Source organism: Canis aureus, chromosome X (genome assembly GCF_053574225.1).
Source record: "Canis aureus isolate CA01 chromosome X, VMU_Caureus_v.1.0, whole genome shotgun sequence".
Taxonomy (NCBI): domain Eukaryota; kingdom Metazoa; phylum Chordata; class Mammalia; order Carnivora; family Canidae; genus Canis; species Canis aureus.
Genome location: NC_135649.1, coordinates 68,666,867 through 68,785,927, shown reverse-complemented (window position 1 = coordinate 68,785,927; position 119,061 = coordinate 68,666,867). Strand labels below are relative to the sequence as shown.

The 119,061-nt window shown below is 44.5% G+C and overlaps 4 protein-coding genes and 2 long non-coding RNA genes across 24 annotated transcripts; 3 read left to right on the top strand and 3 right to left on the bottom strand.

Annotated features, from left to right (window-relative positions):
• Window positions 1-1,930: 1,930 nt before the first annotated feature.
• LOC144308624 (uncharacterized) lies at window positions 1,931-15,737 on the bottom strand. Its single transcript, XR_013375031.1, has 3 exons — window positions 14,832-15,737; window positions 10,291-10,405; window positions 1,931-3,508 (listed from the first exon to the last, which is right to left on the bottom strand). It is a non-coding gene; the product is annotated as an uncharacterized LOC144308624 (long non-coding RNA).
• On the top strand, window positions 3,910-35,917 carry GJB1 (gap junction protein beta 1). Of its 7 annotated transcripts, XM_077889401.1 has the most exons (3): window positions 3,910-4,262; window positions 5,454-5,525; window positions 34,377-35,917. In XM_077889401.1, exon 3 carries the CDS (start codon window positions 34,393-34,395, stop codon window positions 35,242-35,244), a length of 852 nt encoding a protein of 283 aa, XP_077745527.1. In that variant the 5' UTR covers window positions 3,910-4,262; window positions 5,454-5,525; window positions 34,377-34,392; the 3' UTR covers window positions 35,245-35,917. The 7 variants fall into 7 exon arrangements, with proteins under 7 accessions (XP_077745527.1, XP_077745524.1, XP_077745522.1 ...); XM_077889398.1 differs by lacking the exons at window positions 3,910-4,262; window positions 5,454-5,525 and adding an exon at window positions 26,576-26,708; XM_077889396.1 differs by lacking the exons at window positions 3,910-4,262; window positions 5,454-5,525 and adding an exon at window positions 28,729-28,883.
• Window positions 23,363-29,892, bottom strand: LOC144308623 (uncharacterized). 2 transcript variants are annotated; one of them, XR_013375029.1, is made up of 4 exons: window positions 29,746-29,892; window positions 27,939-28,206; window positions 24,540-24,778; window positions 23,363-24,152 (listed from the first exon to the last, which is right to left on the bottom strand). It is a non-coding gene; the product is annotated as an uncharacterized LOC144308623 (long non-coding RNA). The 2 variants fall into 2 exon arrangements; XR_013375030.1 differs by having other exon boundaries at window positions 24,706-24,778.
• Window positions 35,918-49,309: 13,392 nt separating the features above from the next.
• ZMYM3 (zinc finger MYM-type containing 3) lies at window positions 49,310-64,753 on the bottom strand. 6 transcript variants are annotated; one of them, XM_077888037.1, is made up of 25 exons: window positions 64,694-64,753; window positions 62,601-63,286; window positions 61,595-61,638; window positions 61,205-61,277; window positions 60,469-60,763; window positions 60,022-60,199; window positions 59,452-59,670; window positions 59,007-59,157; window positions 58,637-58,752; window positions 58,371-58,457; window positions 58,070-58,220; window positions 57,601-57,773; window positions 57,225-57,390; window positions 56,248-56,345; window positions 56,004-56,166; window positions 55,603-55,718; window positions 55,286-55,460; window positions 54,955-55,101; window positions 54,400-54,503; window positions 53,910-54,078; window positions 53,393-53,544; window positions 52,783-52,897; window positions 51,845-52,099; window positions 50,900-51,017; window positions 49,310-50,771 (listed from the first exon to the last, which is right to left on the bottom strand). In XM_077888037.1, the coding sequence occupies exons 2-25, from the start codon at window positions 63,265-63,267 to the stop codon at window positions 50,579-50,581; spliced, it is 4,125 nt and encodes a 1,374-aa protein (XP_077744163.1). In that variant the 5' UTR covers window positions 63,268-63,286; window positions 64,694-64,753; the 3' UTR covers window positions 49,310-50,578. The 6 variants fall into 6 exon arrangements, with proteins under 6 accessions (XP_077744163.1, XP_077744164.1, XP_077744162.1 ...); XM_077888038.1 differs by lacking the exon at window positions 64,694-64,753 and adding an exon at window positions 64,479-64,502; XM_077888036.1 differs by lacking the exon at window positions 64,694-64,753 and adding an exon at window positions 64,043-64,214.
• Window positions 64,754-64,883: 130 nt separating this feature from the next.
• On the top strand, window positions 64,884-91,978 carry NONO (non-POU domain containing octamer binding). Of its 3 annotated transcripts, none has more exons than XM_077888042.1 (11): window positions 64,884-65,038; window positions 85,150-85,309; window positions 86,277-86,470; window positions 87,650-87,951; window positions 88,527-88,622; window positions 88,816-89,012; window positions 89,355-89,439; window positions 89,820-89,922; window positions 90,491-90,530; window positions 90,762-90,871; window positions 91,821-91,978. In XM_077888042.1, the coding sequence occupies exons 1-11, from the start codon at window positions 64,982-64,984 to the stop codon at window positions 91,953-91,955; spliced, it is 1,479 nt and encodes a 492-aa protein (XP_077744168.1). In that variant the 5' UTR covers window positions 64,884-64,981; the 3' UTR covers window positions 91,956-91,978. The 3 variants fall into 3 exon arrangements, with proteins under 3 accessions (XP_077744168.1, XP_077744169.1, XP_077744170.1); XM_077888043.1 differs by lacking the exon at window positions 64,884-65,038 and adding an exon at window positions 78,540-78,807; XM_077888044.1 differs by lacking the exon at window positions 64,884-65,038 and adding an exon at window positions 79,058-79,074.
• A 607-nt stretch (window positions 91,979-92,585) lies between these two features.
• ITGB1BP2 (integrin subunit beta 1 binding protein 2) lies at window positions 92,586-113,795 on the top strand. Of its 5 annotated transcripts, XM_077888046.1 has the most exons (12): window positions 92,586-93,522; window positions 93,755-93,804; window positions 93,894-93,950; window positions 94,029-94,174; window positions 95,093-95,187; window positions 95,293-95,351; window positions 95,490-95,560; window positions 95,680-95,779; window positions 96,044-96,157; window positions 96,406-96,468; window positions 100,605-100,643; window positions 113,575-113,795. In XM_077888046.1, the coding sequence occupies exons 1-12, from the start codon at window positions 93,459-93,461 to the stop codon at window positions 113,644-113,646; spliced, it is 930 nt and encodes a 309-aa protein (XP_077744172.1). In that variant the 5' UTR covers window positions 92,586-93,458; the 3' UTR covers window positions 113,647-113,795. The 5 variants fall into 5 exon arrangements, with proteins under 5 accessions (XP_077744172.1, XP_077744173.1, XP_077744171.1 ...); XM_077888047.1 differs by lacking the exon at window positions 100,605-100,643; XM_077888045.1 differs by lacking the exons at window positions 100,605-100,643; window positions 113,575-113,795 and adding an exon at window positions 96,810-97,210.
• The last annotated feature ends 5,266 nt before the right edge of the window (window positions 113,796-119,061 follow it).

Below are 119,061 nucleotides of genomic sequence, written 5' to 3'. Positions count from 1 at the left end.
CGGCACAAGTTGTTATAGCAATTTAGCAGAGCGGGAGGCCCCTTCAGACTGGAGGGAATCAAGGAAGGCTTCTTGGAGGTCTCTCTGCACCTCGATAAGTGGGATAGATTGGACAAACAGAAATGGCTGAGAGAGGACAGCTTTTTAGGTGGAGGAGCCTAGGAGTGGGAATTTATGGAGTGGGTCAGAGGTGCTGGAAGCAGTCCCATTTGCCTGCAAGAGGTGATGAGGCCGGTCCGGTCGGCCATATCGCAACTTGGAGACACATGGTCATTCCCAGCATACCCATGAAAGAGTATGTAGTCCTTCCGAACGGAGATCAGCATGGCGGGGGGGGGGGGGGGGGGGGGTTGAGCATAGCCTTTGTAGGTCTCATGCCTGTAATTCTTCGCTAACCTCCTTGCAGAAAAGCAACTCTTCTACAGGATGGAGGCATCTGGAAAGATTCCAGGAAAGTCACCTTGTTTCTGACTGAGACATAGGTCTCCAGGAAGAGCAGAGACCAAGGCCACATATAAATCCTAGGGATCTTTACCTGGAAGTGGCTCTAGCTTAAGCTAGACTAGAGTGTTTTCACTGAGGCAGAGCTATCCACCATATCATAAAGGGTTCTTCCTCTTCAATCTGTGTGGGGAGCAGGGAGGGAGAGGAAGATAGTTCAAGGGCTCTCAAGGTCCATTTCCTGCCTGTTTCTTCAGTTATGATTATAATTTGGTGCCACCTGGTGTCAGAAAAAGACTATAGCACAATGGTGTAGCAGTCTCCTTCCTAAGTTTAGGGCACCAGACTGCCTCCAGGCATCTAGGGATAGGGCTAGCTTCCTTCCCTTAGGGTAGAACATTTTCCTTAGGGTAGACACTGGTGGAGGGGGTAGTTTGGGTGAGGGAAAAGAAGAGGGAGAAAGGGAAAGTGCCACCCCAGGCCTCATGGATGTCCTTCCCTTTGCCTCCAAAGTTGCTCTTGTCCTCAGAGTACCCCTGGGGACATGTATTTTCCTTAGAATTATAGGACCGTATTTGCCAAGTCCCCACTCCTCCCACCCACCGCCCACTCACACACACTCTCAAGATTGCTTGAATATCCTCAACAGATGATAGAAGCTCTCTTTGACACCTGAGCACAAGAAATTGTCACGTGTCCCTAGGGTGGCCAAGGAAGTCATGGTAAAAGGGTCTGGTTCCTCCATGCACTCAGGTTTAACTGTTGTTTCCTCCCAAGTGGGCTATACTGTTCTAGAATGACTGAGCCCAAGCTCCTCCAAAAGAAATCCGCTCTGTGAGGCTACACTTAGGCTTTCTACAGCCCTTCTGAAAGATTAGGGGAAGGAGAACCAGGGCCTCAGACAACAGAATAAATGGTGGCAAACTTTCCCCATCAAACCCCATTCTTGAATACATTCAAAGCCATCAATAAAAGTGAAACCAGATTGGTCTGATGGTGCCTCACGATGGGGCAATGTTAGAGGGTAGATTGAGGAGGTGGCTTGAATTGGGGTGGCCCCAACTGGGCAAGGACAAGACTGAACCAGTAAAAAAGCCAATCCCCCCTATGCTGCCTCCATTTTCAGGCCCTCTTAGAGTCCGATTCTCTGCTGTGTGCTACCCTCTAGAGGCATTACCTTTTCAGGCTCTTCTGAGTGCTAATGAATCCTGGGCTAGCTCTTAGTCTGGCCTTTGGATTGTGAGCAGGAGCGTGGAGATGGCCTAAGTGAAAAGGCAAGGAATCAGTTCGATTGAAAGGATTCCATTCTCAGATCCCTACTTTTATATGCCCTGCTTTTCCAGGGTCTCTACACTACAGGGCGACAGAAGTGGAAGCCCCCTCCCTAGATAGGTGAAGAAGTTAACAAATCCCGTTTTATCCTGTAGTTTAGCTTCAACAGGCTTGCAATTTTTAAACACATTTTATCTGTTTATTCATGAGAGACACAGAGAGGCAGAGACATAGGCAGAGGGAGTCCTGCAGGACTCGATCCCAGGACCCCGAGATCACTACCTGAGCAAAAGCAGAGGCTCAACCTTTGAGGCACCCAATGCCCCCAGGCTTGAAATTTTTTTTAAAGATTTATTTATTTATTTATTCATGATAGACACAGGGAGAGAGGCAGAGACACAGGCAGAGGGAGAAGCAGGCTCCATGCCGGGAGCCTGACGTGGGACTTGATCCCGTCTCCAGGATCACATCCTAGGGCTGAAGGCGGCTCTAAACCGCTGAGCCACCCACAGATCCCCTAGGCTTGAAATTTTTAAAAAGTAACAGCTGCTAGGAGAGTCAGCAAGAATATGAACAAAAGAACATACAAGCAGATGAATTTATGGGTAAACTCACATTTCTTATCCAATCAAGTAAAGCCTAAATGTAGGTGAACTTCTCTGGTTCAATGTACAAGGCAACCTTTCAAAACAGGTGAGAAGTCAGAGGTTAGACCAAGCTGCTCAGTCTTTAGCCTAACATAGATCTGGTGAGATGGCAGACCCAGTGGGGAGCATCGGTGCTGCCTTGGGACTCTGCTGTCACCCTGGCCCCTGGGTTCCCTCAAGATCTCCTGCTCCTAGAGAGAGGAGAGCCCTGGTGAAACTCCACCCCTCCACATATTGTTTTGATGTTGTAGTTTAGGACATGTGTTCTGACAAATGAGTCTACTGGAGAGGGGGGTGGATTTTGATTTGAGACTGCTTCTGAAAATCCGGATCCCACAGAGGGCCGTTCCTATTATTCCCAGTTAGTATTTCCTTTAGTCCCGTAAGGTGGCCATGTGACCTTGATGGCAAACGCCATCTTCCCAAGAAGCCTGCCGGTGCCGAAACGCACTCCTCTGAAGGCGGCTCCGCTCGGTCTTTTCCGATTTCAAGGCCGTTAGACCCGCCCACCGAGACCCTTCTTCCGGTCTGGGAGGCCCCGAAGGCTCTCAGGGCATTTGCGGAGCGGATGTGATTGACATCACGCCCGTCTAATGAATGCTCGGCTCCTTCCCGGCTTCGGTGACTAGTTCCGCTCTCTTGCCTCGCTTCTTTTTGATGACTCATCCCTCCGATGCTTCGCTCGGTTGCCTCCTCCCCGCCCCGCTCCGTCCTCTCTCCCTTGGCTCCTAGTTGGCCCCCACGCCCGGGGGAATGGTTTGGGTGAAGCCTGTCCGGCGTCGTCTTTGCAGCGTACTTTAAAACATAGAGGAGCGCAAAACGATTGCTGTACAGGAAAGAGGAGGCTCGCTTCCTTATAAGGAGCTTAACCCATCGCTGTCCTTTAAAGCTTTTCCCTTCACATGATGGAAGGGGAAGTGGTGAGGGGGAGACGCCAGCGGGGCTTCTGCCTCGGTTTCCCTTCAGTTCTAGACCTCCGGCAGCTCTGAGTTCCTAGCAAAGGTCAAGCTGTCCCGGCTCCAATGGCCGACCTCGCTGAGGCAGCGGTCCAAGAAGGCACAATTAGATGGGGAGTTTTCAGGCATTTCTGTGGGGTCTTGGGGCGTCTGTACTGGGCACCTATGGCACCTTTGCTGGAGACCACAGTCCTAGAGAGGAAATGGACCATGAGTCGTTAATGAGTGGGGAGAGGGAAGGGGGACTGAGACTGAACTAAGAATCTGTCCCAGACCCAGTCCATTTAAATAGGTGAATGAATGGACTTTCACCTGGGCAAGGGGCCCTACCCATGCTGTGCCCACGCCCCTCTTCACAGCGTGCTTTCCTGGGTAAGGTCAAATGAAACCAGTAGATCTATAGCAGGAAGTTAGCAAAGAACTGCCTAAATTTGTCCCCTTTCGGCGCTGGTAGGCTCAATTGCTCTTTCATGCTCACACAATCATCACCATTTCTCTGCTGTGGCTCTTATGCCACAGCTAGAGCCTGTGATTGAAAGCTTCCAGTTCCGCCTGGGATTTACACTGCCTTGTATGGGGCTTTGTGCATAGAGAGTGCACAACAACTTCCCGGGAGTCTGAGTATCCCCAGAGACTTGGGGACCACCCAGTCTGCAAAATGCTCTGAGACTCAGGCATCTGTTGGGAGGGAGCTTTTGCACTTTGATATTGTGTCTTTAGGAGAAAAGAGTAGTTTGCCACTGGGGGAAACAAAGAAGGTGCTGAAAAATATGTAGGGCACCTTCCCTTTCTAATACCTCCCAGCCAGCCCTTTGGGGACCCCTTGGCTAAGTCCCATCCACAGCTCATTTGCATTGTCCAAGCTTGCCGGCTTTGGCCTCTGAGAGGAATGTAGCCAAAGAACAGAAAAGAAGAGGCATGCTTTCTGCTCCTGCTGGGGTGAAAAGTAAGTGAATACACAAATCCTATCCCCTCCCCAGCTTCTGCTTCCGCCTTCTCTCCATCATGAAACAATTCTCTTTTTTTTATCTTTTTTTTTAGAGTGGTTATTTTTTTAATAAGATTTATTTATTTATTTATTCATTCAGAGAGAGCGAAGAGAGAGGCAGAGACACAGGGAGAGGGAGAAGCAGGCTCCCCGCAGGAAGCCCGATGCGGGACTCGATCCTGGGTCTCCAGGATCACACCCCGGGCTGCAGGCGGCGCTAAACCGCTGCGCCACCGGGGCTGCCCATGAAACAATTCTCAAGCATTTCTCTGTTCTAGGCTCTGGCTGTTCTCATTAGTTTACATGCAGTCCTTGCCCTGACGATCAGAGGCAACAAGGGCTAATGCCGAAAATGCAGAAAGCACATACCCGTGGTGGAGGGAGAAGTGCTAAGATTCAGTGTAATGTATAGCCCGGAGATGCCAGCGATGCATCTTGGGGTCAGTGCAACCAGGGTGGGGCGGGGGTGGGGGTGGCAGCGGCTAAGGAATCAGGATAAATGCATGTAATTGCAGTGAAAAGTGCAAGTGGGCAATTGTGAGAGTTTTACAAGTCAGGTGGGGATGATTGAAGCTATTGGCTCTCAACTACAAAGGGTTCCTGGAGAAGGTGGAACTAAAGAAATAGGTGAGTGGCAGAACCAAATGGCCATAATGTATTTACATCGTGAGGTGGGAGTGGAATTAGCAGGTGGAGTAGACTTTGATCAGGAAACCTTAAGTAGCCAGTGATTGTTATTCTTTCTCCTCCTTCCCTCTCAACACATACCGTTGGTTGAGTGCCAGCTCTGTTCTAGATACTGGAAACATACAAATAATAATGATAGCAAATAGTTATTGAGTAATATGTGCCAAGTATTGTGTTAAGCCCATTATCCTATTTAAATGTCACGTTGATTGACCTGGGGCGACTGGATAGCACATTCCGTTAAAGGGTCCCACTCTTGGTTTTGGCTCAGGTCATGCTCTTGTGGTCAGTCGTGAGATGGAGCCCCACATTAGGCTCTGCACTGAGTGCAAGTCTGCTTCAGATTCTCTCTCCCTCTCCTTCCTCTGCTCTATTTCTCTCTCACTCAAATAAATAAAATCTTTGAAAAAAATCTCACATTGACCTTATAATGTAGCTATAATTATCATGCCCCTTTTGCAGGTGAGCCAACTGTGCTTCAAGGAGATGAAGTGACTTGCCCCGAGATTGCACAACTGGCTGTAAGTGGAAGAGGTGAGATTTGAATCTAGACAGTTAAAGTCTGGAGTCCATGAATTTAATCAGTTTGCTCTACCTAATCTTCTGGTTGGATAGTGATAAAAATGAGACTCCCTTGGTAGCAGTGGAAGCAAGAATGGAGATGGCCAAAACTTTGAGGGCAGACTGGGGGAAAGCAGAAGATCCCAGGAGCAGCAACAGAAACCCCAGCCAGCTGTTTCAACAGACAGAGCAAACATCTGGAATGCATCAGACACTAGAAGGAAGCCCAGGCAGGCAGGTGGTTGGCAGCCAGTGAAAGAGGCTCTGCCATGTGGCCCAGGCTTCCAGAGCAGGATGCCAGATGTCAAAAGGTTTGGCAAGAGCTGGATAAAGCACTACTCTTGTGAAGACTAAGGTGTCACACAGGGCACCAAGGTAGGAATAAGAAGCTGGGGGCACCAGAGTGGGGGCTTAAGGCTGGGGCTTTTACGCAATAAACAGGGAAACAATCCAGTTATTAAAGCTAGGAATCAATTCCATTCATTCTCCTTCTCATCTATTCTTTCAACATTTTTGGCATCCTCACTATGTTGCAAGTGCTGTGCGAATCTCTGGGGTAAGACACGGTATGGTGAGGGGGCCAGACCTTTAAAACATAGCAACAACACTGTGTGATTAGTTCCCTATTAGAGGCACAAGCAGACTGCGTGTGTGGTGGGGGGAGGAGACTGTCTTTTCTTGGGAGAATTCACCAAGGATATTAACTCTGAGCTGGATCTTTTTTTTTTTTAAAGATTGTATTTATTTATTAGAGATACACACACACACACACACACACACACAGGCACAAGCAGGCTCCATGCAGGGAGCCCGACGTGGGACTCGATCCCAGGTCTCCAGGATCACGCCCTGGGCTGAAGGCGGCGCTAAACCGCTGAGCCACCAGGGCTGCCCTGAGCTGGATCTTTTTAAAAAAGATTTTATTTATTTATTTGAAAGAGAAAAAAAGAGCAGAAGCAGGGGGAGCAGTAGAGGGAGAGGGGGAAGCAGGCTCGCCACCAAGCAGGGAGCCCAATGTGGGACTCGATCCCAGGACCTTGGGATCATGAGCTGAGCCAAAGGCAGATGCCCAACCAGCTGAGCCACACAGGTGTCCTCTGAGCTAGGTCTTTAAAGAAGAGGAGAAATTTTCCAGGCTCTGAGTGGTTTAGAGGATTTTAGACAGAAGGAATGACATAGGCCAAAGCATAAAGTTTTGAAAGTGTAGGCCACACTGAGGGAACGATAAGCAATTCATACTGGACAATGGGTGTATCATAGGAAGGAGTGGGAATATGTGTCTGAGGAAGACTCATGGCCACAATATGCAGGCTTTTGTGGGGGCTGCTGAAGGTCCTGGACATTCTTCCACAGGTGAAGGAAAGCTTCCTATAGTCTATATGATGGCAAGTGACTGGACTGCACTGAGGGTTTTTAGGAGGATTACGTGGGAAATAATGTCCAGATGCAGTAGGGGTAAGCAAATCACTCAAGAGGCTACTGCAATCTTGAAGGCAAGAGATGATTGGAGTGTGAACTAAGATATTGACAGAGAGGATCAGTTCAGGAAAATACTCCTGAGGAAGAGTTGACAAAATTCAGTGATTGATAACGCTGAGTGATGGGGAGAAAGAGCCATGGACAGCTCCAGAGATTTCTTGTTTGATAGCTGGGTCTATGGGAACATAATTCACATAGAGATTGAGAATTTAGGATGAGAAGCAGGTGTTATGGGAGGAGATAGGGAGCTCAGTTTAGGACAAATTGAGTTGGAAGTGCCCAGTGGTGTTCTGGTAAATGTTAACTAACCAGATATGAGTGGGTGGTGGAGGGAGACTTTATTTGATGATTCCTATGGTGTAAATATGCCCACACTGGCCAATTTCAGATTTACCAATGTGATGGCCACCCACTCACAAAAATCCTGAAAATTTAATAGTCTCAGCGAGCCCTGGAAAGGACTGTGCCATGTAGTCTGGGACACAGGCTTCTGATGGCATTGCTTAAATGATTTTGAGACCACACCACTGAACTGAGTCCAGATTTTCAGAACTCTGGGCACCTGGTTGGGTCAGTTGGTGGAGCTGTGACTCTTAGTCCTAGGGCTGTAGGTTCAAGCCCCGTATTGGGTGTAGAAATTACTTTTTTTTTAAGATTTATTTATTTGTTCATTCAGAGAGAGCAAAGAGAGAGGCAGAGACACAGGCAGAGGGAGAAGCAGGCTCCATGCAGAAAGCCCGATGCGGGACCCGATCCTGGATCTCCAGGATCACACCCCAGGCTGCAGGCAGCGTTAAACCGCTGCGCTACCAGGGCTGCCCTAGAAATTACTTTTTTAAAAAAAATATTTTTCAGAACTCTAGTGGGTTCATAAAACTGCCAACCCAAGATCAAGCAGAGCAAGGATGAATTCCATGGGACTGAGTGAACTGATGAAGGATAATTATGGCTTTTGTTTGGAATATTGATGCTGGATTTAATAAACACTTTTTTCTGTCAAGTTATCTATACTTGTAACAACTAGTAAATTATTCTTTTGTAAACAGAAATGAAACATTTATCTTTTCTCCCAAACTAATCTCTCCAGAATTTGAAAACTCTTACTGAGCATTTTTATTTCTGTGGCAATATAATTATTTGCACAAATTCAATAAGAATCTATCTTCTTTGTAATAGGGTATAATTGGAAACATTGCCTATATAACCAAAGCTTTGATCGGAATGTCATATTTAAGAATGATGTGCACAGAATCAGATATGACCAGTTTTAAGGAACAAGGTTGACTTTTATGGAACCAATGCCTGCAAAGCCCTCTTGAGAAAACTGCCTGGTACCTGACTTACAGGGTTCCCAGCCTTACAGATGAATAAGGAGGGTCACTTCTGAGCAGGTTGTTTGTGTGTGGGGGGGGGGGAATCTCAAGAAGAGAGAAATTCACCCAAATCTATAGGTATTACAGGCGAAATCTGGTGGCAAGTTCTTGGCTTGGCTCCAGAAGGCTTTTGAAGGTCTAATGTGAGATTACTTATGAAAAGTTCCAGCAGGCGTGGTCGGGTGGCTCAGTTGGTTTAGCATCTGACTCTGGATTTCGGCTCAGGTCATGATCACAAGGTCTTGAGATAGAGCCCTGTGTTGGGCTCTGCACTGTGCGAGGTGGAGCCTGCTTAAGATTCTCTCTCTCCCTCTCCCTTTGCTCCCCCCCCCCACACCACCCCGTCTCAAAAAAAAGTTTCAGCAAGGCAGACTTAAAAAAGGCCTATGTGGTCACTTACCACTCTTCCCACATTTATGTTAGTAATCAGGCCAAATTTAATGAGATCAGTCTTATTTTGTAAGCAAGAATCAAAAAGGTGGGGGTGACTAAGAGAAATTTTATGTCTCAATCAAAAACCATAGCATGTCTTTGTGGCTTATTAGATGCTATTCCCATTCATTGTCTTTGAGCTATTTTTCAACTCTTGTTAAACTCATTTTACTTACCACTTTGTTATCTATCTATAAATTGGACTGGGTCTTGTCATCCTACACATTATGTCAGTCCTTACCAATTCTTAATTCTTTTCATTTCCTTCAGTGTCTGGCTACAACTCTCCAACTTTGTATTTCCAATTTTTCTCCCTCTCTCCTGATTTGGTACCATGAATGCCCAGAACTTATTGGGACTGCAGGTTGTCTTGTAGCTGACCTTTCCCCCAGAATCCAAAGAAGCCCTATATACTGAAGCTGGACAACTTGATATGAATTCAAAAGAGTCATCACCACAGCAGATCATATATGGGTGATCTTTGTGCCTGCTGCTCTGTGGGCCCTGTAGGACACTCACTGGGATATGTGCATCTTCCATGGTCTCCTCTAAGAAATAACCATGCAAACTTCAAACCAAAAAAATCTGTCAGATTTCCACTGTTGTCTTCATTCCACCATTGAAAGATGCTCAGAGCCCAGTATATAGACATTTTCTGACTAGCTCTAGGCTCAGGAACTGGATTTATAACCTTCTCTAACATTAATCTTTGTTTTACTTTTTTTTTCATGGAAGTTCCCATTACTGAGTGCCTGATGGCTCACACCATCCAACAAATACCTTCTACTACCAAGTCTCAAAAACTGGTCCTTAATGAACAAAAGGGTGATCATCAGATGATAAATGGACTTAAATCTTTAGAGGAAAGAAGAAGGTCTCTTCTTTCTTTGAACAGGAGGAGAAATTGACAAAGACCCTCCCCTTAACCACACTTTAGGTTCCTGTAAGTCCTGTTTTCACTAGGCCTCAACTGTGGCCCTCTCTGTCTTTGGCCTGTCCAGCCCAGTTTTAGCAAAGACTCCTGCTACGTCATCCTCCTACCTTTGATATCTGATCAAGTTCTCCAGTTCCTATATTTGATTTCTAAGTCTTTGGCCCGTCTCTAACAAGACTGTGAGGTAAATTTAGCAAGAATCCTCCATCCTTAACATCTCCTCTTTGTAACTTTCCATCCAATGACCCTCTCCTTCTTCTCCTTGGCTCTAAATCCCCATTTGTCTGTTTTTTGTTTGTTTGTTTGTTTGTTTGTTTTTTGTTTGTTTGTTTTTTGTATTCAGTTAAGCCTGATCTCTCTCCCCTATCTTGAAAAAGTCTTCCTTATCTTTATGTGATGCAAAATTTGATAGAACTTCAAGGAGATGAAGCCACTAGTACAGCTGGAAACTTCAACACCCCTCTGTCAGAAGTGGACAGATCCATAGGTAGAAAATCAGCAAGAACATAGTTGAACTCACCAGCACCATCAATCAACTGGATACAATTGACATCCATAGACTATTTTGCCCAACAACAGCAGAATACACATTCTTCTCAAACTCATATGGAACATTCACCAGGAGAGATCACATTCTGTGACAAAAAAAATCCTCACATTTTAATAAATTCAAAAAATAGAAATCATACAATGTTTGCCCTCAGACCACAACGGAATGACAAACTCAAAGCTTTCCCATTAAGATCAGGAACAAGCCAACATGTCCCCTTCACACCACTCCTTTCAACATGGTAGTGGAAGATCTAGCTAATGCAAATGAGACAAGAAAAGGAAAAAAAGTTATACAGATTGAGGAGTAATAAATAAAACTGCCTTTGTTTGCAAATGACATAATTGTCCATAAAATCTGAAAGAATTGACCAAAAGACTCCTGGAACTAATAAGCAATTATAGCAAGGTTGCAGAATATAAGGTTAATATACAAAGGTCAATCACTTTCCTAAATGCCAGTAATGAACAATTGCAATTTGAGATTAAAAACACAATATTAGGGATCCCTGGGTGGCGCAGTGGTTTGGCGCCTGCCTTTAGCCCAGGGCGCGATCCTGGAGATCCGGGATCGAATCCCACGTCAGGCTCCCGGTACATGGAGCCTGCTTCTCCCTCTGCCTGTGACTCTGCCTCTCTCTCTCTCTCTCTCTCTCTCTCTCTCTCTCTGTGACTATCATAAATAAATAAAAATGTAAAAAAACCCCACAATATTACATTACAATATTACATTTTACATTAGCATTCCTCTAAAATGAAATACTTGGGTATAAATCTAACAAAATATGTGTAAGATCTATAGGAAGATAACAAAACCATAGAAGAATTAAATATATAGATACTCCATATTCTTGGACTGGAAGATTCAATTTTGTCAAGGTGTAAGCTCTTCCCCACTTGATCCAGAGATTCAAAGCAACCCCACTCAAAATCCCTGCAAGTTATTTTGTGGATATCAGCAAACTGATTTTATGGAGTTTAAATGGAGAGGCAAAAGACCCAGAATAACTAACATAATACTGAAGGAGAAGAACAAATTCAGAGGATTGACAAAACTCAATGTCAAAACTTACTATAAAGCTACAGTAATCAAGACTTGTGGCATTGGCAAAAGAATAGAGGAAAGGATCAGTGGAACAGAATAGGAAGCCCAGAAATAGACCCACATAAATATAGTCAGCTGACCTTTGACACAGGAACAAAGGCAATACAATGGAGCAAAGATAGTGTTTTCAACAAATGGTTCTGGAACAAGTGAACATCTATATGCAAAAAGAAAGAAAGAAGAAAGAAAGAAAGAAAGAAAGAAAGAAAGAAAGAAAGAAAGAAAGAAAGAAAGAAAGAAAAAAGAAAGAAAATCTAGAAAGAGACCTTACACTCTTCACAAAAATTAATTCATAATGGATCTAGAACTAAATGTACAACACCAAACTAAAACTCCTAGGAGATAACATAGAAGAAAACCTAGATGACCTTGGGTAAAGCAATGACTTTTTAGATACAACAGCAAAGGCACAATGCATGAAAGAAAGAGTTGATAAGCTTAAATTTTAAATTAAAAACTTCTTGGTGAAAGACAATGACAAGAGAATAAGAACACAAATGACAGACTGGGAGAAAATATTTGCAAAAGACATATCTGATAAAGAACTATTACCCAAAGTATACAAAGAACTCTTAAAACTCAGTAATTAGAAAACAATCTGATTGAAAAACGGGCCAAAGACCTTAACAGACACCTCATCGAACAACATATACAAATGGCAAATGAGCACATGAAAATATGCTTCACATCAAGTGCCATTAGGGAAATGCAAATTAAAACAGCAACAAGATACCACCACACACTTATTAGAGTGCCCCAAATCCAGAGTACTAACAATATCAAATGGTGGGAATAATATGGAGCACCAGGAACAGTCGTTTATTGCTGATAGGATTGTAAAATGGAAGACACCTTGAAAAATGGTCTGAAAAAAAAAAAAGAAAAGAAAAATGGTCTGGTGATTGCATATAAAACTAAACATGTTCAGAGAAGTCAATCTGAAAAGGTACCTACTGTATGATTTCAACTATATAACATTCTGGAAAAGGCAAAAACTATGGTGACAGTAAAAAGATCAGTGGTTGCCAGGGGCTGGGGGTTGGGGGAGAGATGAATAGATAGAGTACAGAGGATTTGGAGGATGGTGGAAACACTAAGTGTGATACTATAACAGTGGATATATGTCATTATGCATTTGTCTAAACCCATAGAATGTACAACGGCAAGAGTAAATCCTAAGGTGAACTCTGGATTTTGGGTGATTATGATGTGTCAATGTATGTTCATCAGTTACAACAAATGTACCACTCTGATGGGGGATATTGATAATGGAGTAAGCCATTGTGAATGGGGGCAGGGGTACATAGGAAATCTCTGTACCTCCCTCTCAATTTTTACTGTGAATCTAAAACTTCTCTAAAAAAATTAAGTCCTTAAAAAATTAATAATCCATTGCCAGTACCAGCTGACTCCAGCATACTAAGAGAGGTGCCTGAGGAACATCCACGAAATAGTTAGAAGGCCATTGGAAACACAGGTTTAGAGCTATCAAGGTTGGGGTTGCTCTGCCCTTGTCTCAGTCTTTGCCTTGACCCAGCCTCTCCTGATGGGCCTGCCCATGCACCTGCCCTCTCAGAATAGGCTTCCTCAGCCCTCTATTAGAGACCAGCAAGTCAGGACCAGGAATCCACCTCCACAAACCCACTAGACTGTAATGTAATCCTCTCTGCAAGTCAGTGTAAGAGTATCTTGCTGGACTCTCCAAGGATACAATTTAGCCCAGTTCTCCCAGTCACCACAGGAGTGGCAATATTTCCCAAACTTTAGTCATCCAAGAATGACCTTCACAATTTTTGCCAGATCCATGTGACCACTTGTGCTATTATTTAATCAACATTTTTCTTTTAATTGTCTTTCAATCAACTCCTCTTCCTTTTGCACTTTTGCTTCCTCCCAAGAAACTATAGTTTACTTCACCCCCCCCCCAAAAAAATAACCTATGAGAAAGATGTCATGCTGGAGACCAACATACTTTCTCTCAAGAAATTCTACATAATCAGGTCGTGACAGATTGCTATTTCATGAGTTGAGTCCTTGAGGAATCATGGAAATGCAGTTAGGACCCATGTTGTTGAAAAATTCATAAATTCGAGCCCCATTTGGTGTAATGAGAGGCCCATGCGGCTAGAGAAAACATTAGATCCATTTTTTCTATGTACCTCACTATAGGGCGCATTTTTAAAAAAATTGTTTTAAGTAATCTCTTCACCCAATGTGGGACTCAAACTCACAACCTTAAGATCAAGCATCAGATGCTCTACGGACTGAGCCAGCCAGGTGCCCAGAATGTTTATTAATTGGGAATTGTTAGGGGGTATGTATATATATATTTTTTTCTATATATATAACTCTTTAAATGATTCATTCACCTCAGTTTAATGTGCTTCTGATAGACACCATTATATCCACAAATGGTCACTGTCAGGGAGCACAGAGGAGGGAACATAAATTCTATCAGAAGAAAGAGTTGGGAATCCGAAAAGTCTTGACAGGCAGAGGAAATGACAATAGAGCTGAGATTTGAAAGACTAGTGGAAGTTCTGGTGAAGGGTGGTGAAGGCATTCCAGGCAGAGGGCCATATAAGTGAAGGCTTGCAGATATAAATGTTTCTGTCATGTTTGTTGATGCCTAGGTGTTCAGTGCAGATAAAGTGCAGGGCTGGATTGTAAAGGGGATCTTTTGGCCATACTAATAAGTCTGGGCTTTAACGTAGATAAAGGGAAGTCTTCCGAATTTCATAAAGCTAGTCACATGTCCAGAATTGGGAGGGGGAAAACTGCAGAAAGTTTCATAGCTATCTGAGTATAAGGGGATGAGAACCCGTTCTAAAAGAGAGGCAAGATGTTGGAGGAGAAAGAGGCAGAAATAGGGAAGTAAGGCAGTTGAGCTAATTTAGGAAATAATGATGATGACTTGATTTTAGAATGATCATAGTGAAATTATTAAGCTCTTGAGCTCTGGAATCAGGAAGAATCATGGCTCTGCAACATCCCAGTTGTGTGACATCTATTTAACATCTCTGAGCCTCGGCTTCTTCAACTGCAAAATAAGCTAAGAAAGTATCTACTCATAGGACTAAACAGAGTAAGTTATACACATTAGCTATTGTTTTGAATATTCAATAAATGTTAGCTATTATGTTTCATATTCTTATGTTTACAGCAAGCCAAATTTCAGTAACTGATGGAAATATCCAACAGGCAGTTGGAAATGTGAATCAAAGGGCAAAAGAGAAATTAAACCAGAGGTTTCTAATTCACCTTGTAGAGATAACTGTCAATCTCAGAGAGTGACTGAACCTCTGTGGAGGGCAGAGAACAGAATTTTGCGGAATGTTCACATATAGAAGTGGTAGAAGAAAGGGTTCAGAAAATTAGTGGCACAAGATGGACAGAGAGGTCCTTACCGTGGAGAGGATCTTCAAATTGCCAATTGCAGTGGCTTCGCCTAAGTCCTCATTCCCTGATTCATCTGCAGCATTGGATGCAAGTGACCCCTTCTTTTGGAAACTCTCTTCTTCAGTTTCCATTGCATTCTGTTCTCTTCTACCTTTTCTGATTATGCATAGAACATCTCACCTGAAAGCCTTGTAGCTTACTGGCTCCAACCCCTTCGTTTTACAAATGAAGAGATGAAAGAGCCAGCAAATGGAAGTAGCTAATTCGAGGTGCACACTCAATTGTTTCTTTCTTGGCTTTTTCTCCCCCTCTTCTCACTTCCGACAGTTCTTTGCTCTTCACTCTCCTATACTCACTTCCTCTTTCTATAAACTTGTCTGTTTCCATAACTTTCAGTATCGCCTTTAAGTCTTCGATTGCCAAATTGAAATCTCCTCCCTGTCTCTCTCTAGAGCTGCTCTACCATCCTTCCAACAGTTAGCTAGATGTTCCGTTAACCCCTGACACTCAGCATGTCTGAAACATAATTGTTCCCCATGAGGCTAGCTTCCTTCTTTGACTCCACCATCCTATCAATGGCACCTACATTCTCCTAGTCAGCTAACCCCTTACCAAATCTGATCGGTGAGTCCTGTATAAACATCCATGTAGGGCCGTGGCAAAGCACACTGCCATTAGGAACACAACTGCCTGGGACCAAATCCTGGCTCTGTGATCTTGGAAGCCGTCAGAGCCAGATGAGACCTTAAAGGTATATATTTCTTGGGGCGCCTGGATGGCTCTGTTGTTTAGGCATCCAACTCTTGACTTTGGCTCAGGTCATGATCTCAGGAGGGTGAGATTGAGCCCCATGCTGGGCTCTGTGCTTGGCACAGAGTCTGCCTGGGATTCTGTTTCTCCCTCTCCCCCTGCTCACTCTCTCTCTCATAAAAAATAAATAAAATATTTTTTTAAAAAGATACATTTTTCCGCAAACTTCACCTTTTTCAGAAAAGAAATGTGAACCCCTAAAGCGTAAATCCCCATAGTCTGCAAAAAGGAATTAGGACTAGAATCAAGGGCTATTGAAGCTTCAGGGCAATGCATTTTGTACTACACCATATTGCCTCTTATAACCCTGTTGGATCTGTCACCACTGCTACCTCTCTAAATAAGATACTTATTGGGGCAGCCTGGGTGGCTCAGCAGTTTAGCGCTGCCTTCAGCCCAGGACCTGATCCTGGATACCCGGGATCAAGTCCCATGTCGGGCTCCCTGCATGGAGCCTGCTTCTCCCTCTGCCTGTGTCTCTGCCTCTCTCTCTCTCTCTCATGAATAAATAAATAAAATCCTTTTTAAAAAAGATACTTATTACCTGTGCCTGGATTATTGACAGTCACCTCTAACTACTCTTGCAATCTCTCATCTACCCCATCCCCAGTTCATCCTGCCAAGTTAATTGGCATCATTTCCATCTTGTTGTTCCCCTCATTAAAAAGGTTTCAGTGGTTCCTCATTGCCTACTAAATAAAACCCAAATGTCCAAGCTAGGCATCAAAACTCTTCCAAAATCTATTGTCAGCCCACCTTTTCATTTTTTTATTACCCACACTATCTTTTATACTCCATGGCCCAGCCATGTCCAATACTCTGTGTTCCTTGAGCAGCTCATGTACCTTCATGCCCTGTTGACTTTTTACATACTGTTCTCTGACTTTTGAGTGCCCTCACTTTGATTTTCCTTCTGTCTAATTCTTACTCAAGGCCCAACTCAAATGTCTAGGGCACAAAGACTTTTCAGATTGCCCAAGTCAGAATTAATCTCTATGATAATATATGTGACAGGAGTTTCCATCATAGCTAGGCATGTAGAAAATGTGGGTTTCCATCCCCCCTTTCTTTTTCACCTGTGTTCCCACAATATATTGCTTATACCTCTGTTTAACACTTATGTCACCCACCTTATATTAGAGCTGGTTATTTTTTAAAGATTACTTATTTATTTATTCACAAGAGACACACAGAGAGGCAGAGACATAGGCAGAGGGAGAAGCAGGCTCCCCACGGGGAGCCCAATGTGGGACTCCATCCCAGGACCCCAGGATCATGACTCAAGCCAAAGGCAGACCCTCAACCACTGAGCTACCTAGGCCTCCCTAGAGCTGGTTATTTAAACAACTAGTGAAATTCATCTCATTCACCTTTGCATCCTCCATGGCCCCTCACAGAGTTCCTGGTACACAATAGGTACTTAACAAATATTTAACAAAATGAAACAAAAACAGCAGAGCCAAGTCTCAAGCTGCCCTCTCATTAGTAATTCAGCAAGATCAATTCCTGTTGCTCGACAGGGAGTGACATGTTGAGAGAAGAAAAATCTGGGAACCCTTATTGGTAAATCTCCAACAATGTGCTTCAAAACAGCCTTAGAAACTTTCAACCTGACAGGTAAAGCTCTTATCCCCACATTCTTTTCAGTAAACTGAAATTTATGCAGGCCCATCACCCCCAGCCAGTGAGTGGGTTACCAGTAAGTGAAAAGCAGTGACTGGGGCTGAAGAGGTGGAAGCAGGAGCTCTTTGGAGCCATTTGTAAAAGGAGGCTACCATGATCCAGAAATTAATGTTTCCTGGAAAGGGAATCTTGACTGAGGTCCTTGGATCGTTTCCCTTGGAAGAGTGGGTAACTGTGATGAGTGATGCAGGCCAAGTAGCTTGGCATGTGTGACATGCCTTTATGGTTTCTCAGTGGCTGGATCTTTTCCAGGCCATTCTGGACACAGCTTTTAGCTAAGGCTGCTGTGAGGCTCATTCCAATTCTGGAAGTGAGGCCTGGGGTATGGCCAAGATGAAAGATGACTGCATTCCCATGATGACAGCTTAAAGACAGGCCTCAATTTCACTTCCTTTTTAAATTTAATTTTATTTATTTTTTATATTTTTAAAGATTTTATTTATTCATGAAAGACACACAGAGAGAGGCAGAGACACAGGCAGAGGGAGAAGCAGGCTCCCCAAAAGGGAGCCTGATGTGGGACTCAGTCCTGGATCCTGGGATCATGCCCTGAGCCAAAGGCAAATGCTCAACTGCTGGGCCACTCAGGTGCCCCACAATTTCACTTCCTTGTTGGCCACCTCCATTCATTCATTCAATTGTCATTTAGTAGACACCCATTGTGCACCAGGAACATAGGTTCTGATACAGAGATGAATGGCCCATGCCCTTGAAAAGTACTGTTCTAATGGAGGAGACACACAGGTAAACAGACAATATGGTGAACTATCATAAGTGCCATCACGGATAAGTACAGTACAGGGGAGAAACAGAGGGATAGAGAAAGTGGAGAGAATAAAACCTAAAGTCTTAAATGTAGCACAAAAGGCTGCTGGCTACCTCTCACCACTCCTCAGCCTTTGCATGTGAAGAGTAGACTATCTGAGCTAAATTTCAGAGAATGAAGAAGAGTTTGTAAACAGGGAAAAGCTGTTGTGGGCAGATTTTATTCCAAAGATAGTGAGGAGCCAATGGAGGATTTTAAGCAGGGGAGTGACATGATTAGATAGATATACATTCCAGAAAGACCACTCTAAAGAATGTTTAGAGAATGGATTGGAAGAGATCATGAATGAAGGTAGGGAAACAGGGAACTGTCTCCAATTGTAAAAGTATCAGAATCTATACTAGGGCAGTAGAAGTGGGATAAAAAGGAAGAGAAGGAGTCAAAAGATATGAAGAAGTAAAACCTACAGGGTTTAGTTACTTATTGGATATGGAATGTAGGAGAGTGATCAGGAAGGGGAAACTCATACCAATTTCCCAGATTCTTGGCTTGGGCAATAGGTGGATATAATACGGTTCAATGGGATAAGGGACAACTAGAGGAGCTACAAGTTTGAGAGCAGGAGAGATGAGATCGACATGTAATATATCTGTATTTGGAAACCAGGAAGGAAATATGAAGATACAGGTTTGCAACTGTCGGTAACTGAAGCCATGGGAATGGAGTGGATGAGACTGCTCAGGAAGAATTTCAAGAGTGATGAGAAGAGAGAGAACAGAACCATGAGGATTGACGTTTAAGGGGTAGAGTCAGGGGTGCCTGGCAGGCTCAGTGGGTAGAACGTGCAGCTCTTGATCTTGGGGTTGTGAGTTCGAGCCCCACACTGGATGTAGAGTCTACTTAATAAAAAATATTTGGGGGCACCTGGGTGGCTCAGTTGGTTAAGCAGCTGCCTTTGGCTCAGGTCATGATCTTGGGATCCTGGGATTGAGCCCCGTATTGGGCTCCCTGCTCAACAGGGAGTCTGCTTCTCCCTCTCCCTCTGCCCTTCCCCCTGGCTTGTTCTCTCTCTCTCTCTCTCTCTTTCTCTCTCAAATAAATAAAATATAATTTTTTTAATTTTAAGGGGTGGAGTAAGAGTAAAGCATGGAGCAAAGATAAGAGAGAGACCAATAGAGAAAAGTGTAACAAAAGTCAAAGGAGATTATATAGTCATAAACCAAGTTCTAGAGAAATATTAATGCCTTTTTTTAAGATTTTATTTTATGTATTTATTTATTCATGAGAGGCACAGAGAGAGAGAGAGAGAAAGAGAGGCAGAGACACAGGGAGCCTGACGTGGGACTCAATCCCGGGTCTCCAGGATCATGCCCTGGGCCAAAGGCAGGCGCTAAACCGCTGGGCCACCGGGGCTGCCCATATTAATGCCTTTTTACCTTTATTTTATAAGATTTTATTTTTAAGTTATCTCTATACCTAACATGGGGCTCAAACTCACAATTCCAATATCAGGAGTCACATGCTCCATTGACTGAGCCAGCCAGGCATCCCTTCAATGGCATTTTTATTTTATTTATTTTATTTTTAAGGTGTTTCTATTAAAGCATGGAGATTGGATCCATGGACAGAAAGGGCTGCTTTTGATGACATTTTAAAAAAGATTTTATTTATTTATTCATGAGAGAGAGAGAGAGGCAGAGACTTAGGCAGAGGGAGAAGCAGCCTCCATGCAGGAAGCCCAATGTGGAACTCTATGCCAGGACCTGGAGATCACACCCTGAGCCAAAGGCAGATGCTCAACCACTGAGCCACCCAGGCATCCCTAATGACATTTTTTTTTTAATTTTTATTTATTTATGATAGTCACAGAGAGAGAAAGAGAGAGGCAGAGACATAGGCAGAGGGAGAAGCAGGCTCCATGCACCGGGAGCCCGATGTGGGATTCGATCCCGGGTCTCCAGGATCGCGCCCTGGGCCAAAGGCAGGCGCTAAACCGCTGCGCCACCCAGGGATCCCCCTAATGACATTTTTAAATGGTCATGATATAATGGCAAGTGAAAGAGGATATAAGATAATATGTTGCAGACAACAGATTGGTGGTTGTCAGAGATGGGAGATGGAGGGTGGTTGAAATGGGTGGAGGGGATTAAAAGGTACAAAGTTTCAGTTATAAAGGAAATAAGTCATGGAGGTGCAGTGTATAGCATAGTAACTATAGTCAATTACATATATGAAAGTTGCTACAAGAGTAGATGTTAAAGTTCTCATCACAAGAAAAAAATTTCTTTTTTTTTTTAATTTTTATTTATTTATGATAGTCACACAGAGAGAGAGAGAGAGGCAGAGACACAGGCAGAGGGAGAAGCAGGCTCCATGAACCGGGAGCCCGACGTGGGATTCGATCCCGGGTCTCCAGGATCGCGCCCTGGGCCAAAGGCAGACGCCAAACCACTGCGCCACCCAGGGATCCCAAGAAAAAATTTCTAACTGTATATGGCGACAGATTTTAACTTGACTTATCATGGTGACCATTTCTCAGTATATACAAATATAAAATCATTATCTTGTACACCTTAAACTAATGTAATGTTATATGTCAATTATGCTTCAATAAAAAAATAGATATCATATGATGACAATTGTATTTTAAGAGTACATGTAAGTGGGCACCTGGGTGGCTCAGTGGTTGAGCATCTACCTTTGGCTCAGGTCGTGATCCCAGGGCCCTGGGATCGAGTCCCACATCAGGCTCCCTGCAGAGAGCCTGCTTCTCCCTCTGCCTATGTCTCTGCCTCTCTCTCTGTCTCTCATGAATAAATAAATAAAATCTTAAAAAAAAAAGAGTACGTGCAGGTGGGGCACCTGGATGGTTCAGTTGGTTATGTGGCTGCCTTCGGCTCAGGTCATGATCTCCTGAGATTGAGTCCTGTAGTGGGCTCTCTGCTCAATGAGGAGCCTGCTTCTCCCTCTGCCTCTGCTGCTCCCCCTGCTTGTGTTCTCTCTCTGTGTCTCTCTCTCTCTCTCAAAAAAAATCTTTAAAAGAAAAGATACATATAGGGGCTCCTGGGTGGCTCAGTTGGTTAAGCATCGGACTCTTGATCTCAGGTCAGGTCTTGATCTCATGATCATGGGTTCAAGCCTTGCATTGGGCTTAAACCAAAAAGAATATATGTATGTATTTTCATTGAAAAATAACTATAAGGTTTCTTTTTTTTAATTTTTTTTAATTTTTATTTATTTATGATAGTCACAGAGAGAGAGAGAGAGAGAGAGAGAGGCAGAGACATAGGCAGAGGGAGAAGCAGGCTCCATGCACTGGGAGCCTGATGTGGGATTCGATCCCAGGTCTCCAGGATCGTGCCCTGGGCCAAAGGCAGGCGCCAAACCGCTGCGCCACCCAGGGATCCCGAAAAATAACTATAAGGTTTCACACCTGTTGATGTTAATCTCTGGGTGGTGGTGTTACAGACTATTGTAATTTTTATCCTTATGATTATGGGGGGATTTTCCAATTTTTCCATAAAGAATATGTGTTACTTGTGTAATTGACAAACATAAAAATTAATATAAAAAGAGAAAAATATCAAATGGGGAAGAAGATTTCAAGGTGGGAGTGGTCAACTGAATCAAACACGTCAGAGTTAGTAAGACTTGTTCTGAGGGCTATCCATTAGATTTAGCAGCAAAGTGACTGTGGTGAAGACTATTTCAATGAAGTAGTTTGTAGGGGCAGAAGCCAGATGGGAATGGAACTGAACAGTGAATGGGAGATGAAGGGCAGACAGCAAGTACAGAAGTGTCTTTTTAAAAACTTGGTTAAAGGGTGCCTGGGTGGCTCAGTGGTTGACCATCTGCCTTCGGCTCAGTGTGATCCTGGAGTCCTGGAATCAAGTCCCGCATTGGGCTCCCTGCAGGGAGCCTGCTTCTCCCTCTGCCTATGTCTCTGCCTCTCTCTCTCTCTCTGTCTCCCATGAATAAATAAATAAAATCTTTAAAAAAATTGGTTAAGAAGGAAAAGAGATAGGGCAAAAGCCCAGTTGAAGATACCATCCAGTTTGAGAATGCCACACCATTTGGTGGCGTAGAGAAGTCCTGGGATCCAGACGTAGGTTGCGAAGGTCTTCTGACATTCAGATTTCCAGTGTGAGGGGTACAGCAGAGTGTGGAATTGGAAACAGCAGTCAGCTCAGGGAATTGACATCACAAATTGCTCTTCATGGCTCAGAGGAAAACTCATTGTCACCCAAACTGAGCAGAACACTCCAGTGCAATGTATATGGCTACATAATTTAGAATACAGATTAATTCTTGGAAAAGAGCTTGTGATGAGTGTGAAATAATCATAGATTGGAAGTTCTTATGACTCATGTGATAACAGGGCTTCTTTATCAAGGTGTGTAACTTGGTTCTATAGACAATATCGTTCTCTAGGAATAATGCCAAAACTCAGTGCATTCTACAGCTCAGCCCAGCCCCAGATCTATGAGGTGAGACATCAACAGCAAGAATGAGCGGTTTGTGTTTATTGTAAAGCATGAGCTCAGATTCAGAAATCAATAACTGCTTGACATTCTGAAAAGCACCCTCATGCTGGCAAATCCAATGCCACCAAGCACCAATTTCCTAGGAGACAATGAAGTAGCTCAATCATCCTTGTCTTTTGTTGGATGAAAATGGCCAAAATGGAGGCTTAATCAGAGGATCTGAAGTGGATGCCCCACAAATTATAGAATCCCTCATCTGGATGTGTCTGCATCTGAAGTGAGGCGGGGGGAAATCCTAGGGGCCCCCAACCAGAAGAGGGTTTACTTGAGGAGGCCCGGGGTGGCAAAGCCTTGGAGGTGAACCATAATCTGCAAACCAAAGGCAAGATGGGGATGGAAATAGAAGTGAGACAAAATCTTTGCTTGGGAGGCTTGGGAGCAAGATTGTCCTGTTCGGGTGCAAGGAACAGATAAAGGAAAGTAGGTTACTTAGAATGGAGGCTGTTCAAGATGAAGACGTATTAGAGCTTACCATTTTATCTGGGGCTCAGAGCCTATTTCGGGGACTGATTTGGCAGTTTAAAGAATGTACACAGGACTAGGTCCCAATCTTCCCCTTCACAACACACATACACACACACATACACACACACACACACACACACACACACACACACTGAATTGGCTGAGGCTGGAGCTGAGTTGGTTTCATAGAAGGCACAAAGCATTATGGATGGGAATTAGCACTGGACTAAGTTCTTTTTTTAAAAAAGATTTTATTTATTTATTCATGAGAGACACAGAGAGAGAGGCAGAGACATAGGCAGAGGGTGGAGAAGCAGGCTCCCTGCAGGGAGCCTGGTTGGGACTCGATTCCAGAACTCCGGGATCATGCCCTGAGTCGAAGGCAGATGCTCAACCGCTGAACCACCCAGGCGTCAGCTCTTATGGGTGCATCTCGGGCCCACAGTTTTCTCCCCTGACCAGGTGCTAGAATCCACACTGGTGGAGAGCTGTCCAGGAATCCCTGTAACACATATTCTGGCTCCCTATCCACCACAGGATGGGTGGATGTTCGTGGACAGGGAGATGAGGGGCTTCAGGCAGAAGGCAAGGGATTCCAGAGATCTGAATGGGCCAAGGAATCAGCCCTATAATTTGTAGCAGGGTTGGCGGGGGCATGTGGAGTAGAAACAAAAACATCTGAGTTTTCCAACCTGGCCAGCCCACCACTGCTCCTATGAGCAGCGCTTCTCAGCAGAAGCTTGGACCTTCAGGGTGTCATTGGCAGCCGGCATTTCCCTAGGTTTTGACTTGGTAGTGCTGGGTGGTTTGGGGACATAGCAGGGATAGTGGTTGTGATGACTGAGGCAGGGGGATTCTAGATGAAGCATTCATGGTGCTACCGTTGGCAAACTTGGCTGAGGCCCAAGGAGGGAAGGGCGGAGGAGTCCAAAGAGTAAACAGAGACGGTGAACACCAGGGCTTCTATTTGGGGCCAGGTTTACATGTTTTATTGGCTCATCAGTTTGAGGGGGTGGATGAGAGATCAGAAGATTCCTGTTTGGAAGACCTGGGAATGGTTCCTACGAAAAAACAAGATCTCTTGTATATACAATATGATTTCAATGATGGACATGTGTATATAAGGAAAGAAAACTGGAAGGAAAGGACTAAACCACTAGCCACTTAATGGACAGGGCATCAGTTCATCAGGTTGACTGCCCAAACTTGGACAATTAGCAGAAGGAGCTAAATTCTTCTGGGTCCTTTTCACTTCTCCCTTCAAACTCGACACTTGGCCCCATTTTTCCGGCTGTGACCTGGACTTCTCTCTGATTCTTCACCCCACCACGCTACCTCTAGTCTCCTTGGGTAAAAATCCAGGACTGAATTCAACCTGGGAACATTCTATCCCTGTAGGACTCCCTAGGTCTTACACTGCACCCCCCCCCACACACACACACACATACCCACAAGAACAGAAGGATCAGGAAATGGACGTCAGGCTGTATTGGCTGAAACAAGCAACATTAGGACAGGAGACCCCAAATTCCTACTTTCCACTTCATTTTCTTCACTTTGCTACTTGGTCTAGTGAAAAGATGCAGAACTTTCTGGAATCATTTGCAAGCATACCTTCTGTTTGTGCACCGATCAGACATCAGTGAACCATAGTACCATTCCTCGAACCCCAGGAATTAGGGTCTTCCTAAAACACAGAAACAGCGGCAAAGTGAATTCCAAATTGCAGGGAGTGCATATGGTGTTGGTTAAAGCTCTATTTCCAGGAAATCTATGCAAGTAACACCACCTCACCTTTAGGCTTTACTATTGGTCGAATGAGTGTGCCATCCTATGTGGAGCTGGTTGTAGGATATTTCATACAATTAGGGGTTTTTTTGGGTGGGAGGGGTTGAAACAACTTTGCTTTTGTTCCCCACTCCAAACTGTTCTTAGAGCAAAAGGTATATGTCTACTTGTCAAGTGAATTGGTGTACTATCTGGGTAAGTTCTTCAGAAACCCCTTTGAAAAAATATGGATAACTCCCTCGAGTTGGCCTCTTTTATTATTTTTTAAAAGATTTTTATTTATTTCTTTGAGAAAGAGAGAAGGATCAGGGAGGAGGGCAGAGGAAGAGGGAGAAGCAGACTCCTCGCTGAGTAGGGAGCCCAATGCGACTCTGAACCTGGGGACTCAATTCCAGGGCCCCAGGATCGTGACCTAAGCCAAAGGCAGATGCTTAATCAAAGGCAGATGCTTAATCGACTGAGCAACCCAGGTGCCCCAAGTTGACCTCTTTTAAAAAATGAATCCCTGGGGGGCACAGACTCATCCATGTAATTATGTGTCTTTTTGTAAAGGATTTGTGAAAACCAACACCAATTATGAATACAGGACCACTTCTATCTTTCCCTAGCAGCCCTTCCTGGAAATAGTTCGCACAAACCTTCCACAGCCTGAGCTATGGGGTGGAGAATTTTGAAAATGTTCTGCAAATTTTCAGGGTTTGCAATTTCCTTATCCTATGGACCCATTTGGGAAGAATTTTTGCCTGTGTGTCTTAAGCAACATTTATATTGAAAGCTGTCTCCTTTGATTTCTGAGCCGTGCATTAATGCTGTCTCATTGATCAAAGCCATACAAAATGCCATATTTTGTTTGGTAATGAAGCCCAGGGACAGGCTGGATGATGGATTCCACATGTGAGGCAGTGCTGCTGCATGCCATCTGAGGAAGCCTCAGGATTGCTATGTGGAGACAAGTGGCATTGCTCTGTAATGTAATGATCAGAGCTCCCACCAGCCTGCTGATTCTGCTGATGAGGTCCGACGCTCTGGACTCAGATGATGTGGCTGGTGAGCTGTGCTCTTAATAATGGGACTGGTTTCCTCCACCAACTGTTCTGGTCCTGGGTGGAATAGGACTGGGGAAAGCTCTCTTTTAGGCTGATGTTTGAGCCATGCCGGAGACAGCAGGCTTATGTTTAAGGCCTCTTTTGCATGTTTCAAGACCTAAAGAAGCTCTCCCTGAGTGAATCTGAGGAAATAAGCCGGCGGATGTAAAATTTTAAAATATTCTCCCCCATGGGACGCCTGGGTGGCTCAGCGGTTGAGCATCTGCCTCCAGCTCAGGGCGTGATCCTGGGGTCCCGGGATTGAGTCCCGCATTGGGCTCCCTGCATGGAGCCTGCTTCTCCCTCTGCCTATGTCTCTACCTCTCTCTGTGTGTGTCTCTCATGAATAAATAAATAAAATCTTTAAAAAAATATTCTCCCCGAACACCCATTGTAAGCAGAAAGCGTGCTTAGGATTCCAGGCAGAAGCTGATTTTAGCTGCTTCCCAGGAGCAAATGGATTTTCATTGCTCACTGTAGTACAGTTTCTCCTCATGTCTCCCCCCACCCCACCATGCCCACTTTTCTCGCTCCTCGCTCGTCCTCTTTCTTTTTCTCTCTTGCAGTGGCAGGACCCCATCCAGAAGACATGTGCAAGTTGCAGTAAATAGGAAGAGGACAAGTTGATACTAGCGACAATTTTTTTATACAGCTAGAAACTATTCAAATAGATTTCCTGTAGCCCAGAACTACACACACAGCTAGACTCACCCTAGAGAGATCCTGCCAGAACTCCAAGGAACAGTGAGTACATAGTGATATTGACCTGTAGTTTCCCTTCCTAGGAGCTCTGCTAAAGGAGCTCTCTCTTCTGGTCAAACAGGTCTGCCTACCATTCCCTAAACACATCTCACTGCTTGCTGTCACTTGGAACGCTTGGACTCTCCATCTCCTTTGTGATCCAATTTCAACTCTGCCTCTTCCACTAAACCTACCCTCTTCATACTTCTAAATGCCTTCTGGCACCTCATAGCTACATATACATTACATATATATAGCCACATATACCTCCATTATTGTAGGTACCCACCTCTCCTGCTAGCCAAGAACTTTCTAGAGTCAGGAACCAGTCCTTACTCTGATTCTCAGTGGGACCCATAGAGCTCATCAAGCTATGGTGTAGTGGTTAAAAGAACCCATTCTGGAGCCAGACTGCTAACAACGAAGCTGGGTGATCTCAGTTATGTCATTTAACATCTGTGTGCCTCAATGCCCTGTAACATGGGAATATTAATAATGCCCAGTGCATGGGGTTACTCTGAGGATCAACCAAAGTAACACTTGCAAAGTGCCTGGAATATTGCCTTTCAGACATGGTGCACTCAGAAAGTGCCACTCCTCTTTATCTATTCGGCACCACCGTACATTAAAGCGGGAATCACCAGGTACCAAAGGATCACCCCCAGTCAGCCTCACCCCCATGGTATCTGGCTCAATTTTGCCTTATACCAAGTTTACCAGACACTCACTAAAGAACTTTCCTACCTGGCTTTAAGGGTCCTTCATACTCTGATCCCTTTAGCAGATGGATGGTATCTTCCACAGCCACCCCACCACAGCCCTGCCTCCTGTCTGTCCTCAAACATGCCCTGTTCCTTCCTACCACTGGGCCTTTACTCACACCTTTTCTCCTCCCTGCAATGCTGGCCCTGCCCTTCCCCTTTCAAACTCCTACCCATCCTTGATTTCTCCACTCAAGCCTCACCTCCCCTAGGAAGCCTTCCCCGATCGCTTCAGCTAACACCCACTTTCCCTCCTTCAACTTTCTCAGCAGTGTAAGTCAGAACCACATAACTAAACAGTTTTCATTGTGACTTCCTGAGTCTTGGTCCTGTCTCTTTGGGAAGTTGATAACTTCCTTAAAAACAGCTGGGAGGTTTCCCCCTCTTCTGCTACCTACCCCTTCCTTACTTTTCTCAGCCTGGGTGCCCAGCTGGTGTCCAGTAAGACTTATTGGTTGATGTGTCCACATACCTGTGTCTGGTCAAGGGAAGCCAAGGCTCTGACACTCTGGCAGTGAGCTTGGGCTATGGGGAAGAGCAGAAGCCAGGGGATTGGTTTCTGTTGACTTCACTTCTTCACAGCTGCTCAGGCCACAGAATTAGCAGGGTCTTCAGGCAAAGGCAAACTCTCCTTCAAACTGGATGACCCTTCATTAATGGTTGACACTCCCTGTTTACCTTAATGATTGCCAAGATCTGTTGCTGCACACGATATGCTTTGCGGTTCAACTGCCTTGGCCCTGAGGGTAGAAGGCAAGCTTTGAAGAGGTTTCAGGGTTCTGGGATGGGATTGGAAATACTTTGGTCCATGTCCAGCCACTCGGGACACAGACAATAAGCAGAAGGCCAAAGAACATCGTGGTCCTGCTGTATGGAGGGAGCACTGCCATCCCCCGCCTTGATGTCAGTAGGTACAAGTAGGCACTGCCCATGTCTTTTTTTTCTCCCCATAGTCATATCATTTTAGGGGCTGGGACCTATAAGGGATGAGAGGGATGGCACCCAGTGCAAGAGCCCTCTCTGCAACTCGCCCCACACACCAGATCCACCTATGGCCCAGGGATGGGGGAAGCCTGAGGGCTGTTAATGAGCCCAGGTCCAGTGCAGCCTCCCAGATGGGCTAAACATGGGCACATGGGTGACAATGAAGCCTCTCTCCCTCTGGGACAGGGCAGTAACTGCAGGCTATGTGATTTGTCTTGCCAAACCCATTGGGAGCTCAGGGGATCAATCTTATTTAATGACTGTGGGAGGAGGCGGGGCTGGTTAATGTTTGTCTGGTTCCTCTTGGGCTGTGGGCCATATCTGGCTCCGGCCCTGGGCTCTTTGTCCCTCCCCTGGCCTGGGCTGACAGCACCTAGTGGCATAGTGCAGACACACCTGCAGACATTCCCTGGGAAAGGGCAGCAGCAACCAGGTGAGGAGGCTGGGGAGGGGGAACTGGTGTGGCACAGGGGGAAAGAGATGGGGGCTGGAGAGAGGCCTGGGCTTTGCCTTCTCTGGGCCTCAGCATTAAGCCACTGAGATCCCTTCTGTGCTTCCCTCTGGGTAGAGCAAGGCCCCTCCTGCCAGGGGCCAGGGTTGCTTAGCCTCTCTCTGGAGCCTTCAACTCTTATCCTCTTTTCAGGCTCAGAATTGCTTCTTCTCTCCCTCGTTTACTCCCAGCCATGGATTCCCTTCATCCTCACAGGGCTCAATTCCCAGGAAGACTTGAGCCCCCCACCGCCAACCCCACCCCCAAGGCACAGGGTGGCCAAGTTCCTCTCTTTCAGACATTTCCTGCCAAATAGGATTAAGGTTTGGTGGTACTGTTGGGCACTTCCAGGTGCTGTTTTCTTCCCCCCACCCATTAGAAGGTAAAGCAGGCATGCAACAACCCAGGGCTGCCAATGGACAGACAGACGGATGAATGCAGGGCACTCAGCAGTGGAGAGGGACAGCCAATGGGGCCGGGATTTAGGAGCATGGCTCTCCTCTCTCCTGAGGGAGTTTAGGCAGACTCAAGCTGAGCCTGGAGCAACTTTGATGATTTTAGTGATGGAAAGGAGGGGTAGCCCCCCAGCTGTTTGAAAGCTGTTGCAGCTGTTGGGGATGGCCCCAGCAGAGGGCACAGACTAAGTAAAGGAGACACGGGAGAGGATATAGACCAGAGAGGTTTGGAGAGAGAGACTGAGATACGAGAATGCAGCAAGAGCAATAGGGAGGGACACCTCCCCCCCACTGCCGGCTCTGGTGAGGGATCAACGTGAGTCCGTGAGTCCGAAGTTAACTATCAGCACCTTTGCTTAGCAGCTGCCTAGTAAGTTACTCAGTGTCTTTGAGCCCCCGTAGCTCCACCTGTGACTTGAAGACAATAGTCCACAGCTCACAGGCTTGTTGTGAGGACAGGAGTTAATGAACATACAGCCTCTAGAACACTATAGGCATTCCACAGGTGGTGGCTGTCATAATAAGCCCAAGTAGAGAGCAACAGGAAGTCTGATCATTGAAGGAGGACTAAGAGGGTATAGTCCAGAGTGAGGAAGGGAGCTGACATTAACAGTTCCTAGGAAAAGACCGTGGCCGAGGGAGGGAAGGAGAAAACCGGAATGAGCTGAAGTGACCCTGACCCCAGCCTGGCCACAATACATATATGGTAGGGTGGAGAGGACAAGCCAAGTGCCCTGGGTGCAGTGAGGCCACAAGGGTGGAGGCAGGGAAGGGCAGCGGGGGAAGGAAGGAGGGGGCCAGGGAAGCTTGGCCTTGGCCACACCAAACAGATGAAGGTGGCCTGGAACTCAGGAAGAAATCTCAAAGGAAGCCCCTGGTTCTTTCCTGGCCGGGGACTGCTCATGAAATGGGGGAGCAAGTGTGAGTCTGAGACTGAATATAACCTCATCCAGTCCAGTCAGGGCCCTCCTCTTGAACCAAAAAACACCAGGATTTCCTAGTTGGAAAGAGGGACAGGGAAGAGGTGGGGGCAGAAAGATAGAGACTTGATGAGCATGTATGATATGCATGTGCGTGTGTGTGCCCAGACCTGCACAGGTGAGTGCACATGGGAAGGAGTAGAAGTTCTGAGCTGTGGGCCTGGTCTCTGTTAGAACGCAGAGTAAGAGAGGCTGTTAAAGGCAGTGCGATGTAAAGGCTCTGAGAGCAGAAAGAAAACAGAAACCTGACTCTACCCTTTTGCAGAGTTGCCATTGAGGCAAGTTATTTAACCTCTCTGAGCCTCAACTTCCTTGTCCAAAAAATGGGGGTAGTATTACAGGACTGTTGTATGGACTAAGTGCGATCTCCTGATGTTGAACTGTGCTGGAGTGCCCGGGCACATGTGAATCCGAAGCCAAGACCAGGGCCTGACACAGCCAGAGTAGTCTTGTCTAATGAAACACCAGGGTAAAAACAGGTCTGGAGCAACACAGAGCATATCAGTGCATGGACTTTAACCCAAAGTCACAAAAACAGTTTGGATTTCAAAATCAGGTCATTCCCCTGGATGTTTTTAGAATGAGACCCTTGAGGTACTGATGTTGACATAGGGATAAGCTCTCCATCCAAAGGAGAGAGCAAAAATCGAGATCTCAGTGCCCACACAAGGGTGCTTAGGGGCCCCAAAGGGAGCTGCTGGCTATGTCCCAGAAGGCGCAAAATGAGAGGTGGAGTGCTCACAACCTAAAAATTCAGGAGTGGCCAGGCTGACTGAGAGGCACCATTGAGGAGCACAGAGAATAGCTGACGTTTGCTTCAGAGTCTGAGGAAGCAGTCTGAGAAAGGTAAGGCAGGGAAAATAGAACAGATACAGAGGCAGTGAGCCGCAAGCCCCAGGAAGGAAGAGGGATGAGTTAGCAGTCAATAGGAAAGGGGAGAAGGGGCTAGAGGAAGATATAAGCCAGACCAGTTTTGGATCTCCCTTTTTCTAAAAACACTCATAGACGGGCATCTGCAAGGCTCAGTTGGTTGAGTGTCCGACTCTTGGTTTCAGTTCAGATCGGGGTCTTGGGGTTGTGAGATCGAGCCTTGCATCTGGCTCTGTGCTGGGGACGGAGTCTGCTTGATATTCTCTCCCTCTGCCCCCCCTTCTCGCCCCCAGCTCTCTCTATCAAAAGACAAATACAAAATAAAAACACTCATAGAAAGAAAAATTAGAATTCTAGCCAAGGTGGTAGAGCTTATGGGAAAAAGTATGGGCTCTGGAGTAAGCTTGGCCTGGCTGCAATCCCATTCCCATCACATACTAACTGCACTAACTCCATGTGACCCTTGGACAAGTCCCTTCAGCTTTCTTTACCTCAGTTTCCTTTTTTGTGACATGAGGATGAAAAGGGACACCTACCTCCTGGGGTTGTTCTGAGGTTTACATGAGTTTCTGAGGTTTACACAAGGCCTGGCCTCACAGGTGCTCAGAAAATGGTTGTTCTTTTTTTTTTTTTTTTTAAGATTTTATTTATTTATTTGACAGAGAGAGTGAGCAGCAGGCAGAGGGAGAGGGAGAAGCAGGTTCCCCACTGAGTAGGGAGCCTGATGTGGGGCTCCATCCCAGGATCCTGGGATCAAGACCTGAGCCAAAGACAGACACTTAACCAAGAGCCACCCAGGCACCCCATAAATGATTATTCTTAATAATGTTCCTCGACCACCTGTTTGTGAACTAACGTGTGTCACCAGATGAAGCATTACTTTACCATTAACCATTATACCTCCTGTGGCAGCTCTGCTTTTGGAACCAGGGGCTTAGGAAAAAGGGCACCCCTGTTCCTATGCTGGTCACTCAGGCTTTTTTTTTTTTTTTGAAAAAATAAAACCTTGTTCAGAGAAGTAATCTATGTCCCGTGGACCATCCCTCCGTCCTCTAGTTTCTTGCATCCCATTCCCCAAGTTTTCTGTGGTTGATATATTCCCCCTCCCCACAACAGAGAAGAACCCCCCTCCCACTGACCTGAATACAGGGCTTCTGCCACCAGCACTGCCCCTGCACTGGGGGCAGGAAATGCCCTACATTTCCTAGGGGTGCAGGCCTGTGTATTCTCCTCACATCCAGTTTCCTGCTGTGGAATAAGTGGTGGGAGGTAAGAGGAGGCCTTCTTTGCCTGCCTAAAGCACAGAAGGGGAATTTCTTCCCTAGAGCAATAGCCAAGCTCAGGAAACCAGGAGATTACAATGTACATTTGATGTTGGGGGCAGGGCAGCCACAGAACAGTCTGTTCTATCTCAGGACAGACACCATAGGTCAATGGGCAGCATTGGGCAGCAAAAAGAGGGGTGTTGGGTTTGGCAGACCACCCAGTCCCTGGAGCAACATGTTTTTTCTTCCTGATAAGGTGCTTACCTCCCTTAATCATCAGCTATGAAACTGGAGCTGAGAACTTTTGCAGGTTGCTTCACTGAAGCTCATGATAACCCTGGGTACTAACCCCATTTGTAGATGAGCAAGTTGGCTCAGAGAAGGTCGGGATCTAGCCCATGGTCATATCAAGCGAAGAACCAGGATTCGAACCCAAAGGTGTATGACTCTTACCTATTCCATCTTTTAACCTTCTGTTTGCCTGCTAATTTTTGCTTTCTCCCTCTGGTTTGTACTCCCTGTGTGCCCACCTGTCTACTGGGGATTCTCTGTCCTGAAGCTCAAGGAGGGATGGTCAGGCCTTGCTCCGTGACACTGGAGTCGGAAAGTATTTACAGGTCCTCTGCTCCCATGTTTCTTGTGTCCTAATGGGTAGCATTAACCCTTGCTTTCATTGTCGTTCTGAATGGCTGGCTTTTGCTTTTGCCAACACCAGCAGCAAAAGTCCAAAGAGCATATGGTGGAAAGAGCTGAAACTTCTGCTTCAGATACTTTTGTGTTTCGTTCTACTGTAACATTTCTTAGCTGTGTAACCTTGAGTAAGTTACTTAACTTCTCTGAGCTTCAGCCTCCTCATCTGGAAAGACTGGGGTAAAGTCCCTGGAGGCTTGCTGAGAGGGTCCAAGGAGAGAATGTATGGGAAAAAGCTTAACAGAATTCCTGGCTTGGGACAGATGAGTGAACTCACCCATCCCCTGTAGGGGATCTCAATTTAGGTAAAATCCTGCTGACCCTAAGTTTCTAGTGAGTCATGGGGGACGGCCTCAGCCCAGAGTCTCCTGGTCCCCTTGGGTCCCCTTGTACATGCACCTGTATTGTTCCATCTCCCCCCACCCCCCACTGCCATGGCCATTCTTCTGGTGGGGCTGTGGGGCGGGTGCGGCGATGGACCGGGCGGGCACAGAACAGGTGGGTGCAGGCTGGGTGTCCGGCGCTGGGACACAAGTGCTCTGTGTGTAGGGTGGGCGGAAGTCAGGGCGTTTGATCTGAATTCTAAAGGGCGTTGTTCAGAGCTCCACAAAGGTCCCATTGTGCAGACACTGGGTATAAAGCAGCATATGACTCCCCAGCACCGGGCGGCGATGAATTGGAACGCAGGCGTGGACCCAGGGACCACTCCCCTTGCACAGACATGAGACCATAGGGGACCTGTCTGGGTGGCCTCAGGGATAGGCGCTCCCCAAGGTAACGGGATTTGTTGGGTTCGCCCTAGGTCCAGAGCTAAGGAGCTGGGGGATGGGGAGCTAAAAAGAATGGCTGATGGCAGAACAAAATGGGCCTGGTGAAGAAAGGGGCTAGAGAGGAAAGAACGTTGCATGAAAGCAAAGAAGGCAGATGGGGCTCAGGGAAGTCAAGTCAAGTCAAGTGAGGAGGAGGAGGAGGAGGAGGAAGAGGTGGAGGAGGAGGAGGAGAGGCTGGCAGTGGACATGGGGTGATGAGGAAAGCGATGACTATCCTTCTTCCCTTCCTGTCACTGGCTCTCGGAAAGGGTGACGGGGGCAGGAGGGGGTGTGTCAGGCAATGTTACGGCACCCACTTTTCTGCCCCAGCTTTCTGCCAGCTTGCCCTGTGGCTCCTGTTTTGCAGGTGTGAATGAGGCAGGATGAACTGGACAGGTTTGTACACCTTGCTCAGTGGCGTGAACCGGCACTCTACCGCCATTGGCCGGGTATGGCTCTCCGTCATCTTCATATTCAGGATCATGGTGTTGGTGGTGGCCGCGGAGAGTGTGTGGGGTGACGAGAAGTCGTCCTTCATCTGCAACACCCTTCAGCCTGGCTGCAACAGCGTCTGCTACGACCACTTTTTCCCCATCTCCCACGTGCGGCTGTGGTCTCTACAGCTCATCTTGGTTTCCACCCCAGCGCTCCTCGTGGCCATGCACGTGGCTCACCAGCAGCACATAGAAAAGAAAATGCTGCGACTCGAGGGCCATGGGGACCCGCTGCACCTGGAGGAGGTGAAGAGGCACAAGGTCCACATCTCAGGGACGCTGTGGTGGACCTACGTCATCAGTGTGGTCTTCCGGCTACTGTTTGAGGCCGCCTTCATGTACGTCTTTTATCTGCTCTACCCTGGCTACGCCATGGTGCGGCTAGTCAAGTGTGAGGCCTACCCCTGCCCCAACACAGTGGACTGCTTCGTGTCCCGCCCCACGGAGAAAACCGTCTTCACTGTCTTCATGCTGGCCGCCTCTGGCATCTGCATCATCCTCAACGTGGCCGAGGTCGTGTACCTCATCATCCGGGCCTGCGCCCGCCGGGCCCAGCGCCGCTCCAATCCGCCCTCCCGCAAGGGCTCGGGCTTCGGCCACCGCCTCTCACCTGAATACAAACAGAATGAGATCAACAAGCTGCTGAGCGAGCAGGACGGCTCTCTGAAGGACATACTGCGCCGAAGCCCCGGCACTGGGGCCGGGCTGGCTGAGAAGAGCGACCGCTGCTCGGCCTGCTGATGCCACACACCAGGCAACCTCCCATCCCGCCTCCCCCCACCCCCTCTACCACCTTGCCTCAGGCCTGCCCCTCCTTCCCCTCTGCCAGGGTGCAGGCCTCTGCCTGCTAGGGACTGCTGGATCAAAATTGTCCTTCTCTCCCTCGTTCCCTTCCTTCCCCTCACCCCAGGGCTTTCTGTCTGGGGGGCCCCAGGAGTGGGGAACCAGAGGCCACCCACATGAGTGCTCAAGGTTGTTGGGGGTGTGGGCAGCTCTTCTCATCTGTACCCCCTTTCTCTTCCCTCTCCCTCTCCCTGCGGCCACTGGGGACAGGAGATAGGATGCTCTGACAGCATCCAATTGTGAAACTAATCTTAACCCCATGTTGTCAGATACCCTATTTCTGGAGTCACATCAGTGGGGAGGGAAGTGGGCAAGTGGAATGGAAGGAGGGTGGTGTGGATGTGTGGGTGGAGAAGGGAGGGTAGGAGAGGCAAGAAAAGGAAGAATAGGGCTTTGCGTGCCAGTCTTGAGGAAAAGGAGGACAGGTCTGGGGAGGAGGAATTAGGGAGGGAGGGAGGAGCAGGCAGATAAGTTCAAGTGGGAGTTGGTCAGGGCCACCCTTGCCTCTAGTTCCCAAGGCCTCTCTCTGCCTGGAATGTTACACATTAAACAGGATTTTACAGTAAACGAAGAGGTGGCTTGTGTGTTTGTCAAGTTCTTTCTCCTGCAACCTCTGACCTCCCCCTGGATGAGCTGGCCTTGGTTTTTTGCTGATCTAGAAAGCAATGGGCAACAGACATAGGGACACCGTGAGCCACACTTGTCTGGTTTTTTTGTGTGTCTTGTTTTGTTTTGTTTTTGAGGGGGGACTTAACATTTTTTTTAAAATAACAGCTTTATGAGAACAAATACCTTAAATTCCTTCTTTCATTTTATTTTTATCATCTAGTCTAAGTATAGTTTATCAAGTTTTTCATAATTGCGTGCAGTCTTGTAAACATGACCACCATATATTAGAAAACATTTATATTACCTCAATAAGCTTCCTTGGGCACCTTCCTCTGATTTGAAAAACATCAAAATGACAACTCCATCTGGAGAGACAGGAAATGATAGATTTCACAAGTCTCAGAAAGGGTAGCACACATTCCCTGGATGAGGGCCCCTCCCCCACACCCCTGGGAGAACTGTCCCCCCTCTTCCCTTGAAACTGGGTGCTCACCGCAAACTGATGCTCCCCCTGCCAGCTACCCACTGGACTGCACTGTGACCCTGACCCCTCTCCTGGATTGGACAGAGCCTCTAATTCCACCCTTGTCCCCAGTTTTCTTCTGTCAGGAATCAACCTCCCATCCCAGAGATGTCTCCAAATGCAGGTCAGACATTTCACAGCCAGGTCTCCTCCCTGTCATCAGGGCATCAGGCATCACCTCATTCCCAAGCAGCAGGTAACCTCCCCACCCTCTGGCAGCTGTGATGGTAAAAGCCCCAGGCTGGGTTCAAGTCCTACCTCTGTCCCTTAGGTGTCAGACACTCCCTGCGCCAAGCCTTAGTTTCCTTGCGAGCAAATGAAGGCTGGCCTCACCCATGTCTAAGCTCCTTTTGGCACTCTAGGCTTCTGGGATTCCTAAAAGGCTTCCCCAGAGTCACAGGGTTTTCCCCATCTTAGAGTCGCTGCCCTCACCAGGGAGCCTTCCAGAGTAAAAGTCTCCCCACCTCCTCCCTAGCAAGTTCCTCTACCTCTTACTAGAAAAAATGATTTGCCACTCCCTGTCAGAGTATGGTGACTGTGACAGGTACGTCAGAAAGGAAGAACAAATAGGGCATAATCTCATCAGAACTGTTCTCCTCTAGGGCAGCCCAGGTGGCTCAGTGGTTTGGCACTGCCTTCGGCCCAGGGTGTGATCCTGGAGACCTGGGATCGAGTCCCACATTGAGCTCCCTGCATGGAGCCTGCTTCTCTCTCTCTCTCTCTCTCTCTCTCTCTCTCTCTCCCTCTCCCTCTCCCTCTCCCTCTCCCTGTCATGAATAAATAAATAAATAAATCTAAAAAAAAAAAAAAAGAACTGGGATCCCTGGGTGGCTCAGCGGTTTGGTGCCTGCCTTTGGCCCAGGGCGCGATCCTGGAGTCCCAGGATCGAGTCCCACGTCAGGCTCCCGGCATGGAGCCTTTTTCTCTCTCTGCCTTTCTCTCTCTCTCTATCATAAGTAAATAAATAAATCTTAAAAAAAAATTTTAAAAAAGAACTGTTCTCCTCTAGAAACAGTCTTTTCCCTTCAGACAGAAAGCATGGAAGGTTTGCTCATTCGAGGAGGTTTCTCCTTTAGAGAAGAAAGAGTAAGCCTCCCCTGCCTGTGCTGCCCCCCACCCTCCCATACTCAGCAGTCCCTGAGAGACAGCTTCCCCCTTCCTTAAAAGAGAGAGGTTACTTTTCTGCAAGAGATTTCCTTTCTCTTTAGAAAATGCCACCATATCCTGCGACAAAAGAGGTCCCCACCCCCAGGTCTCCCAAGGTGGGAGAGATTCCTTTTCTTTTTTCTTTTCATTTAGATTTTATTTATTTATTCATGAGAGACACACAGAGAGAGGCAGAGACGTAGGCAGAGGGAGAAGCAGGATCCCTATAGGAAGCTCAATGCGGTACTCGATCCCAGGACCCCGGGACCATGACCTGAGCCAAAGGCAGAAGGTCAACCACTGAGCCACCCAGGTGCCAGAAATTCCTTTTCTTATCAAAATCCTCCCCCTGCCCCTGGAGCCCAACAGAGCACAAGGAACACAGAGCATCTCTCCTCTCTGTCCAAAAGGCCATCAAGAAAATGATTTTCTTTAAAAACGTCCTCCTGGTTCCACGCAAGAACCTCCTGCCCTCCCCACATTTGAAAAGCTCCATACCTCCCATCACTTCAGATTATCTAGTTTTCTCTTCAAAAGATCCTACAAATCTCCTTCGGCAGAGAAGCTCCAACTCCAGATGAAGGCTTTCCTCTCCAGGGGGCAGTGGTGGGACAGTAAAGCCACAAACTGGCAATGCAGCCAAAGGGAGGACACTTACCCTTGTGTCCTGTGACCCAGATGGGAGCGGGCCAGAGGACTCTGAGGAGGGCTGGAGCACATGATGTTGCAGGGAGGGAGGAGGGTCGGTCAGGGCTAACCCAGGACTGACTTTTTGATCTGAGGCTTGTCCCAAGAGTGTGTGTAAAGGCCAAATGGGAGGCAAGTGGGTATAGCACCTGCTGCGTAGACAATCAAACTACGAAGTGTGACCACAGTGGCGAAGAGGGCTTGTCAATAAAGAGACCAGGCTGGCCATCTTATTAGCTCTGTCCCCCTGGACACCTGATACTCACCCTGAGTTCTCTGTTTCTTCGTCTGCTATAGAAGGTGGATAATCACCTCTCTACCTCTCCTTCCACAGACCTTTTGTGAGAATCAAAGAAGATGTGTGCAAAAACTGGTTAGAAACTGTAAAGTAAGGTAAGATACTATCAGAAATGCAGATACCACAGCCTTAAGGCATGCTAGGACTTGTAGTGAGCTAGAAAGGAGGGAGGCTGGATCAGTGGGACTGGGGCTAGCGGAAGGAACTTGGTGATAATAAGGTTGGATCCCCTGGGGAGTGGACAACAATCCAAACAGCAAAGTTCAAGAGATATTGCATATTCAAGGGATCTGATCTGGGGGCAGAAAAAGCTGAGTAACAGGAACTTCTTACTTACTCTTTCTCCTGGTACTGGTACTTTTAGGGACATTTATGGGGTTTTAGAGGCATCTGTGTGCAGAGATACTAGGAACTGGGGACAAGGAAAAGAGTCAGCTTCTGGATGAGGGGAGTGGCTACACTAGGAGCATAGTCAAGCCCCACCTCCCAACTGGGTTGGAATTTCAAAGCAGGCTGCAGTATCCACAGAGAATTGGCATGGCAACCATGAACTGATTCAGATGCCCAATCAGATAGCCTGGGTGCACACGGTGGTGGCTAGAGGAGAATGCTTGCTCCATTTCCTGATTCCACAATATGAAAATGCCAGATGTGACCTATGGGAGAGTGGGAGCCATAAAGGCCCCCTGAGCTGGGGTCCCTTTGATTCCTGGATTAGGCCGGGCCACTGAACTGTCAGGCAGGGAAAGGATTGTTGCATTCTAGGGAGAGGGATAAGGTGGGCAAAGGACAGACAGGTTATCTGAAAGGGTGTGATGCTATCTTGAGTGAGACAAATAATCCACTGTGGAGGATTGGAGGGTGGAATGGCTAGAGAGGAGACAGGAAAGGGAAATTATGACCAGCTTGTGATGGGCCTGGTGTGTCACTGTAAGAGGACAGTCTTAACTGTCCTACCGGTGGTGGAAACCACTAAGGGTTTTTTTTAAAGATTTTATTTATTTATTCATGAGAGATACACACAGAGAGGAACATAGGCAGAGGGAGAAGCAGGCTCCCTGTGGGAATTCTGATGTGGGACTCCATCCCAGGACCTCAGGACAACGCCCTGAACTGCAGGCAGACACTCAACCACTGAGCAACCCAGGTGCCCCAAAACCACTAAGGGTTTTGAGTAGAGGAGTGCCACCTTCAGATTTGTGGTCTGGGAGCCGACTCTGGCAGCCACACGGAGAGTGGACTGGGGACAGGAAGGATGAGAGGCAGAATGACCAGTTACAGACCTGTTGCAATGGCCCATGTGGAGCCTGTGATGATTTGGAGGTTTCCTTCTCCTTCCTTGACTGGCAGACTCCTAACCATTCATGACTCAGCTCAAATGTCATCTCCCGTATGAAGGCTTCACCTCTCTTCTCTCCTCCCAGTCCCCCGCCAGGTACCTCAGAGAGAATGAGTCCTCCCCTCATTCTGAATTCCTGCAGTACATTGTAGTGTCTATTCATTAGAGTGCTTATCCAATTGTATGGAAATTGCTTGCATAACCTCAACACACAGTAGGTGCTTAGCCTGTTGAATTAAGGGCAGTAGGGAAGTAGAGAGAGGCATGCACAAAGGTTCAGAGTCTACAAAGAGTAGGGTGTGTTCAGAGTGACTAGAACATAGAATGCATGGGATGGGGTGGGTGTCATAGTAGGAGGTGAGACTGGCAAAGTAGGTTGGGGCCAGTCCATGAGGGGTTTCATATACCATACCTAGAAGTGTGCACAGGAGCTTAGACTCTACACTATCCTAGACTTACAGGCAATTTGGTACTCATATAGACTGTGAAGATCTCAAGGAGATCCAGGTCAGGGCAGCCCTTGGAACAAACAGAAGCATTAAGAGTGATGATGACCTATGGAAGAATGAGCAGAGTGATCTGACTGTGGACCTCACGGAGAAAGGATAGTTTACACAGGATGGTTCTCCATTTCTTTTTTTTTTAAAGTTTATTTATTTTAAGTAATATCTACACCCAATGTGGGGCTTGAACACATGATCCCGAGATCAAGAGTCACGTGCTCCTCCAACTGAGCAGCCAGATGCCCCAAGATGGCTTGACATTTCAATTGGAACCTCTCTGGAAAGTCAGTATAGCATAGTGATTAAGAGCATGCTCCACTTCCTACCTGTATGACTTTAACCAAGTTACTTGGCCTCTCTGTAGCTCAGTTTCCTCACCGGTAAAACAGTGATAGCAATCATACTATATCAAAGGGCTATAGCGGAGATTAGATGTAATAATTATATGTAGAGAACCTAGAACAGTGCCTAGTCAATGGTAAGTTCTTTTCTTTTTATAAAAAGAGACTTTATTTATATGAGAGAGAGAGAAAGAAAGGAGAGTGTGAGCAGGAACAGAGGGAGAGGGACAAGCAAACTCCACATTAAGCATGGAGCATGGGATCCCTGGGTGGCGCAGCGGTTTAGCACCTGCCTTTGGCCCAGGGTGTGATCCTGGAGACCAGGGATCGAGTCCCACGTCAGGCTCCCGGTGCATGGCGCCTGCTTCTCCCTCTGCCTGTGTCTCTGCCTCTCTTCCTCTCTGTGTGTGACTATCATAAATAAATAAAAATTTTTAAAAAAAGCATGGAGCACTATGTGGGGCTCCATCCCACAACCCCGAGATGATGAACCGAGCCGAAATCAAGAGTTGGATACTTAACTGACTGGTGCCCTGATAGTAAGTTCTATATAAGTATGTGATGTATGGGAGTACCTAGGTGACTCAGTCAGTTAGGCATCTGTCTTTGGCTCAGGTCGTGATTCCGAGGTCCTGGGATCAAGCCCTGCGTGGGGCCCCCTTTTCAGTGGGGAGTCTGCTTCTCCTTCTCTATGCTCTCTTTCACTATCTCTCTCAAATAAATAAATAAATAAAAACTTTATTTAAAAAAACAAGTATGTGGGCAGCCCCGGGTGGCTCAGCGGGTTAGTGCCGCCTTCGGCCCAGGGCATGATCCTGGAGACCTGGAGACCCAAGATTGAGTCCCACGTCAGGCTCCCTGCATGGAGCCTGCTTCTCCCCCTGCCTGTGTCTCTGCCTCTCTCTCTCTCTGTGTCTCTCATTAATTAATAAATAAATAAAATCTTTAATAAAAAAAAACAAGTATGTGATATTATGATTTCATCTCACTACCTGTGCCATCCTTCAACTACAGTGACCCTTGAACAATGTGGGGGTAGGGCGCTGAACGCTTGTGCAGTCGAAAATCCTTATATGAATTTTGACTCCTTCGAAACTTAATTACTAATATTTTACCATTAACTGGAGGCCTTATCTATAACATAGTGGATTAACGCATGGATTAATGCATATTTTTGGTGTTATATGTATTATATGCCGTATTCTTGTAATAAAGTAAGCTGGAAAAAAGAGAATTTTATTAAGAAAATCATAACGAGGGATGCCTGGGTGGCTCAGTCCATTAAGCATCTGCCTTTAGCTCAGGTCATGATCCCAGGGTCCTGGGATTGAGCTCACATCTGGCTCCCAGCTCAGTAGGAAGTCCGCTTCTCCTTCTCCCTCTGCTGCTCCCCCACACTCATGTTCTCTCTCTCTCTCTCTCTCTCTCTCTCAAATAAATAAAATATTTTTAAAAAGAACATTGTAAGGAAGGGAAAATATATTACAGTACTGTGCTGTATTTATCGAAAAATATCCACATATAAGCAGACCTATGTATGCAGTTCAATACACAGTCCAAACTCATGTTGTTCAAGGGTCAGCTGTATTCACTCTCTCAGCTATTGAGCTAACCTCTGTCTCACCAAAGTAACATGCTGTATTTTTTAAAAATTTCACATTCAACTTTATTCTTTTTTCCCCTGGGATTTTAATTATATATATATATATATAATTATATATATAATTAAAATACTGTGTTATATTAGTTTCAGGTGTACAACATAGTGATTCAACAGTTCAATACATTTCTCAGTGCTCATCAAGATAAATGTACTCTTAATCCCTTTCATCTGTTTCTCCACACACCCTCCTCCATGCACCTCCTCCCCGGCAACCATCAGTTTTTTTTTCTTTTTTTTTTTTTTTCATCAGTTTGTTCTCTATATTTGAGAGTCTATTTTTCTGTTTGTCTTTTTTGTCTTTGTTCATTTGTTTTCTTTCTTAAATTCTATGTGCAAGTGAAATCATAAGGTACCTGTCTTTCCCTAACTTTTATCAGTTAGCATTATACCTTCTAGGTCTGTCCCTGCTGTTGCCAATGACAAGATCTCAGTCTTTTTTTTTTTTTTTTGGCTTTGTAATATCTGTGTGTGTATGTGTGTCTAGGACATCTTCTTTATCCATTCATTTTTTTTAGATTTTCTTTATTTATTCATGAGAGACAGAAAGAGACAGAGAGACATAGGCAGAGAGAGAAGCAGGCTCCCTGAGGGGCCTTGGGCCTTGATCCCGGAACCTGGGATCATGACCTGAGCCGAAGGCAGATGCTTAACCTCTAAGCCACCCAGGTGCCTTATCCATTCATCTTTTGTTGGACACTTGGGTTGCTTCCATGTACTGACTATTACGAATAATGTTGCAATAAACATAGGAGTGCATTTATCTTTTTGAAATGATACATCCAATAAGGGGTTAATACCCAAAATACATAAAGAACTTATAAAATTCAACACCAGGAAAACCCCAAATAATCTGAGTAAAAATGGGCAGAAGACCCAAGGAGTTATTTTTCCAAAGAAGACACACAGATGGCCAACAGACACGTGAAAAGATACTCAACATCACTAATCCTCAGGGAAATGCAAATCAAAACCACAATGAGATATCGCCTTACATCTATCAGAATTGCCAAAATAAAGAACACAAGAAATAATGCAGCTTGGGTGAGGATGTAGACAAAAAGGAACTCTTATGCACTGTTGATGGTTAATAGAAATTGGTTGCAGCCACTGTGGAAAAAAATACAGAGTTTCCTCAAAAAAAAGACACACACACACACACGCACAAAAACACACAGAAACAGAATTGCTATATGATCCAGTAATTCCACTACGGAGTATTTACCCAAAGAAAACAATAACATGCTTTCCTGATTGCCCAGTTGTCAATTGCCATGTGTGTGTGTTTCAGTAAGGAAATCTGTATGTTTTCATACATATGTCACAGTCTGCATGACCATATTTACATATACATAGGAGGATGGCTGTGAGGGGTGTGTCTCAATTCTTAATGTCACTTTAAGAAAAGGATGTGTCTCAATCATAGTCTGAAACTTTAAACTTTATTACCAGACTTAGAAATAACGTAAGTGGGGTCATCTGGCTGGCTCAGTTGGTAGAGCATGAGACTCTGGATCTCAGGGTCATGAGTTCAAGCTCCACATTGGGCATGGAACCTACTTGAAAAAAAAAGAAAGAAAGAATGTAAGTGGATCAAAGGAAAGGAGGCTGTGTTTATGGAACACCCAGTGTGGACCAGATTTGGTACTACATTAAGCACTTACATACATAATCTCAATAATGGCCAGGTAGCTCTACCTGTCCTTGTAGATAGCAAATGGAGGCTCAGAGAGGTTAAGTAATATGTCTAAAGGTTGCACACGCTAAAATTGCAAAACTAGAATCAAAATTTAGACCTATTCTAATCCAAAATCTGTTCTGTCTCCTCTATATACCAAAATATAGAGGGCTACACTGCCTTAGGAAGTGTTTCAGGATACAGCAGTGGATGGGAGGACCTCAGTGTGATATATCAAAGTATCCCTCAATGTGAACCTGCTGGCAAATGAAATATGCATTTGGGGATCCCTAAGGTTAAGAGAGAGAAATGATGGACGTTGAGGAAGAGGCTGTCCTGTGCTCAGACAGAAGGGCAGTCTGGAGGGAGAGGGCTTCTCCAGGGAGCTCCGCCTGGAGCAGGATTCAGAAACTGTCCATACGCAAGATACTTTGGAGAGTGCAGGAAAGACAGTGAGAAGCGAGAAATGGTTATTCAGAACCTCTACCTGAACAAAATAGAATACAAATTTCAAAAGGGGGCTCCTGGCTGGCTCAGTGGGTAGAGCACGTGACTCTTGATCTTGGAGTTGTGAGTTTGAGCCCCACACTGGATGGAGAGATTGCTTAAAAACAAAAATGAAAAAAAAAAAAAAAACCCACGCTCCTGACCTGTTAAAACTTTTTTTTTTAAAGATTTTATTTATTGATTCATGAGACACACACACACACACACACAGAGAGAGAGAGAGAGAGAGAGAGGCAGAGACACAGGCAGAGAGAGAAGCAGGCTCCACACAGGGAGCCTAACGTGGGTTCGATCCTGGGTCCCCAGGATCAGGACCTGGGCTGAAGGCAGCGCTAAACTGCTGAGCCACCCAGGCTGCCCTGACCTGTTAAATCAATATCAACTTTTGAATCTGGAGGTAGAGATTGCTTAAAACAAAACCCCTACTTCCTCCCCACCCCCGCCAACCCCCCCCCCCTGTAAAATCAAGATCAACCTTGAAACTGCCATGGTTTCTCTGCCTTCACCTGAGGGATCTCAAAGCCACACTTTGTTTTCCAGCGGTGTCCCCTTGCCCCTTTCTCTTTCCCTCCAGCTTGCTTTCCACGAGACAAAGCCTTTCATTCTGCAGTCTAAAGATGCAGATCCCCCCGAGAATTCCCACCAATTAAAAATCATTCAAGTGAAAATATAGTTTGCCAACATACAAAGTCTTGGAAATTCTGTGTCCCACATCTTTCTCCAGCTCCTCTCCCCCTTAGCATTAGCATTGTGCTCCTGCCTTCCTTGGGACCTGGCGATGATGATCTCCTAACTGCTCATTTGGATGAGAAAAGCTGACATTTATTAATTGCTTACTGTGTGCTGGGCTATGCACTCAATGGTATCTCCTGCCCTCCTCAACCCTCGCAGAGGTAACTAGCATTGTTGTCCCCATTTTACAGATTAGGAAACTGAGGCCTACGTTAGGTTAAGTTACTTGCCCAGGCCCCACAGCTCAGAAAGAGGGGGCTGAGGGGCACCTGAGTGGCTCAGTGGTTGAGCGTCGACCTTTGGCTCAGGTCGTGATCCCAGAGTCCTGGGATCGAGTCCCACATCAGGCTCCCTGTGGGGAGCCTGCTTCTCCCTCTGCCTGTGTCTCTGCCTCTCTCTGTGTGTCTCTCACGAATAAATAAATTTTTTGAAAAAGGGAGCTGAGCGGGAAACTGGAACTCACGTCTGCCAGATGCCAAAGGTGAAGCATGTAACCATTTTTGTAGCACTGCCTTCCTGTAACTGGCCGGTCAGTTACAGATCCAATCCTCCTCATCTAGACATGAAAGGGTCCCCTTGAAGCATGAATCTTGCATTTCTGTGCAAACATCCGTTAACGGCTTTCCACTACTTTGAGGATACAATATGATTGGCCTGCTTTGCCAGGACCGAGGGGTTTCCCAGGATGTTGGCTTTTCATTACCCAACTGGGGAAGTCCTAGGGCATCTGGCTGGCTCAGTGGGTTAGAGCATGTGAGTCTCAATCTCAGGTTCATGAGCTCGAACCCCATGTTGAGCTTAGATTCCCTCTAAAAAAATAAAAAAATAAAAAAAGGAAAAAATGGGAAAGTCCCAGACCAAGTAAGATTGGTTGGTCACAATAGCAGGGCATAGCACGGCATTCAGTGCCTTTCACACCCTGGTCCCCATTTTCTCAGCAACATCTCCCGTGACTTCTTACCCTTTTTTATCATACCCTCTACTTTTTCTGAAGCCCAACCACCCACCCCTAAAGACACTGTGTTCTCTTCTACCTCCATGCCTTTTGTGCATATTGATCCCCACCTCTCTACTCTGCCTGACAAATTATGCTCATTCCCATGGAAACTCAGCACCCAGGTCACCTCTGTGGGCTTTTTTGATTTCCTGGGAAACAATGAGTAACAATTGCATTGTATCCAGGTTATTTTATTGATGTGTGAGTCTTCTCCAGGGTCACGACTAGGATAAGCCAATTGAGGCACCCAGAGTGCAAAGTTTAAGGAGGCACTCCCTCTCAGGGTTGTGGGAATGCCTACCCTGTACTTGCATAATCCTGACAGCGAGGGCCTTGTGCTTTTGATCAAGTGGTTCTACCTGGCGGATTGGGGCTCCACCTATTTCTCTGATTTTTCCCTCTTGGTGCCTTTGTCTGGTTAATTGGAGATACTTTCCCAGGTACCATTTTTTTGGTCCCCTTCTCTCTTAATTCTCCCTTAGTGATCTTTTCCAATCCCAGAGTTTAGGCTAGCTAGCTCTTTACAGATGACCTATAAATTGACATCTCATGCATTATGTGAAGTAAAAGAGGTTAAAGACAAACACTGTATGATCTCACTCAGATGTGGAACCTAAAAAAAGATGAAGTCATAGAAATGGAGAGTAAAATGGTGTAGTAAAATGGTTTCCAGGGGCTAGGGGTGGGGGAAATGAGGAAGCATTTGGTCAAAGGCTCTACATTTCCAATTATAAGATGAATAAGTTCTGGGGAATCTAATGTACGGCATGGTGACTATAGTCAACAATATTATACACTTGAAAGTCACTAAAAGAGTAGATCTTAAATGTTCCCACCCCCAAAACAAAGAGATGGTAATTTGCGACGGGCTGGAGGTGTTAGCTAACACTATGGTGGTAACCATTTTGTGATATATTAAATGTATCAAATCAGCATAGCCATAACCCTTAAACCTATACTCGGTTACATGCCATGTGTACTTCCAATAAAGCCCATCCAAAAAATAAACACCTTATCTCTTTTCTAAGCCTCAGACCCACATTTCCAACTGCCTAGTGTGTACGGTAGCATCTAGCGTCCATACTGCTCTTTCTCTTTTTTTAGGGGGTGAAGAGCAGAGGGAGAGGGAGAGAATCTTAAGCAGGCTCCACACCCATTGCAGGGCTCAATCCCATGACCTGAGCCCTAATCAAGAGTCAGATGCTGGGATCCCTGGGTGGCGCAGCGGTTTGGCGCCTGCCTTTGGCCCAGGGCGCGATCCTGGAGACCCGGGATCGAATCCCACATCGGGCTCCCGGTGCATGGAGCCTGCTTCTCCCTCTGCCTGTGTCTCTGCCTCTCTGTCTCTCTCTGTGTAACTATCATGAATAAATAAATAAAATCTTTAAAAAAAAAAAAAAGAGTCAGATGCTTAACCGACTGAGCCACCCAGATGCCCTGATACTGCTCTTTCACGTCCGTTTTTCCATCTGGACTTTACAACAGTTCTGTGAGAAAGAGCAGAATATGAATGCACTTTTAAGGTGAGGCTCAAAAAGGTAGGCCTGTCCAGGTTTTAGTGGCAGAGCCACGAGTAGAAAGTCAAATTTGGGTGTTCCTTTCACCATATTGCACAGCCAGAACCGAGGTATTTCAGGAGAGTCTCATAATCCAACATAACCAAAACCTCAACTTACCAACCCCATTCTTCTCCTACTCCCCAGCAAAACAAAAACAAAATAGCACCACCCTGCCCTTATTTCTAAACTTGGTTAAAGGCATCTCACTCCCCTAATTGTCAAGGCTAGAAATACGGGATTCACGCTCACTTTTTTCCTCTCCTTCAGATCCTGCAGACTTCAAAATATCTGAATCCGGGCACCTGGGTGGCTCAGTTGGTTAGGCATCTGCCTTTGGCTCAGGTCATGATCCCAGGATCCTGGGATCGAGTTCTGTGTCAGGTTCCCTGCTCAGCGAGGAATCTGCTTCTCTTTCTCCCTCTGCCTGCCACTCCCTCTACTTGTGTTCTGTTTCTCAAATAAATAAATAAAACCTTTAAAAAATATATCTGAATCCATCCTCTTTCTTCTTTATCCCCACAGCCCTTATCAAGGCCCACAGAACCTATCAGCCCCAGTTCCTACCTGCCTCCACCCCCCATCCTTTATACTGCTGTGGGGATCTCCTCCCTAAAGCAACAGATTGGGTCCAGTCATTCCCCTGGCTGGAAAACCTCAAACCTCAGCCTCACACTTCCCTTCCCTGTGGCTTTGACTGTGTGGGTCCCCCAACCCCTCCCACTTACTGAGGCCCAGGTCAAATGCCATCGCCCTCAGGGAGCTCAGTGCACACACCTCCTCATAAGCTGGAAATGAGTTCCTTATTCCTCTATTCTCCCATAGCACTAGATAGATTTATTTCAGGGTGCCTGTGTGGCTCAGTTGGTTAGGTTGCTGCCTTCAGCTCAGGTCATGATCCCAGGGTCCTGGGATTGAGCTCCTTGGCGGGCTCCCTGCTCAGTGAGTAATCTGCTTCCCCCTCTCCCTCTGCCCCTCCTCCCTGCTTGTATTCTCTCACTCTGTCTCTCTGAAATGAATGAAATCTAAAAAAAAAAAAGATTTATTTCATTCTGCTTGTCTTTCAACTGTGTATCCTGGGAGCCTGCTGGGATAGGACTCTGGTCTAATTAAACTTTGTCTTCTCTGAAGCTCGTCATCTTAGGTCTTTAATATAGTAGGTCCTTAACAGGTAGCTGTTGAATTTTTTCCCTTTAAGTACTTGGAAACTTAAAGAGGACCATCTTCCTAGTGGATTCATTCAGTGAGGCAGGTACAAATGATTCTTAAACTGGGGCAGGACACCTCACTTCTTCACCCCTCGAGAGCTTTGAGGCTGTCTGGCCTTGGTCCTCCATATCCCTCATGCCTCCAAACACTGCTCTCCCTCGCCCAGAGAAGGCAAAAGACAATTTTAATTCTTTATTTGAAACAAACAATTCCAGAGACAGAAGGTTAGTCATGACAACAGCTTCTCACTACAACACAAGGGTGGGCATGGCTCACTGAAGGGATAGGCCAGACGCCTCAGAACAATATATACAATTTAAACAGTGGCTAAACTGGTGACAGTTATAAAAACACAAAAAGGAGGCAGGGGAACAGCAAAGCCACAGGGAAAGAACTGGGTATCCCCTTTGCTGGACACTAACAGTTTTCTGGAGCTACAAAGGCAAGATGGAGAAGAGAGATGGAGGCAGTGGGGGCAGGACCCCTGCCCACGGCTCCTCACCCATCCTTTGACCACAGATCCCATCCTGCATGACCTGGGGCCCCCACAGGCTTGGCCTGGCTCTTAACGATGGGGGAGGAACAAGGGTGGGGCACCCAGCCCCAGTCCAGGTCAGAAGGTAGTTTTTGCCTTGGGAAACTCTGTCCATTGAACTAAAGGGAGGCAGTTACAGAAGGGGGGCTAAGCATGTTGACATCATGGCTCATGCCAACCTAAGATGGCAGAGAGAGACAAACACATAAACCAAGGGGACAGGAGTCAGCTCTCCGTACTTAGAGTCATTTTCTGCCTTTAAGGAAAAGAAAGCATTCAGAAGTTTTTTTTTTTTTAACTTGCAGCACCAAGGCTTGGTGCTTGCAGGGGTGGAGAGGGGGTTCCAACCACCAGTTATCTTATGGGAGGGGAAGATGATCTAATAAGCTCAGTGTTTTAGGTAGATGGTCCCCTCATCACTTTCAGAGTTTCTTTCAGATCATTCATAAAAGACCCTTCAGCATGGTACCAGAGAAGAGTAGAGAAAGCAGTGGACACAGGCAGAAAAGGCAGCTGGGCTCTTCCCTTGGCCGCACCTAGGAACTGGGGAGCTTTACCTATGTGGGATTGGTCAGGAAACCCAAAGCCAACAGGATCACCAGAGCTAGTAACTCCCTATCCAGGGTCTGGCCCCAGGAGAAGGGATTTGCTCTGAAGCATAAAGAAAATGGCCTCGCCGCGTTTTGCCCATCACTGGGAGCCCAGCCCCAGAGTACAGAGGACTGGGGCCCTGTGGTTGTCAAGTGGCATGGACGAAGGTAAAAGCCAGGGGTTCCTAGGGAGGGCAGGGAATGGATGAGGGCAGTCGAGGCCCCTCAGAATGAGTAGCATTGGTTCCTGGGCCAGTCGCCCTGTGGGACGTGTCCCAGGACAGATATTGGTGTGAGAGACAGACATGGATAGCACACGGGCTCAGTCCAGGTCTTCCTCCCCAGGACGACCCAGCTCCTCATAAATCTCACGCACAGCCAGAATGCGGTTGAGCATACTCTCCAACATGCTGCGGTCCATGGGGATGACAGAATACCAGAGAGGTGACTCAGCGATGCAGGACCGCTCAGGTTGCAGGTAGAAGACATCGTTGCGAGTCCGGAGGCTTTCAGGACTGCAATGGTAAGGACAGTGGGGGTGGGGGAGGGGTGGTAGGATAGAGATCAATACCAGGGCAAGGCGGACCCCTGGAGTCCCCATAGTCCCCATGCTGATGCCGTTCCTGCAAACCCTCCAACTCACCATTTCGAGAGATAGAATTCATAGAACTTGACAGGGCAGCGGAGGGGATTCATGCGGTTCTCACGTTGCTCTAAGATAGGGGCTTCATCTTCTCTCTTCCGTTTCCCAGGACCCGTGTCTATAGAGGAGGCAAATGACCCAGAGTCATCAAAAGTGTGGTGGCAAAAACCACCTCCAAGAGCATGGTTCAGGACACAGAAGGCCTGAGGACACCAAATACAGCCTCAAAGAGAAATAAAGGCAGAAGTAGTCGGTCAGTCTCCCCACACCAAGCAGACATTCTGTAGGGGTGAGGGGTTTGTTCTGCAGGCCTCCCTGGTTCTCGCCACCAACGCCTCTCTTTATAATCTCTCCCAAATTGATTTCCTAAAGAAGTCACCTCAGAAGTTATGCACACATGCTCATAAGACAGGCCCTGCCAGCAAGGCCAGGCTGACCTTCCAGGATAGAGAAGTAGCAACAGTGCCAGCCCCAGCACATGAGTCCCAGTGGAACCCCGGTGGAGGCTCGGGTCCAAAGCAGGGACCTTGGAAACTGCTCTCAGATGGCATGGCACTCCAGGGCCAGAATGGAAATCAAGGTGCAGTCTCTACCATGCCCAAAGAACACTGGAGAGCCTCTTCTGCACACTGGCAGCTCTCCCCCACAGCCAAACACACCCAACAGCTTTCCTACCTAGCTTCCCTTGGCCACACCACCTGCCCCCAGAGAAAGTAAATGACCTTGAACTGAGAAAGCCAGGAAACAGGCAGCTGAGCCACCTCCTATTTATGCAAGAGCCACTGCTGGGGCAGGTGGCAGGGCCAGCTGTTCATACTGGCTCTGTGAACATGGGGACCAGGGACCGAAGGGTAGGGAAGCAAAGGAGTGGGCCAAGCTGGTGGGGATGGTGTAGCATGGGCGCAGAGAGCAGGCAGGGATAAGGGGGTGGGCACAGCCTCATACCTCGCCCTTTTCTCTGGCGGACCGGGGCGTAGTAGCGGATGCTCACCACCTTGGTGGTACCCCGGGGGGTGGTACACTTGCGGGACTGGCGGACCACATTGGTGAAAGAGAGCTGCATGTGTTCCTCCGCTGTCTGCAGCCCAAAAAACTTAGTGTTGAAGAACATGAGGGTGTTGAGGAGGACAAAGGGCGAGTAGACCCCCAGTTGCTTGCACTCCCAGAGGTGCTCTTCCTCCACCCGGGAGAACACAGTATCTGCAACAGTCAAGGGGAAGGGGCCAGTGAGAAGTGATAGTGACTGGACCACCACCCACACCCAGCCACTTCTGACCCTGGATAACCCGCTCACGAGCATTTCCCATGCCGTACCCTTTAGGTAAGTGGCCACTGCATGTAAGAGCCCCTCCCCCATACTCTGCTAGAGTAGAGACAGAACTGGATTTTTTTTCTTTATAAGTAGGCTGTACGTCCAGCATGGAGGTGGAGTCCAACGCCGGGCTTGAATTCACGACCCTGAGATCAAGACCTGAGCTGAGATCAAGAGTTGGACATCTAACTGAATGAACTACCTAGGCAACCCAAACTGGATTTTTTCATGGTTTCCACCTGCATTTGGGGCCTCTCGCATCACCCTCGTTATAGGCAGGTAGATGTAAATCTCGAGTGGTCCCACAATGCCTTCTTTTCTTTCCTCACTTACCAACCAAACCTAGGCCACCTTTTTCAGACCCAGAGATAGGCTCTTTAGACCTAAGTCACATCCAAGGATGGGGACTCTGGCTCCTTTATCTCTAAACCCTGAGGCCTCTGGTATATAACTCCTCCCCTCTGACCCTTTGTAAAGAGTGGCAGACCAAGGAACTCAGGAACCCTTGGAATGGCATATTGAAAAACTGTGAAGGAAAGGGCATAGGGGTTGCTATGTCTCTGTCCCTTACTGTTGGGGAGGAGTGTGGGCTGCCAAGTGCTCAGAGACTTGTTGAGTTCTTGAACGAAAGTCAGGTAGTAAAGGTCCGTGAAAATATTCACCATTCGGTTATTTTCCAGCAAGTACTGAAGAAAGAAAACCAGACATACATACAAAAGCTAGACTCTAGGTTCTAGAGGAAAGACATGATGCTGAAGGCCCCAAGCATGGCGCCCTTGGTGATGAGGAGGCAGTGGGAGAAATAGCTGCTTGGTTATGGGACCCAGAATGTTCTTTCCTGAGGACACCCACCACTCTGAGGTATTGGGGCCTTGCTAGAAGAGGAGGGAGTTTGGAGGAGATGTGTCAGAGCTGGTTCTTCACCAGGCCAGTGCCCCCTCCGTCACACAATGCACAGCCCACCTCTCTCAGTGGGAACTAACCATCACCACCACCACCTGACTCAAGAAACCTGGCTCTACCCATCCTTCCCTTTGTAGGATGGGTCTAAGGATTACCGAGGGGACCTGCTCAGGGTAAGAGACAGTGTGAGGAACAGGGAGTGGGACAGAATCATTTCTGGTGGGACCCTGCCTCCTCTGTGGAGAATGATGGCAAGTTAGGCGGTGTGGAAGGAGTACCTGTTGGATGCCAAGACACAGATAGTAGATACTATCAGGTTCATATCGTTCACCATTGGGTCGAGTGATCTCTCTCACAAACTGGGCCAGACCATAGTTGAGTTCAGCAGCTGAGCAGGCCAGAATATCCTCTTTGATACGCATAGGTTTGGCTGCAGTGATATGCAATAGAGGTGGATGGGATTAAGAAAATTGCACATGGAGAATTGCACTTAGCTCCATTGTTAATCCTTTCATCCCTTAGTCACATCCAGCTCCAGAACAAACCCACCGATCTCAAAGAAAAATAAAAAGAAAGAGAAAAAAAAAAGCCCTCAGCCTTGAAACCTAGATGGCCTCTCCCCTTATTCTATAACTCCAGCTTTTCCCCATCTTCACAGGATATCCTTGGGTGGCCACAGCCTTATCCTCTAGACACTCTCATGTCCTCACAGCACTGGCCCTCCTCTTCCTCTCCCCACTCTCCTCCCCATAGGGTACCTTCCTCCACTTCCACCCTCTCTGCCCCGGTACTTACGGCCAAAACGCAGCTCATCCCCCTTGCTTGTTTCTCCATTGGCATACTTTGACTGCACCCAGCACTTCCAAGCATTGACACCATATGAGTAGTTGAGTCCGGTACAGCTAGGCTGGCTGCTCATGGAGTCCCGGGAACAGCTCTCTGAAAGCACCAGCCGCTTTTGACCCTGGACGGGGAGAGAGAAGAGAGGCGTGACTGAGGCAAGGCCCAGGCATCATGGAAGCTAGTTAGGATAGCGTGGACCACCAGGGAAGCTGGGGATTGGTGTAAGAGCACAGCCAGCCTCCAGAGCACAGAGCCCCAGAAACAGCCCTGGTGACCTCGTGAACTGGGGAAAGAGAAAGTTTGGCTATTTTTTGGTTCTCATGATGGTAGAGAACAGAGGCCAGGGCAGTCAAACTAAGGCTGCTGGCTTGGCTATGAGATCCTCTCCCAAGCTCTTTGAGCCTCCTCCCCTCTTTGGTGGATCCAGCACCCCAACCCTCACCTTCCTCATGGTGCGGGGAAGATCTTGTTCAGCAGACACATCCTCGGGCCCTACAAGGCCACAATCAAACAGGAAGTCTACACTAGGGTTAATGTCCAAAGGATCTGTGAAGAGAGGAAAGGAAGAAGAAATTCAATTTTTAAGACCTCAACCCAGAGGTGAGCCTCCCACTTGCTCACCTGGAGGTGAGCCTCCTACACAGCTTCACGGTCTGCAAGAAGAACCAGCAAAGTCATCCCAAGAACATGCTCAGGGGCACACAAACACCAAAACTCATGACGATGGGAGTGTTCATAACACTACTGAGCTGCACACTTAAACATGGGTAAGATGGTAAGTTTTAGGTTCTGTGCCTTACCATGACTGAAGAGAAGTGCAAGACCCAGCTGTAAAATGGCATACCTGTCAGTACCTGTTGCAGTATCTCTGGCACTAAGTGCCCAGGAGAGCCTTTCGGCCCCAGGTCACAAGGAGCACTGTTTAAGGTCATGCTCAGGTCGCCTGATGGCACAGAATGCTACTGTATTCACTGGACACACTTTGCATCCTACTCACTCTTGGGGAAGTCCGCCTCCAAATCTTGCCCAGGCTCATCCAAGACATTGGCCATCTTGACGGCCATGGCTAGGACATCATCTCGAGCTGGCCCAAACAGGTCACAGTCTTCCAGAAGCCCCTCTGCACTCTGGTTGCTCACAAGATCTGGGAGGCGGAGAAGGTGGCTTAATCACTGCAACTCCTACCCAGTGATGTCACAGGCCTTCAGGGGCTGCTCCCAACTACTCCCTAGTCCCGGGAAGGCACCATGATCACCACGCTCCACCCCCTGAGGCTGAGAAAGACTGGTAGCACCTTGTGTCCCTCATTACCACCATCCATGGCATACCACAAAGGTCAGATGAGGCCTTGTCTAACTCCTCAGCCTCTGCAATCATTTCTGCCATAGCCAGGATGTCGGCCTCCAAGGGGTTGGAAGGGATCTTCACCTTCAGCTCCTCGATGGTCTCCACAATCTTGTCTGTGCTCTCCAAGGTAGTGGGTAGGAACATGGGCACAGGTACCTGGAGGCACACATTCCAACTAGCCACCAATAACCGGCAGCGGCAGGTGGTGGGTGGGGGCAGCTGGCAGAGTGTGGAGGAGGGTAGGTCTTGGTCCTGAAGTGAGTAGAAAAAACCGCGGCCGAAGGGCAGGGAGAATTACCGGGATGGGCATTGAGAAAGGCACCGGGACTTTCTGGCAGTACAGATGCATAGGCACTGGCACGAAGATGGGCACTGGGATGGGCAGCACAATCACCTGGGGCTTCCACTCTTCTGCTGACAAGAGAGGGGGTCTGCTCAGAGCCTCTGCCAGATCTATCACAGCTGGCCTGGGACCTGATGCTTGCTCGTTGCCCCAAAAAGCTCTAATACCCACTCAGCATGACAAACCTGCCCTCGCACCAAAGGTTGAGAGATAACTCTATGGATCTAGGACAACTATATGCACCATACCTCAGCCACCTTAAAAAAAAAAAAACCTTTATCTGGTTCCTGAGCACAGGACTAGAGACCTAGGACTACAGAATGCACAGCCCACGATGTCTAGGTACCCCAGCTCACCTGTTTGACTCCCTTTGGACTTCATCTCCACCTTGCAGGAAACCCCCCGATTCTGCATCAGTGGCTTACACATGGCAGCTTTGTTTTTGCGGGGTGTTGCTGGGGGCGGTGGGGGTGGAGGAGGGGTGGAAGCAGTAGGAGACGTTCGGGTCTTTGCAGGGATCTGCAGAGACAGGAATGTCAGTGCTGCCAACTCACCAAACTTTCTTCTGAGGCCATCCAACCCCTCGGCTTTGGCCCTGACCTTGCCCAGATTCCCATTTTCCTCTGGGGTCTTCACTGTATTGCTGTTCTCCACTTTGGTTTGAGACGGTGTCTGGGGCTTTGACTCAGAAGAATGACCTATAGATCAAAACAGATAGGGGCGCCTGGATGGCTCAGTCAATTGATCGTCTGCCTTTGGCTCAGGTCAAGGCTCAGGTCATGATCCCGGGCCCTGGGATCGAGCCCCTCAGTAGGCTCCCTGCTCAGTGGGGAGTCTGCTTCTCCCTCTCCCTCTGCCCCTCCCCCTGCTGGTACTTTTCTCTTTCTCTCTCTCTCTCTCAAATAAATAAATAAAATATTTAAAAAACAACAACAACAGATGAATGTTTCATCTGGGGACCTTGCTCTCAGTTCTCCTCCCCTGTTCCAGGAGAGCTCCATTAAGAGCTGCACTAAATGCAAATGGATACCTAGAAAGTCTCCTCCTTGCCAGCCCAGATCTAGTCTTCTCTGGGCCCCAGCAATGGGGGCCAAGAAGATTCTTTGCTCCTGGCTGCCAAGAAGACCAAAAAATAGTTTCCCCAAGAACTCACAATTTAAGACCTTCCACGCAGATGACCCTCAGAAGCTTAATCCCCCCGAAACAGTGGAGGGGCTGAGGTAACCTTCTAGAAACAATGGTCTTCAGTCTCTCTAAAGGTAGAGCTTATGCTGATGCTCCCTTCTCTCGGAAAACTAACTACGGTGCCCACATCCCCCATTCCACCTGGGTGGGTTCATTCCCTAAAACACATCCTTGATAGAGACATAGTAGACTCAAACTCTAAGAACCTTCAAACAAGGCTCCCCCTAGTAGCTGCACCATCCAGAAGCTACAAGAGACCACAGTACCAGGAGCTCTGGCCAAGGATGAGATGTAATCATGAGTGGAAGAAAAGAGGGGCCAGGCCCAGGGTCAGAAGGGTCCAGGCCGGTTCTAACAGAGTGTGCCGCCCCCACCCGCTGCCTAGGACTCACTGTTCAGAAGGCTCTCAGGCCCACTCTGGGTATCCAGATTGGGTTGGTTCTGCTGGCTGTAAAAGCGCAGCAGACACTGTTGGTTGCAGAAATGACGGATCTGTCCGCGCCAGTGGATGGTCTCCAGCAGCTTCCCCTGGCGCTTACAGGCATGGCACCGGGCAGCCTGGGGGTGTCGATGGGACACGGTCAGATCTGCCTGCTTAAAATGTTCTGGGCCCTTGGCCCCAAGGAGAAGCCATGCTGCTCCCCTTGGGAGATGGGCCAGCTGGAGCCCCCTCCCTGAAGATGGGCCCACTCACCTCCCCCATGTCAGTGCTACAGCCCCTGCTTCCTGCTGCCCCTGTCCCCCTCTCTGACGCACCACACCCCTCACCTTGCAGTACCACAGCAGGTACTTGCTCTTGCAGTCCTCGCTGCAGAAGTCCCAGGTGCTGCCATCCAGTTGCTCGGTAACCCCCCGTTGGCAGGTCTGGGAGCAGTAAGTACAAGTGATACAGCATAGCCCCAGCTTCTTAGTGAAATCCTGTTTGTACAGCAGCACACAGCCTGGAAAGAGGGCAAGAGGGAGGAGTCCTGAGACACAGAGATCACCTAGGGCCCCCTGAGACCCCACCTTCTCAAGGTGGTCGACGTAAAAGTTCCCACAGCCTCTTGAACCCAAAGCCTCTGGATGGACATGGAGGGGAGGGGAGCAGGAGATGGGAGGGGAAGAGGAGTGCATTCTGAGCAGAATGTGCCCAGAATGTGCCCCACAGGCCACACTTCCAGCCCTCCCTTCCCTGCCCAGTCCGTGGGAGAGGGGTGAGGTTACAGGGCTCTCTGCCCCTTCCCCACCTCCTTACCTTCACTGCAGAAGCTCTTCTCCACTCCACTGAATCGGAGTTTCTCATGCAGGAGTTTCTCCTGCCGGCAGTGCTCACACTGGGACACCACACCCCGAAGCCGCTTGAAGTCCTCACAGCAATCCCGGCAGCAGAACTGGAACACCTGGTCCTGAGATGAGGGCACAGGGGCAGGGAGGATAGAGCTGTGACATCTGGGTCTGGTGATAGCCAAGTGGAAAGAGCCCTTCAGACAGATGTCTGGTGGTGTGGCCAGGCCAGAGGTCATTGTTGCGGGGCGGGGGATGGGCGGGGGTCTTACCTGCCAGTCCAAGACCTCAGGCTTGCCACTGAAGAGGCTGTGGCAGTAGTGACAGCTCAGATGAATGCCCCCCTCGGGGCTTGTGCGCTGGAGGGAAGGAAGACAAGTAAGGGAGGTGTGTGGTGGTGGTGGTGGTGGCGGGGAAGGGTGAGGGGAGGGGGTCGGGCTTGTTCTTTGCTCTGCCCAGGGCTACCTACCCCAATTCTCTCATCCCCATTCTCTGTCACCACACCCTTCTTTAATCCCTGGTCCAGGGTTTGGAGTACCTGGAACTTGGTCCAGCAGCTGGGGCTGCAGAATTGGTAGACTGTGCGATCAACCTTGTTGTAGTAACAGGGGTCAGAGAGGCTGCGGCGGCAGAAGCTGCAGGGTCGGGGAGGGCCTGGGGCACAGAGAGAAAGGGGGAGAGAGAGAGACAGAGAGAGAGACAGAGAGAGAGAGACAGAAAGAGAGAGACAGAGAGAGAAAGAGAGAGCACACAGAAGGTGTAAGGCAGGGCAGAGGTGGAACAGGAAACCCATGGGAAGATGTGGCCCGGGGCTGAGGTCGGGCAGCAGGGATTACTTTAGAAGAAGGGAGTATGGGAGGTAGAAGGAAGGCCAGCAGGGGTCTCAGAGAAGAGGGCTTTGCACCTACCAGTGAGCCCTGCCTGCTTCACTTTGTAAGAGGTGGTACAGCACAGGGAACAGAACAAGCTGGTCTTGCCATTACGATCCACATGTGATAGCATCTCAAAGTTCTTACAGAGGGTCTTGCACCAGACACATGGGTACACACGTGTGTTTTTCTGTGAGGATGGGGAAGGAGAGGCTGAGGCTGGATTTGTCCCTTCACTTTTATTTGTGAAATTTGGTAAAACATGAAAGATTTCAGGCATACAAAAAAAAGTATAGGTGATGATATAACAAAGACCTGTGTGTCCACCAGCCAGCTTCAAAAATAAAACATAACAGATACAATCGAAGCCCCCTTTATTTGTTTTATTCCTCCCAGCCCTCGACCCTATCAGGCACCTTTATTCGTCACCCGGGAACCGCACCCCCTTCCACAGCCCTCTAACAAACTACTCCCTCGGCCCCACCTTCTTGTACGCCCCCAAGCAGGTTGTGTTGCAGAACCGCTTTTGTTGGCCCTCGTGGAAGAGGAGCTCAGGGCCAGGGCTCCCGGTCTTGGTATAGATGTAAGCCCCGCACTGGTCACAACAGTTGGTTTTCAGTCCCTTGTTGGCGCGGAATTTGGAGAAGCAAGAGTCGCTGCAGAGCCGGTGTACCACGCTGCCATTGCTGACCTCGTGCAGGACCTGCCATACACATACATGCACACCTTGAGCTAGGGCCTGGGCACCACCACCCACCCCGAAGCAAGGATGGCCCACCCCGCCTCACCCTACACCTTCACAGCAGACAGTGGGCCCAGGGACCCCCCAACCTGCACATCAGGCTGCCGACTTGATGGTGAGGTCCCAGGAGGCAAGGAAGGCCGGCTGCATACATCCTGGAGAAGCTCTATCCTCGAATATGCTCCCTCACGATGGCTGCCTCTCCTCCCCACTCCCCTCTTCCACAGGGCCTGGCCCCTGCAGCCCCAGGAGTGCAGGGGCAGGTCAGGGCTAGCCAGGCTCTGCAAATCAGCCCCCATCGAGCTTCCTCACCTCTCCAGTCTTCTGGCATATGCTGCAGCGAGTGGCATCAGCGGGATCCCCAGACTGGGGGATTGGGCGCTGCTGCTGGGCCTCGTACAGGGAGAGACAGACAGATGTACAGAACTCATGGAAGGAGCCTCCTGAACCAGTCTGTGCCACAACGGAGTCCTTGGTGTTCCAGATCTCCCTGGAGGTGGGAACAGGTTTCAGTATTCATTCACTAGGCACCACCCTCTCCTTTCATCAACTCCCATCCCTCCTGGGGGCTGGGGATCCGGTGTTGGGGGACCAATGACCACAATGGGGCCCCAAATATTCTCTACTCTGGTGGGGGGGCTCCCTCCACTGCCTCTCTCTCAGTTCTGCTCTGCTAGGCTCTCGCCAACATGGTCTCTGCCTCACCCAATATTCTTAGCCTGCTCCCTCGCCCTCCCCACACCTGGGGCCTTCACATACTTCTTGCAGAAGGTACAGGTCTTTTTGCCCGAAGGCTTCTTAGAGAAAGTGGTGAGACAGGATGAAGAGCAGAAAAGCTGAGGCAGCCCCTTGCGCTGGTAGGCAGTCTGGCCCTTCTGCAGTGGCGTCCGGCAATGCGCACAGGTCATCTTGGCGCCTACCGCAGAGCGCCCGGCCCTCTGTGCCACGCTTGAGCGTAGGGACATGCGAGGGGAACGCCGGGGCCGGAATGGCACAAAGTCCTCATCGTTGGGGTCATCTACCATGGCATCAGAATCCTCATCTGACACTGGAACTGAGGAGGTGGGGAGAGGGGGCAGGGAGCAAAGGCTGCTGGACCAGGTCTCTGGCCATCCCCCAGCCAACAGGTAGCTCAGCTGATACCGGGTCCCCAAGTGATTCCCCATCCCCCAGGTCCTGCCTTTCCACCCCCATGCCCATTACACTGGTATCTCAAGCCACTGGTGTCACTCTCCCTCAGTTAACTCCAGGATCTCCTGAGAAGGGCATGGGAGGGCTCTGAGTGAGAAGACTCTGAGACAGGGATGGCTCAGCTGAAACAGGAAACTCCATTCTCGCTGCTGTTGTTTTCAATTTACCCTACTGCCCCTGGTTCTCGTGCCAACCCACGGCAGAGACAGGCACTTCACACTCTGCAGGGCGCAGCACCACAGGAACCAGGGGATCTGTGGCCCGCCACATCCCACATAGTCACACTTCCTCAAGTCCTACTCACTGCTCTCAGTGGAATCCACAACCTCAGGTTTTGGAGGCTCTACTCTTCTAACGCGCTCGCTTCTCTTCTGTACCTTAGAAACACGGGAGGGAGGAAAGCTGACACCAGGGGCAGGCTAAAGGGCCTGCTGCACTAGTGCAGGGTGAGGGGGGTACAGAGATGGGAGGAGGAAAGGAGAATAGGGACCCTTGGCCCAGCCCTTAGGAGGAGGGAAGAAAAGGAGGCTGGACTTTCTCCTTAAGAAGCAGGAGACATAAGAGCTCCCTCCCTCCTCCTAACTCTCCTCACACACACCCTCCATAGAACAACATCTGGGAGGGAAAATGAAGGGTCTGTCCTTCCCAGAGCTATAGGGGGAACCAGACTCCTTCCAATCCCCTCCCCCCTCACCCTTTCAGGCGGCTTCTCACTCGCCTTCCCAGTCAGGCCGTCTCCTGCAAAGGAAGCAGAAAACAGCCTAAATCTTGAGCTTGCCTTCACTACTCCCTCCCTGGCCCAACCTCTGCCTCCATTCCTGGGGAAAGACTTGCTCAGAACTGAAAAGGAAAACTCAAGTGCCTGTGGCTTCTTGGGGCCCCTCTCAGGGTTACCTCGAGCTCTGCACTAAGGGGAGGGGGGTGGCTATTCTCCAAGAAAAAAAAATAATCCTAGCCTCCCCACCAGCCTGTCCCAATCATTGGGAGTTAAGTAAAATCAGGTAATGCACATCTTTCATCAGAAAATTTGTAGTTCACTAACAAAAACAAATGCAACCACCCAAATGTAGGGAGGGGGAAGACAGATTAAGGTATGGATAGGTTCCCCTGGACTCAGGTGGTTATATAAGCCCTAAGACCCTGGTCACAACCTGGGAGAGGAAGAACAGGGGGAAAATGAGAGCCTCTCAAGTTCAGACTGTCCCTCTGAATTGTATCAGAGACACAATTCTAGGCTCTGCATTTCTCCCATTCCCCTGAAATCACTATACTGTTGGTGGCTCCAGAACCCAGTTATCATTCATCAAACCCAGAAACCCTGCTATCCTCTAGAACAAAATAGCTGCAAAGATCTTAGCACCAAGAAGCAGGGTGTCCTCTCCAAATTCTGAAGGACCCTGGCACCAACAGCTCACTGGGGTAAGAAAAAGGGAATGTCTCCCAACAAATCCACTCTTCCCAATGCACCCCCTGAAACCTCACCCCTATTCCTCTCCTACAGCCACTGAGCTGCCTCCCTACCCCTACTTTCCTTAATCTTTGCCACACACCCCCTTCCAAACTCCCAACTCCTCTATACTCTCTATATCTCCCTACTCTCATCCCTCCACCCTCCTCCTCCTCCTCCAAACATATAACCATGGCCTCCTTATCCCTACCCTCTCACCATCCTGTATTCTCCAGCTGATTAGGCAACCTACCTGGCAAGGAAGGGTGTGCAGGAGGGCTAGGGCCCCCAGGTTTGGTCTGAGAACTGTTGATTCCATCCCCCAGAGTCTCTCCCATTGAAGGGCTGGGGGGACCATTTGGGCTCTGTGGCTGCCCTTGGGGAAGCTCCTCCTCCTGCCCAGGGGAACCCCTTCTCCCTGTAGCTATGTTGGTGGTCTCCTCATCTTCAATATGGGGGGACTGCAGTGTTATTGGCAAATCTGGAGCCAAAGGCTCTAGTAGCCCCTCAGGTGAAGAGGGATTTGCCCCAGCCCCTGGCTCAGGTGGTACCACCTCGGGGGTCTGGCCCCCTGGTCCAGGCTCTAGGGTCTGGTCTCCTGCATCCCATGCAAGGGTCCCCTCAGGACCGTGGTCCACCTCTGGGGGGGAGGGGGCTTTATAAAGCAGCCCCCCCAGCCCCAGCAGCTCAGTGGCTCCATCCAGGACTCCAGGGTCTTTTTCCAGGCCAGCAGGGGTGTCAAGCAGGTCCAGGGCTCCTGAGGATGGAGAAGGGCCAGGGGGTGCCCATCCTCGAGTTGGGGCAGTCTGGGATTCCAGTAGGTCCTCTCCAAATTCCATGTCTACTGGGAGGTCTCCAGCCAAGGGCTTCTCTGGTAGGGTCAATGGGTCAAACGGACTGGGGAAATCACTGGGGTCCATGAGGATGACTCGATATGGGCTGTAGATTAGGAGTAGAAGAGGGGGCAGAAGAGGTGGTCTTCGCCAGAATTCCTTCTTATACAGGTTCTGGGACACACCCCATCATCCACTTGATTTCTCATGAACAGCCCCAACCACAACCGACAAGCATTTCCATCGGCTTTGGTCCGAATGACCACTCCCCCCACCCCATACAGCGCCCCCTGTGGGGAGAGGCGTTCCCCGCCCTGGCCGGGTGCCCACACTCGCCAGGCAGTCCGTCGTTCCACCCTCCCGCCTGTCCCCACCACCCCACTGCAACTCCCAGTTCCCCTCCCCCCTTACCTTTCACTCCCCCCCAACTCGGGCTGAACGCCCCCTTAGAGTCTCCTAGGGCCTTTGCCACCAAGAGCCTTTCCCACCCCCGCGGTCTCAGTTCCTATCCCCTCCCCTCTCCCCTGGAGCCCCCCCAGCTCCCCTGTCTTTACCCACCCTGTCTGGCCCCACCCCCCCTCCCCGCGTTGCAAGGTCTTCCCTCAGCCCTTCCTTCGCCCCCACAAACTACCCTTCCTAACCCCTCCCCCCCAGTTACCTTTCAGGGTCGCCCACTTCCTCAGCCCCGTCCCCCCTTCCTATTGCTCCCCTAGTCCTCCTTCTCCTGTTGCCCACCCCCCATCTCAGGCATTTACAGGAAGACATTTTGGAGCTACGATCTCTTCTTAGACACCCCCCCCCCCCAGCTACTGCGAGATCCCGCCAGCAGGTTCGGTTCGGCTTGATCAGGCCCGACCCCTACCTGCGGCAGGGTTAGTGTAACGGCTACAAGCCTAGAACTGCAGACAGCGACGGCCCCGCGCTCCTTCTCCACCTCCCTCCCTAGCAGCCGGGACAGGGGTCGCGGCCCCTTTAAATGGCAGCGCCGCTCACAGCGCCCAGCGCTCTGCACCAGGCGGGCGGGCGGCGCCAGCAACCAACCCCATTGGCTGGCTCATGGAGGGGGCTCGCGAGACAGCGCCGGCCCCCGGCGCGAGACTCCCAGCCCAGTGGCCGCCTGGAAATTGCGGAGTGGAGCGTAGTCGTTGGAGATGGAGCTTGAGCCCCCGCCCGGGGCCCCGTTACTTGAGGAGGAAAAGATAGCCTCCGGAGCTTTGAAGCCCGCCCTCGGGAAAGGCAGCACCTCCTCTCCACAGAATGGCCAAGTACACTAACCCACAAAAAATAGATCTACGCACCTGCTTCTCTCACCTGGTTCAAGAGTCTTCTCCCCCTTGCCACCACCAACCGCCCCCCCGTCACACCCGTGCCCGCCCTGCCTCCTAGAGCCCACTCTACCCGTGATCCCCTCCTCTCATTCAAATGGTTCCCGGCCCCCTCCCCCTCCCCGTGTCTCTTCGCTTCCCACTCGTGTTCAACCCCCCAGCGTCCGCACCCCCTCAACAGTGCCTACCTACGCCATGCAGCAGGCGCCTGCCAAGATTACCCTCCCCCCAACCCCACCTCTCCCGGGCCCGCCCCCTGGGCGACTGTTGGGGTAATGAGTGACAGCGGAGTTGGAGGGGGAGGCAGGGACCCAACCCTCACGTGCCCCTCCTTCCCTTGTCTGCAGCCTTAAGCTCCCCTAACCATTCTGAATGTCATAGTTGTGGGGTGTCTAAAGCTTGGTCTCCAGCCACCCAGGGCGGGTTAAATGGCTCTGGCTCAGTGACAATGCCTATGCAGTAACCGTTACAGCCTGATGACCCCAAAACCAGGCCCAGCAAAGATACTCCCCCACTCCCTCAACGGTCTTGGGGTAAGTTCTGGGATGTTCTCCCCGAGTCTTCCTGCAGGAGCTCCCTGCGTTATCTCTTCAGTAGTTTTCCTCACCGAAGCCGATAGCTCCGTTTCCTCCTTTCTCTCAGTGCCTCTCCCTCCCTCCCTCCCTCCCTCCCTCCCTCTTTCTGTCCCTGTCTTTTTCCTCCTCCTTCTCTCTCTCTCTCTCTCTCTCTCTCTCTCTCTGCGGGTCTCTTTTTGTCTCATTCTGTCTCTGCCTCTCGTAGGCACAAGCACGCACGCGCGCGCACACACGCTTTCCCCCCTCTCCCTCCCTCCTCCTCCCGGATGGTCCTTAGCATGTGGGTGTGGCTGAGGGTGAAGCTTGAGAAGTGGGGTAGGGGGAGGGGGCACTAGCTTTAGGCCTACTGGTTTTTAAAAAAAATATGTGTGCCAGGATCCTTTCTCAGTCCCCATTATAGTTAGAGCACTTTGCAGTCCCCGCCCCCTACTTTCCTCTTCCAACCCCTAAGGGCTGGAGAGCTTTTAGTATCTGAGATACTGGAGGAGGCTCAGGCCAGAGGAGAGTCGTGTCACGGATTTAGGAACGCATAGGTTTGCTGTCCGGTGCCTGCTCTAGCTTATCTCTTTGCTCTGGGCCTTCCTTCCCACATTAAGCCTCCCTAGCCTTATAGTCCTAGGGAGTTTTATCCTCCCTTGTCTCATGCACCTTCCCAGACACCTTAATACTTCCGGGCTCCCCACATGGCCTTGAGATTCTCTTTGCTGTCTCCTGTATACAGAGATAAAAGCAAGAGTTTTCCCCTTCAGGTTTCCGAAACCCAGCTTCCTTTAGATTTTAAGGAGTATTCTGTGTACCCATTTCCCACCTTCTGCTTATTTCTATGTCTTTGTACCTCCCCATTTGTTCGACCTCAGTTAATCCACCTCATTCTTTTATATTGCCTGCCCTTCCAACACATGCTTGGATCCTTGGCTGGTCTGGTTGTGGAGAACGCCTGGTTTCAAGTTGAAGGGGGACAGACTGAGGAAGGATAAATTGTGTATTACTAATTCAGAGGCACTGTGGTTGCATAGAAGTATGTGGGCCCGGGGATCCCTGGGTGGCTCAGCAGTTTCGCGCCTGCCTTTGGCCCAGGGTGCGGTCCTGGAGTCCTGGGATGGAGTCCCGGGATAGAGTCCCGCGTCGTACTCCCGGCATGGAGCCTGCTTCTCCTTCTGCCTGTCTGTCTCTTTCTCTATCATAAAATATAAATAAATCTTTTTTTTTTTTAAAGTATGTGGGCCCTGAGACAGACGAGGATTCTGATCTCAATTCTGCTCACTTTTTAGCTGGTTGACTTAGGACAAGTCACTTGTCAAGTCACTAGGTCTTAGTTTTCTCACCTTTAAAACAGAGATAAGAAAGCAATAGAAATGTCCAGTAACGGGATTGGTTAAATCAGTTTTTGTCTCTATTCAGGCAACAGACATACTCATTAAGATGTGGTTACATTAAAAAAAAAAAAAAGAACCAATGGCGGCACAGCACAGACCATCTTTAGGGCAGTGAGACTATTTTGTATGGTACTATAATGATGAATGCATGTCATGCATTATCAAAACTCATAGAATGTACAACACCAAAAGTAAACTCTATGTAAACTATGGGCTTTGCATGATAATGGTGTGTCACCCATTGTAACAAATGTACCATTCTGGTAAGGGCTGTTTAAGGAGGGAGGCTGTGCCAGGAGGGTGGGCATGGGGTGCAAAAGGAATATATGAGAACTCTCTGTACTTTCAGCTCACTTGTGCTGTAAAACTAAAACTGTTCTAAAAATAGACTTTAGTCTATTAAAAGAACTGACACACAAAAATGTTCCTGATATGTTACATTTTTTACTTTTGTTTTTGAGAAATCTCTACACCCAATGTGGAGCTTGAACTTACAACCCTGAGATCAAGAGGCCTGTGCTCTACTGACTGAGCCAGCCAGATGTCCCCATGTTACATTGTCTAAAAAGGAGTTAAAATATGATGCTAACTTTGTACAGAAATCCTATATACAGTTGACCTATGAACAACATGGGTTTCAACTGCATGGGCCCACTTGTACATGAATTTTTTCCAATACTGTATAGTACTGTAAGTGTATTGTCCTTTACTTATGATTTTCCTAATATTTTCTTTTATCTAGCTTACCTTATTGTAAGTGTACAGTATATAATACATATACAAAATATGTGTTTATCAACTATTTATGTTATTGGTAAGGCTTCCTGGTCAACCATAGTAGTTAAGTTTTGGGGGAGTCAAAACTTATATTTGAATTTTCAACCACAGAGTGGTCAGCACCCCTACCACCTTGTTTTTCAAGGATCAACTGTACATGTATACATGGAAAAAGAATGGAAGGAAATACTGGAGCTAATACCTCAAAGGAGTGCTATTAAGTGGGATGTACACCTTTGTGACATATAGCAGGTTTCCTTTTTTTAAATTTTTATTTATTTATTCATGAGAGACACACAGAGAGAGAGAGGCAGAGACACAGACAGAGGAGAAGCAGGCTCCATGCAGGAAGCCCGATGTGGGACTCGATACCGGGACTCCAGGATCACGCCCTGGGCTGAAGGCAGGTGCCAAACCGCTGAGCCACCCAGGATCCCCTATAGCAGGTTTTCAATAGATACTGCTTCATAGATTACTATTATCATTATAAAATAAATATATCTGACTTCATGCATGGTCTGGGACTTTGCACTCTGAAACCTTAATATCCTTAAAATAAATAAATAAATGTATTTTTGTCTTTGACTAAGCCAGGAGTGCCCACAGTTGATAGGTCTGAATATGTATCAGCCATAGATGAAAGGCTGTAATATAGAATAGAGTGGGGAGTTGGTTAAGAATGTGGCCTGCAATTCAACACTTTCATTTTTGGCCTTGCTAGTTATCACATAGTACTCAATTCTATTACTTGTTATTCATCATTTATAAAGCACCTAAGTGCTGCAAGCACTATAAGACAGGTAAAAACTCAATCCCTGTCCTCCTGAGAGCTCCTTAATTTTAATTATATATATAATTATATATATATATATATATACATATACATGTTTTCTGTTTACAAAAATAAATGTTCACTGTAAAAATTTTGTAAAATATAAAAAGTCTGAAGAAAAAAGCATTAATCACTTGTATCCTACCTATTAAATCTGGATATGACCACTGTTCTTTTTGATATATATCTTTCTAGTCCTTTTTTGCATACATGTTTTTTGCAAAATTGGAATTCTCTTGCACAACATGTTCTACAACACAACTGTAATGACTGTATTATTTCATCATTTGGATGTACCATGATTTTTTAAATTAATTACTGCTGGATGTCAAACTTTTATTTTTGCACCACAGTCAAACCTACATATAGCTTAGTCAAACAAATGGAAGTACTATTTGGCAATCATTTGATTAGAGTGAGGTTCACTCTTTAGAACCAACAGTGGAAGCACATGGATTCTCCTTTAATGTTTTATACCATTCTGAAGTACCCTGGAATGAAGAAAAGGAAATATGTATTTGGGGAGACATTGAGGAAATGCTAGACTGTGAGCTCTTCAACCACAGAGACCAGTTTTCATTCATCTCTATCTCCGGCATCTAGCATACTCCCGATAGATACTCTATACGTGTTTATTGGATGAATTGATGAATGGGTGAATAAAGGACAGAGAGAGGGGAAAAAAAGCCCCAATGAACTCAAATTGCAGTAATACTTCTATGATGTAAGGCTTAACAAGGGCAAAGATAAAAGTGAAACAAGAGAGGAGAAAAGGCAGAAGGCAAAAATAAGGAATCTTCATCTTTCTCTTTAAAAGGGATTAGTATATGGGGATCCCTGGATGGCTCAGCGGTTTAGCACCTGCCTTAGGCCCAGGGCGTGGTCCTGGAGTCTCCGGATCAAGTCTCCGGATCGAGTCCCCGGATCGAGTCCCCGGATTGAGTCCCGGGATCAAGTCCCACATGGGGCTCCCTGCATGGACCCTGCCTCTCCCTCTGCCTATGTCTCTGCCTCTCTGTGTGTGTGTGTGTGTGTGTGTGTGTGTGTCTCATGAATAAATAAATAAAATCTTTAAAAAAAATAAAAGGAATTAGTATAAACTTGCAACTATATGGTCAATTAATCTTCAACAAAGCAAGAAAGAATATCCAATGAGAAAAGGACAGTGCTGGGGAACCTGAACCACTTTCTTACACCATACACACACACAAAAAAAAAATCAAAATGGATTAAGTATCTAAGTGTGAGACCTGAAACCATAAAAATCCTGAAGAGAGCATGCACAGTAACCTCTTTGACATAGGCTGAGGCAACCTTTCCTAGATATGTCTCCTGAGGCAGGGGAAACAAAAGCAAAAATAAACTATTGGAACTACATCAAAACAAAAAGCTTTGGCACAGCAAAGGAAACAATCAACTAAAAGGTAACCTATAGAATGAAAGAAGATATTTTCAAATGACATATCTGATAAAGGGTTAGTATCCAAGATCTATAAAAAAAAAACCTTATCAAACTTAACACCCAAAAAACACAATCCAATTTAAAAATGGGCAGAAGACATGAACAGGCATTTTTCCAAAGAAGACTTGTAGATGGCCAACAGACAGGTGAAAAGATGTTCAGGGAAATGCAAATCAAACTATAATGAGATACCACCTCACACCTGTCAGAATGGCTAAAATCAACAACACAATAAACAACTGGTGCTGTCGAGGATGTGGAGCAAAAAGAACCCTCGTGCACTCTTTTTGGGAATGCAAACTGGTGCAGCCACTGTGCAAAAACAGTATAGAGGTTCCTTAGGAAGTTAAAAATAGAACTATCCTAGCATACGACTCTTGATCTTGGGGTGGTGAGTTCAAGCCCCACATTGGGTGCAGAACTTGCTTAAAAAAAATAGAACTACCATATGAAAATTAAAAATAGACTACCCTATGATCTAGTAATCACAGTACTGGGTATTTACCCAAAGAATACAAAAACACTAATTCAAAGGGATACATGCACCCTATGTTTACAGCAGCATTATTTACAATAGCCAAGATACGGAAACAGCCCAAGTGTCCATCCATTGATGAATGGGTAAAGAAGATTTGGTATATATACATACAGTGGAATATTATTCAGCTATAAAAAAGAATAAAATCTTGTCATTTGCCATGACATGGATGGAGCTAGAAAGTATAATGGTAAGCAAAATAAGTTAAGGTTGAGTTAAATAGGTGATGGGGATTAAGGAGTGCCCATGCTGTGATGAGCACCGGTTGACATATTAAACTATATTGTACACCTGAAACTAATATAACACTGTATGTTAACTAACTGGAACTAAAATTTAAAAAAGAGAGGGATTACTGAAATGTAGTGAAAAGGCACCTGCCTATTCCTCCTTATCAGCAAGCCTAATTGTGGGAGTCTAACCTACTAATTTATTTATTTATTTATGCTTCTGACTAAACTCCCCTCTTTAACATTCCCTCTGTCCTGTCCAAACCTCTCTCCCAACTTTGTTTTTTTTTTAAGTTTTATTTATTTATTCATGAGAGACACAGGGAGAGGAGGGGCGCAGAGACACAGGCAGAGGGAGAAGCTGGCTCCATGCAGGTAGCCCAACGCAGGACCCGATCCCGGGTCTCTAGGATCACGCTCTGGGCCGAAGGCAGCGCCAAACCGCTGAGCCACCCAAGCTGCCCTCTCTCCCAACTTTGGAGGCAACATATCCCAATTTCCTCCACATAAGGTAAACTGACTATGAGACACACCCTAGGATCTACGTGGGTTCCAAGGTCTCTACAGACTTTCTGATATGGCACTACAGCTTGGGAAATCAACTCAGGTTAATAATACTTCTTTAAATCCCACTTACATTATTTTATTTTATTTTATTTTATTTTTTATTTTTTTTTATTTTTTTATTTTATTTTTTTTAAAGATTTTATTTATTTACTCATGATACACACACACACACAGAGAGGCAGAGACACAGGCAGAAGGAGAAGCAGGCTCCACGCAGGGAGCCCAACGCGGGACTCGATCCCCGGTCCCCAGGATCACACCCCGGGCTGAAGGCAGCGCTAAACCGCTGAGCCACTGGGGCTGCCCACACTTACATTTTTTTTTAAATAAGAGCTTTATTAAGGTAGAATTAATATATTATATGATTTGCCCATTTAAAGTGTGTAATTCAGGGGCACTGGGGTGTCTCTGGTTGAGCATCTGCCTTTGGCTCAAGTCATGATCTCGGGGTCCTGGGATCAAGCCCCACATTGGGCTCCCCTTAGGGAGCCTGCTTCTCCCTCTGCCTATGTATCTGCCTCTCTCTCTCTCTCTTTCTGTATCTCTCCTTAATAAGTAAATAAATACAAATAACAATAATATGTATAATTAAATGGATTTTGGTATATTCACCAATAAGTGCAAAATTACCACAACTTTTAAAAAAGATTTTATTTATTCATGAGAGACACAGAAAGAGAGGCAGAGATACAGGAAGAGGGAGAAGCAGGCTCCCCACAAGGAGCCTGATGTGGGACTCGATCACACCCTGAGCCAAAGGCAGACACTCAACCGCTGAACCACCCAGGCATCCCCAGTTACCACGACTTTACGTTTTCATCATTTTATTTTTTATTATTTTAATTCCAGTGTAATCAACATATAGTGTTGTATTTGTTTCAGGAGTACAGTATAGTGATTCAACAATTCTATACATTACTCAGTACTTACTAGGATAAGTGTACTTTTTTATTTTTTATTTCTTTTTTTAAAGTGTACTCTTTTAGAGAGAGAGAGAGAGGGAAAAGGGAAAGAGAGAATCTCTTTTAAAGATTTTATTTATTTTGATAGGGGAGGGGCAGAGGGAGAGAAGGAGAGAGAGAATCCCAAGCAGACTCCATGCTGAGTGCAGAGCCTGATGCAGGGCTCAATCTCATGACCCCCGAGACCACAACCCTAGCCGAAATCAAGAGACAGACACTCAACCAACTGAGCCACTCAGGTGCCCTGAGAGAGAGAATCTTGAGCAGGCTCCATGGCCAACACGGAACCCGACACAAGGTTTGATCTCATGACCCTGGGATCATGACCTGAGCTGAAATAAAAAGTCAGACACTTTTTAAACAAAGATTTTATTTATTTATTTTTCTTTTTTTAATTTTTATTTATTTATGATAGAGAGAGAGAGAGAGAGAGAGGCAGAGACATAGGCTGATGGAGAAGCAGGCTCCATGCACCGGGAGCCCGACGTGGGATTAAGATCCCGGGTCTCCAGGATCGCGCCCTGGGCCAAAGGCAGGCGCTAAACCGCTGAGCCACCCAGGGATCCCGATTTTATTTATTTATTCATGAGAGACACAAAGGCAAAGACACAGGCAGAAGGAGAAGCAGGCTCCATTTGGGGAGCCTGATGTGCGACTGGATCCCAGGTCTCCAGGATCACGCCCCTGGGCTGAAGATGGCACTGAACCACTGAGCCACCTGGGCTGCCCAAGAGTCAGACACTTAACTGACTGAGCCACCCAGGTGCCCCAATAAGTGTACTCTTAATCACCTTCACCTATTTCACCTATCCCTGCCCTGCCCACCCCCAACCCCCCATCAATTTGTTCTCTATAGCTAAGAGTCTATTTTTTGGTTTCTCTCTTTTTTTATTTATTTTTTAAAGATTTATTTATTTATTTATGATAGAGAGAGAGAGAGGCAGAGACACAGGCAGAGGGAGAAGCAGGCTCCATGCCGGGAGCCCGATGCGGGACTCCATCCCGGGACTCCAGGATCGCGCCCCGGCCAAAGGCAGGCGCCAAACCGCTGAGCCACCCAAGGATCCCCTCTTTTTTATTTTAAAGATTTTATTTATTTATTCATGACACACACACACACACACACACACACACACACACAGAGAGAGAGAGAGAGAGAAAGAGAAAGGCAGAGACACAGGCAGAAGGAGAAGCAGGCTCCATTTGGGGAGCCTGATGTGCGACTCGATCCGGGTCTCCAGGATCATTCCCTGGGCCGAAGGTGGCGCTAAACCGCCGAGCCACCCGGGCTGCCCACTCTCTCTCTTTTTGCCTTTGTTTTGTTTCTTAAATTCTACATATGAGTGAAATTTTATGGTATTTATCTTTCTCTGACTGGTTTATTTTGCTTAGCATTATACTCTCTAAATCCATCCATGTCATTGCAAATGGTAAGATTTCATTATTTTTATGACTGAATATTTCATTGTGTGTGTCTGTGTGTATACCACATCTTCTTTATTCATTTATCTATCAATGGACACCAAGGTTGCTTCCATAATTTGGCTACTATAAATAATGCTGTTATAAACATAGAGGTGCTTGTATCCTTTTGAATTAGTGTTTTTTTTTTATTCTTTGGATAAACACCCAGTAGTTTGATTACTAGATCATAGGTTAGTTCTATTTTTAATTTTTTAAGACTTTATTTATTTATTCAACAGAGAGAGAGAGCACAAGTAGGGGGAGCGGCCGGCAGAGAGAGGAGAAGCAGGCTCCCAGAGGAGCAGGGAGCCCCATTCAGGGCTCGATCCCAGGACCCTGGGATCATGACCTGAGCCTAAGGCAGACGCTTAAGCAACTGAGCCACCCACGCACCCCTATTTTCAATTTTTTGAGGAACCCCCATACTATTTTCCACAGTGGCCACACTGGTTTGCATTCCCACCTATTTTCATCATTAAAAAAAAGAAAGCCTGTGTTCTTAATCTATATTCTCCCATCCTCCCATCCCCCATAGCTTTATGCAAGCACCATTCTACTTCTTGTCACCATAGATTCACCTATTCAAGACATTTCATATAAATGGCATCACATAATATGTGGTCTTTTGTGACTGGCTTTTTTCACTTAGCATAATGTTTTCAAGGTTCATCCACGTTGTAGCATGTATCAGAATGTGTTCCTTTAATGGCTGAATAATATTCCATTGTATGGATATACCATATTTTGCTTATCTATTCATCAGTTGATGTATTTGCCTATTATGAATAGTACTGCTATGAACATTTGTATACACAATTTTTTATGTGAACATATGCTTTTAGTTCTCTTGGATAGATAACTAGGAGTAGAATTTCTGAATCATGTGGTAAGTTTATGTTTAATTGTTTGAGGAACTGCCAGACTATCTTCCAAAGCAGCTGCAAAATTTTATATTCCCATCAGCAGATTTCTAGTTTCTCACATTCTTGCTAGCACTTGTTATCTGGTTAATCAAAGTTGATTTATTTAGATCTTCTTGAATTTCTTCCAATAGCATTTTGTAGTTTTCAGAGTGTAACTTTTACAGTTTAGTTAAATTTGTTCCTAAGCATTTTGTTCCATTTCATGTTATCAATGGAATTGTTTCCTAATTTCATATTCTTTTTTTCCCCAAAGATTTTATTTATTTTTTTGATAGAGCACAAGCAAGGGGGAGCAGCAGGCAGAGAGAGAGGGAGAGGGAGAAGCAGGCTCCCCACTGAGCAAGGAGCCAGACAGGGGGCCCTATCCCAGGACCCTGGGATCATGACCTGAGCTGAAGGCAGATGCTTAACCGAATGAGCCACACGGATGTACCATTAATTTCTTTTTCAAATTGTTCACTGCAAGTGTTGTATAGAAATACAATTTACATTTGTATATTAACCTCATATCCTGCAGCCCTGCTGAATTCATTTATTAGTTTGGACTTTTTTTTAGTAGATCCCTTAGGGTTTTCTATATACAAGATCATGTCATCTGCAAATAAAGATTGTTTTATTTCTTCCTTCTCATTTTAGATACCTTTTATTTTTTTCTTGCCAATTTCCCTGGTTAGACATTGAGTCCAATGTTGAATACAGGTTGCTTTACTTATAGCTCTCAGTACATTCTTGCATACTAGGTTGTTCACTTTCTCTTTTTTTAACTTGATTTATGTTTCCTGATTATTTAGTTACTTGGTAATTTATTGAGGACAGAAACCATCCTTAGTACTAATACCCCCCATCTTACTATGTTCAATACTTTGTAAGTATTCAGTAAATATTATGTGATTGATAATAATAATTATAAAATGTTGACCTCTCAGAGCCTTGCTTGAACCCTTTTCCTCTATTGCTTGGCCGGTTCTTCTCACCTTGAACTTGACCAAAACTACACTGACTCACTCCCCACCCAACCCACACAATGGTGCTGGGCTTCCTGTTTCCTATCCTTGTTAGGGGCACAACCAGACAACCAGGTACCACTAACAGAAACCTGGGAATCATTCCAATCTTCTACTCCTTACCTCCCTCCATTTGATTGGTTATTAAGTCCCCTTGATCCTGCCTTCTACATATTTGGATTTGGTTTCCTCTTCTCTATCCCTACAACCACTGTCTTAGTTCAGGCTTTCCTCATTTTATTCCTGGAATTATTGTTATTGGATTCCAACTGGTGTCCCAACCTCCTAGCTTCTCTCCTCCAATATTTCCCACCCACTGTGGCCAGGGTGATTGTGGGAAGTTTAATAACAGCCACCAAAAGATATCCCTGCCCTAATATCTGGAGCTTGCTAATGTTGCCTTGCATGGCAAAAAAGTAGGACTTTGTGAATATGATTAAGGTAAGGATCCTACAATGGGGAAATCATCCAAGTGGGCCCTAAATTTAATAACAAGTGTTCTTATAGGAGAGAAGCAGAGGGAGATTTGACATGCAGAGGAAACGGCATGTAACCATGGAGGCAGAAATTGGAGGGATGTGGCCATAAGCCGAGGAATGACAACAACCACCAAGAACTGGAAGAGACAAGACTCAGTCTTCCCTAGGGTCTCGTAAGAGATCCTGAAGAATCATGGCCCTGCCCACACTTTGATTTCATCCCAGTGATACTAATTTCAGACTCTGGCTTCCAGAACTGTGAGAGAATACATTTCTGTTATTTTAAGCCACCTACTCTGTGGTAATTTTTTTACAACAGCTTCAGGACAGTAATACAGTATTCTTTCTGAAGTTCAAACCTATCATACACAGAAATAATTTATTCTCCTTGTCTCTCAGTGTCTTTGTCTCTCTTGCTTTCTATAAATACATACATAAGTAAACAAATATATAACTACACACACAGAAGTGCACATGCACATGTGTCTGTGATAGTCTAGAAGAAAATATACCAAAATATTAACACCGATTATTCTATTATGGGATTATGATTTTCATACTTCTCTTGTTTCAATAAGCATATATTACTTTTATAATTAGAACAAAACAACATAAATTATTAAAAAACACTCTTCAATGTCTTCCCATCACTTACAGAGTAAAGTACAAACTTCTAAGCATAGCAAAGGCCCTCAATTATTTGGCCTATGCCTATCTCTCTAGCCTAAATTCCTATCACTTAGCCTCCCCATTTTTCTTCAGCCATGCCAAATATCCTAAAACATAGGTCATTCTGCCTCTGATCCATTGCAAATTGGCCTGACTGACTTCAACCTCCTGGTTAAGACTGAATTCAAAAGTGTTCTTTCCTGGGACCCCTGAGTGGCTCTGTGGTTGAGCATTTGCCTTTGGCTCAGAGTGTGATACTGAAGTCCTGGGATCGCGAGTCCTGGATTGAGTCCAGGGTCCTGAGATGGAGTCTCACATAGGGCTCCCCATAGGGAGCCTGCCTCTCCCTCTGCCGGTGTCTCTGCCTCTCTCTATGTGTGTCTCTCATGAATAAATAAATAAAAATTTTTAAAAAGTATTATTTCCTGTGAAGCCATTCCTGATCCAATCATGCAGAACCCTGCTACCTTTGAGTTATTACCACTTTACCTCTAACATGGTGCTATTATATTTGCCTAGAGTATTGCAATTATTTGTTTACATCAACATTTCTCTGTTTACGTTGTGATTGTCTTGAGGAGATACACACATTTACAACAATTTTCCTTTTCAATTTGATACCAAATATTTTCCAATGTAAGCAGCTCTTGGTGATTTAACAAAGCATAAATTCATTAAAGTGTTACTGAACCCACAGTAACTTTTCTATAATTTGTATTTTTTCACTAAGAGACACTAAAAACTATGGTGTGGGTTTCTATAAAATATTTCATATTAAAAAGTCCTCATAGATCTTTATGCATTTATATGGAAAGAGAGCTAAAGTATTTTTTAAAGTCATGGCTCAGATAACTATGTATAGCTTAGCTTAGTCCTACATGTATAAAAAAGTATAAACATTTCTTTTTGACTGAGTCAGTACAAACATAGAAAATAGAAATGCAAGAAAGTGGTTATAATTGTAACCAGAGGGGGAGACTTTTCTCTTTATACTCTTGGATATTATTTAATTTTTTTCCATGAGCAGGGTAAGAAAATGTTTTTCAGAATAGAGGTAATATTTGTTGTCATAACAGAGCGGTTACTTAAATAAAAAGCTTGGGAACAGTTGGTCTAGATATGTCCAATATGGTAGCCACTAGCCATATGTGATTATTTAAATTTTATTTTAAAATTTAGCTAATTAAAACTAAATAGAATTAACAATTCAGTTCTTCAGCCGCACTAGTCACATTTCAAGCTCTCGATGGCCACATATGATAGCCAGTAGTTACTTACTGTACTGAACAGAGCAAATAAAGAACATTTCTATCCTTGCAGAAGTCCTACTGGACAGTGCAGGTCTAGATCACTGTGTCCCACATAATGTGGCACCAGTTGGGACACCCTGGAGTGTGAATTAATTTAGCGGGAACTAACTACGAACACCTACTAGTTGAGCCTTGTAGCTCTTGATTAACCACAGGGCTAGTTTGGCATTACTGAAAAATGAAGGTGCCTACCTGACTGGCATCCTACAGAATAATCAGTCTGATCTGGTGGTCTACAATGTATCCATGGCAATAATGACACCTGTTGAATCTCTTTGTAAATCACAGAACAATAGTGGTGTTTGGACTGCTAGGTTCCCTGGTTACCATGGAAATAGGTGGTTACAATTGTGGGTAATCACAGAAACTAAAGTATCAATCCCCGATCTCTCCCTCACCCCTTTCTATAACTATAACCATAAACATAGCTATAGTAATGACTGTTTCAGTTGGGCTTCAGGAGTAGACCTGGCAGCAGAAGCAACTGGAAATTTGACTTAGTGTCAGAGTGCAAGCCCTAATGAGGAAGTATGAAAAAAGAAACATGGCGGGGCATTTTTTTTCAGAAGGAAAAGGCTAGATCTACCACACGGAATACAATGACATTGTTACTCTTGCTCCACGCACAGGCGCAGTGCAAGAGTTCTCAGAGCACGCCTACCCGCACGTTTTCTCCCCTCCTGTTCTCTTTCCACTTTCCTCTCTCCTTTTTCGCACTCTCTTTTGCTTCTCCTACCACTTACTTGGTCTTCAAGTCTTTCCGTTAGTCCCCTTATGTCTCTCCTTCCGACCCTCTATCCCCCTCCCCCTTCCTTTTCCTCTCCAGAGGACGGCAACTTGCGCATGCGCATTAAGTAGAAAGCCTCGCTCTTTGTCCCCATCTGTCGTTCTCACGAACTCAAATCTTTCGCGTTCGGTAGCCAATAGGATTGAAGAAATGGCGGAAAAACGATTCCGCCTCTGGAGATAAACCTTGATTGGCAAGTCAGATAACTAATCAAAAACGCCAGTTTGTACCCCTTGGGAGGTACCGAGCTCCGTCGTCTCGTTTCCGGCGGTCGCGCGCTCTTTTCTCGGGACGGTAGAGGCCGTGTAGCGTCGCCGTTACTCTGAGGAGAGAACAGTCGGTAGCGGGTGAGTTTTGGGACGACATAGTTCATGTTTGAGGGGGGAGTAGGATTTTTTGCGACAAGAGGCTAGGGCGAGGCTAGCTTTGGAGGGAGGTTGGGCGTTCGTTCTAAGGCCCCTTGAGGCCTTGTCCCCGCCGCCCACACGGCCTCCTCAGCCCACCCGCAGGGGCCCATCGCTCTCAGCTCGCCTTGCTTTCTGCTTTAACCTGACTCCGTTGCCTTTCCCGCCCGGTTTCTTTGTGCGACTCATCATCGATTCTGATCTCTGTCAGTAAGTTCCTCGGCCCTTTAGCCGCCCTGGGCCTGAGGGTGTGGGGTCTATTATCCGAGAGCCTTGAAGTCGCGGCTGGAGGAGGAGGCGCTTTGTCGGCGCTCCTCCTCTCAGCTTCGCGAGGCCATTAATTCAGAATGAAAAATGGGTCGTCCCCCACGTCCCCCGAGCGATGTTTCTTTGTCAAAACTCTTAAGCTGGGAAGTTCATCTGCTAGTCCAGACCCTGCAGCTTCCCTGGCCACGTTCCTGTATGCTTTTTTCTTTTTTTAAGTCATGTTGCCTAGCTACTCGACCCATTTATAGCATCACTTTTTAAAATGGAAATCAATTTTATGAGTTTCCTATTGGCTATTTTGCACTAGGGAAAACGATTGTCAACTGAAACCTTCGTGTTCTTAGCAGAAGTTGAGGTTAGAGATGACTTGGTGGCACTTTGCTCTCTTCAGCTGAAGTTGAGGTAGATGTTGGGGGGGTAGGGTTGCCAGATAAAATACAGGACGCCCCGTTAAGTTTGGATTTCACATAGACAGCAAATTAAAGTCTGAAATCAAATTTAACTGTATGTTGTATATTTTTATTTGATACATCTGGCAACTTTCCTGCCGGGCACTGGCTAGATTTATACTGTGTCTTTGTCCTACTTCCTTGTTACTAAATGAAAGGTCCTAAGAAACAACTGACTGTATTAGTGCATTCTGCAGCTTTCAGGCAGGTCCATATCCATGCAGCCATCTAGGTTGGTAAATTTTTACCAGATTTCCACTCAAAAAGTTACCTCTTTTCCTGAAAATTGATTTTAAATATGTGTGATGTAGTGCTTGGTCTTGTACCTAAACCACATTTGTGAAATCGTACTATGTCCAATAGCCCCAATCTTTCTAAACCAGCAGTACATATTTTCTTTCAAGAAAAGTTCTTTATCAGTGTTAGTCTTTGGGACAGGTAAATAGGCAAATCTTTGATTCTGATCTTTGTGCTTAGTTCTCAGAGGCCCAATGGTTAGGGGACAGTGAATTTATTGCTCAGTAGAGATTTCTGCACAAAATTCCAAATTATACTGGTGGTCATCATCAGAAATGAGTGATAGGGACAATACTTAGTACTTGCTACTTTGTGGGCACTGTTTTAAGTGACTTATACAATATTATTTCGTCTTCCCCATTGAATGGCTTCTTGGTAAAGAGTAAACTGTAAAGAACGATTGTAAATATTAGCATTGTGGAGACATTTATTCAAAAACACAAAGGTAGGCAATTTGGTTGTAAAAATGATTTTTGCTAGAACCCAAAAGAGGAGGAAGAATGTAATTGATGATATTTGTCTAATTATGGCACCAACTGAATGTAGAAATATCGATAGTGGTTGCCAGCAGTAACAAGTGCTGTGTACATGATCTCAGTGCTTAGGATAACTAGCCCTGTGAAGTGCTGTTGTTACCTCCTCCTTACAAATGAGGAAACTGAGGTTCAGAAGTTAGGTGACATGTCTAGTCGGTTTGTGGACTCAAGATGAGTTTGATTAATTGGTAGCATAGTGATGAGAATGAGCTTTAGAGTTAAATAGATTGTGAGTTCCACTCCTTGCTCCATCACATTTGGGTAACTTTAGATAGGCATCAGTTTTCTTATTCAGGAGAATAATAGTTTTGAGCACTAAATGAGATAATGCAGACTTAGCACAGTGCCTGGCATATAATGGTTGGTAAATATCTGATATTATCATCTTAACTACCAGGCTACTTGCCACTACAGGCCACTGTCTTAGTTCAGGCTTAGTTCAGTTCTAAAACCAAAAATAACCTCCCCTGGTTATCTTACATGGTTTAGAATATCCTAGCACTTTTTCTTCAAGGAGGTAGATCATTTCTACTAAGAAATTGTAAAATGCCTTTTTGAAAAGGAGTGGTGAAGTTTGGTTAAGATGTAAATACAGAATTTTTAATACTTCATTTTGAGTGACTCTCTGAGGATTTTTATTAAGGTGTAAATATAAGTTGTGGATCCCTGAATGGGATGGAAGATACTGAGGCTGGGACCACTGACTCCTAAATTAAAAGCTGAAGGAAAAAAAAAAAGGTTCCTTGGATTCTAGCCAGGGATAAAAAAGTAAGAAGACCTAGTTAGAGAAATGGCTGTGAAGATAGCTCAAGTTTCTGCTGTAGGCCAATTTGGAGTCAGAAGGGAGGTGTTTTAATAGCTGGGACTCAAATAGTTAAAGATCTGATACTAATGCCAACCTAACCCCATCTACAACTGTTGCTAGAGAAGACTTCATAAATTTTGTGTTTTAATTTCCTATCTTTATGTCTTATTTTTAGAAACATGATTTCCTTTTTTTAGCGGAAAAAATGCTGCACTATGTGGTAAGAGTAACAAAGATTCGATTATTCTAATTTTAAGAATTTATTATAAGGGAGTAACTAAAGAAGCTTTAAGCAAGAAGAGATTATTTACTGCAGCATGCTGACAGGAAAAAGCTGAAAACAACCTAAATGTCTCGTAGTAGGGAGTAGTTTAGTAAATTAGTATATATCCACATGGACTTGTGTAGCTGTTAAAAATTATAATTATGTTGACGTAGAAGTGAGGAAAAACTGAATATAGAATGGTGCATTATAACTGCATTATATTAAAATGATAATGTATGTTTTGGAAGGTAAATAAGTAAAAATGTAAATTGTGGGAGGAATATTTACACATGGATGTGCCCAAGATTTAGCTATGAACATTGTTTATAAATAGTGGTGAAAAAAATTGGAACAACCCAAGTGTCCAACACAGTAGGTGCTTGGTTGATAGCTGAAACACTGTGTCCATTAAAATTAAAGTAGAAGATTGAGTGCCATAAAAAAGCTCTTCATCATGTAATAAAGTAGAAAAGGCAGGCTGCAAAATAGTCTTTATAATATTTCAATTAGAGCACATGCAAATAAATGACTGGAAGGGTAAATGTTAACTGTTTTCTGGAGGTGGGTCTTTGGATTTTTATTTACCTTTTTTATTTCTAAGTTTTCTATATTAAAGATGTATTTTGTAATAGGTACCTTATTAATGAGAAACATAAGGTTGATGGAATGATATAAATAGGATTCAAGTCTTGGCTTCCAGTGAGGCTTACCTCAGCTCTGTTTAAAGTTGCAGTCTTAGCCCTTTTGCTCCTTATCCACTTTGCTTCCCCCCTCCCCATTTTTCTTTATTTTCCATTAGTGCTTACCTCTTATTAAGTACTATATAATTTAATTATGTGTATTTTTGTCTTACCGGAAGGTAAGCACAGTTGAAGGCAAGAATCTGCTTTTGTTCATTGATGCATCCCAAGCACCTATAATAGTACCTGGCAGATAGTAAGCATTCAGTGAATATTTGTTGGGTGGGTTCGTTTTTTTTAAAAAGGTAAAAAATGATCAATAGACCATAAACAGGGCAGTTTTCATTTTTACCTGTCTTCTGTTTCTAGTCTACATTATGTATTTTGGAGGGGGGAAAATCCTTTTCCTCTTAAACTTTTCCCTTTTAAAACTTAAACATTTTTCTTTTTTAAAAAAGATTTTATTTGAGAGAGAGAGCACGCTCATGCTTGGCGTGAACATGGGTCAAGAGAGGGGCAAAGGGAGAGGGAGAAGCAGACTCCTACTGAGCAAGGAGCTCCTCTCCCCAGGACCCTGGGATCATAACCTAAGCCAAAGGCAGACACATAGCCAACTGAGCCACCCACGTGCCCCAAAACATCAAACATTTTTCACATTTACATAGTCTTCATAATTTATAATGCTGTGTAACACTCCACTGAATACCATACCATAATTTATTTAAAAATCTTACCTCTAATTTTGGGTATTTTAAGTCATTTTTTAAAAGATTTTATTTATTTATTCATGAGAGACACAGAGAGAGGCAGAGACACTGGTTAGAGGGAGAAACAGGCTCCTCACAGGGAGCCCAATGTGGGATTTGATCCCAGACCCCCGGGATCATGCCCTGAGCCGAAGGCAGAGGCTCAACCACTAAGCCAACCACTGAGCCACCTAGGCGTTCCTTGAGTCATTATTTCATTACCACAAAGGTCATCACGGTGACTATTTCATGGATGTGGTTTTTAAATTTAAAAAAAAATTTTTTTTTTGAGGGGAAGGGAGGGGAGAGGGAGAGTGAAAATCCTATGCAGGCGAACTTGACACAACTTGATCTCAACCCTGAGATCGTGACCTGAGCCAAAATAGATGCTTGGGGAGCCTGGGTAGCTCAGTTGGTTAAGCATTTCTAAACCCTGCATTGGGCTTCCTGCTCAGTGGGGAGTCTGCTTCTTCCTCTGCTCCTTCCCTCCTGCAAAGGCGCTCCTCCCGCACTCTCTCTCTCTCTCTCTTTTTATTTTATTTTTAAAAATATTTTATTTATTCATAAGAGACAGAGAGGGGCAGAGACATAGGCAGAGGGAGAAGCAGGCTCCATCCCTGGACTCCAGGATCATGACCTGAGCAGATGCTCAACCACTGAGCCACCCAGCCATCCCTCTCTCACTCCAATCTTTTTCTAAAAAAGTCAGATGCTGGGCAGCCCCCGTGGCTCGGTGGTTTAGCACCTCCTTTTGGCCCAGGGTGTGATCCAGGAGACCTGGGATCAAGATTAAGTCACACGGGCTCCCTGCATGGGGCCTACTTCTCCCTCTGCCTGTGTCTCTGCCTCTCTCTGTGTGTCTCATGAGCAAATAAATAAAATCTTTTTAAAAAGTCAGATGCTTAACCTATTGAGCCACCCAGGCACCCCAAAAATTATAATCTTATGGTTAATTTCTAGGGTTAGAATTTCCTGAATTACAGAATATGAACATTTTGATAGCTCTTGTTATTACTTGTCTTATGAAACAGTTTGGATATAGAATTTGATATTTATGTTGTTTTTAGTTTGGAGGGATATGATATGAAATGTGTTGGGAAAGCTTTTATATACATAAAGTATTTTCGTATACCATCATCCAGAATCAATAGTTCCCAAGCTATTGTTGCATTTTCTTTGTTTAAGAAACCAGTTTTCTGTATTTTAGAGGAATCCTAATGTTAATAAGTATTCATGGAAAAGTTCTCTGCATTTTCCTTCAGCTAAATTCTGACTAGAACGTCTTATTTTTAGGGGAAATGATTTAGAATTGGCTTTGCCCTTTTATTAGTGGAGAACTCTTCTTAAATGAGGAAGATGGTCCTCAACTTGTTAACCAGATCAATTAGAAAATTTCCATTTTAAAGCCATCAATTTTTGAATTCACTCTGGATTGTACCAGGAGTTTTCATTTTGTTTTCTTTTAACCTTATGTTGATTTTTAGATGTGGTTTAACATTATGATTGCATATTCATCTTTTTTAATTTGATGCTTTAATTGTTTTTGTAGTCATTTATCTTTGTTGTGATTAATAACAATATTTACTAAGTGCTTGCTATAGTTCAGTACTGAACTAGTGTTTTCACATATTTACGAGCCCTCTTAGCCATCTTGAGAGGTAGGTATTTTTATTATACCCTTTATAACAGCTTAAATTTGTGCAGGAATGATTTACTAAGTAGTATTTAGCTAGTAAGTGAGTACTAGGACCGTGCTTCAAATCTAAGTATGTCTAACTCTACGGCCCATAGTTTTTCTGCTATTTGTTCCACAGTATCTACTGTAGGCTAGGACTGCAAAGTGCCAGAGAACAAGATTTAATAGTCCTTGTCTTTGTGATAAGTAGAATCTATTTCCCTTGTTGTTTTAACATTATGATAGGGCTAATTTTTAGGGGGTAGCTTCTTTGGGAAAAATAGTTTCCAATTAATGTATATAATTCGTGAACTGGAAGTTTCTTAAAGTTATTCTCATGCAAGCTGTTCTCATTTAGTACTTGTCTGGTTTCTGTGTGCAACATAACTGCTGTCTGGTTGTTTTTAGGTTTTTGAATGGTATTGCTTTGCCATACTTGTTCAAAATAACCAGTTGTTTGAATCTGCAAAAGCCAGGATATCAGAAATGATAGTAACATATAAAAAATCATCAGAAGGTGACTGATTAGCTCTAAATGTATTGACAGTTAACATTTTTCTTTTAGGGTGCAAAAATGCAGAGCAATAAAACCTTTAACTTGGAGAAGCAAAACCATACTCCAAGGAAGCATCATCAGCATCACCACCAGCAGCACCACCAGCAGCAACAGCAGCAACCACCACCGCCACCAATACCTGCAAATGGGCAACAAGCCAGCAGCCAAAGTGAGTATATGTTTGTAAGGGGGGTAGATATAGTTCCTGCTTGGGAAAGGTTTCTTGGTTTTTAGATTAGTCTCTTGGGGTTATAAAGGAATAAGCCTTGGGGCACACTTTTTACTCTTTTTCCCTCCTCTATTTACTTCTTAATACTTAGGATAGAAAAAGGGTGATTCACTGAAACAAGAAGCAGACATGTTGGGTGGCAGATGAGTACAAGTTGCTGTGCTGTGTTGGCATATTCTGCTAAACAGATGTCTGTGTGTGTTGCCTCAGAGCTAGGTTCTTAGAGGTAATCATCAGATGACTGATAGAAAATATAGAAGAAGTCTGGTACTGAGTTATACTTTCAGCCTGGGGTTTGTGCCAACCCATTTTTAATCAGAGTAAACATTTTTTAAAAGCAGGTTCTATTCACTCAGCAAACTTTGAGTACCTATTGTGTGCATCTCAAACTAGAACCAACCTCAACTCTCTTTTCTTTCCAGAGATCCCTACAAAGAATTCTGCTTCCTAACTCATTTCCTTTGATTTCATTAACCCAAGCATGAAAGGATGGGAACTGTTAAGGTTATGAAGATTGGTGAGAGATTAGGAAAATGGAGCAGTTATGTTTCAAATTTTAAAAACTGATGTCTTCTGACATAAGCCTCCTTGACCTGATTGATTTTCTCTTTGACTGATACATTCTGTATTGTCTTCCTGTTTCTGACTTAGACCGGGTGGCTTCTGGCCCATAGTAGAGCTATTGAGAAGTACTCCCAGATGTCTGTGTATTGCTTTCATCTTAAATGCATACACTTTAGGGTGCAATTTACTGATAAGTGGTTAGTGGATATATTGCATTGGGAAATGGTATTTGACTTCTGTACAGCAATTCGGTTTCGTAATCTAGCGGCAGTGGTAGCTCTTTGAGAATATGACTGTAGATCTCTTTGCCCAATTTTTTGAGTGACTGTGTGTATTTTCTCAGATGAAGGCTTGACTATTGACCTGAAGAATTTTAGGAAACCAGGAGAGAAGACCTTCACCCAACGTAGCCGGCTCTTTGTGGGCAATCTTCCTCCTGATATCACTGAAGAGGAGATGAGGAAACTATTTGAGAAATACGGGAAAGCAGGCGAAGTCTTCATTCATAAGGATAAGGGCTTTGGCTTTATCCGCTTGGTGAGCAACCTTGGGCTTTTTTTTTTTTTTTAACCTTGGGCTTTTAAAGTATGTGCTCTGAAAGATGGGGAAGTTGGGGAATGATAGATATGGAAAATAAGGCAGTGGAAATAATTCTCAGGTGGTTTGTTAAATGTGTAATAACTGTAGTTGGTAGAACAGGACAGAAAACACAGGGTTTATTTTTATTTATCCTTACAGGTTTATGTTTTGTTTCAAGGACAGCGTAGGTTTATTTGTCTAGGGCAAAGAGACTGAAATATGTCCTTTAGAACTTTTGTTTTATATAGTTAATTTCAAACATACAGAGGTAGACAGAATAGTATAATTAACCTTTATATGCTCAGTGCCCAGCTTCAATAATTATCAACTCTATTTTATCTTAGTAAGATTAAGGTTTATATAATTTATTTCCAAAGTTCCCCCATGTATTATCTCACGACTAAAACCACAAGGAGACAATTTTATTTGTATCTATTTTTGAAAATTTTTTGAAGTTGTGCTAAAATAACACATAACATTAAATTTATTATCTAACCACTTTTTAACAATCTGATTTGGTTAGGAAATGTGTTAAGTGTGTATGAGGGAGGAACTTTTCTAGGCATTATCTGCATAAACAAGGAACATAATGTGTTAGCAAGTTTACTAGATGTGGTGGTGGTCAGAACTAGTTTTCATTCTAGATCTACCACTAATTTAAGAGTCCATGGGCGAGTCATTTTTTCCTGGGGTTCACTTTAGTAATATGAGAGGGTCTGTGCTTCTAAAGAGGTCTTGTGGAGGGTGTACATGATTCTCATTAAACTTATATGTAGCTAGCTGAAATTAAAATATGCTAGCTGCTGTATTATAAAGGTAGGTTTTAGGCTGGTCATTGTCACAATGATCTGTCTGTCACTGCTTGGGAGGATAACCTATGATACTGATGACCATGTAAGTGGTATCAACTTCTGTACTTTCCAATTGATTTATTGCAGGGCTGTCAGCAATTAGACTATCCAAGAGAATTATCTGAAACATGTAATTTCTATTTCAGTACTATTAAGGTTTCTTTGTGTGTTGTCGGGGTTTTTGGCGGGGAGATTTTGTATTCGGCTATGCTACTTTAGGCTCTTGATGGTTGTGCATGTGGTCTTTGTCAAACTTGAGTTATTCTAACTTTGCTTTGCTTTCTAGGAAACACGAACCTTAGCGGAGATTGCCAAAGTAGAATTGGACAACATGCCACTTCGTGGAAAGCAGCTGCGTGTGCGTTTTGCCTGCCATAGTGCATCCCTTACAGTCCGAAACCTTCCTCAGTATGTTTCCAATGAACTGCTGGAGGAAGCCTTTTCCGTGTTTGGCCAGGTGGAGAGGGCTGTAGTCATCGTGGATGATCGAGGAAGGCCCTCAGGAAAAGGCATTGTTGAATTCTCAGGGAAGCCAGCTGCTCGGAAAGCTCTGGACAGGTGCAGTGAAGGCTCTTTCCTGCTAACCACGTAAGTGAAGGGTCACTTTTAGAAATAGATCTTAGGTTGCTACTTCCATCGGTGGTGTGGGGAGGTAGCCTTTAGGAAACATGTTCTTGTGTTCACTTAAAGACTTTGGATATTAATTCAGCTTAGTAGGGCTTTCAGTGTAATCTTAAATTAATGGACATAGTATGAGGATTAAGAAATAAATCAGTCTTTCAGTAGGTTGTCTTTTAATCAGTGTTAAATCTCCGCTTCCTTTGAAGTGTTAGAACTCTGAAAAGTTGTTTTGAGTATGCAGCATCCCGTTTACTTCGAGTCATTGTGTGGAGTTCTATAGATACTGGATATTTAAACTAAGTATTCTATCTACTTACTTTGAACACCTTTAAGGCTGATCTAAAGCCTCACTCCATCCTATCAACCCCAGATTCCACATAATGCCACTAAAAGAACTTGGTTACTTGGGGCTGGGTGTAAAAACTCCTTTAGAAATATGTTTAATTATCTTGCCTGACCTCTAACTACTTTACCATGCCAGTGGCAGATGTAGAGAGGAAGCCTGGTAGGGCTATAATTAACACTAAGCTTTTTTCTTCCAGATTTCCTAGGCCTGTGACTGTGGAGCCCATGGACCAGTTGGATGATGAAGAGGGACTTCCAGAGAAACTGGTTATAAAGAATCAGCAATTTCACAAGTATGTGGTCCTGAGAGGTTCCCTGCCAGGTGTTTGTCTATTTTTAAGGAAGCTTGTAAAGGGATATGTAAAAGATTCAAGTCTTTGTTATAGGTATTCACTCTCAGCCATAATGTTGGCCCTTAGGAGGAATGCAGTGCTTAGTTGGGGGATCGTGGACAGAGTTTTAATAACCCAGGAACCTTGTCTATAGGGAGCGAGAGCAGCCACCCAGATTTGCACAGCCTGGCTCCTTTGAGTATGAGTATGCCATGCGCTGGAAGGCACTGATTGAGATGGAGAAGCAGCAGCAGGATCAAGTGGACCGCAACATCAAGGAAGCTCGTGAGAAGCTGGAGATGGAGATGGAGGCTGCTCGCCATGAGCACCAGGTCATGCTAATGAGACAGGGTGAGTGTATGCTTATAGGTCTTAAATCTAGAACAAGAACAAAATGACTTTTCAGCAATTTTTAGTATCGATTGGTAGAGAAATGCCTAAACCTCTGCTTTTATACTCTGAAATATTTTGTTGATCTCAGTAGGCAGATAAGCTTGGAGATGTGGCAGAGAATACTGGCTTTTGTGGAGAAGGAAATAGTAGGCTTGACTTCATTTTTGGAATCTGGATAGCTCAGATGGCCACTCAGGGATTATATATCCCCTTTGCTTTCTGGATCTTTGTTTATGGAAAATAATTGGATCTATATGAGGAGAATGAAGAGTACTGTGAATCAGTCCATTGTTGTTCTAGATTTGATGAGGCGTCAAGAAGAACTTAGGAGGATGGAAGAGCTGCATAACCAAGAAGTGCAAAAACGAAAGCAACTGGAGCTCAGGTAACTAACTCTCAAACCTTTTTCTCTGACAACTCTGAAAGGTGATGTCTCCTGTTTCCTACTACCATGCTACCTCATGCATTTGTAAATTCTTACTGGCCACTTCTCAGGTTCTCCCTTAGGGTGGGAAATGTTTCAGCTGCCCATGGGTCCTAGGAGTTGCCCAGAGCTGCACTAAAGGGAAAGCAGCTGAGTGCTGGTGTCCTGAGGCTCCTTTTCAATAGAACTCCCCTCCCCACCCAACAAGAACACCTTTGGGTTGCTTTAGAGCTGAGCATGTTTCTTAGCTGTGACCGTTTTCAGTAGGCTGTTGATCTCCCCCATTAAGATAATCTGCTCAAGTTCTGGAATATCTGTTAAATACCTTGGTGACTCTCTAGGCAAGAGGAGGAGCGCAGGCGCCGAGAGGAAGAGATGCGGCGGCAACAGGAAGAAATGATGCGGCGACAGCAGGAAGGATTCAAGGGAACATTCCCTGATGCGGTATATCTCCCATGTGCCCATGATGTATCAGGCCAGCCATGATATGATAAACCCACCATGAGTTGTCCACTAGGACTATAAAACAAACCAGGTTATGACCAGTTTTTGCATTCTGTGAAACTCCATTTAGAAAGAAGAATTCATAGGAAGGAAAGGTAAGGTTCGAAGGGGAGTTCTTGCCTCACAGGCAATTCAGGATGAAGGGCTGGGACCAATGTATACTATTTAGATTCAGTCATTGCACAAAGATAAAATCCAGTCCTATAGCAGCCCTAACTGGTTTTCTGATGTCCTTGGAGTTACACAGATTGAGGGCCCAGAAGAAATCAACTGTCTCTCCCCTTGTCTTTTACTGACTCTGTTCCTAATAGGAGACTCTGAGTTATGTCTTTATAGCTCTAAACTTGCACAACTAGCAAGGAGATGTTGGTTTTCCTCAGCTTGATCTCATTGTATTTGGAATGTGTTCTCGCTCTGTTTGCTTCCCTTAGTGTGTGCTTCTCAATGTATTATGAATGGTAGAATGTAGTGCTGTCTTGGACTGTCTTGAGTATTTCTTATTTTTCAGAGAGAACAGGAGATACGGATGGGGCAGATGGCTATGGGAGGTAAGGATTTAGGGGGTTAATGGTTCTGATTTCCTTTTTTTGTATCATTTCTGGTGAACTATGTACCTTCTCAGATACAGTCCAAATTTAAGGGGCTGACATTTCTGGGAGCGTTTTTTTGGGGGGTGGGGGAGAGTAACAAGCATCCTTAGCTCAGAGGTCTTGTTGAATTGTTTTGCACAGAGACTGATAATCTTTGTCTCTTGTACTGATCACACTACTCTGCTTTAGGTGCTATGGGCATAAACAATAGAGGTGCCATGCCCCCTGCTCCAGTGCCAGCTGGTACCCCAGCTCCTCCAGGACCTGCCACTATGATGCCAGATGGAACCTTGGGATTGGTAATAAACTGCAAAGATTTACAGTAATTCTAAATGGTGATAGGAGACAGGACTTTACTCTCACAGTCCTTTTTTTTGCCTGCCACAATTTTTCTACAGATAATCAGTTCTTAGGACCATTGTTTTCCATTAAGGTCTTGATTTTTGTTTGAATTTTGAACAAACCCAACCTCAAACTATACTTTGTCTAGGAGTTCCGTTAATGCCTTTGACTGGTCTACCAGGGGGTTTTCTTTTTTTTTTATTCTTTTTTTCTTTTTGGAAGGAAGGCAAAGAAGGTTAGGTAGGTATAATCACATAAAATAGAAAAGAATCCAAACGATTTTATGGCTCATACAAACCAGAGTTACAGTTCTAGTGTCAGAATTTTAAAACTTGGTGTGCTTAAGGTTGTTGAAGAGTGCTAGCTTGTCCTTGTCCATATAGACTTAGTTCAGGAAAAAGGACTTAGGTAGAACTTACTCAACCTGGGAATTTCCTATGTATTTTTTTAAATTTTTTATTTATTTATGATAGTCACACACAGAGAGAGAGAGAGAGAGGCAGAGACATAGGCAGAAGGAGAAGCAGGCTCCATGCACCGGGAGCCTGATGTGGGATTCGATCCCGGGTCTCCAGGATCGCGCCCTGGGCCAAAGGCAGGCGCTAAACCGCTGTGCCACCCAGGGATCCCGGGAATCTCCTATGTAAATTAAACATTTATATAGTAAAAGTTTAATCAATAGGAATAGGGATAAAAAAGGTGGGACAGTTGGGTGGGTCTGTAATTCTGACAGATAGCCACCTATTCAGGGATATCCACTAGAACTCTATAAACAGGCTTAGTTACCCTTAGCACATCAAAGGCTTTGAATAGTTGGGGTGGAAATGGCCTCTAGGGGAGGGATTAGGAATGGGTGGGAAGCTTGGGACTAGATTTTATTGTAACATTGCTCTTTTTCTCTTTAAGACCCCACCAACAACTGAACGCTTTGGCCAGGCTGCTACAATGGAAGGAATTGGGGCAATTGGTGGAACCCCTCCTGCATTCAACCGTGCAGCTCCTGGAGCTGAATTTGCTCCAAACAAACGTCGCCGATACTAATAAAAATTTCAATGTCTAGTTTCCCAAAAACCCTTAAAAGCAGGACCCTTTTTGGACTAGCCAGAATTCTGCCCTGGAAAAGTGTTAGGGATTCCTCCCAATAGTTAGGTCTTCCTTGCCTGTACTACTTTGAGGGAGTTTACTGGAGGCTGAAGGCAAGGGAGGGGCGATATTTAACAAATCAGTTCTGTGTGGTATATCGTTTAATTGATTCTGTGTGGTGCATTCCTGAAGTCTCATGTGATTGTTGAGGGTCTTTGGGGGGGTGGAACCATGGCAAAATGGATCCAGTTAGAGCCCCCATTAATCTTGATCATTCCATTCTTGTCCATCCTGTTCTTTTTGCTTTCTCATTCTTATATCCTCCAACCCCATAGACACTGCCACATACACCACGAAAACAAACATCCCCCATGACCTTAGCCCCATTCCATTCACTCACAGGTGGGAATTCAGGCAAATGTCCACAGAGGTCACAGACAACATACATATGATTCTGTTATATCCAGTATATTACCCCTTCATGTCCTAAGGAAGACCTTTCTCTTAGAGATTTTCATTTTAGTGTATCTTTAAAAAATCTTGTGTTAAGTTGCCTCCATCTTTTTTCTGGGTAAGAACAACCCAGGAATGGCCCTTTTATGTCTATGATGCTGTTCACAGCTTTTGATAGGCTTAGTACAATCTTGGGAACAGGGTTGCTGTATGCTGAAGGTCAGACAGTAGCTCTTAGCCTTGCCTATCTTATGTAGTTACGCTGTGCATTTTTTTTATTGGTGTACCATGTTTGATTTGTCCCTGATAACCTTTGGAGTTTTTCTGAGAAATGGAGCAGTAATGCAGCATCAACTTATTAAAATACGTTTTAAGCCTTTTAATTTTCTGTGCTATTTTTGAAAGGGAATGGAGGGAGGGGAGTTGTGTCTCCAGATAAGCATAGGTTCTATAAAGATAATCCTTTATTTTGCTCAAAAGTGAATCCTCGATTTAGGCAAACTTGGGGAAGTTGGATGCATACTATGGCTTAAGTGGTTGACAAAGATTGGAGCTATTGGTGATACAGAAGCAATGAGGATGAGAGAAGAAAGCTGCTCTGAAAGAGGAAGAAAATGAGCTGAAGGAACTGGGGTGCCTTCATTGAGCTGGGAGGGGTCTCAAAATCGGGATTCACTTCTGAGCAGCTGCTGATATGTCAGAGGCTTGGAATTGGCCTGGTAAATCTAAAACTGTCTGGGCGGTGGTTAGTTGACCTCACCCAAGTTCCAAGCCCTACTCTGCCTGATCCTTTTTTCTTGAGCCCCAGAGCTAAACTCCTGAGCTCTTTCCTATTGGTTGAGAAGACCAATTGAAGTTCCCTTGCCCATGTTAGGAGGTGTACGCCTCCTGAACTAAAGATAGAAACAGCTGGCCCTTCCAGGCAGCTAAAAGCCTCCAGACTAAGAGGTGTTCCCCACTCGGCAGCCAGACTCCTTGAAATACCCTTTCAGTAATTTTGCCAACATCATGTCTCTACTCTGCCATAACAAAGGCTGTGGGCAGCACTTTGACCCCAATGCCAACCTTCCTGGTGAGTAATTCTGAATTTGCCAGGGGGCTCTCTGTGCTAGGGGAGTGATCAGCTGTGGGCGGTCTTAAGGGAGCAGAGAAATTTGGTGTATCTGCCCTAGTTTAATTGGTCTGGGTAGTCTAAGATCTTTTTTTTTATATATTAAAAACCATGAGCATATAAATCTGGGAAAGTAAGAGAAGTGATGCTAGCTATAGTTGGCTTTCCTTGATCCTTCTGCTGGTATCCACAGATTCCTGTTGCCATCACCCTGGGGTCCCAATCTTCCATGATGCACTTAAGGTGAGAAGTAGGCAAGGGAGGATACCAAAAGCATTTCCTAAAGGAAATATACCCAAGAATCTAAGCTGAGCTGGGTCTTTTGTTATCAGGGTTGGTCCTGCTGCCGGAAGCGAACTGTAGATTTCTCTGAATTCTTAAACATCAAGGTAAATTATTTACTTCCTTAGATTCTGCCCCTAAGAGAAGGATTTTATCCCTAATCCTTCTCTCCTTATCTGTACTAGGGCTGTACTGTGGGACCACACTGTGCTGAGAAGCTCCCTGAGGCCCCTCAACCCGAGGTGCCTGCCACAAGCAGTTCACTTCAGGAGCAAAAACCTCTGAATACGATTCCAAAGTCAGCAGAGACTTTGCATCGGGAGAGGCCCAAGTAAAGAGGAGGAGGTCCCTGGGTTTTTCCTACATTCATGGAACTTCCTAGAAGTGATTAATGGGTCATTCAGGTTTGGGGATTAGAGATGTGAGGAGGGGCAAGTAAGTGTGTGGGCTTTGTGTCTATTTTATACCTTAGGGGGAATTTGTATCCAGAAATAATGTCTTTAAGTTGGTATGTGGGTGATGGGATAGGTATTTAGAGTTAGCAGAAGTAGATAGCCCCTCATAAATACATACTTAGTTATAATACAAGGGAGATTGTTGTGAATGACTTGATTTTTTTTCTTTTTGGAAAAAAGCTTTATTTATTTATTTATTTATTTTTTTTTTAATTTTTATTTATTTATGATAGTCACAGAGAGAGAGAGAGAGAGAGGCAGAGACACAGGCGGAGGGAGAAGCAGGCTCCATGCACCGGGAGCCTGATGTGGGATTCGATCCCGAGTCTCCAGGATCGCGCCCTGGGCCAAATGCAGGCGCCAAACCGCTGCGCCACCCAGGGATCCCGGAAAAAAGCTTTAAAATGAGTTTTCCATCAAGAAAAACGTGCAGTATTAGCAGCCATGTAGGCTGCAGAGAATAAATTAATTTTGTGGAAGTAGCATGAGCAACAGAAGAAAGTCATGTTAGGTCCACAATTAATTAGAAGAGGATGCAGATATGATGCAGTTCTGCATAGAAATGTTAGAGCAATTGAGTAGATGGGCAAGAAGAGCTCTAGGGATTTGTCCAGGGTTCAGAGATTTGGGATGTCCACAAAGAAGATATTTGGCAATGGAGTTGCTAACCAACTTTTCCAATCCTGCCCCCACTTTCACCAGACTTCTTTGATACTATTACCACTGGTGGAAGTGTTGGAGCTGTTGATCAAGTTAATGGGTCAGAACTAAATCACCCCACCCATGCACCCTAGGTCAGAGTTGCCTCCAAAGCTGCTTCCACTAAATATTTCCCAAGCCCTGGAAATGGCATTGGAACAGAAGGAATTAGACCAAGAACCTGGAGCAGGTAAGTGAGTCCTTAGTAGGAAGGCTTTGCAGACTGGAATTTAGTGAAAGTGGCAATTAGGTGGAGGGAATGGATAGGTTCCTGACTCTTGTTTCCTTTGCCTAGGACTTGACAGTAGTCTGATCCGAACTGGTTCCAGCTGCCAGAATCCAGCATGTGATGCTGTGAGTGAGAGCTTATAGGGGATGCAAACATGTGGCTGAGAGATGCTATATCTGGGATGACTGGGTATAGATATGAGGCTGCTGGGTGTATTTTAGAATGACCCAATTCCTCTCCTGATTCTCCCCTATCCATCTTAGGTTTACCAAGGCCCTGAGAGTGATGCTACTCCATGTACTTACCACCCAGGAGCACCTCGATTCCATGAGGGGTGAGAGAGGGGACTGGGTAGGCTCCGTGAGACCAGTTTTTCCCACTCTTGATCATAAGGTGGGTGGGGGCTCATGGGGAGAGGAAAGGAGATTCAGTTGAATTATCCTTCTACCTCAGGATGAAGTCTTGGAGCTGTTGTGGCATCCAGACCCTGGATTTTGGGGCATTCCTGGCACAGCCAGGATGCAGAGTTGGTAGGCATGACTGGGGGAAGCAGGTAAGCCCCAACTTTCCCAAACACTTGATTAGAACCCAATTCCAGAAATCCTGCCCCCCGTACCTCATGGCCAAGCTCTCTATCTCCTCCCTTTTGTACAGACCAAATAAGATTCTGCCCTTTTATCCTCAACAGCCTAGAGGCTTTGCAATATGAAGTAGTATTAATCGCTCAGATTCTGTGTCTCTTCTCTAGACGCACCTGATAACTTCCCTTGGGTTGAGAGTTCATTCTTACCACCCATATTTCACATCTTTTCTCTAGCTGCCAGCATCTTGCCGTCATGATTGGCACCAGACAGATTCCTTAGTAGTGGTAACTATATATGGCCAGATTCCACTTCCTGCGTTCAACTGGGTGAAGGCCAGTCAAACTGAGGTGAGGAATGTCTGATGCTGGACGGGAAGCTGGTGAATTGGGTGATACTACAATTTTACAGACAGAGTCATTGTCTGGAGTGGACATGTGGGCTCCATAATCCCCTCAGAGGAAGGTAGAGCTAGTAGGTTAGGGCTATCTGGCTGACCTGTGGATGTAGGGCTCACACCTCTGACCTGGTTCTCTGTTGTAATAACTTGTTCTGACCTTCTGGGATTGTTACTACCCATTTAATTATTTTCTTTCAGCTTCACGTCCACATTGTCTTTGATGGTAACCGTGTGTTCCAGGCACAGATGAAGCTCTGGGGGGTAAGTGAAGATAAGGGGCACAAGAGGGGGAGGCAGATGGGGTGAAAAGAAGGACCTGACTGGAATGAATAGAGGGTATCTTAAGGGATGGAATTATAGTGGGAAAGTGGAGGTTTCTCCTCATTTGCTTTGATATTCTTTCTCCCCCTTTGCTTCCCTTTTTTCTCTCCCCTCCTCCTCTCCTTTTTTTTCTCTCTTACTATATTGTTTTATTCCTCCCCTATCTTGTTTTGCCTACCTTACATCTGTTTATTTTTCTTTGTCATTCATTACCATCCCACCCCTTTGATGTCCTCATTTTCTCCTTCTTCTGTGTTCCTCTATATTTTCCTCCTCCTCAGGTCATAAACGTGGAGCAGAGCTCTGTTTCCTTGATGCCATCTCGGGTTGAAATCTCCTTGGTCAAGGCTGACCCGGGATCCTGGGCCCAGCTGGAGCACCCCGATGCACTAGCTGAGAAGGCTAAGGCAGGGGATGTGTTAGAGATGGATGAGGAAGAATCTGAGGATTCAGATGATGATCTGAGCTGGACAGAGGAGGAAGAGGAGGAAGCAATGGGGGAATAGTGACACCAGTCAAGTATCTAGATAGGACCTCAGTGGTTCCCTTAGAATCTCAAGAGACCAGGATATGGTTGGCCATGAGGAGTCATTGAGCAGCAGTAGGCTGAAGGAGGGGAGAACAAAGGTGTCCAAACCATGCTGTTTTTTCCCTTAAATAAATCTTGTATTCTGCAGTTTCACATAGTGTTATTCTCTCACCTCACTAAGATTGTATTCATTCCCCCAACATCTGTGTGTCTTTAACACACGTGTGAAAACAAGCACATATACATTCAATCTGTTCTTCACAATCACCAGGTAATTTACTGAGTACTTAATGTGTGCCCAGTTGCACCTTAGGTGGTTTAGAGCTATCTGAGAACTGGAAAACTTACTTATTTATTCCTCGCAGGAAAATTAGTCTGGCTGACAGGCTAATCTACATGAAATAACAATAAACATTATCAGCTTAACTGAATGTTACGTTGTGCAGTATAGTTATTAAGAGCTATAGGAGTTAAGAGAGAGTGAAGTGATTAATGTGGACTATAGTAGAAAAGGAAAGCTCCATGGAAGAACATCTTTTAACAGCTTTATTGAGATAAAATTCGTATACCATACAATTCACCCATTTGAAGTATAAAATTTAGTGGTTTTTTTAGTATGCTCAGAGTTGTACAATCACAATCAATTTTCATCACTCCAAAAAGAAACCCTGTACCCATTAGCAATCACTACCAGTCCCTCCCCCCCATACTCATAGCTGTGGGCAACCACTAATCTACTTTCTGCCTCTACGGATTTACCTATTCTGGATATTTCATATGACTGGAATCATATAATATGTGGTCTTTTGTAGAAGATTTCTTTCACTCATAAAGTTTTCATAGCTCGTCCATGTTGTAACATGTATCAATATTTCTTTTATGGCTGAATAATATTCCACTGTATGGATATATCACATTATGTTTATTTTGTCAGTTGAGGTACATTTGGGTTGTTTTTATTATTATGAATAATGCTTCGATGAACATTCATATACAAGTTTTTAGGTGGACTGATATTTTCACTTCTCTTGGAAGTATCCAAGTATCTAGAAGTATAATTTCTGGGTCAAATCGTACCTTTAACCTTCTAAGAAACTGCTAGACTGTTTTCCAAAGAGGCTGTGCCATTTTACATTCCTTTCAGCAATGTAGTTCCAGTTTCTTCATATCCTCAATAACACTTGTTATTTGTCCTTTTTTTAATGGCCATCGTTCTGAGTGTGAAGTAGAATTTCATTATGGTTTCAACTGCATGTTCCCCATGGGTAATGATGTTGAGCATCTTTTCATGTGCTTATTGGCCATTTGTGTTCTTATTTGGAGAAATGTCTATTCACATCTTTTGCCCATTTGTTAACTGGGTTGTCTTTTTATTGAGTTCTAAGAATTTCTTTAACATGTTCTGGAGACAAGTCTTTTGTGAGATACATGACTTGGAAATATTTTTTCCCATTCTGTGTTTTGTCTTTCTACTTCCTTGATGGGGTCCTTGATGGTACACAAAAGTTTTAAATTTTTATAAAGTCTAATTTATTTTTTCTTTGGTTTCTTACGTTTTTGACGTCATAGCCAAAAACCCATGGTTTAATATCAAGGCCATGAAGATTTGTTCCTATGTTTTCTAAGAGTTTTATAGTTTTATGGTTTTACATTTAGTTCTTTGATCCATTTGGAGTTATTTTTTGTATGTGGCATGAGGTAGGGGTCCAACTTTGTTTTTGAATGTGGATATCTACTTGTCCCAGCACCATTTGTTGAGAAGGCTATTCTGTCTCCATTGGATTGTCTTGGCACCCTAGTTGAAAATCAATTGGCCAAAAATGTAAAGGATAAGAAATTTTGAGTTTTGAATGGAAATTTGTAGGAATGAGAAATTTGGATGGGTATGGAAGAGTGCGGAGAGCCAAACTGAGGCCAGGTGTTTTATTTTTTAAAAAGATTTTATTTATTTGAGAGAGCGAGAGAGAACATGAGCTGCGGGAGAGGCAGATGGAGAGGAAGAGAGAGACTCTGCTGATCAGGGGCTCCATGCTGGGCTCTGTCCCAGGACCTTGGGATCATGATCTGAGCCAAAGGCAGACACCCAACTGACTGAGCCACCCAGGTACCCCTGGAAAGTATTTTATTTTCCTTTTTGTGTTTTATTTTAAATTCCAAAAGTAATACATTGTCACTGTAAAATACTCAATGCAGAAGTATATAAACAGTAAATGTTCTTCTTCCAATTCCTCCAAGCTTAGTCCCTTTGCTGTTTCTAACCACTGCTGATATATCAGATGGAGGATGTGTTTAAGGGAGAGAACAAAAAGTTAAATGTAGCTAGATTGGGAGGAGACTAAAATTCTAGATGCAGGATTTTGAACATGATTTAAAAGAGAGAATTGGGGATCCCTGGGTGGCGCAGCAGTTTGGCGCCTGCCTTTGGCCCAGGGCGCGATCCTGGAGACCCGGGATCGAGTCCCACATCGGGCTCCCGGTGCATGGAGCCTGCTTCTCCCTCTGCCTATGTCTCTGCGCCTCTCTCTCTCTCTCTCTCTCTGTGACTATCATAAATAAATAAAAATTAAAAAAAATAAATAAAAGAGAGAATTGAATTCTATCTCTGAGACTAACAACACACTAAATTAATTGAATTTAAATAAAATTTATAAAGAAAAAGGCAGTATAGACATTTTTAAAATGTAGATTCTTCTTTTTAAAGATTTTTTATGTATTCATTTGAGAAAGAGAGCACAAGCACCAGCAAGGGCAGGGACAGAGGGAGAGAGAGAAGCAGACTCCCTGCTGAGCAGGGAGCCCCTTGGGGGTGCTCAATCTCAGGATCCTGGGATCATGACCTGAGCTGAAGGCAGATGCTAAACTGACTGAGCTACCCAGGTGCCTCTAAAATGTAGATTCTTAATCAAAGGAGTGATAATCTCTTTCTTGAGTCTCCTTTGAGTCAGATTTACCCACCCCGCTTCAACAGGGTGGCCAGGAATCTGGGTGATTCAGGCTCTAAGAAACATCAAACTAGAAAGCTTCACCAAGCCTCAAAATGATCTCAAGTTCTTTTCATAGCACCCATTGCTCTCAGTTCAGATTTAAGGAACATAATATCTCATTGGGAGCTACAGGTAAGATGGAGGTGTAAGAATGGACGTGGGCAGCAAAGGTAAGGGATCACAGGATAGCATGGCTGAGGATTTGGAGCTTGAAGCAAGATTAGAGGATATTGGAGAATGCATCTCTACCTCACAGAAAAGTTTGATCAGAGTTAAAGGGGCTTCCTGGACCTCCAGGATATTCCACATTTATGGCTCATTTCTCTGTTCTCATTCTATGTATTTGAAGTGCAAATAACATCTCCCCCTTGACCTGAACCCTTCAGATCCTTTCAAACCCTGGCAGCAGGTTATTTTTAATGTCATTTTTCTATAGGTGAGTTGACATCAATAGGGGCTTTGCTAGACATTTAAAAAATTTAGAGGCATAGAATGTGTGTAGAAAAGTGCAGAAAGTGCATTGGTCTTTAATGTACAACTTTTTTCTATCTTATCAAAATCAGGGGACCAGTAACTACCCAGAATTCCTGGAGAGGATGAAGGTGAGGAATCAAAAAGTTCAAGTAACCCTTGTATATAAACTTGATATATAAAATTTCAGGTTTACATAATTAATAAAGTAGTGTACTTATTTTATGTAGTACAAAGCCTAAAATGTAAGAAAGTTTCAAGCAGGTGCATAACAATAATAATAACAACAATAACCACAGCTACCATTTCTCATACAAACTAACCTGCCAGGCACTATGCTAAGTGCTTTGCATGCATTATCTCATTTACTTCCCCACTTCCCACCATCAAATATACATATTTGTTCAAATTAGCACAAATCTTCTCCTTACCTCCTTTACACTTCTTATTTCTCTCCATTGTGCTTTGTTATCCTGTTCCTTCACACCTTCCTAGAAACTTTACACTATTAATTATCCTCTCTCTCCTGTTTATTCAACCTTTCCCTCTCATTGGGCATTTTCTTTTTTTTTTTCCATTGGGCATTTTCATTGACATTTAAACATGCTCACGTCTCTCTGATTATACAAAAACAATTTCCCTTGACTACATAACCCTTTCCAACTGCTGCTTAACTCCCTTCTCTCCTTTATAAGCAAACTTCTCAAAATAATACTCATTTTCTATTTCCTCCTTTCCATTCCCTTCTAAACACACTTCCAACCTGTTCAGTCTGTGGTGATAAGGTCACTTTTGTCCATCAAATCACTAAATCCAATGGATAGTTTTGGTCCTTGTCTTACTTGATCTCACAAGCAAAATTTGACACTCATGATGGTTTCTTCTGTGAAATACATTTCAATACATTGGCTTCTATGCTGTATGGCTCTTCTTGGTTGTCCTCCCACTTCTCTGGTCATTCCTTTCAGTCTCCTTTGCAGACTCTTCATTTTCTACCTGGCCATTGAATGATGAAGTTCCTCAGAACTTAGTCCTAGTCTTGCACTGTTCTTAATATATAACTCTTTTAGACATTTTCAATTATGTCCATGATTTCAAATATCACCCACATGCAGATGACTCAAACATTTTTATCTCTAGGCCATATCTTTTGAGGTCCAGATTTTTATATTATGGTAATAGTAGCTAACACATATTTAGAACAGTGCCTGGAATATATAGTAAGAACTATGTAAGTGTTTCCTATTATAAGTACTACTATTACTCCTCTTCACCAAAAGCTTTCACTTCAGACTGTTAGGAAAGTTGGGGTATTTTTTACTCTTGGAGAGGAGGGACACATCTTCAATATCCAATTTTACAGTGTTTCAATAAGAAAATAAGATTTTCTTGATGGTCAGGTTTTGCTGACCACAAAGTGATAACATATTTAACATACCATTGCCTCAGCTCCAGGATTAAGGGAGATTGTATTCATCTGCTGAAGAAATAAAGCATCATGTGTAGAATGCCACTGTGCTAACCACTTCTACCCACATTATGTTACTTAATCCTCACACCTGCTCCATGAGATAAGTATTATTATCCCAAATTTTTATAAATGAGGATACCTCCTCAGGGAAGGAAATATCTTGCATGAAGTAACATAGCTACTGATCAAAACTCAGTCATTGCTAAGAGCTGTCCTAGAGCCGTTTGAGAATATCCAAAACCTAAGGACCCAACTGGGGTCCTAGAAGAGGGGTCTTAGAAGAGGAGCATAACACCAAGCCTCTCTAGCCTAGTGGACTTCATTTGACAAGCCTGTCTAGGAACCAGCGAAGCCCTTGGTGAATCAGTGATATCTTACATTGATGTAACACTTTCTAAACAACTTTTACACTAGATTCAGTGTTACTATTTCTGGGATCCTTGCCTCCACTGTCCCCTTTCTCCCTTTCTGTTCCCCAAACCTCAGAACACTGCTACAGGAAGAACCAAGCTGACCAATATAAATTCATGCTGTCCAACTTCAACTTGGCCCTTGCAGCTGCTCAGCAACCCTTTTCTTTGTCTCATACGTTCCCTGGCACTCTCCCCACAGAGGCTCTTAACAGACCATCCTCTTCTCAAATTCCAGCTCCTCCTGTTCCACTCCTTCTGACTAATACACACACTTTCATGGGATGCTTGACAATTCAATAACGTTTTAAAGCTTTTCATTACAGAGAATTTAAAACATGTACAAAAGTAGACAGAATAGTATAATGAATCCCCATTTACCAAACACTCAGCTTTACCTAGTATCAACTGTCACACTCTTGTTTCATCTATCTCCTCCTTTCTATACTATTTTGGAGCATATCCCAGACATGATATCATTCCCTACCTAAATATTTCCGTATGTATCTTTAAGAGGTAAGGATCCTTTTTTAAAAAATCATAGTTGTGATATCATTAGCACACATGAACAAGCAATATTCCCTTTAATATCATTAAGTACCAATCAATATTTAAATTTCCAGTAGTTTCATAAATGTCAAAAGAATTTTTTTTACAGCTTCTTAGTTTGAATCAGTATCCAAATAAAGTCTATACATTGTGATTGGTGGATATGTATTGTATGTCAATTTTATCTATTTTTTTAAAGTATTCTCTCTATGTCCAATGTGGGGCTTGAACTCATGATCCAGAGACCAAGAGTCCTATGCTCCACCCACTGAGCCAGCGAGGTGCCCCATATGTCAGTTTTAAACTAACAGTTCCCTTTCATCTCTTTTTTTTCCTTACAATTTTTTATTGAGAAAATCAGATTATTTTTCCTTTTTTTTTTTGAAATCAGATTATTTTTCAGTAGAGTTTCACACAGTCTGGATTTTGCTTATTGTATCTCTGCTATATAGTTTAAAATGTTTCCTTGACCTCTGTTCTATATATTGGTAAAATTAGTGTTGTACAATGCATCTTCTATATTCATTGTCCTATTTTCAGTAGGGTGGGGAAATTGTCCATGTGACCAAAGATGTGGAAGGTGTCTGGCTTGGCAAGTGACTCAGGAAAGAGCCAAGACTCTTTAGCAGTACTGAAACAGATAGTTGGGGTCAGAGCTCAATAAATAGTAACGGAGGTCCAGGCAAGATAGGATGGGTGAGGGGCCAGCAGTGTCAGATTTCCACTCTGCTGGTATTTAGAGCAGGGCAGGCAATGAAGCAGTGATCAGGCTGAAGTCAGAGCTGGAAAAGGAGACATAGTACTTGAAGCAGCAGTTGGGATTGTTTCTCTGGGGATTACACTACTTGCTATATACCCTGTTTTCTAAATATATCTTATCTATTCATTCCCACCTCTGTGCCTTTGCCCAGGATGTTTCCTCTGCTTGGAGTATCATCTCCTTTGTCGCCACATATCCAAATCCTATTTATCTTTAATGACAAGTGAAAGTTCTTTGTTTTCCATATTTTTGCTTGTAGAATCATAAAAATATCTCTGAAGGGATAAATAAGAGATCAAGAATATTGATTGTTTTGGGTGCCTGGGTGGCTTAGTTGGTTAGGCATCCAACTCTTAGTTTCAGCTCAAGTCGTGATCTCAGGATCACAGAATGGAGCCCCACATCGGGCTCCACACTCAGCACAGAATCTGCTGGAGATCCTCTCCCTCTCCTTCTGTACTGCCCCCTCTTCCCACCATGCATGCATACTCTCTCTAAATAATATAGCCTAAAAAAAGAATATTGATTGCTTTTCCAGGAAGGGAACTAGATGGCTAGAGGACAGGGCTGGAAGGGAGAAAGATATTACTGATTTGTTACAGGAGGGACAGGTAGCCTGATAAAAGTGTTTGCTATGAATTCGGTGGAAGTAGAAGCAGAGATATTAAGTAGAATGAAGAGAGTCTGGAACAGCATCTGTGGGGAGAGTGCCAGGGAACATATGAGACAACTAAAAGGATTGCTGAGCAGCTGCAAGGGCCAAGTTGAAATTGGACAGCATGAATTTATATTGGTATGCTTGGTTCTCCCTCTAGTAGTGTCCTGGGATTTGGGGAACAGAAGAAAGAGAGAATGGGGACAGTGGAAGCAGGGATCCCAAAGACTATTAACACTGAATCTGAAGTAACTGGGAGGTAATAACTGATGTGGATGAAGTGAGAGGTAAAGTACCTAGGGGTCCCACTGAAGTTAGAGTTGAAGAGATCAAAGACATAAAACTTGTTTGGAAGAGTATTATATCTAGGTGAGATATCAGTGATTAACCAAGGCCTTATTAGTTTCTCAATAGGCTTGTCAAAGGGACTCTTCTAGAACTCCACTGGGGTCTTAGGTTTTTGGATATTCTCAAATGGCTCTAGAACAGCTCTTAGCAATAACTGAGGTTTTAAGCAGGTGGAGTTCATCACTGAAATTGTAGCTTCTGCAAGAGGCATAGTGGGAAGAGTAACAAACTACTCTTTATTGAGCCTTTACTGTGATCTAAGTACTGTAATAAATAATCTGTCTATTCTCTGTTATCTTTTTCTGTCTCTGTATATAACCTATACATGTATCTCAAATGAAAATATATATTGTTTAATTCTCACAACAGTGTATTAAAAGCATTATTATTTTTATAATACATGAGGAAATTGAGCTTCAGAGGGGTTACATAATTTTCCCTAGGTCACACAACTATCAAGTGTCAGAGCCTGGGGCACTAATCTAGGTCTTGACTACAAAGCCCATGTTCTTTGGTGTTTAAGCAGTACTTTCCAGCAAACACCCTCCTCTACTAAATTAATCTTATTTTGCCAGTGACATCTGTTAAAATATTATAGATGCATTCTTGCCAAAAATAGTTATACACTGAATTGAAAACTTTTGATGATGAGTAAGGAGTTAATTGAGTAGGATGGAAGAGATACTTGGAGGCAGGGAAACTAGTTGAGGATAATTGGCAGTGGTCCAGGGGAGAAAGCTAAGCCCCAGACTAAGTGGGCGTGGTAGTAAGAATGGAGTCATAGATGTAAGAGCTACGTCTTAGCTTAGGCTGTTATGATAAAGTATCATAGACTTGGCAGTTCATAAACAACTAATTTATTTCTCATAATTCTGGAGGCTGGAAGTCTGATCAGGGTGCCAACACAGGTGAGTTCTGATGAGGGTGAAGGGAGCAAAGAGAGGAAGAAGCAAGCAATGTGGCCATGCTGTGCTGTGTTTCTTGAACTTAACACAACTCACTCCTTCCTCAGTGCCTCTGTTATATCTGATCCCTCTGCCTGGAATAGTCTCCTTCCAGGATTTTGAATAACTGGCTCCTTCTTGTCATTCATGTCTGAGCTCATGATAGGTAACCAATTCATTATCTTGAAAATTAATCAATAAAGGGAGAGAATCTAGCATTTATCCTGTATTTCCTATCTGAACTGAGTAACAAAATAGATGGGGGGATATGTCTTTTTACAAAACTATTCCAATGAATAAAAAGAAATAATAAAATCAGAACATCACTTTTTAGCAATCCTTGATAAACAGACATAAGCATCAACAGCTTTTAAGATCCTAAAGAGACATTGTGTCCATCTTATAGTCATACCAAAGAGTGGAACCCAAGTTTGATCTGATCTTTGGGGTCAGATCTTTGGATCCAGCTGCCAATTTGCAGGAAATAGAAGAACTGCACAATACCTATGTAATCAGCAAAATCCACAGGGAGGAGCTTTACAGATCAAACTACAAATATATAGAAAATGTTTGAAAGGATACACACCAAACTAACAGTGACTTTCTCTGAAGAATAAATTTAAAGGTTCAAATATATTATTTTTTAAAAATTTATTTTCCATTTTATTCACTTCTGTAATTTTTTTAAAGATGAAAGTTGAATATTTAAATGTCACATTGATGAAGATGATACTCATCTATTTTCAGTGCTGACTTTTCTCATGAATTTGAATTTTGCATTTACAGTTAACTTCTTGCTAGCATTTCCACTCATGTTTTGCCATAATTTCAAACTCATATCTAAAATAAAATTTAGGGGCGCTTAGATGGCTCAGTGGTTGAGCATCTGTCTTTGGCTCAGGTCGTGATCCTGGGGTCCCCGTATCGAGTTCCCCTCAGGGAGCCTGCTTCTCCCTCTGCCTATGTCTCTGCCTTTCTCTCTGTGTCTCTCATGAATAAATAAATAAAATTTAAAAAAAAGAAATGCAGCAATGAAAATCATTTTACATTTATCTTTGATTATTTGTTTTTTTAAAAGATTTTATTTATTCATGAGAGACAGGCAGAGGGAGAAGCAGGCTCCATGCAAGGAGCCCAACGCGGGACTCCATCCTGGGTCTCCAGGATTACGCCCTGGGCTGAAGGCGGCGCTAAACCACTGAGCCACCCAGGCTACCCATATCTTTGATTATTTGTGCTAATATTTCTTAAATTTAGAAGTGGGATTGCTGGAAAGAAGATATATACATTTTGTATATCTAAAATGTTAATAGGGATCCCTGGGTGGCGCAGCGGTTTGGCGCCTGCCTTTGGCCCAGGGCGCGATCCTGGAGACCCGGGATCGAATCCCACATCGGGCTCCTGGTGCGTGGAGCCTGCTTCTCCCTCTGCCTGTGTCTCTGCCTCTCTCTCTTTCTCTCTGTGTGACTATCATAAATAAATAAAAATTTAAAAAAAAATAAATAAATAAATAAAATGTTAATAGAAGGGCTCCTGGCTGGCTCAGTGAGAGGAGCATATGATTCTTGATCTCGAGGTCATGAATTCAAGCCCCACATTGGCATAGAGATTACTTTAAAAATAAATTTTTAAAAATGTTAATAGATACTGTCCAACTTTCCTCCACAAAGACTATTCCAATTTACATGGCCATCCAGCAGTATATAAGGTACCAGTTTCCCCAATACTCGCATCAATACTTTGTTATCAGGGATGCCTGGGTGGCTCATCGGTTTAGTGCCTGCCTTCAGCCCAGGGCATGATCCTGGAGTCCCGGGATTGAGTCCCACATCGGGCTCCCTTCAGCTTCTCCCTCTGCCTATGTCTCTGCCTCTCTCTGTGTGCCTGTCATGAATAAATAAAATCTTTTTTAAAAAAAGGAAAAAATACTTTGTTATCAATTAAAAAATGCTTACCAACTAGATGTGCAAATGACGGTATCTTGTTTTTATTTTGCATTTTCTCTGATTATAAGAAAGGGTGAGGGGTGGCTGGGTGGCTCAGTCGGTTAAGTGTCCAACTCTTGATTTCAGCTCAGGTTATGATCTCAGGGTCCTGGGATTGAGCCCCAAGCTAGGCTCTGTGCTCAGCAGGGAGTTTCCCTCTTCCCCTCCCACCACTTTCACATATTCTCTCTGAAATAAAATCTTAAAAAAAAACAAAGGGTGAGCATTTTTTTTTACTGAATATTCATGTGCAGACTTTCAGTTAACTTCATTTTCAGCCCCATGTATCATGCTCATACTCTTTTGTATCTTGTCTTAGATCCTGGGGCCTTTCCATAGTTTTACTGGTAAATTTGCTTCTTATCTGCATCTTTTTTCCCCATTTTTAAAAAGTAGGCTCTGTGCTCAGCATGGAGCCTAATGCCAGGCTTGAACTCACAACCCTGAGATCAAGAGTTGGATGTTTAAACTTACACTGAGCCACCCAGGTGCGCCATCATCTGTATCCTTTGCACTAGACTAGGATTTCTTCCTGGCTACTATTTAAGCTACCATTTCTCAAATGGCTTGCCTACTTCTAGAGAACACTTGGAACTTTCTGTCCTTTGAGTTTGTATTTTATATATTAGTATACATTGAGTGGTGCCTTAGAAGTGTTCTGAAATGCTGTATTTGTCATATACTAAATTCCCACATGATGGGCTCCTGGCTGGTTCAGTCAGTGGAGCATGCAACTCGGTCTTGGGGTTGTAAGTTCAAGCCCCATATTGTGTGTAGAGATTACTTTTAGAAATAAATTCCTGCATATAACTGCCTCTCTGTTCAGTTCCAGTTATCTGTCTATTCTTTTTTATTTTTTTATTTTAATTTTTTAAAGTAATTTGTACACCCAACATGGGGCTCCAGTTTACACCCTGAGATCAAGAGTTGCATGCTCTACCAAGTGAGCCGGCCAGGCACCCATGTTTGTCTATTCTTGAAGTATATCACACCTTTATATAGTAATTTTATATCTGGTAGGCAAGTCTTCCCTTGTTCTTTTTTTCTTCCCTTCTATCTTTGAGAAGTTTCTTGGCTCTTTCTATATATTCTTTCAGATAAACTTCAGAATCAACTTCTCTGGTATTCCCACCCTGTGCCCCCAAAATCCCAATGAGATTGTTAATGGAAATTTATAGTTATTTGAAATATTTTCAATTATGAAATCTTTCAGGAATATTGTACATCTATCTATTTTTCAGGTCTTTGTATGTATAGCCTTAAGTATTTTGTAGTTTTATTCATGTAAATGTTTTGTACATTTTTGTGTGATTTTATTTTTAAATAATCTCTACACCCAATGTGGTGCTTGAATTTACAACCCCAAGATAAGAGTCCCATGCTCTACTGACTGAGACAGACAGGCACCCACTTTTGTACATTTCTTGTTGGATTTACTTCTGTCATTTTTTCCCACTATGAATGGGATTTTTTTCCCCATTATATTTTCTGATTGGATATTTTTATATAGAGGAATTTTTATATAGAGAAATTATTGATTTCAAACAAATGCTTTTCCTGTTTAATTATTTCTCAATTTTCTTAGATTGTATATTCTATGTAAACAAGGACATTTTATGACTCTTCCTCTATAATATTTATAACTTTTACCTTCTTTTGTCTTAATGGTTTCACTAGAACCTGGAAAGCAATGTTGAGTAGTGGTATTTTTAAAAAACAGGTGAATAGGTGAATATTCTTGATTTGTTCTTACTTTAAGGAGAATGCCAATAATATCTCACTATTGAGTATGATGATTGTAGTTTTTATCTATACTCTTTATGAACTACCAGAAATAAATCAATGTAAATAGAATATATATGAAAAAAATATATGAATATGTTATTTTTTATACAAAGAATGTCATACTATAAACACCTTCTAAACTCTTTGCTGATAAATCAGCTGTCAGTCATTTTTTTTAAGATTTTATTTATTCGTGAGCGACACAGAGAGAGACAGAGGCATAGGCAGAGGGAGAAGCAGGCTCCTCACAGGGAGCCTGATGCAGGAATTGATCCTGGGACACCAGGATCACAACCTGAGCCGAAGGCAGACGTTCAACCACTGAGCCACCCAGGCATCTCTGAGTCATATCTTTTCTTTTCAGCTCTTTTTTTTCTATTTTCATTATGGAAGTTTTCAAACATACAAGAGCAAAGAGTATAATAGGGGCTCTTGGATGGTTCATTTGGTTAAGTGTCTGCTTTCAGCTTGGGTCATGATCCCGGAGTACTAGGATCAAGCCCTGCATTAGGCTCTCTACTCAGTGGGGAGCCTACTTCTCCCTCTCCCTCTGCTGTTCCCCCTGCTTGTGCTCTTTCCTCTCTCTCTGATCAAAAAATAAAATCTTTTTTTTAAAAATAAAATCTTTTAAAAAAAAAGTAGGGCACCTAGGTCGTTCAGTCAATTAAGCATCTGCCTTCGGCTCAAGTCATGATCCCAAGGTCCTGGGATCGAGCTCGGCATTAGGCTCCCTGCTCAGTGAGGAGTATACCTCTCCCTCTCCCTCTGCCCGTCCCCCTGCTGGTGTTCCCTCTCTTTCTCTGTCAAATAAATAAATAAAATCTTTTTTAAAATTTTATAAAAGAGTAGTATACTGAATCCCCGTGTACCTGTCACCTGGCTTCAGTGATTATCAACTTATGGCCAATCTTTTTTCATCTATATTCCTCTAACCCCTGCTCCCCCACCTGCACACCAAGGTTATTCTGAAGCAAATATCAGACATTGTATTACTTCATTTTATCCATAAAAATTAACAATGCTTTAATATCATGTACTTTAAATGTACAGTCACTGTTCACATTTTCCTCATTGTCTCATAAATGTTTGAGTTTGTTGTCAAGGATTGTCAGGTGCCAAATGAGGACTATACACTGCAGCTGGTTGATAGGTTTCTTTTTTTTTTTTTTTTTTTCTTTTTTTTTTTTAATTTTTATTTTATTTTACTTATGATAGTCAGAGAGAGAGAGAGAGAGAGAGGCAGAGACACAGGCAGAGGGAGAAGCAGGCTCCATGCATCGGGAGCCTGATATGGGATTCGATCCCGGGTCTCCAGGATCACGCCCTGGGCCAAAGGCAGGCGCCAAACCGCTGCGCCACCCAGGGATCCCGGTTGATAGGTTTCTTAAATTTCTTATCTATAGGTGCCCCTTTCTTCTCCTTTTTTTTCTCCCACGGGATTTATTTGTCGAAGGAACTGGGTGGTTTGTCCTGTCATGTTTCCCATAGAATGGATCTTAGTGATTGCATCCCTGTGGTGTTATTTCTCTGTTCTTTTTATTTCCTGAATATTGAGTAGATCTAAGGTTTGATTACATTTAGATTCAGGTTCTATTTTTTCCTCTTTTGGAGGGCAAGAATATGTCATAGGTAGTATTGTATACTTTTATTTTTTTTATTTTTTATTTTTTTTAAATTTTTATTTATTTATGATAGTCACACACAGAGAGAGAGAGGCAGAGACATAGGCAGAGGGAGAAGGCAGGCTCCATGCAGGAAGCCCGATGTGGGACTCGATCCTGGGTCTCCAGGATCACGCCCCGGGCCAAAGGCAGGCACCAAACCGCTGCGCCACCCAGGGATCCCTATTGTATACTTTTATAAGTAGATAACAAGACTCTCGTTCCTTTTAAGATATTCTCTTTGATATTCTGAAGTTTCACAACAATGTGTCTGGGTGGGTATTTCTTTGTTTCGTTTTCCTGTTTAGGATTCCTGAATCTTAGAGATTGTCATCTTTCATCAATCTCAGCTACTTTTTCTTCAAATACTGCTATTCCACTCACTGTTTTCTCTGTTAGTCACCTGAACTCCAATTGGACATCACCTGTAAGCATGGGGCCTTTTAAACTTGGGCAGTAAGGAGGTGCTTGCATGGCTCAGTCAGTTAAGCATATTACTCTTGGTTTGGGTTCAGGTCATGGTCTTGAGATGGTAGGTCAAGCCTCGCATCAGGCTCTATGCTTGGTGTGGGAGTCTACTTCAGATTCTCTTTCCTACTCACTCTCTCTCTCAAATAAATAAGTCTTAATAAATAAAAAAAACTGTAGGCCACCAGGAATCAAATGACTTCAGGGCAAAAGTGTGCTCCAGCACTTAACCCAGCAGAATTGTAGTTATACATTGTTTCCTCTCAGTGTACCATATATATATATGTGTATGGATGGAGATAGATAATATCTATCTATCTCACCATACACACTTAAAAATATATCTTGAAATCCATTCCATATCACTGTAAAATCTACCTCTTTCTTTCATGTATTGAAATATAACATACATTTTAGTAAAATGCATGTATCTTAAGTATATATTTTTATATGTATATACATCTATGTAACTTACCCTATGTCTAAATACAGAGCATTTTCAGCACCATAGCAGGCCGGCTTCCTGTGCTCCCTCACTGTCTTACCCACTCCCAAGATTAACTGCATTCTGACTTCTACATCTATAGATTAATTTTGCCTGTATTTGAATTTCATATAAATGGTATGTATTCTTTTTGCCTCTGACTTCTTTCATTCAGCATTTTCTGTGAGCTTCATCTATGTTGTTGAATATATCAGTAGTTCTTTTTCATTGCTGTCTAGAATTCTACCTTCTTAAAATTAACTTCCATTTTATGGATATATCATAATATAGTTAACCAATCTCCTGTTGATGGACATTTAAGTTTCTTCAGTCTTTTGTTACTACAAACACTGCATGTCTATTCACGCATCTTTGCCAATGTGTATAAGCATAATCAGTAGGATAAAATCTTAGGTGTGTTGTGAGTGCTAGATGAAAGATTATGTGCATTATTAGTTTTAATAAACTGCCAAATTGCCTTCAAAGAGGATGTGTTAATATATTAAATAACAATATAGATAAGGGTATGTTTCCCAACATCTTTCCAACTATTAAGTATTTTTATCTTTGCCAGTCTGACAGGTAACACGTAGAAACATGTAATTACTACATGTTTTTTAACTAAAAATACATGCACATGGTAAGAAAATTCAAGCAGTATAAAAGGTATACAATGAAAGTTATGTATTACCCCTACTCTAAGTCCCTAGTTCCCTGGTTTCCTTTCCAGAGATTACTATTGTCGGTTACTCATGAATCTTCCAGATACAGTCTATACAAATCATGCATGTATAAGTGGGTATATTTGTGTGCACATGTGTTTGGATATCTCTATCTGGCAGATATTTTGATGAAAACAAGTTTACTTTCCCCTTTCCCTTTAAAAATCTATCTCCATCTCTTTTCCCTTTTTTCACAAATGGCAGCAGGCTATTTCTCTGCTTTTTTTCACTTAACATATCTTTGAAATTGTGTCATAATAATACTTTTATAGCTGCCTTTTATTTTTTATGGCTATATTATCATTTATTTGACCAGTCCCAGGCATTTTTGTTGTTTTCAATAACCTGTTTTATAAACAATCTCCTTGAACATACTTATTTGTACACATGTGCCAGTATATTTATAGGATAAATTCCTACAAGTATGGTTCCTGGATCAAAGTAGTTTGTGGCTGATGTGATTCCCTGCCCAAGATCCATTTCACATCTTCCCTGTTATTTAGTGGTTATAAAGTTTGAATTGGTGTAATTGATCTCAGCCTCAGCTTCTGGATGGGGTGTACCACCCTCAACCCAAACAGGGTAAGCCCATCCCCCATGCTTCAGTGATTGGTTCAGGCAACCCAAGCCATAGCCAATGAATGCATACCATTGTCCTGTCAAGGGGATTGTTCAGGAATGGGCCATTGACCCAATTCAAGTTAATGAAATCTTAGAGCATATTCATTGAAGTATTTGGGAAAAGATTTTGGTTTTGGTTTCATTCTTTGCTCTTCTGAGACAGGTAACAGAAGCCAACTTTATCTCTTCTTTTGGACAGTGTGGTGTAGCTGATGTGAAGCCTTTAAATGCTATAGCCCTTTTGCTACCAAGAAGGAAGTCAAATTTATGATGAAGCTCACACTTTTGAAGACAGATCTGACAGAAAGAAATTGGGTCCTTGGTGATATCTTTGATCCGTGGAATCAAATCAACTGCAAAGTTCTCTCACCCCTTGGAATTTGCATTTGTATAAACCAATAAATCCTCTTTATTGTTTAACCCTATTGGAGTTGGGTTTTCTGTTACCAATAAAAAGGCATATGTACTTTAGAAGTTTTTGATATGTTGCCTTCCAAAAGTTACACCAATTTACAATGCCAACAACAAAATACAAGAGTGTCTGTTTCTCCCCACCCTTGCCAAAATAATGTATTGTCAAACTTTCTGATATTGCCATATTTACTGGAAAAGAATGTTATCTCATTGTATTTTAACACAATCTTTTTATTATAAGTAAGGTTAAGCTTCTTTCTAATATGCTTCAAAGTCACATGTATTTCCTATGTGTGTGTGTGTGTGTGTGTGTGAATATAAGTGTATATTGTTCATATCCTTTGCCTAGCTTTGTTTCTCTTTTTCTTACTACTTTGTAGAAAAAAATTTTAAACATATTATTTATTTATTCATGAGAGACACACAAAGAGAGACAGAGATATAAGCAAGGGAGAAGCAGGCTCCCTGCGGAGAGCCTGTTGTGGGACTTGATCCCAGGATCCTGGGATCACGACCTGAGCCAAAGGCAGACATTCAACCACTGACCCACCCAGGTGCCTGAGCATGCGACTCTTGATCCCCAGGTTGTGAATTTGAGCCCCACATTGGGAGTAGAGTTTACTTAAAAAAAAAAAAAAAAACAGAAGAGGGATTGCTGGATTATACGGTAGTTCTATTTTTAATTTTTTTAAAGATTTTTTATTTATTCATTTAAGAGAGAGTGTGAGTGAGAGCATGAGCATGAACAAGGGGGAGGGGCAGAGAGAGAGGGAGAAGCAGACTCACTGCTGAGCAGGGTGCCTGGTGTGGGGCTCAATCCCAGGACCCCAGAATCATGACTTGAGCCAATTGCAGATGCTTAACTGACTGAGTCGACCAGGTCCCCCAATTTTTAATTTTTAAGGAAACTCCTATTTTCTAAAGTAGTTGCACCAATTAACATTCCCACCCACAGTGTACAAGGATTCCCTTTTCTCCACATCCTCACCAACACTTGTTATTTTTTGTGTTTTTGATAACAGCCATCCTAACAAGTGTGATGTAATAACCTGATTTTGATTTGCATTTCCCTGATGATTAATGATGTTGAGCATCTTTTCATGTACCTTTTAGCTATCTATATGTCTTCTTTGGAAAAATGTCTAATTCAGATTTTCTGCTTATTTTTTAATCAGTTTTTTTTTTGGTTTGTTTTTGGTTTTTGCTATTGAGTTGTATGAGTTCCTTATATACTTTGAATATTAGTTCCATATCAGACATATGACTTGCAGTTATTTTCTGCTATTCAGTAGATTGCCTTTTCTTTTTGGTGATGATTTCCTTTACTGTGTGCAAGCTTTTTAGTTTGATGTAATCCCACTTGTTTATTTTTGCTTTTGTTGCTTTTATTTTGGGTGTCAGTTCAAGAAATCATCACCAGCACTGTTGTCAAGGAGGTTATTGCCTATGTTTTCTCTAGGAGTTTTATGGTTTCAGGTCTTACTTTAAAATCTTTAATCCATTTTGAGTTAATTTTTGTATAATGTGGAAGATGGTGGTCCAGTTTCATTCTTTAGCTGTGGCTGCCTAATTTTCTGAGCACCATTTATTGAAGAAACTGTCCTTTCCCCATTGTATATTCTTGCCTCCTTTGACATAAATTGGCTATGGTTCCAATTGCTTCACATTCTCATGAACACTTATTATTTTCCATTGTTTTTATCATAGCCATCCTAATGAATATGAAGTTTTACCTCACTGTGATTTTGTTTTGCATTTCCATAATAACTAATGGTATTAAGCATCTTTTCATGTGCTTATTATTATCTGTTTGGATATATCTTCTTTGAAGAAATATCTATTCAAGTCCTTTGCCCATTTTTGAATTGTTTTCTTGTTGAGCTGTAGAAGTTCTTTCTATGTTCTAGATCTAAGCCTCTCATCAGATAGACAATTTGCAAATATTTTCTCCCATTCTGTATTTTGTTTTTCCACTTTCTTTTTTTTTTCAGTTAGCTCTACACCCAATGTGGGACTTGAACTCATGACCCCAAGATCAAAGGGTCATGATCTACTGACTGAGCCAGCCAGGTACCCTGTCTTTTCAGTTTCTTGATAGTATCTTTCGATGTACACAAGATTTTAATTTTGATAAATTCCAATTTATCTACTTTTTATTTTGTTATCTATGCTTTTGTTGAAAAGACTGTCAATTTCCCATTGAATCTTCTGGCATTCTTGTTGAAAATCAGTAGATTATACATTTGAGGGTTTATTTCTGGGCTCTATATTCCATTGTTCTATATGTTTTGTCTTTATGCTAGTACCACACTGTTTTGATTACTACAACTTTTATTTTTAAGATTTTATTTATTTGAGAGAATGAGGGCAGCCCAGGTGGCTCAGTGGTTTAGTGCCGCCTTTAACCCAGGGCCTGATCCTGGAGACCGGGGATCGAGTCCCGTGTCAGGCTTCCTGCATGGAGCCTGCTTCTCCCTCTACCTGTGTCTCTGCCTCTCTCTCTCTCTCTTTCTCTCTCTGTGTCTCTCATGAATAAATAAAATCTTTTAAAAAAAGAGAATGAGCACACACAAGCAGGGAAGAGGAGTAGAGGGGAGTGGAAGAAGCGGACTCCTTGCTAAGCAGGTAGCCTGACGTGGGGCTCAATCCGAGGACCCTGAGATCATGATCTGAGCCAAAGGTAGACGCTTAACTGACTGAGCCGGCCAGGCACCCCTGATTACTCTAGCTTTGTAGTAGTTTGTAGTTTTGAAATCTGGGAGTTTGAATCCTCTAACTGTTCTTTTTTGAGATAGTTTTGATTATTTAGGGACCCTTCAGATTCCATATAAATTTTAGGATTGATTTTTCTATTTCTGCAAAAAAAATACATTGGGATTTTGATTGGGATTACATTGAATCTGTAGATCATTTTGGGGAGTATTTTCTCTCTCTCTTTTTTTTTACATTTTTAAAATTTAAATTCAGTTTGCCAATATATAGTATAACACCCAGTGCTCATCCCATCAGATACCCTCCTCAGTGCTGGTCACCCAGTTAGCCACCCCCCCACCAACCTCCCCTTCCACAACCCTTTGTTTCCTAGAGTTAGGAGTCTCTCATGGTTTGTCTCCCCCTCTAATTTTCATCATAACAACATCAAGTCATTCATTTGGGGAATATAAAAAATAGTGAAAGGGAATAAAGCAGAAAGGAGAGAAAATGGGTGGGAAATATCAGTGAGGATGACAGAATATGAGAGACACCTAACTCAGGGAAACGAACAAGGGGTAGTGGAAGGGAGGTGAGCGGGGGTTTGGGGTAACTGGGTGACGGGCACTGAGGGGGGGCACTTGATGGGATGAGCACTGGGTGTTATGCTATATGTTGGCAAATTGAACCCCAATAAAAAATATACAAACAACAACAACAACATCAAATCTTTCAATCCATGAGCCGGGATTTCTTTCCATTCTTTTATGTCTTAAAATTTAGGTTGGCAGGGGATCCCTGGGTGGCGCAGCGGTTTGGCGTCTGCCTTTGGCCCAGGGCGCGATCCTGGAGACCCAGGATCGAATCCCACGTCAGGCTCCCGGTGCATGGAGCCTGCTTCTCCCTCTGCCTGTGTCTCTGCCTCTCTCTCTCTCTCTCTGTATGACTATCATAAATAAAATTTAAAAAAAATTTAGGTTGGCAGTGTTTGTGGTTTTCATTGCTAGTGTATATAATTGCAACTGATTTTTTGTGTGTTGTAGCCTACAACTTTGATGAATTTATTAGCTGTATCAGATGTGTGTGTGTTATCTTCAGTGTTTTCTACGTGTAAGATCATGCCATCTGTGAACAGAGACAATTTTACTTCTTCATTTCCAAACTGGTTGCCTTTTCTTTTCTTTTTTCTTTTGCCTAATTGCTGGCTAGAAATTCCACTACTGTGTTGAATAGAAGTGGCAAAGGAGGACATTCCTGATCTTTTTTTTAAAAGATTTTATTTATCTATTCATGAGAGACACACAGATAGAGAGAGGCAGAGACACAGGTAGAGGGAGAAGCAAGCTCCATGCAGGGAACCTGATGCGGGACTCGATCCCAGGACTCCAGGATCATGCTCTAGGCTGAAGGCAGGTGCCAAACCACTGAGCCACCCAGGGGTCCCTGTGGTCTTTTTTTTTTTTTAATTTTTATTTATTTATGATAGTCACACACACAGAGAGAGAGAGAGGCAGAGGGAGAAGCAGGCTCCATGCACCGGGAGCCCGACTTGGGATTCGATCCCGGATATCCAGGATTGCGCCCTGGGCCAAAGGCAGGCGCCAAACCACTGCGCCACCCAGGGATCCCCGTGGTCTTTATTATGTTGAGGAAATTACTTTCTATTCCTAATTTATTGAAATTTTTCTTATCATAAAAGTTTTGGATTTTATCATATGATTTTTTGGTTTATTGAGATGCTTGTGTTATTTTTATTCCTTATTATATTAATATGGTGTATCACATTGATTGATTTGCATATGCCAAACCATCCTTGCATCCCAGGGATAAGTCCTACTTGGACATGGCATATAATCTTTTTAATGTGCTGTGGAAATAAGTTCGCTAGTATTTTTTTGAGGATTTTTACATCCATGTTTATTAGGGATAATGGCCTATAGTTTTCTTGCAGTGTCTTTTGTCTGTATTTGGTATCAGAGTGATGCTGGCCTCAGAGGGAATTAGGAAGTGTTTCCTCCTCTTCAATTTTTTGGAAGAGTTAGAGAAGGATTAGTGTTGATTCTTCTTTAAATATTTGGTTGAATTCACCAATGAAGCCATCTGGTCCTGAGCTTTCCTTTGTTGGGAAATCTTTACTGTTTCAATATCTTTACTACTCATAGGTTTTTACAGATTTTCTATTTTTTTATGGGTTGGTTTTGGTAGATTGTATGGGAAACAGACATATTTGTTTCCTCTACCAATTGAATACTTCTGCATTCCAAATTTGTGGGTGTTTTTCCCACACCAAGCTATTATCCTGGTCTCCGCAGACACCAACTGGGTATTCTATAACTTAACTCAATCTGACACTGTCTCCTGGAAATAGCATTATATCCCACAAGTTAAGGGCTCAGTCCCACAAATCTACCCCTATTTCAGATGCCAATTGCAAGTCCAGGTTGTCATTTGTGCTCCTGACTGACTAGCTACATATTGGGGGTCCCCATAACCCTGTCCTTATATTTGATAATTTGCTGGAACACCTCACAAAACTCAGGAAAACAGTTCACTTACTAGACTACCACTTTATTATAAAATA

Coding starts and splice junctions, on each gene's coding strand:
- ITGB1BP2 (XM_077888045.1), top strand. CDS start 93,459: ATGTCTCTACTCTGCCATAACAAAGGCTGTGGGCAGCACTTTGACCCC. Junction 93,805..93,893: donor TCTTCCATGATGCACTTAAG/GTGAGAAGTAGG, acceptor TTTTGTTATCAG/GGTTGGTCCTGCTGCCGGAA. Junction 94,175..95,092: donor TTGCATCGGGAGAGGCCCAA/GTAAAGAGGAGG, acceptor CATGCACCCTAG/GTCAGAGTTGCCTCCAAAGC.
- GJB1 (XM_077889401.1), top strand. CDS start 34,393: ATGAACTGGACAGGTTTGTACACCTTGCTCAGTGGCGTGAACCGGCAC.
- NONO (XM_077888042.1), top strand. CDS start 64,982: ATGACCCCAAAACCAGGCCCAGCAAAGATACTCCCCCACTCCCTCAAC. Junction 88,623..88,815: donor AAGAATCAGCAATTTCACAA/GTATGTGGTCCT, acceptor CCTTGTCTATAG/GGAGCGAGAGCAGCCACCCA. Junction 89,013..89,354: donor GGTCATGCTAATGAGACAGG/GTGAGTGTATGC, acceptor TTGTTGTTCTAG/ATTTGATGAGGCGTCAAGAA.
- ZMYM3 (XM_077888037.1), bottom strand. CDS start 63,267: ATGGACCCCAGTGATTTCCCCAGTCCGTTTGACCCATTGACCCTACCA. Junction 61,639..62,600: donor TGCACACCCTTCCTTGCCAG/GTAGGTTGCCTA, acceptor CTTCCTTTGCAG/GAGACGGCCTGACTGGGAAG. Junction 52,100..52,782: donor GCCCACACTCCTCCCCAACA/GTAAGGGACAGA, acceptor TGACTGTTGCAG/ATACTGTGTTCTCCCGGGTG.